Genomic DNA, 106,557 nt, shown 5'->3' with positions numbered 1-106,557 from the left:
GACCAGATTCTATTATCGGTTAAATCAGGAATAATTCAATTGACTTCATCCACACTGGCTTAACTGACAGTAGGGTCACAGCTTAGTTTACATTCCATATATAGAGCTACTTATGCTAGATCAGTTTTTAACGAGTCTTTTCCTCCTTAATACAGACACCTTCCGCTATTATTTTTTTAACCAAAAAAAAAAAAAAATGATGATTGACCCCTGACTAATTTTTGGAAACCCACAAAATACTTGGAGATGTTCACTAAACCCGATGGCTGAAGCCTCATATTTCCATCCCATCAGCTGGGGCCTGATTCTACTCTCACACAACTGTGAATCAAGAGGAACTCTTCTAGAGCCAGAGGACTGGACTGTGGCTGAGGAGTGCTTTGCACAGCTGACTGGGGAGGACACCAAGGAGCCAGCCACAATTCCTTGCTTCTGCAGCATCTGAACCTGCCGCCTTTTAGAGAAGTCTAGGGTCTGATCTAACTCACGCCACGGGCATAAAGTTTCCAAGGGTCCCTACACGCATGAAGGATTAGAACAGCAGAGCTCTGCCATACCCCCTCTGCACACTGAGGCAAGACAGCTGGTGCAAAAGCCAGATCCGTGAGCTTTAACCCAGCAAAGAATTCCTTTCTGAATTCTCCATTGGGTGTTTATAACCACGTAACTAAGCATCAAAGAGAGGATGAAGTCCAAAAGGAATCTCTCTCCTGTAGATATCTACCTTAGATCAGATCGATTACCAGAGTATCTGAACACCTCTCAATCTTTAACATTTATCCTCACAATGCCCCATGATGTAGGCAAGCACTGTTGTCTTCATTTTACACAGACAGCAGAAGCACACAGCAACTAAATGAGTTGCTGAAGGTCAGACAAGAAGTCTGCGGCAGAGCCCAGAATTGAATCCAAGTCTCCTGAGTGCCAGATGTGCACCCAAACCACTGGACCATCCTTCCACTCTGGTCCTGTACCAGGCCTACAAGGTTCAGCTCTGCAGCCAGGGCTAAACCTTCACCATGTCTCAGCTAGCGTAGCTCCACCGACTTCAGTTCACAGCTGTTGAGGATTAGGTCCCTCAGTCTCATGGGTGCTTAGACCTCTGAGCTGGTGAACACTCATAAATTTTTACCCATATATCCCATGAATTACCTTTGCTTTAATAATTATCAATCACACTTATGCACAAAGATTCCTCCCATTTTTCTAACTGCTCAATCCTTTGAGAAAGATGAATTTTAATGGCTTGGATTATTAACCTAAAGGTTGATCTAGAGTGGGAGGAATGGAACAATTTATTAATCATTATTATTTATAATTATTTAATGTCAGGGAGAAAAATATCACCTTAAATGTCATCATGATGCCTTTTAATTGCCACAGATGAGATTCGGAATAATCATTGCTCCATAAACGTATACAAATCTAATTTTAAATACCCTAAGATGCTGGATATTTATCTAGAAAATGCAAAGCATTTGTGTTCATTACTAGATACGAGACAGAGGACAGAAAAATCGATCAACAGTTTCTTAAAAATGAGTTGTTTTCTAAATTCTCTACTGGGCTGTACTTTGACAACAGGACCAATAAATACACAATGGGGGCAGCGAGTAGTAACCAGAGTGTACGCTCACCCAGGTGAGCGAAAAGGCTGGTTTCCCATCACTCTTCGTAGCCCCTTTGAATGGACCTTTGGGTCAATGTATGTTTGTGTCTATGGATGTGTGATGACAGGCATTTGCGTGGTTATGGATGGGAGCTGGGGGGAACCTGTAGATGTCTGTGCATGGAGTGGTGGTGAGAAAATGTGCGTATATATGGAGAGGACACATTTAGGAGATGTGTGTGCAGTTGTGCACCTCTATGGGGACGATGGGTAGGGAGGGTATATGGGAGAGTAGCGTGTGTGTTGTATAAGGGGTGTGTGCGTGTATGGGAGATTTGTGTGCATGTGTAAGACAGTCGTGTGCAGGAGATGTGTGTGTGTTGGCATTTTAGGGGGATGAACCATGTATACATGTGCATGTGATTATGGTGGTGCTGGTAAGTGTATTGGGAAGGGCGGGTATGAGCATGTATGAGGAGGTGTTGTGTTCATGCATGTCTGCCCACGCCACAATTTAACTATGATGCACCCAAACCTACTTGCTGCCAAATCCATGTAGAACGTGAACATTTTTCCCCACTTGATGCAGACACTCAGAATTTAAAGGTTTCCTTGAACAAAGAGAAAAACAAAAAACCCAATACCCTTTCTATTTTCTGATCATGTCAAGTGCCATGACAAGCCCCATAGTTGGAAACCTGTTATTTGAAGCCAACAGTGTTTTACTGGACTTCTGATACAGCACGTCACATGGTTTGTGCTGCATGATGTCTGGGCAGAGCAGAATCATAACCAACAAACGGGATCAACTCAGGCAGGAGGAATCATGAAGCAGCCAGCAGGAACCGAAAAACAACAAATGGATTGCAGAAACAGGTGGAAGAGGAGCATTAGTTAGAAGAATGTAGGGATGATGCAGGAGTTTCAGAAATGACTGCAGTGCTGCTGAATATTGGGTTACACAGCTCTTAGCTGACAGATAAACCATCCACTGGTTGAGATCAATTGCTTAGTCCCTTAATCAAAGCGCCCAACTAAAGATGAACTCCAGCACCAAAGTTCAGATTTGAATATGGAATTGAAGTTCCTCAAAGTTCAAGGATGTTTGGATCTGCGGTTTTGGTTGGCCTGTTATGGAGTAGGGCAGCTGGGGAACTTGGAAATCAGACTGGACTAGAGATTATAGCCGGGAACTGAGAATCACGAGACCTAAACTCGAGTCTGAGTCTGTGGTGTTGCTTTGGATGGGTCACGCTCTGTGCCTCAGCTGCTCATTCTATAAATATGAGCTAATCGCACCCACCTGCTGAGATCCTTCTCTGAGATGTGCAAGGTATCGGGACCAATAGACCAAGAAAACATGTGGAAGAAGAAGAAGAAGAGTCTTGATCAGTCATATATACAGAACTCAGTTTTCAAACGTGAGCAACTAAACAGGGTGCCCAAATACCGCACCAAGGTGCGCAAATTAGTCGTGAGGCACGGAAGCACCCATTTCACCTACGGGTCTAATTCGTCTGTTTGAAAAGTTGCCCCATGGAATATAAAGATCATATAAGACATACTTCCATACTACAGTGATGGGCATTACAGAAGCTCTTAGAGAGAGAGAGAGACACACACACACACACACACACACACGCACATATGGTCCTGTATCTTATATAGGGTTCTAAAGATTATGGAACCGTTGTATCATATTTAAGAGCATTCTGTGGGTGTTTGTATGAAAAAGGGAGGGGAACTAATCCCATTTGCTTCATTCATATTTCAAAATCCATTCAATATTAATATAATTTATTAATTTAAAAAAAAATTGACCTAAAACGAATCTCTGAGTTTGCTTCAATTTCTGGGCAAAGATTCAGGCCTGTTCCTAGTTTGCGCCATCTATTCACCCATCCTTCTTAGTTTTTCCCCTCTCATTCCTCCAGTTAAAACTCCCTCCTGCACTTCTATGGTCTATGTTGGATTCCAGTTCAAAGCTTTCAGTTAAAAACTTATTCAGGGTCTAACGTATCAGCCTGTAGCTAAGAAAGCATCTAAACAACAGGTATGGCCAGGGACCTTACTGCAAGGGGATTTGTTTAGCATTGTTTTCCCTCTATCAGCCCCTCCACTCTCCTCTTGTGGGGAACAAGTGTTTTTGTAAGGTTAAGCGGAGCTGTGTCTTAGGAATGGAGCAGCCAAATAAGGACTTACCTAAGAAACGGAGTTCAGGAAGGAATGCCACTTGAACTTAACATGTCTGTACTAGTGCTATGATGCTTCCTGAAGGAAAACAGGGATTGTGAGCCTCAAGGAAGCCTCTAACTCGAGATGAGTCAAACCCATAACAGCAGCTCCAAATCCTCCCCACCAGACATTGGCACAGTTTGGGTTAGGATCCAAACTTCTTGACTCAGACTCTTCTCTACGATGGCCCTGAGCAGGAATTCTAAGTCTGAATGCCCCTGATCTTTGGGCAACTTTAGACTTGCATCCAGTTCCAGGTCTCAACTTCACCTACCTGGCTCATCTCTAATAACAACCCTCGGAACACTTTATAACTTTAAAGGGCTTTATAGGAACTGAGTCATCATTAACCCTACAACCGCCCTGAATGGCAGATGTTCTGACCCCAGTTCACAGATGGGAAATATGCGGCTTCATATAACTTGCCTGAGGTCACCAGTGAATCAGTGGCCGAGCTGGCATCAGAACACACAGGCCCATACTCAGCCCACGTTGATTCTTGAGTAGAATATGCAGGAATCCCCACTGTTTGTGCCCTCCAGTTCTCCATGGGCACTGGCTGGTAGATCTATATAGCAGCTGATACACCAGCCTCAGTCCTGGCCCCTTGATCCCACATGCAAAGAGAGCCCCTGCGGAGCTAAGCTCTTCGAGACGCAAGGGATGCAGACCTTTCTGTACTAGCTCCTTATAAACTACCCCCTCCACGCAGCAGAACTGCCTTGGTTTAGATGCACTGAGGGCCCTCTGCGGCTGTGGAAAAGGGAACAGAATTAGGCTCTTAATGATCAAAGTGTGTGTGTGTGTGGGAGGGGGGAGTAATGGGGGTAGGGGAGGGAGCCGCCCAAATCAATACGCACACTATCATTCATGTAACAAAAGAAAAAGGAAACAACAGCTCAAAACACTAGGCACTGTAAATCAATGTATGCCCCAGTTACAGCTGTGCCACCCTCTGACTTCAAGGGCAGCCAGGGAGTACCAGAATCATATCTTGTCTATTTCCTCTTCTCTCACATCCCACTACCATCGTTGTCATGCTTACTGGACCTTTAAAACTAACTCAGATTGTAGCCTCAGTTATTCCAATGCATCCTCATGGTCTTCAATCAGTGCCACCAAGGACAGAATTTGGTGCCTAACATGTCCATATCAGTAGGCTATATGGTTGCTTTTGACTATGGTGTCTCTTGTGTCTGAAACACCAGCTTCCTTTCTAATGAGAAACCTCCTACAATCAGTGGGTTTCATACAGAGACAGAGCTCCCCCTTAAGTTAAAAAAAAAGAACCTTGAAAGCCTTGTGTTGCATCTGTCCTTCACTAAGAAGAAGATCCTATTTTCAAGGGAACTCCAAAAGGTACCATTGCATTTCACCTTTCTCTCCATTATCATTTCTTTGTTTTTCACAACCCTTTGTGGTGTTTTTTTTTCAAGCCGCACTAGATCACAGCCTCTCTGTTTCCCGTCAGATACACGTCGCCATGCCCTGCTGCTGCTATCAGAGCCGGGGCTTGACCAATATGAGCGCCTCAGTCTAGGGGAAACATTTGCATTTTCATTGGCACAGGTACAACATTCAGAAATCTTTCAGGCCAGGCCAATTAAAACAAGCTGAAAACTGCTGAGCGAAGCAGTTTCAGCTGGGATCTGCTTACATTCCCTCTCTGAAAAAAGCAGGGGGCCCACTTTCTGCAACTCTCTCCCTCTCTGCACAGTGTGGGCTTTTTTTCCCCCCTCTTTTTTTTTTTTTCTTTTTAAGGTGGAATATCTCATGCCGTTTACACAAAGGCCAGAAGAGAGGGAGGGCAGAACATCTGAATCTGTCTATATTTTAAGCCAAGGCTTGGTCTGTAATATCAGGCAGAGGGAGGAGAAAGGAGCTGGTAACTCTCCCTAGGTTGAAATTTTCACCTCTGCTGAAATCTTTGTATGATTTTTAAGGGACTGAGCCACTTAACTGGTAATCATTTCAAGACTAAACACGGGCCATCATCACACTGAATACCCAATGCACCCGGGGGCAGTAATACAACCGTATTACCCAAGATTTCCTTTCTATGTCCACTTTCAAAGGGATATTGACCGGTTAAAAGACCCTTGCCCAGGTTGTCATTACCACATTAGATTATACTAATAATCTTTAAAGGCTAGCAACTGCCACAAGGATACAGGCCATAAAAAGGGGCAGTGGATTACAGAACTACCTCACAGCATCCCAGGAAAAGAAATATTGCTCAGGGAGTCCAACCCCTCTGTTCTATTCTAGTCTATTCTGTATAGGTTCTTACATCACGCTCATCACTACAGTATCCGAGTACCTTGTCCCTCCTTACTCCAGGGGGTAGTAATTTGCTGCTGTACTATGAGAATTGCACATTAGGCCATCCCTGCATTGCCTCACATGTTCTGGCCAGTGTATAATGGGGGAATAACCAACACTCCACCAAGCCTCCAACCACCTGCTTGGTGTGCATGTGGGAGGAGTAGCTGGTGTGCAGTGTCCTCTTACTCCTGAATGCCTGGACCCGAGCTCTAGGTAGACTATTTCCCCTCACACTGTCGCACAGGCGCAGAGTGCAAGAAACAATCAAGCCCTAATTGCTAATACAGTGCAGAAAGCTACAGCCTATGGATTCTAATCTGCATTCTGAACGTGTCAAAGTAGGAGAGCATTCGGATTTTGGATGCTAGTTTCACTGATTATAAACCTATGGGCCATGTGCAAAATATGGATCCAGAGCTGGTTTCGGATTTCAAACACCCACAAAATCTAGGAGAGTTTGGATCCAGATTGGTTTGGGCTGGCTCTATTAAAAATGATTCCTACTATTAGTGTATTACTTAGATCATAAGCACCTTGGGGAAGAGGGCTGGGTTTTTGTTGTGGTCGTACAGTGCAGTCCATGACTGGGGCTGCTAGGTGATACCACAGTATAAGTAAATAATGATGATGAAGCATTGACACTATGCTCACCTAATCATCACAAAAATTTGAATGAAAGGAAAAGTTTAATAAAAAGAAAATAGGTGATAAGTGGAGCATAAAATAAAGTGTTTGTGGCAACAGAAATAGCCCATTTTTCAGAGCATCCCTCAGACAAAATGATTCTGTTATATTCTGCTTGCTGGTTTAGCTCCTTTTTTATTTGCCTTTCGAGTTCGATCCCAGGAAGGAACTGGCCCAAGGGAGAAGCAAAGTAGGGTATCAAGACTGTTTTGTATCAAAATCTCTTTTTTCAAACGCTGATGGGATGCCTAACTCATTGACCCCTCTGACTCAACGTGACCTGCTGCTACGAATGGGACAGCCAGCCCATGCACTAATCTGAATACAGAAAAAGAAAAAGATCAAATCAAAATCTAAAAGAACTGAAACATGCAACCAGAGTCTTGGATTCAAAGTTCTACCTGGTCTGAGTGTGTGGGACTATTGATTTTCAAATGCTGTAGCAGACCCTCCAACACTAATAATTATAAATAATGATGTCTTATATTTATGTGGTGCCTTTTATCGTGAAGGATCCCAAAATGCTTGAAAGAGACGTCTACCTATCTATCCATCCTTCCCTCACTCCTGATCCTCTTGCAGTACTGCTCACTTTCTCTTTCACCCTCTGCCAGCTTTGTACCTCTTCTCATGTAGCCTCCATGCCTAGAACCATCTCCCCTTGTATATCCATCGAGAACAACCTCTCAGCTTTCAGTTCCTACCCTCTTCTCACCAATAAGCTTTTCACGCATACTCTGTCCTGAACTAGACTTTCAAGGAAAATCCAGGTATCACAGGTGCTGGAACTAGGGGTGCTAAGAGTGTGGCAGTACCCCCTGGCTTGAAGTAGTTTCCATCATATGCAGGGTTTACAGTTTGGTTCAGTGGCTCTCAGCACCACAGCTGTACAAATTGTTCCAGCACCCCTGCCAGGTACTGCAGAAAGGGGTGCTGATGATTCAGTAGGGGCACTCTTCTTTATGAATCAGCACAGAACAGAGTCCAAGAAACAACGTAAATGGAGGTTGTTCCAGCTTAGAGAACTGTGGAGCCATTTTCAAGGTACCCAGAGTGTGTGTGGGGGGGGGGGAAGGGGGGGGTTATGAAAAAGTCACAACAAAAGATCACAATCTTCTTAAGAAAGAAAGACATGTCTATAAATGGACTGTTGGAAACCTGCTGTGACTGGTCAGTTTTGATGGGACAAGATTGCCACTCCTTTGGTACATTTGTTTTCGAGGGAACACTTGGTCATTTGTTCAGAGCATCAGCAAATCGATGATTACCAGCACTTGTGATTTAACATCACACCACTGGACCTTCTTTTTAATGACCCCGAAAGGTTGACCGACCAGATCTGACAAGAAGAGGGAGAGCCAGGCAATATCACCATGGTTGCGTCCTGAGCAACTTCTGTATTATGAATTAAGCTTCCTGCTGACTTCCAGATTGTGTCAATCTCTATTTCCACCTTTTTCCTCCTACCTATCTCCTTCTTTGCCTTCTATCTGAGTCTGGCTTAGTCAGCCAGGACAGATTAGATGTCAAACAGTGCAACCCCAGTATAAAGATTTGACTCCCACAGATGGATAAGAAATAAAAGCAATGCAACTAAACATTTTCTAGAGTCAGGGTAGGAAAACCTGGGTTTCCAAAGAGTCTAACTGTGTGAAGTGCTGTGCTTGTGGCATTCCAGCATTGAAACTGCAAGTATCAGAGGCAGAAGTTGCACTTTCCTGTATTACGCTGTGTGTGCATACACACATACACACAATCAGTTAAAGTGGCCATTGAGTTTTGGTGCCTTGGTCTTTGGAAGCGAAAGGGCTTGATTTTCAGAGCAACTGCACATCCCATTCCACCAATTGACATCCACAGTTCCCATTCAAAATCAGGGGCTACAATTTGAAAATGCTGGGCAGCTGGAAGGCTATCTATAACATATTCAGAGATATATATTCTCTCTCTCTGTATAGTTGTAGATATATAAAATCACTTCACCTGCCTTTGAAATGCAAGCATTTTTAGGATGGAAAATGAGAATTGTTAAACAGCCCACGGCACCACACCACAAAGCAGTGCAGGACAAGAAATGAAGACTATTGCAGCCATTTGAAACTACAGGGAGAATTTGTATAAATTTAGACTCTAATGACCCAATACTTATGCAAGTCTCCAAATACTTGTGGAATGAAGATTTGTCCAGCTGTGAGCATGCCAACCAGCCTATGTGCATCATGTGCTTCTGTCATTCCAAGACGTATCATTTTTCTCTCTTTAATGATGTGCAGTATAGTACATCATGGCATTCACCAAGGGTAACCAGTGCAATAGCCAAGTGCCAATCCCGTCTATGGGCTTCCAAATGACCGTGTACTTAGAGGTACAGAAAAGCACTCCATATTCTTTTGGCCCATTTCTAGTTACCCGATAAGAAACAAAGTTGACATAACAATATAAACAATATTACTGACAAATTAAAGATAGCCAGCGGGTGCGGGTCAGGACATGGTATCCAAGGCAGAGGTAGCTGTCATATGTTTATCTCAGGGTTCTTCTGAGCCAGTTACAGCAGCTGGAAGCAGAGCACACAAAGAACTATTCAGGGCAGTACATGGCCTGAAATAAAGCAGATGCATTTTGGATTTTGCAAGATCCCCAGCACATAAGGATGGGAGATCCCTGCTCTGCAGCTAGCACTCCTCTTCTTGGCAGCATCAGGAAGCCCTCTGTGGCCTTGGTGCCAATGCTGTTAATTTTTCTAAGGAGGCCAATATAGAGGACGTTGTCCTCAGTTCCCGCAAGTTCAATGGATATGAAGAACTGACATGAAAATCTGAGGCAGCCCTAATCTTTAAGTTCTTGTGCTGATCTTTTTCAGGATTATTACAGAGCAGAGTAGAAAAACACAAGACAATGAAGGCTGGCACCACACCTGCCACTAGCTTTATTCCAGTTAACCTGAAAAGGTTGAGGTTCAAAGACTCGATGCAGTGGTCACATTTCAGAGACAACAACCCAGGATGGAACAGCTTAGATGCTCTAGTGATAGATGATCTAGTGAACCAGGAAAAAGGTCTAGGGTTGATTTGGATAAAATGGATTTGTCTCTGGAAACCACAAAGGAAAGTTAAGATGCTTCAGTCATAGCAAAATCCATCACAGATTTGAAATGAAATTTAGACCTGTGCCAAAACCAGTCCAGAATCCTTTTATTGAAGGATGCTATTTCAGGTATGAATACAACCATGGCATTTGGTTTCATGGACTGGAGAGTCTTTGGATATAGAATAGATATGATTTGGACAAGGACAATGGAGGCCCAGACACGTGGGTTGACCTTAGAAAGTCTACCAGCTGTCTGCTCAATTTCAAACCTATCCTCTTGGATGGGAAGCAAGGGGTGTGCTAGGAGTTTGCGAGATCCGTGTTTTGAGCCAGTTCCAGTAGGTGGAGCCAGACAGCAGGAACAATCCTCCAGCGTGGTGCATTCTGACATAAACCAGACGAGTCTCCGTTGCCTCTGACTTCGTCTGATTTCTGACACAAGGATGTCAGCAAATGAGACCGAATCTCAGAACAGCCGACAAAAGCGATAAGTGTGGCAGAGGTAGATTAAAACCAGTGACAGGAGCAAAGTCGAAACAATGAAACTCAGGAGCACGGCAGGAAACAGCACAAGGGTTCCTAGGAAGATATGCACTGGCCTTGGACAGGGGCCGGCAGAAAAGGCTACATCTGTAAGATAAAAGGGCTGATCCACAGCCGGGTGTAAACCAGCACCATTCCTGGACTTCACTGCAGCTCCACTGAGTTACTGCTTTTGGGGAGCTAGCCCTTTAATTTCCAAACTCTATTCCAGCGCTTAGGGCTTGATCTTACGGATGGGTGTAGAGCGTTGCACATATAAAAAGTGATAAGAAGAGCAGAGGGCAGGGGAATCCAACCCAGCATTAATGAGAACGCTGCCTAGTAGCAGGCGTAAATCCTAAGAGAAGAACATAAAAAGGCTACTACTCCTTCAAATCCCTGCTTCAATCCTCACTGTCTGTTGTGATGCCTACGAAACACTTGGCCGGTTAGGCAGCGGCTGTGCTGGGACTGCTGCCTCTTGCTGTGATCTTAACTGTTTCATTGTCACCTTTTCCTCCCTTCCATCTGCTTTGGCTTGCCTTATACTTGGAATTTAAACTCCATGGGGCCAGGACCATCATATTGTGATGTGCACGTACATTGCTTAGCAATACAGCCCAATCTTATCTCACTGTTTCCTTATACTCCCGTCTGTCGTCTCTTGTCTTATACTCACATTGTAAGGTCTTTGGGGTAGGGACCAGCTATTTGCTCTGGGTCTGTACAGCACCTAGCATAATGGGGTCCTGGCCTGGTACTGAGTTGCTACTGAAATACAAACCTGTAAATATTAACACCACTAATAAACAATTCAGGCCTCTAGTTGCTACTGCAATACAACTAATAACAACGACAACTACAACACCACCAGTCACAGTTAAGCTTATGTCTTCACTCATTCCACATCCCCTTTTTATCATTCTCTGCACATTAGCAAGGAAGAGGATGGGCATACAGGGGGCTTATGTCACACCACTGCTTCATACAGCAGGCTGTTTTTAGTATTTAATGGTATCTGCATCCACGCCTACTCTCCACACACGCTTCCTCGCCTTGACGTGCAACTTGCGAGGGCACAACATAGCACAAAAAGAACAAGGTCTCTCATGAAACTTTTGGCATCTCCTTTCTTAGTCATGCCTGCAAACATCGCTAGAAAATCTACTTCCATGGTACTTTGGACCTTCCAGTTGGTCAGGGGAAATTTAGTTTATTTATACGGCAGGATTCTTGTCTTAGCATGGTTCTTGTCTTATTAGCATGCCTGCTAATAGGAATGAACAAATCATTTTTGTAATGACATTTGTAACTTCAAAGATGTTGAAATGGAGCGCAAAGAGCAAACAAGCTCTGAAAAGTATCAGTGGGGATGTGTGCTCCCAAGTCAGAGTCTAGCCCTCACTATTCTGCAAGATCTTTGACAGCTAATCAGAGCCTCAGTTCTTAAATGGTAGGGAGAAACTGTGTTTCTAAATTCGCAAGCTTCTGCCAAATTCTGTGGCCCTTACACAGTTTTTATTCAGTCCTTACTTGGACTTCCAAGGGCTTAAGGTCTGCAGTGTTTGGGCCAGTTTGAAACACTAAACCTAGAGATCGTGTTTATGTCTATGCAACAGAGTTCTTGGCATATCATGCCTGCACATTTGTGTACAGTTATGATACTTAAAGTGTGTATACACATGGGAACGAGAGAGAAAACGGGAACTGCTGTACAACATTCACGTTCTAAAGCGGTATGTTTATTTAGAGCTTATGGATACAAAATAAGACACAAACGTGAAGTGCAAGGGGTTTATACTGGCACCGTATCACCTCAGCAGCTGTAGGTACATAACCCACGCTGAAGTCAATTAAAGGAATAACCAAAGCTTCAGAATCCTCAGATTAAACCTTTGCCTTATTATTAGAACTGTAAGGGAACTTGTTAACCGTGAAGTCATTTGTGTGAATATTTTCTTCCGCTCTGATTCACGTGGGGCTCATGAGAACTGAGTTTGGGATTGCGCTTTGAGTGAACCCTCAAATTCAGAGGGCCAGATCCTCCGCTTCTGTAAATTGGCATGGTCAAAAGAGCCAGTGATTTACACTAGTTGAGGATCTGGCCCAACGTGAATGTCTGGCAAAAACAAAGAAGTTTTATCTACTTTCACATCAACATCATGAGAACGTGAATTGCACATAGCTCGTATGTGAAACCAAAATGTACCAAGAAGTTTCCAAACACAGAGGAAGACATTTTAAATGTCTGGTTTCACATATGATTCAATTTAATAGCACATTTTAAACCATTTAACGAAATATTAATATGGTATAATTCATTTTAAATTCAAATGACATTTAGTTAATTATCTAGGAAAAATTTTCATTACCTATTAAATCCATATTGAGGCCTGATTCAGCTCCTGTTTGAAGTTACCAGCAAAATTCCCCATGACTTCAGCAGGAGCAGTATTGAGCCCTTAAATGTGGCAATGTGATGTGTGGCAATATTTAACTTTTGTATCTAACTTTGTCTCTATAATCCATCTCACCTGGTGGAAGTCCAGTCAACCCTGTTGCCAAGGGAGATCTAAGAGAAACATAAAAAATACCCATTGGTTATTGCTTCCCTCTTCTAAGCAGCCAAAAATACAAGAAAACCACTTGGTTAGAAAAGAGCCTGAACAAAAACGTTGGATCCAAATAGTCCTGTCCTTTCCTGGATCTAGAATTTGTGGCTGGGATCTATTGCATTAAATCTAAGACTAAATCTATTTTGGATACACACATAACCATGGCGTCCATATATACATAACAGGCTGAACAAAATCCTTGAACCTGGTTTTGGATGCAGACTTAGGGGCTCAGGCTCATCATTTTTTTTTTTCAACTTCTATATCCATTTCTCAGAAGCTGCAATTTCACTTACATCCATATACATAACATCTTAGATTTGCTGCTTCACAACATGAGTTTTCCAAAGCAGTCCCATCTGCAAAGCAGTAAAGATATGCATGATATTTCAGTACTTACATGGTACATCCTTCCTCCCGCTGATTTGCCATTAGTGTTACAATGTCCAGACAAAGCATAGAATTCATTGTGGCATCTGTGACTGGCACCGCAGACCTGGCCCTAAGGTGAATGAGGGTGAGAAGCTGCAGAACAGCAACTGTTCTGCCTTGTCTTCATAGCTTCTATTTCCTTTGAGTGCAAATTTTGGCCGAGTGGGATTGATTAAAATTAGACAATCCTCTGAGAGTTCTCATCAGCTCAGGAGAAGAGAAGCCCATTAATATGGTGATACAATGTGAAAGGGCGGTGCCCCAAATGTTATTCTGGCACAGATATACACATGCCGGCCAGAATCTGAAAACCACAGCGACTCCATTAACTTCAAGGGAGTTACTCTGTATTTACACTGGTATAACAGAGATCAGAATCCGGCCTGATGCCTTTAAGAGATCTGTATCCTGTGGTGCAGATGGCTTGCATTCTAATTTGGAGGGCATGCAAGAGGGGCCGAATGACTTTTCAAACCGATGTGTTCGTGTCAGGAGACACAGAAGTACAAAACGTTAGCGTGGAATAACTTGTGATTTCTTTTATTTCCCCCCCCCCGGGACAATCTTATTATTTTGGCATTTGGCCAACCCGTCTGTCCTTGTTAACTTGTGCCGGCTGTGAAACACCTGCGGCCCGCTGCCACTGGGTTGGTAAAAATCTACCATTTGTATTGTTACCACTTACTCTTTGCTTTATTTTTGCCAATTAAAGAGAGATTCTTGCAAATAAATATATAATTAACATCACCTGAGCTATTTGACTGGAACCAGTTCAAGATAATAGGCCAGGTCCTCAGCTGGTGTCGGTAGCATCACTCCACTGGAGTCAATGGGGCCACATCTTCAGCTATTGTAAATTGATGCAAATCCAAGGAATATATGCCAATTTCTGCCTGCTGAGGAACTGGCTCCTTCAATGTGACCAGCAGTAGCTGCCCCCGAATGGTGTCCTCACACATTTTTTTAAATGTACTTCTTTTACTATGAATTTAACTCACAGGAATTATGAAGAAACTTTCCCTCTGGGCACATTATAATTATAACAGCCTGTTGCAGGGTTCTGACATTTTCCTGACCACTGTTGAAGGTAGGATGCTTGAGTATAGAAACCCTTCTTCTAGGCTCCTCGGGTCATGATGTCAGTGAAATGCAGTATCTTGAATTTTCAGCCCTAGAGAGCAAAGCCTACGAGAAGGAGATGAGATACGGCACTGGCAACAGCAGTGCAAGCTTCTCTCACACCACCTAGCCAATAAGGCTCAGTCCTGACCTAATGGAACTTCCTCTAATGCCTACCCAATTGTACTGTCACTGGGTTTAATGCACCTCTGTACAGAGAACCTATGCGCCGTGAGTCCCACTTACACCTTCAAAATGACATGTAAGTGGTGTGCAGGCCTCCTGCTTGACCTCTATACAGGAATAGCTTCCACCCACTCAGAGTTTTGCTACAGATGTCTATGGAAGCAGGATCAGCCTATAGCGTCAAGAGGGTAATTCAATGCCTATGGCCCATTCGGTCCCTCAGCTTCTCTCCTGAGACTGCCACAGCTAGGGCACCACTAGGAGAGGTGATGGTGGGGGGGGGAAGTTGTGTCTTAATCAAACCTTCTTAAGCGGTGAGGCAGATGAGATATTTACTCCAGCAGCCGATGTAACTCCTGCATAAAGTGGAATGTAGCAAAACTGTTTTTTAAAAAAAGACAGTTTCCACATATTCACACAGATTTGCCACATATTCGCGCCGCTGTCCTGAAGCTTGAAAATAGAAACCTGCTGCCAAACACAGGGGTCTATTTGCATTTTTAATCATTTAAGAGTTTAATTAGTATCATGGCTTTAATCAGGAGCTGCAGATACAGCTGAAGTCATCAGAGCTTAATTAGTCTGAAAAAAATGTGGTGCAGTCTGAAAACGTCTCCACTGACAAGATCAGAAGCCTCGAGGCACTTCTAGAGAGGAAACGATGAGTTTGATGCAGCGGAAAAAGATTGCAGGAGTGTTATTTTCTGGTTTTGAGAATGACCAGCAGTGGAGAAATTAACTGACTGATTTTCTTTAAGGTCGACATCTGATCAAACAGGAAGTGTGATCTAGGGGTTAAAGCAGGTGACTTGGAATCAGAAGAGATGAGTGCTAACCCTAACGTTGCCACAGATTCTCTGTGTGACCTTTTATCAAGTGACTTCAATTCATACTTTCTGTAGCACCCACTGTCTGGATGTTCAACATGAGACACCTAAAAACTGATTCTGAGAAGTGCTGAGAACCCAATTGAAGTCAATAGGAAAAGCAAGGGTAAGAACCACTGAAAAATTAATTTCTCAAATTGGGTAACCAAAATTAGTAGACACACTCAAAAAGGTTGGACTTAACCTCTTTGTGCTTCAATCACCACATCAGTAAAAGGGGATTAACCTACCTCACAAGGATGTTATGAGGCTTAATCTTTATAAAGTGTTTTGAGATCCTCGGATGAAGTTCTGAATCATCCCAGAACCAAACCTGAACTGAACTTTCTTGAGGTTCTGAAACATTTTCATAGTTCTCTGCCCCTCTCAACTGTTTAACATAAATTTGTCCTGGATCTGCTCCAAACTTGATGACTTTGCTTCCTAGGGGTCCAGGTGAACCTTGACTTGTAGTTTCAATCTTCCTGGGTTAGCACACCTTGAATAGCTCTTTGAAGGAACCTAAAATGTCAAAGTAAAACTCAGTCAAAACCAGTTCACTTCCTCTGGTTCCTTCATTAACTGTTCCATGTTTCTTTGAATATGAAGCCAGATTCACTCCAAAGATTCATACAATTTAGAGAAGCTTTTGATGAATTGGGGGCTGAATTTCCAGGCTGTGAATGCATTTCCACTATAAAGGAATCATATCACTGCCAGGAAGGGTATTAAGTATCCTCATCTTGTCACCTGCGTGCACATGAACCTTCCAGTGAAGTCAATGGGAGTTCCATGCAAAGAGAGCTTTGTAACATGCTACCTTTATGTGCATGAGCAAGCAATGTCCTGATCGAATAGCTAGGCCACAGAAAGATTATAAAACCTTCCCTTGCTAGTGGCTAAAGTTGGCCTTCTCCAGCCTACTTTTATGGGGCCGAAAGACAACGGTTCTAATTCTGCCTTCCTTGCTGAATGTGGAATATAGAGGTAATTGTGCCTACTGTTTGCACCACATGGATTTATTGCAGCTTGCAGATTTGGGCTGATGGACTAACATCTCTGGAAAATAGCCCTTGGTTTACTCACAGAACAGACTGAGGGGGCACTGATGTTGTGGATGAATGATATAAGCCTGGACGGAGCGATTTCACTTTCACAGTATTAGGCTTCCTCTTTCAGGGTCAAACTCTAGAGGAGTTAGAATAATGTTAGTTCTTGTCATATGCACTGTGTCTCAGTCTATTTCTGTATGCAAAGTATTTTAGCAGGGGTCCCCCATGTAGCAGCCGAGTGCTATCCTTATAATGGCAGGAAAAGCTGAGAACAGATTCCAGACAACTGGTGAGCCATGTGCATCCTGCCCGCTTTGCTTTAGCAGCCACAAGTGGCAACTCTTCTTGGGACACACGAGCCGACAAGTGGTTTCAACTAAAAGTGATCTCTACACATTTGACTGGTCAAAGGTTTCAAAGAACTGTCACACAAATAGTTATAACTCCATGATGCAATAGCTGCTTGGATTATGAAGCAGTTGAGGCAGTGATTTTCAAAAGAACTATAGCAGTACGGTGCTCAAAACCTATTAAAATTCAATGGGAGTTGAGCACCTAATACCCTTAGGCTCTTTTAAAATACCCAGAGAGTGAAAAACCAGTAGAGTTTAGCTACTGTCCCACTTGGTGATGTTAAATTACCAACCTATTACATTACTTCTTGTTTGTGCGTTCTGGGGGGAGGAACGATCTGTGTTTGTACAATGCCTTGCACACTGATACCCTGTTCTTGGTTGGTCCCCAGGTGTAAATAATGTACTAAATGTACTAAATAATGATAATTGAATACAAAGGGCCAAATTCACCCCTGATGTAACAATTGACTTTAGCGAAATTACACTAGGGATTGAATTTGGCCCCACACCAGTTCTGGTATCAAATGGACCTGCACCTATACTTCTTTGGATGTAAGTAACAGGACAAAGACATATTGCGCACGATTCTCCTTTTTCTTACACTGGTGCATACCAAAAGTAATTTCACTGAAATTAATGGACTTTGGTGTAAGTATGGTCAGATTCAGGCCTCATGTAAATTCCACCAATGATTTATTTATAGAGGAAGCAGCCAGAGAAATTCTCCACACTGCCAGACCTGTTCCTTGCCTCTAACTGTTAAGTAATATCTCCATCTATTTTTTTTTTTGGTGGGGGAGAGGTGAAAGAGGAAAGGAGGCTGCATTTTCATTCAATAAATATATTACAACACACTATTTATCTCCCCCTGCAGCTTCTGGACCTTTATGTCACCTCCCATCTTACTGTCTCCTCAGGAATTGCACAATGAAATTAGTGAAACCTACTGCAAGGTGCTAGCCAGTAGAGGTACTGCAGAATTCTATTTAGCAGGAAGTGAGGAATGCATATCTGTATATAGGAACACAGGAACAGCCTGACTGGATCAAATTGACGGTTCAATCTGTGTCTGACAGCAGGATCAGTTGCTTCAGAGGAAGGAGCAAGAAACCCCCATAGAGAAAAATTAAGGATTAATTTTCTCATAAGACAAGTTTCTTTCTAACCCTAGGCTGTAATTGTTTGGCTTATGTCCTGAAGCGTGAAAGTGGACATCCCATATAATTATATAAGTCCAATCTTCCTTTGAACTCTTGGTCTCAACAGCATCTCACAGCAATAAGTTCCACAGGTTAATTATGTGTTGAGTTAAAAGGTATTTTCTTTTTTAAATGTGCTCTCCTTTAAAACCTGCCTCATTGCCTTTGTACCTGCTAAGTTTATGCACGTCATCTTTTTTTTTTCGGGGTAAGGGGGTGGTCTGTTGGTGAGAAGAGGACAGATGACAAATGAGTTAACACACAGTAATGGAATGCAAGTGAGTCTCTGCTATTTTTAATTAAGAAGTGATGACAGCTGACTAAATTCCCTGACTCTGCAGTTAAAGGCTCCCTGACCTAGACATTATTGGACACACTTCTAAGACAAGGCCAATATATATTGGTCCCGGCAGTGCTTCTATTATTGTACCCGCTGTCTCAACAGATGCAGGACTAACAAAATCTATGCCTGTTATTAGCATGAAAATAGTGAGACGAACGTGTGACTGCTTATGAGCTGGACACGGCAGCAGGTGAGAAGAGGACAATGAAGGTTGTGTCTGGAGCATACTCAAAATGCCTAAGTTTGATTTCCAATAAATGTTCAGCTTATCTCCATTTAAAAAAAAAATGTGTAATTTCCCTTTGCATTTTCACTTGATTGAGCCCCAAACCCCACCACTAGACCTTCTTATTTTCTGAGGACAGTGCGTAGAGTTCATGAGTCAGATTAGGACCCCACTGTGCTAGGTGCTGTATGATGCACATATAATAAAAATAGCCTCTGCCTTCAATAGACAAGGAAGACAAAAGGTTGACAAGAAAATAGGTGTGAGGAGTCGGAATGACTTGTCCAAGATCACACAGGTGGCAGCGCTGGGATTAGAACTCTTTTCTCCTGACTCCCAGTTTAGTGACCTAGCAACCAGTCCCTGCTGGCTTCGCATGTTTTATACTTGCAGCCTAGGAAAAGGAAGATCTCACCTATTCCAGCAATAAAGGAGTGTCTTTAATATGGAAACAATGTTATTTGGTGGCATTCGCCCTGCAGAGAAGGTATCTTTCATTTTAGAATCTCAACATGTTTTACAAACATTAAACCCTATGGCCTTAAGCACCAGCCATGTTGCAGGCTGATGTGGATTGTGTGAGCTGCAGGATAGACCCAGAAGGAATTTTGGAGAAAATGAGGCATGGAAAGGTGAAGCGATTTGCCCACGTTCACATAGCAAGTCATTGGCAGAGATGAGCAAACAAACCCAGGTTTCCAGGTCTGACTGTCTCCCTTAGAATGTCATATGATACCATAAAATCAAATCATACTGGGGATGACAGTTATGCATGTTTCATCTGCTTTGGAAATGAAACAAAAGTAAGATACTGAAAACCCCAAAAGACAAAGCCCACCTTCATTTTAAACACGTGATGCCCACACAGAGGGATTTCAAAATGAAGGTAATTAAGATAATGGCATATCATTTTGCCTGGAGATCAATATTGTGTTTTAATAAGATTGGTCAGGAAAAAAAGAAACCCTTTCATCCTTTCTAAAGGACTACAGAGTTACCAGGTAAACAGGAACGCTCTGTGAATCAAACCAGCCATGTTCAAACTGGGTTGTAGTGAAACAAAAGCATCAAGGAACATAATCAGGAACTTTCCAGTGTGGCTGTCCTGTGGGCACAGAAGGGGGAGTTGTTTTCTGCTGTTGCTAAGACAGCTCCCCCAACCCTAGCTTTATTCTAACCCAATCACATGGCTTTGTCTCTCCACTGGCTCGCCAGCTGCATCGAACGATCATGACAAGTTTCCTTTCTCCTCGTCCTATTGGCTTATTCCTATGGTCTATTATCAAGGGAAAGTAAATCAGACATCTAATCAATAGTTTTCAAGAAGGCACCGGGGCCGCTAGATGCTACATTTGCATTAAATCTCTTGCCATCTATGTCTCTGCATGCAGATAAGCCTTGTATTATCCTACAAAGTTGGAGCACTAGCGTCTGCCATTCAGCCATATTGGCCGTGCTTGCTGGGGGGTTTTAGATGGCAGGCAGATATCCAAGCAGCACAGTGTGCAGCTGAAAATGAAAAGTCATCCTGCTCCTCAGTCACTACAGCACCTAATACTTAGAATCAGGGCTCTGGTCCTCAAGGATGCTAAGAGCCTCAACTTCCATGCAAGTCAACAGGAGCCAAGGACACCCCACACCTTGTGGGACTGGGCCTTATGTCCGGACACACACACACTGTCGTTTGCTAGCAGCTCATTTAGTCTATTGAGCTAAATTTGGTCAGATTGAGGAAATAAGAAGGTGGTGGTGCATGGGGTTGAAAGGAAAGTAATTTTCCATTGTTTCAGTAGTGTGCTAGATGTTCTCCTCGGCCAGCTCTTTAGGGGCTTGTTTGGCATGGTCCTTTGTCCTGTCCAGTCCTCCATAAAAACGTCAATTTTGAGCAAAGGTGGCTCGCCACTGAAAGCACTCATTTTGCATGTTTCCTGCGTAAAAAAACCATGCGATATGAAAAAGGAAAGCAAAGAGTCAGAATTTGCCCAGCTTTAAAAGTGACCGTGAAAGTCACTGGCAGCCAATTGCCCAGCGGAGGAGCCTGTGACTGGAGCCACAGGGAGACTGAACTCCCCTCTGATCATGAGAAGTGAGCCCTCCTCGTCAAGGACTAAGAGAACGTCTACACTGCAATAAAACCCCTGTGGCTGACCCGGGTCCGCTGATTTGGGCTCACAGGCCTCGGGTGCTGGGACCCTCCCCCCGCACGGTCCCACACCTTGGACTCCAGCCTGAGCCCGAACAACCACACAGCAATTTTACAGCCCCACAGCCCAAGCCCTGCGAGCCCAAGTCAGCTGAGGGTGTATTACTGCTGTGTAGACATATCCTAAACCATATTGGTGTAGCTGTTTGGGTAAACGGCCTGCCTGCCTTTTAATTTGTCCAGAAGCTTGACTGGGAGGAATTATAACCAAGATTGATTGCAGAAAAATACAAAGAAATAAGTTTAAGAGATAGGAAATTTTTCCTATTTCCTCTTCAGTACCACTTCAAATGCTTGGGTTCTGGTTCCCCCCAGCCAAACACTGGGACTGGTATAGAAGATATCAAAGAAAGAAAATTAATAGACACTGGAAATTTCCCTCTTTTTAAACCTGTAAAACATGTGCCCATTATACTGCTTGTGTGCACTTATACAGAAGTGAAGTATCAAATTAGAAACAGCCAAGATGACAACAGTCGATACAAATCAGAACTCCTAATCAAAAGCCTAGCTTACCCCAACCATTTCTTTAAGTATATATTGGACTTGCTGGTATGCCTTGTAGATCAACAAATTCAAGCATAGTCAGACCAATGTGGCAAGCAAATTCTAGAGTGGAGGCCCTCTTACTGAGAAGGTCCTCACCCTGAAATGCTACAGAGTCCACATCTGGGGTCTCCTAGGCATTGTTGGTGCTGAGATACAACGATGGGTCTATTAGATATGCCATAGATAGAGAGATACTGTAGACAAACAGAGACTTTTATCAAAAGTATCTCAACAGATCTCAACTGCTGGGATGATGAATAAGGAGATTGTGGAGTGTATTGCCTGTGCTGTTCTGGTCAGCATTATGACAGGTTAACCCTCGCTCTGCAGCTCAATTTGCTGCACAAGTTGGAAATGTTGAATTCTTACCTGGAAATTTGTTTTCTGCTGTGTTCCCCAGGCCAATTCTGTGATAGTGCTGTAGCTGCATTCTTGGAACAAAGGAAGACAGAATGGTCTTGAGCCTGCACCTCTTCACATCCAACTCTCAACAGCAGCGATCTATGTGAACAAAAATAGATCATCATGAACACTGTTTTCTCTTCACTCCTCTATAGATCAAGACTCAGAGGGAAGAGGAAGCAGAACGCAGCAGAGGAGACCTGGATTGGGGCATGACAGGGCAGAAAATACAGAAAAGGAAACAAAATGTCCCTTCCCATCATACTGGAAATTCCAAGAGAAGCTGCTCTCTTGTACAACTTCAGCTGCTTCTATTATCATCTGTTTACTTGCAGTGTATTATTCAGCCACTAGATGTCTCTATGAACTGTACAGAGTTTCATGCAGGGTGTGGCCTGTGATAAACAAAGGAGGCTAAGTTAGAATTCAAACTGTATGGCAGTCTGTGTCTGCAGCTGTATTTCTTTTCTATGATTCCATATATCATGACACAACCTGCTTCATAGGAAGCCTGAAGTACCACGTGCAAAACCTTTTCTTTTGGTATTCTCGGTCAGTGACAAAAAATTCCGAAGGCACTGTGAAAACAAAAGCCTCACAAACAACTTTGATTTACATTTTAGGTGGCAGTTTGGTCTGGTGCCTATTTTGTCCCAACCACTTCACCCATTCTGAAACAAAACAACCAACTCCCACCTCAATCAATAATCTGGAAACTCAGCAGCTCTATGGAGCATATTTGTGGGGCAAAAACTTTTAAAATCTTCCATGGGTTTTAAATGGTAACTCCCCTTAAAAGTTAATGAAGAGTTATACAATCAAATGTCCCACAAGCTGAAGAGAAAACAGCACCTTCGAACTTAGAGAAACTTCCCAATACAACTATGTACCTGTCCAGCAAACATGTCAATGTGCTGTATATCTACCTTAGAGTGTTAAGTTCCTTAGAGCAAAGAATGTGTCATTTGGTGTGTGTGGACACAACCGCAACGTGTGCCTTTGAAAACTTCCCGCGCAGATAACAATGAACTCTATCTACATTAGGTTCCCTCCTTCTTTGCATTAGCACAACTTATACAGAAGGTGGACCATTAATAAAGCCAAGGTCCTCACCACTTCTAATGATACCGTTACACCACTCTGTTGCTTTAGGTTGCTAAAGGCTTTACAAACTAATTTAGCCCCTAACCTGCCCCATTCAAGGTAAATGAGTATTACTAACTCCACTTTCCAAGTAAACTGAGGTATAGAGAGGTATAAGGAATTGCTCTGGGTATTGCAATAAGACATTGGGAAAACTGAGAACTGAGTCTGAGTCCTAACTCAGAGATCCTTGCTCTAATTGATAGAGAACACTTGCATCCCCTGTGATCATTAAAGATGCTATGACCATCTTTGTAAGAGTTTGAGGTATTAATTTTGACGTCTTGGCTAAGTTCCAACTTGAGTAATTACATAACTGAATTACTGAATGCAATATTCTTCCCATCCTGTTCTAAAATACTGCAAAGTATTGCTATGCATCAATAAACAGCACCTGTTTCCCACCCCCAGAGGTAGCTGCATTTCAGAAATGGGCAAAGCAGTTGTTTTATATACATATGGTAGTTTGTAAAACCGGTTATTAAAATTAGAAAGAACTTTGCTAACTGAAGCCGCATGGTCTGGAGAAATGAACATAATAGAAGCCAGAAGCTCCTGTGTTTTAATTCAAGCTGACTCACCATATGGCCTTGGGCAAATCACTTATGTCCCTCTGCCTCAGTTTCTCTATCTGTAAAACAGGACTAATGTATTTATCTATCTCACAAAGGAGTTGTGAGAATTAGTTGCCTAACAGTTGTACTGTGCTTTAAGCATTTAAAGTGCTAAGTGCCATTTAGATGAAAAGTGAAGCAGGTAAGATTCTTAGCTTAACTTCTACAAAGATCACACCTGTTACCTGCACATGGTATTCAGTTTCTTACATTTGTGGTTGTAAGGTTTAACCCCATCTTCCAAGCACGTGTCTCCCACCAACATAGGTCAATACTCTCATAACACCTGGCTACCTACCAATTACATTTTTATAATTAAAGTACAGACACGTCTCAATAAACTGGACTGCAATGACTAGATGGCTTTGGTTCTGATGCCAGCACACTGATGAATGCTGACTCTTAAAGCAAAAACAAACAAGCAACAAATAAGTAAACTAACAAGTTTCTAGACCCATTTGTTCATAATGACAGATCGGCAAACACAGTAATTTTTTTACAAACAGCTTTTTATAACACACAACCCAAAATAAGCCCTGACCTAGCTCTGCTGCCATGTTAAACAATAATTACTCTATATAAGGCTTACCAAATGGGAATATTTGTGGGCCACTGGGATGAAATTATTTTAGGACTTGCACAAACTTTCTCTGGGAGTGGTGAGACTAGCTGTGGGTAATGTGGTGTACCTAGGAAACAAGCATACACAGTTGGTTTTTTTAGGGCTGTATTAAAATTCACTGTCTGATACTAAATGGCTTTACCAACTTACTGGTGGGGGAGGATGGGGGAGAAAAAGAGATTTGTTTACCCTTCTGTAAAATAACCCTCACTATGTCACTGTATGTGTTTTGAGATTCTATCTAGATCTGGCAACCAGCCAGAACCACTAAACCACACCCAAACATACAGGAGAATGCAGGAAAGCAGAGAGGCATAGCTAGGTCCCTGTAATATTTTAAAGTGTTCGGGGAAAAAAAACAACCCTGGTTTCATCTCCATTTCACGCATACCATTCAGGCTGCTTCACTGGGAATTGCTGTGTTGCATCAGAGGAGAGCACAGCAGTGCAAGCAATTTCATTTCAACAGCCGTATGCCTTGCATGCTCTGGAGTCATCACTGGCATAGCAGCACCAGCGCAAATCCCAAATGTAGACAGACCCAGAGCTGCCGTTTACACTGGTGCAGTTCACCCTTGCTTGAAACCAGGATCAGTTGCACCAATGCAAACTGCGGTTTAGTAGTCCCATCTACTCTTGGGGTTTACACCGGGCCACAACATTTGTGGCAGGACTGCTGATGATCGAAACTGGGGCACATCCCTTGTGCAGACATAGTCTTGTGTCTGGGCTATCTCAGGAAATACCTTTGTTATTTGAAAGGCTAGATCATCCTTGTATGATCCATAAGGGTTCCCAAGAGGGAAAGGCTATAACTGTACTCCACCCTCTCTCTCCAGCAACAAGAGTCCTACTCCCTCCTGAAAGCCTTAAATACATCACATTAAATATCTGTTACCTTGAACTTCAGTGGTCTCAATCAATGTGGTACCCAAGAGCCTATTTACACTATCTGCCCACTAGATGCAGCACTAACACGCCATCAGAAGGCGTGGTCCTCGTCCATCATTATTATTGAACTTTTGTGTATAAGGGTGCCGTGAGCAGGCATGGAGTTGCAACTTCATAGATGGATATCTATAGCTATAGCTTTATCTAAATAAAGACACATTTTCAAAAATGCCTAGCTGGCTTAGGAGGAGTGCTGTGCAGACAACCGATCTTTTGGTTCAGCGGCTGACTCAAAAATTTGAAAACAAAAACAGTTTCGGAGCAATTCAAACATTTTTTTTAAATGTTTCAGTGAACTGAAAAAGTCAACAACATTTCATTTCAGTTTTGTGTGACCAAGAAGAAAAAACACTTCATTTTAGTCTCATGGCTTTTTTACCTTTAAAAAAAAAAAAAAAAAAAAAAAAAAAAAAAGCTAAAATTTTTCAAAAATTGTTTCAATTTGAAAAGTCAAAAAGTTTCATTTTGACCATGTCTACATGAAAGGTTTGACTTTTTCTGAATTTGGGGGTTTTTTTTCTGACAAACAATTTGGCAAATTTGACATGAATTTGTGAACTCTTTCAGTCAGCCTCAATCTGCATTTTTCGGTGAAAAAAGTTGCATCTGAAAAATTTCTCCCAGCTCTACTTAGGAGCCTAAACCCATTTTCAAAAGTGATTTAGGCACTCTGGGTCAGATTTTTACATGTATTTAGGCACCTAAAGATTCAGATAAGTGCCTAGTGAGATTGATTTCAATGAGACTTAGGCACCTCATCAATGTTGAAAATTGTACTAACACCCAACTTCATCTTAAATCTGACCTTTAGTCACAATTGCCCAAAGCCACATTGACTTTTGAAGAAGCTTAGATGCCTAAGTGCCTTTTGAAAAGGTGACTTCAATATCTCTGAAGTGCCATAGACAATACTGAAAATTCTATCCACAGTCCTTACCCGGAAGATCTTGTGGTGTACAATGTCAATCATAGTGGAGGAGGAGAAGGGCAAAAGGTAGCTTTCCTCCTGTATGTCAACTCTCCTCCCTGAGAGCACACAACCCCCCTGGGGTTGATCACAGATTAATGGGGGTGGGAAATTTTGTGGGATCCCTATGTTAAGCCAGTTCATCACTGGACTGATGATCAGCTCAGGAAATAGACAGAAATTAGCATCAGGCCATACTGGTGCAAATGGCCCTTTTCTGGTTTCTAAAATATCTCATGTCCTTATGTCATGGTAAAAAGAAGCAAAAATGGAAAGTGGTTAACAGAGTAATATCATTTACATTTAAAATAGAAGCATAGAGGATTAAAGCAAATAGCCAGACTGTCCTAACCTGTGTTTATCGCCCAAATACAGTTATTTTCAGGGGATTGTTCCTGTGCTGTAGCCGGTTTTTTTCTGAAATGAAACTTGCCTTGCGCTACATGACTCATCTAACTGCAGTCACTGGACACGTGTTGCAGGGTTCTGCAGATGCTGCTGGGTCATTGGCAAGATGTCCTGCAACTTCTGTGCCTAACACAGTTTTAACTAGAGGGGCATGGAAGAGTCGCAAAAAGTACTGGACATTTTTTATGTCTGCCATGTCATTCAGAGCTTAAAATGGGTCAATTTAAAACAGAAATAAAAACCTAGAAAAGCTACTTTTGTAACTCCACTCAGAAATGAACCCCATTTCCTGTTAAAATGGACCCCACTCTGATGAACTTTCACTTTAAAAATTTGAACTATGAAAACTGAAAGCTGTGAGATCTGCAGAAGGGCATTATTGATCATCCAGATTAATCCTTGGCAGAACTCCATGGCCTTCAGTGAAGTAAAATAGACTAATTGTTTACAGGGTTTGTTTGTTTTTAATTGTAGATGCTTTTCTGCATTCCAGTGATGTAAAATCATTAGTTAAATGATGGATGAGTCCCACTGGGCAGCAGCTTTATTTCATTTAAGAAAGTAACCCTCCCAAAAAATCCTTAGTGTCTTGTATATGGAGAAGGAATTGAGATGAAGTACACCACTAACGATTTATGGTAAAGCATTCTGTATGTATACAGACACACAACTGGTAGTATTCCACAATGATACATACGTGACATTTACTCAATTATTGTACACATGGATAAAGGTGGTCAAATAAATTCTGTCAGTTTTCTTCAAGAAAATGTCATTTCCACCAAATCAAAACTTTTTGTGAAATTGCATTGATTTCAGCAACAACCACAAAAAAAATTAGGAAAAAAATGAGGGAAAAAACATTTTAAAAATGTCAAAACATCCCATTTCACCATTTTTAGAATGGAGAGTTTTGATTTTTGATTTTGAAAGGCCTTTATTTTATATTTAAAACTTAAAAAAAAAATCAAAGAGTCGCCATATAAACAAAATATTTTGAATCTATTGAAGCAAAATATTTCAAAATGACCTGAAACAAAAATGTTTTCAGAACTTTGTTTCATGAATAAAAGGTAAATTTTGGTTTTTCATCCTGATTTGGGATGAACATTTTTTCAAAATATCAAATTATTCCGATTTTCCCCAATTTCCGATCCCACTGGGGGTTTCCGGCACCGCCTCCTGAAAGGAGGGCATGTCCACTGGGTCAAGGAGCTCCTCAAAGTGCTCCTGCGACCTCTCAAACGATCTTCTCAGTTGCAGTCAGCATTTCACCACCCTTGCTGAGAACAGGCTAGGCTATGTCCCGCCTACCCCTCCTAAGGTGACGAATGGTTTGCCAGAACACCTTTGAGGTCATCCAGCCATCATTCTCCATAGTCTTTCTAAACTCCTCCCATACCCGGGCTTTCACTTCAACGACCACCACAGTTGCCGCCTGCCAGTACCTCTCAGTCATATCAGGAGTCCGATTCATGAGCATCTCTCGGAAGGCTTCCTTCTTCGCCTTGACAGCTTCCCAACAACGTTATTACAGGATATATTTACCGGAAAACAAATGTACTTACCTTTCATTCCACTGGGCTGCTTAAAAACACATCTCCCTTTCCCCCCTCTTTTGCTCTATATCATTGAAATGTGGCATCCAGTTAAATGGAGGAAAATGAATAAAAGTTCAACTCTAGCATTGTGAATGTTTTATAGTTGGAGCTGAAATAGTCTTGTGACAGAGCCAAAGAGCACAGCCTCAGCTGGTGCAAAACTGTGTAACACCAGTGAGGTCAGTGAAGCTATAACAATTTGCACAATCTGAAGGCAATATTATTTTCCAGTCCTGCAAACCAAAAACAATCTTTTCATGGGAAATAGTGTGCATGTGTGCACACACGAGTGTTGAAGATGCCTAATCTACTATAATAATACTACTAATAATACATCGCTTTCTTATAGTTCTGGAATATGTTCAAAGCAATAGATGAAGTCAAACAGAAAGATGAAGTGACTTGTCTGAAGCCAGTGAATGAGTGGCAGTCAGAATTAGATCTCAGAAGCACCAATCCCTGAACTCATGTTGGTTTAGTTTTAAATCAACGATCTTTATAATCTCTTCTAGGTCTGATCCAATACCCTCTGAAGTCAAAGGAAAGACACCCACCAATTTAAAAGGGCTTTGGATCAGACCTCAAGACCCTAGTTAATGCTGTGTATACATTACTTTGAATACTGTGCTTGGTTTCAATTACACACTTACATGAAAACAGCAATTAAATCAAATCATAATTCCCTTAATTTGACTCTGGAAAATTATCTCCTCCAATGTTTCTTCTTTTTTTTTTTTTAAACTTAAATTCTTATTAAACTGAACACATTTAAAAGTATAGTTCTGTTTTGCAAATGTCACTATTTGTTATGCCAGAGCGCAGGTAAAGGTACAGCACATACTGTAATGTGTATTCTACAGTGAATAAAAACACCTGTTTAAAGGGAAATTATCACACGTTTATTGAATGGTGAGGGCCAATTTCTCAGCAGAACTTCCACACAGCTTCCAAATTGTATCTGCCCCTTTTGCACATAGAAAGCACCCGGTTCTCCCATGAAAGCACCATTTGCACTTGTAAATTCAGGAGCGCCATGTGTAATTCGTTATATGCTATATGATGCAAATCCAAATGGTGCAGTCTTTCTTGAAACTTTGGCCAAAAAAATATAAAGTCGGAAGGAAAAACCAAACTAGTTGATAGTGCAAGGGAGAGCAGAGGGAGAAAGAAAAAGATGGTGCCAAACAAGAATATTCGATTTAACGCAGGAGGTCAAACTGAGTGTACTTTCTGCATTATCAGTGGAAGGATAGCAGGAGTAAGATCCCATGTTAAATATAAATGTGTAGATTATCTTTCTAAATTTTTTCTTAACTGCATCAATTGACTAAAAAGCAACACTTAGAAGTTAAACACACCACCTTCTTTTATTGTAGTACTTGATGAGAAAGTAACAGAAGATGGCCTAATCTGCAATAGGTGTGGTTCTGTGTATGCCGTCCCTCTACCTCCTACCTGCCCCTCATTGAAATAGGTTAACAAGCAGCTGCTTAATACAGAGATCACTGTAGATGCTCCATGGCAGTTGACTGTGAATCAATTCAAAAGAAACTATAGAGTGATCAAAACATTCTCCAAACTCTAGGGCTGTTCGGCACTCCAAGCCTGAATTTGGATTCAAATTTCACACGTGACCTTTTTCACTTGGATTTTTTTCTGGTTAAGGCACTAGATTGGGACACAGGAAATCTGCATTTAATTCATGGCTCTGCCACAGACTTCCTGGGTGACTATGGGAAAATAACTTAGGGCCAGATTGGTAAAGTATTTAGGAGCCTTAAGATGCAAATAGCTGCCTAGTGGGATTCCCGAAAGCTTTTTAAAATCCAGGCCATCTAAACACCTTTAAAAACCTGACTCTTAGTCCCTCTGTGCCTCCATTCCCTGTCTGTAAAGTAGGGATCATAATATTTCCCTACCACAGGAGGTCTTGTGAGGATAAATTCAGTGACGTATGTGCAGTGCTCAAATACTAAATATCTACATTGAGAAAGATTTATAAAGATCCAGATCGAATCCCAGGATCCACCTAGTATCTGGGTCCAAATTCTGTGGCTGGAGTACTTCAAAGAGGTCTTAAATAATTACATAAGTCTGAAATTCCTTTTTACAACGAATCTAAGGATAAACAATGAACTTCAGTAAGCGATGCACAGTGTCGAAAAACTAGCAATAATGGGACTGATTCTGACTCCTTTTATGCTGATGTAAATCAGTGGTAACCCAAACAAAGCCAATAAAATTGTAGTGCTGAAACAGAGATCAGAATCAGGCCCACTGGGCTTGACTCTCTTTGCACTTACGCCAGTTTTATGGCAGGATAACCTCTTTCAATAGGGTTACTGTTGATTTACAGTAAGAACAGAATCAGAGCCAATGGCTCACTGGAAGATTTGCGCACTATGTTATGTCTTTGCACACGAGGCCATTCGAGTGGACAAACACCACCTGGTGATGAGTCCCAATGATACTCAGCAGGGCCACGAACATTTGTAAAGAAATAATATTTGCACCTAGGCAGTTTCTTTTATCCACTGATCTCAAAGCACTTTACAAACTTTGGCCAACAGCAAATTGCCCCAGGCTCTATGAGGTAGATAAGTATTATTATTCCCATTTAACAAGTAAGACACAGAGAAGTTAATAAATGATTTGCCCAGAATCAATTAGTGGGTCAGTGATAGAACTGTGACTAGAATGCAGCAATCCTGATTCCTAGCCTCATGTGCTAACCTCTAGATTGCATTGTCTCTGATGCCCTCTGTTAAGGAAATTAAGGGTCTATTATATGGACTCTCAGCAGATATACATCAGTGTAGTTCCACTGACTGAATTACACCAACTGAATATCTGACCCCCTAGAATGAAAATCACCTGAAGTGACTGCAGAATAAATATCTGTTTTGCTTTCAATATAAGTGCCGGCACTTCCCTTTTAAACCACAGACATGCAAGCACAGGATGTAGATGCATTTGGACGCCCTCAGCTGGGAATCATGTTCTCTCAACACTCACAGCTGATGCACAAATTGTCTCTCCTCATGCTTAGCCTTTCAGATGGCCTGGTGCCTACACACAAGCTGATTAGAACTCGCCCTGGGCTATGAGGGCAAGGCAACAGCATGTTCAGATCAGTAAACTGCATAACAATAGAAATGTCATATATTCCACAAGAAACCTTGGCAATATAAGTATCTTGTGCTTGATTGCATCTATGTGCCAAAAAGAAACGTAAAAACTCTCAGACGAAAGGAAAGCCTGGGATTCACCACCAGCTCTTCTGGGTTCCAAAACAAGTTGTCTAGCAGTGGGTGCCTTGTTAATCCCAAGACTATCTAGTGAGCGTCAGATTGCATGTAACATGAATACTACTGGTATATATAGCCTTTGTGAACAGCCAAGCTCAGAGCAGAAAATGAACCACAAGCAGTGTGTCTGGCACAGTTCAAGAAATGAGTTGTACACTTGCCCAGAAAAGATGGCAACCAGCCAAGGTAGAATAGTCCTGGGTGGTCACTAACTGGTTGTGCAATGTCTTTTCAGAGGGGCAAACTGGAGCAATGCACAGCAAGTATTATGGGTAAAGGAGAAAGGACACTCATTTTAGGACACTAGCTGGAATCCAAGCCACACCTATAGACAGTCATCACCATCTGATTATCACTGGAGACCCACAGGAAATGAAATGGTGGTCTCACAATCAGCACTATGATCACAATGTGCATCCTCCTTGGCAGTCTTGCCAGAGAAGCCAAAGGTTGAATGGGAAGAAAGGCCGGACTATGTTTCATTGTTGATGAAGGGGTCCTTCCAGGACAGAGTTGAGGCAAACTGGTAAGGTGCAGAGTCACAACCCTTACAAGTCCTATTTAATTTTTCAGCAAAGGAAACAGGGAGAATGACGTGAGATACAACATGTAAAACATGAGAGAAAACTGGGAGAACAATCTGAACTATGGTGGGTGAGCCTACAGACCAGCTGAAAACATAATGGGACGATGCAGCAAACTGCTCCATGAAACATGCAGCAATGCCTCCAGGACATCAAGACCAGAGTGTGTTGAGGCGCAAATACATGAGCAAAGAGTACTTTGTATCACAATAAAGGAATGTTTATTGAGTCTCATATTTCTTTCTCTACTTTCATTTTGTCCATATCTGAACTATACCCCAAACCATTACAAAATGGCTTCACTCTTTTCTTTGATCATCCATTATTTTGTCCATAACCAGGAGATCACTCATCCTACAAAACACAGGCTTGCCATCTCACTGCATAAACTACAAATAACTCCTCTTGATTTCAGGGAGAGCCCCTTGTGTCTTGCTGTGTGAGAATAAGGCTGCCTGGCTCTATATCCAGGAGGTCCTACCCTTTCTCCATAATTGTGCCGAAGACCAGCTGTCTGAGACTAGAAGACGTGAAATTCATTTGCTGGTTTTCAGAGGACAACAATCCTTTCCTGGGAATCCCAACAGAACCATTAAGAGCTTCACTAGAAGGTCAGTGTTAAAGATAAATTAAAGGTCAGTTATTGATCAATTAATTCAGTGATCTGTGGCCCAACTCTCTGTGATTTAGGGAATCCCTACCAAATGTGGAGAAATATGTTTTCCCCCTCTATGCTCCCTCCAGCAACCATCGGATCTTGTATAAATTCAAGACCAAATGCTGTATCTCTATTATGCACTTTTTCAGTCATCCTCCTTCTTCAACACACAAACAGAAGAGCTGGCCATTGACTGCTATTCCAGAGACCAGGGTTAAGTGTGATTTCTTTTTTCAATAATTTTCTCCCATTTTTTCCATGTACTTTTATTGGATTTATATATCCATTTGCAATTCCTTGGACAATCTAGAGATTCAAAGTATATAATTCGGCTCAGTGTTGATTCTATTCCTACTAAAGGTTTCATGAAAACTTTCAGAAGGCATAAAGACAGAATCAGGTGGAAATCAGTAGAGTTACTCTGGATTTACAAGTTTATAATTTAGCCCTTACTTTTTTGAGGGTTTTCAATCACTAACGTAGATCCATCATAAATTCATAGTTACAATAATTTATGTTAACTGCCTCTTCCATCTTTGAAAATAGAAATGTCTGAAAAGCTTTTGATTGACTAGCATAATCCAAAATCACTAAACTTTCATTGCCAAACTGGATTTTGAGTTGGCATTAAAGTTTGTGACACAGATATATTTAAAAGATTATTAAATGTGCTCACGAAAAAAAAAAAAAAAACCAAGAACACTGGAAATTTCCATCAATATTTCAGCTGAAGCATCAGAATTACAAGGTGCAATTATCTTTTGGAATGTGTGGTTCTTAGGGTAGATCTTTATGTTGAAAGGAAAAGATGGTTTAATGCTTAGTAAATGAGTGCTAATTAAAAAGCTGGGAGAAAAGTCTGTCATAACTGAATAATGAGACAAATGCATGCTGTGCATTTGTTTAAATAGTCTCTGATATACTGACAATACTAAGCAAGCGTGGCTCTCTATGAAGTGTATTCGCCAACTCAAATCCATATGCAAAGTCTGATTCTTTATGACTCTACCCACTCAGGGCCAGACTCATGCTCACAGGAAGCAATTCCTTACTCTATATGAAGTCCGATTAAATCAATAATATTTCATGTGAGTGAAGTTATCAGTGTTTGGCCCAAAGAAGCCTATATAAACCTATGTAAGAAAGGGTTTGGACCCCGCTCAGATTTTTTTTTTTAAACCAATTGGAAACAATTTTGCTAATATATCACACATTTTTTACCTCTTCCATTGCTTATTTTCTTATGCTGTTCATTTGCATGCAAACAGCATTTTTGTTGCTTTCTTTTTCATCTGCTCTGGGTGCCTAGTCTGCACTTGAAGTCATTGATCTGTCTACTTAGGTTTCTTTCCACGTGCCTTATGCAGCCAATATTACAGGAGCTTCTTCAAGTTGTTTTTTTGTTTTGTTTTGTTTTTATAACATAACAAACCTTTCATGGTCAGATATGGGAATGTGGCTCACACAAGGAGCCAAAACAAAGACTCCCATTGATTTCTATACGATTTGGATCAGGCCCCAAGAAGGTCTGGAGGAAGAATATTAAGGAGAGTGACTATTCCCTTCCTATGAATATGCAAAGTTCATCATTCACTTACAATGGGAATAGTTTCATCCCGATTTAGATCATGGTCCATGGATAATCAACCCACTATTCACTTCTCCCAGCTTTGGGGAAGTGTAATCAAGAACAAATTATGAAGCAAACCTGCCCTGAAGGGATATAGTTGCTTTGCTAATGTTTTTGCTTTGTCCATATTGTGTTTATAGCTAGAAGTTGGGTTTGTTGGGTTCTCACTGCCGCAATATCATTTCCAGGCCTGATCCTCAATTGGTGTAAATCAGCAAAGCTCCACTGATTTCCATAGAAGTACATGCTGATTTACACCAGCTCAGGATCTGCCCTGGAACCATGTCTGATTTCATTTAAAAATGCAAACCAGAGCTCACTTTACGCCAAAATGACCTATCTGAAAGCAAAACAATTTTCATTTTCAGCTCAAGCCTGCTAAATGGCAAAAAAAAAAAAAAAAAAAAAAAAAAAGCCTTCTCTGGTCTGCTGCTGGCCTCTTATCACACATTTCTTGAATACAATCCAAGCCTGGGCCAAGGAAATGCATGTTAATAGAAAAAGAAAATGACTGAAGACTTCCTAAGCATCTGTCATGCTCACAATTTTTATTGAGCCTTATATAATGTGTCATCAATACTAATTCTTTTATAGCCATCAATCTTAGTCACTCAAATGTACTACAGGGAACATGGCACAGAGAAGGCCCAATCTAGAGAACAACATGGAAACTTATAAAGCAATGCTTTTCTAGTCTATCATAGATATACTCCAGCTCCCTCCACAGCTGTATGTCTAGTTTTGCTCCCTTCTGCTTCAAATTCTGCTTAGTTCTACAACTCCTGCCTTAAACATCCACATTTTCCAGCCTTCCAAAAGTTGGCCCAATGCTTGATTCTGCTTGGGCAGGGTCAAACTTTGACTGAACTCAGGAGGGTGGTTGAAGATGAAACACAAAGTGAAGTTGAAATTCACAGATAAGTGGACGTCATCTGGTTGGAAACCAGATGTTTTTCATCAAAATTCAACACACATGGAAATCACCTGTGAATCAGTAACACTGAGGCTATGTCTACAATTGATCAGGGAGTGCGATTCCAAGCTCATGAAGACATACCTGCCCTATCTCTGCTTGAGATAGCGTGCTAGTAACAGCCATATAGCCAAGGTAGCAGGGGCAGCTAGCTGTCCGGGTACCTACCCAGCTGCACTGCACATCCACACAACCTGAAATCACACCTTCCAGATCAAATGTAGACATAGCTGTAGTTTAGCACAGCTCCCTAAAACGTGATTTACCAGTCGGCAATGGAGTGAGAAAGAATAGAATAGTGCATACAGAGCACTAGGCAGCGTCAGCACACCTTGATTCTATTACCTTCTCTTCTGCTGTTTCACTATATGGCCTTCAACAAGTTAGTTAGGCCAATATTTTCACAAGTGGCCACTGATTTGGGGCACCTCCATTTTTCTGCACCCAACTTGAGACTTTAAAAGGCACTGAGCACTCATAGATCCCATTGATTTCAACTGGATATGTGGGTAATTTAGCACTTTGGAAAAGCAGGTGTCTTAAGATGGAAACCCAAAAATTGAAGCATCCAAAGCTGGTGGCCACTTCTGAAATGTTTGGAATCAGTCTCAAAGTACTATGTAAGAGACAGATATTAATTAATTAATTATTAGTCTCCCCATCTTTATAAAGCACTTTGAGATCTTTGTATGAAAAGGCTATAGAAGGGCTAAGTATTAGTTAGAAATGGCTGAAAAATAGGAGAAAAATTTCATGAATCCCCCCTGCCCATTCAAATTTTGATAGCAATAACAGTAACACATTTTAAACTTTAATGATATTTTCTATTATTGCACAGGCCCTTACCACTTGAGCTAATGGGGAATCCACTGGCACTACAGAGCCTATGATGTGCAGCTGAGTAAGTACAACGAGAGTCCTGTAGTGCTTTAAAGACTAACAAATTAATTTCTGCCCAGCAGAGGGAAGTAGCACACCTCCACACTAATTAATTAGCACAACATACACTTTGTGTTGTGTGCTGCCATTTTAATTCTCGCCAGCTTGGGACACCAATGACTGGACGCTCAGAAGTTGAAAGCAAGAAGTAAATAGTAGTTATTGTTCACTGTCTAGGGGCAAGGCCCACTGAGAGAAATTTGGGGCCCTCGTATGTCATGTTCACTGGACCCCTAACCCATCCCATTTAACCCCAGTTACAGATATTTTGGGGCTCCTCCGAGCTTAGGGGCCCCAGTACAATTGCCCCCACATTCCCTCACCTTCCATCAGCCCTGCAGACACAGCAGCAAAAGCCATCCAGCACTGGCTGCATATATCTTCTTGGCAGCAGGTGTGTGCAAATAATCAAGCATGGGCCAAAGCGAGCATCCATTTCTGATGGCTCATGGTTTCACTACTCTTAAAACTCCGCTCAGCTTTATCCACTAAGGATTCTCTATAAGGCATCAAAAACACATATTAGTCATGTTCTCATCTTCCCTCACTCCCCTCAGCACACACATTTGTGGGAAGAAGAAAAGCCACTGAAAGACACAGGGGTTTCTATTTTATCCCCTTTTATTTTCCACAGGCTGAAGTAACCCAACCCTGGTTTTGTTCAAATTAAAAACAAAAACAACACCACCACCCCCCCCCCCCAACAAATTCCTGTTTATTACAAATTGATCTTCAATGTGTTAAACAAATCAGTGAAAAAGAAAATTCAAAAATAAATAGTCGTTCTGCTGTTGCTATGACTACTAGACATTTTTACCTGGACAGAGACTTTATGTTTCACAGTTGCTAATGGTTTAAAAGGAGAATCACATTCCGTTTTTAGTCCTGGTACATTTTTCCCACCCAAACACAATATAAGAGATTACTTTTGGTTGCTTATTAGAAAATAACAGAAAATCATAGAGGGGAGCAGTTTTTCACTCCAGACTAGACACACAGCATACAAATGCAGTAAATGTGTTAGGGCTTATGAAGTCTATTCTACACAAACAGGAAAGAGAGTGGGTACAATACTATTATCAGCTTTAGAGTAGCAGCTAAAAATCTTAACCAAGAATGGGACCTCTTTATGCTAAGTGCTGGATATATGTATAGGGCTTACCTTCCAAATAAACAAGACAGACAAAAGGTGTTAGAAAAAGAGTCAACATACAATCAGAAGACTGGAAACTGAGGCAGAGAGATCCCATGGCTTGCCAAAAGTGTCCCAGGGATACTGTGGCAGCGCTGAGATTTCTTGAGGCCCAGTCCAGCCACCATTCTTCTACCACAGGGCAGGGTTGTTTCGTACTTGATACCTAATCACCACCATGGACAGGATTTTAAAACATTTCAAGCATGAGGGCCTAATTTCAGACCTGGAATAAGCAATTGCAACTCCTCTGAAGTCAATGGAGTCAGGCTGGTTTTTGTCGGGGCTGAATTTGGCCCAAGGGATAAAACTGATATCAGGCTACACATACACCACAAAATATTATTATGGCTAGGAGGGGAAAGGAGGGAGCACAAACACTGTAGCTCTAATCCAGGCCTTCCTTAGAACTGACACACTGCAACTCTGTGTACCTTGAGCGTCAGTGTCTATACCAGGGTGGGGCTCAATCGGGGGCGTCATCTCTGTGCTTAAACAGAGAACTCCTGATACACTTGCATATACTAGTCATTCTCCCCGGCTCCTTCTCCCGGCAAAAGCAGCCTGCTTCGGTTGGGAGTTGTGTGGGCACAATACGGACCTGAATATGGGTGCAAAATAAACATTGCCGGCCTGTTTGACTCTGCCGTCCACCTTGTGGTGTTATGCACACCAGTGAAAAATGGCCATAAATCACTAACACATCAAAATTGGTGCCATTTACACTCACTTCCCACTTGCTGGGCCATTCAGCAGCTGGTGTAAATCAGCATAGCTCCATGACTCTCAACGGAGCTCAGCTGATTGAGACCAGATGAGGACCTGACCCATTTGGCACAAGTCTAAATGACTTCAAAAGGTCCAAAGCAGTGGAAAGTCAAACCCACTGACTTCATGGAGTTAATTCCTGATTTATAGCAGCCCCGTAGCATAGAAGAGAACAATCTTATCCTTGGAAGGGATAAGGCAGATGGCCTTTCTATTTCTAATTTGAGAAACAGCATGGGACTGAGCACAGGAGACGTATGGGGGAGCAAAGGGGCTTCCAAGACTTGGAGACTCGCTGTATTGGCTTTAGCAAGTCCCTTAACCTCTCTGTACCTTGTCTCACCATCTGTAAGTGGTCCTCTTAATACCTACCTTCCTTACAGATATGGTTAGGAAGGTTAAATAGTTAATGGGACAGATCAGAGCTGGGAAAGAAGCAGTTTACCCATCCTATGAAAATTTTTGAGACGTCAAAAAAATTTCCTCTCCCAAATCAGGACAGCAAGTCAAAACAGCAAAAATGTTTGCAAACCGAAAATTTGGGAGAGGGGGGATGTCAGTTCAGGTCAACTGAAATATTTCATTCTGATCACTTGAAGCATTTCAGTTCAACTTTGACTATTTTGTTTTTTGACATCAAAATTTACGCAGCTTAAATTTCCAAAGGAAGAGTCATTTCAAACTGGATTTTTCATTTTGAAAAAGAGTTAAAATCAAAAACATTTCACCAATTTTGAAACTTTTTTCTCAACAATTTTTCAAGTTGCAAACTTACTTGAAACCATATCCTTTCCCCACAGGAAAGTTTTAACTTCAACCAACTGGCATTTTCCAACAAAAAACGTCGTATCAAAAAATTCCCAATCGACTCTAGACCAGCTTCTCAGCTGGTGTAAACTGGAGCTGCTCCACTGAAGTCAATGGATCTGTACTAACTGACACCATCTGAGGATTTACCCCAGTGATGGTAAAGTGCTAAGCACTCACTGATGTGATTCTACACAATATCCAGCAACATTAAATGTTTTTCAACAACCAAAACAATCGACAAGTAACTTGCCAATGCAGTTTATTTCTCAATCTATAGACCTGCATGTGCATGCACACTCACTCTCTCTCTCTCTCACACACACACACACACACACACACACACACCACACACACACAGATTGTGAAAGTGCTCCAAACAAACATGGGCATTTGTATGCCTATTTTCCTTAAAAGCAAAGCAGACGGCTCAAACAGCAGTCGGTGAAAGCAGGCATTCAATTCTACTCAGAGAATCTTGTTTTCCTCTAAATGGGCCTCTCATCAGGCTCAGTGACAACTCTTAGCTGCCTGAGAAAAAACACTGGAATAAAAAAAAAAAAAAAAGGAACCTATTTTCCAGAGCAAAGTAATCCCTATTCTATTGCCATGGCACCAGACATCCGTCTCTTCCTTTCATTGACCAGACAAGGTCCCCCTCAGCTACTAGCTTCTTTTTTCTTTCTTTCTTCCCTTTTTTTTTTTTTTTTTTTGGCTGTACGTGTGTATGTATGCCTGAATTTGTTTCCTTGGTAGGAAAAGTAGTTATTAAAGTATTAGTTTAGGTTGGTTGATTCTTCAGGGACAGAAAAGGGTTCTGGGGTTTTGTAATCTCTGACATCATCTCAAAACAGAGGCCTTCAACATGATACAATATTGAAATAACAACAGGAAGGTGCAGTTTCTCCCACTATGAAATCCAAACAGTACAGTTTATAGCCTGGAGTCAAATCTCTTCAGCAAACCTTCCTTTTCCAAGGTACAGAGAATGTTACTGGTAAAATAGAAGGATAACCCACTTTTTTGTGGTTGAGGGGGGTAAAATGATAAAGCTATGCTAGTTTATCGCAGCTGAGGATCTGGCTCTTTATTCCAATGCAACTTGAAAGAAGTAGCATTAAAATAAATGGTAAAGAGGAATCGGTTTAAAAACAAAAGAAAGCCAAATGGCTAAACAAAAGGGACCCAAGTGAGGTAAAACAAAGAAAAGATATGAATACCCAGAAACCAAGGCTATGCTACAAAACATACAAGCGCTGAAAAGCATGAACAGTTAAGGTCACCCAAAACACCTTAATTCTGCCCTCATAGCATGGACAACCTCCCATCTTTTGCCTGGAGTATTCTTCATACTCTGCTTGATATGGTGTGGTGGAATTTTTAAGGGCTAGATCCTCAACGGCACTGAGCTTCTGCTGGGCACAGTTAGTTATGGTTCCCTGAGCTGGGAGTCCAGCTCCAACCCAACCCTAGCACAGTGCTGTTCTGATACATACTGGATGGTGATGACTGGGGACAGATGAGCTGGGTATGCCAGGAGAGTCCCCATGTAAGGAGATCCAGCTGATTTCCAGCCCCTTTGGGAGACAAAAGCCCCACAAAAGGGCCATCACAGGCCAGGATCTGTCTCTGAATTTTTTTAAGCCATTTCTAGTCTGATTTTCAGTGGTACCAAGCACCCATAATTTATTCTCATGTCAGTGGGGAGCCTCAGGTATTCAGACCCTCTCAGGAGGCCCTCAGCATCTTTGTCATGTCAAGCCTTTAATAAATATATGCTTAGGATGTATCGTTTGCCCAGATTTCTCTTTGTGTGAGTGAGAGCCCAGACTCGCTGTGTAATTCTTGCAGAAAAATACATTTGTTTTTTCCCCACACAGAAGGATGGTTGTTTGGCTGGAATTTGTCTGGCTCTTTATTAATGAATAATTCTAAGTAACCACCTCGTGCTGCTTCCCTGCAACAACAGCCTTGACAAGACAGATGGCTCTGAACCGCTTAACGCCCTGGTTCACCTTTTTCGTTTCATAAAAATCAATTTTCCGTGGCGTCCGCAGGCCAGTGCAGGAGAAGGCAGGAGAGGGGGGATGTATATGCACTGTACACACAGACTCCTCAGCTCCGTTGTGAATGGCGTGCACGCCTGCGCACACACAATTGATTCCTGCAGTCTAATCAATTTTGCATTCAATTCAGATCTGGAGTGAATTTATTCTATTTTGGAAACTTTCTACCTGAAAGGAAGATGGATCCGTTACGACCCAGTCCAGGGTTTCAATCAGAAATCTCCACCTATATATTCAGATTGTTTTCTCTTTTCACAACAGTGCCCTATGTTACCGTATTGTCTCGAGGCCCATCTGAGATCAGGGCCTCATTGCGCTAGGCCCTGTACATATACATAACAGATAGCAAGCCACAGTGCCTGCTCCGAAGAGCTTGCAATCTAAATAGTCAAGACAGACACAAAGGCTGAGTGGGGAAACAGAGATACAGAGAGGGGAAGTGACATAAGCAAGGCCTTGGAGCACATCAGAGCCAATCAAAGAACCCGTATCTCCTGAATTCCAAGCGAGGGCCCTGTCCATTGGCCCACATGGCCTCTTCCTTCGTTTTGCCCAAAGACAGGTTTAATATTTATATGGTTTTGTAAGACAAAGCACCCTCCGCTGCTCTGCGTGCCTTAGCATCGTTTACATTTCACAATAGCTATCTTTATAGATGGCTCCTCCCATTCTGACATGATATAGACACACATCCCCCTTGCTGGCACAATAATAAGAGGCTCCGATTTTGCCTGGCCCTTCTACAGTTGCCAAAAGACGAGGACAGGAAGGGAAATTTCTCCCCCTTCCATGGCCTGCGTAAGGGTCGACAACCCCTGTGCTCTGGGAAGTACAGGGTGTGCTCCCTCTCTGCTATCCCCGCAGATCTATTTCCTGTAGATCACGTTGGCTTTGACCCCACATTTTTACATTTCACTCTCAAATTTGCAACCGGGGCTAAAGTAGATTGAAAACTGCGGGAGGCTCTCGTCATCCCAGTCAAGGGGGATGGAGAACTCTAGGGGAGCGGTGCTTGTCCAAGCCTAGGCAGGGAGGGGAGCTCTCCCTTCGCTTTCAGCAGAGAAGGGGGAGCTGCATGCCCCAATCCACCATGATTGCACCCCAATTTGTAACTATTCACCTTCCCCAAATACCTCCTCACCTCTCGTCACACGCCTGGTAGAAGTAACCAGCTCCAGTGATTACCCTTGCAAAAGGAAGAGGAAAGCTCTGGCAGACATTGGATAACTGGAAAGCAACAAGTCTCCTGCTCAATTGCCTTTATGATTAGACCCAAATCCTGGAAGATGGAGTCTGGATTGGGATATGAACTTGGCTGCAGACTCCTGTTTCCATTCTGATGAAAACTAATCCTGCAGTACCTTGAACCCATAAAACCTTGGGAAAAGTTAGGATCTGGAATGGAATCATTTTTATTCGCAGGGTGTGAGTCTGATCTCACTTGCTCGTTTTACAAAACACATGGGCTTCAGCTGAGTTATTCCTGATTCACACCCGTGTAAATGACAGGCCCCGGATGCACACTCGTCACCATCCCCTTTCTTCCATTTGCACCCCATACAGTAGGGCACACGGGGGCTGATTCTAAACCATCTTCCACCCTGTCATCCCTTCCACTTGAACAAAGTGAATTTGAAATGCTACAAATCAGAATGGCAACATTTCACCCCTAATTTGCATAGGTGAAAATGATGACACAAGGTGCCAGACAATGGATGATCAACCATCCTTATTGTCTGTGTTGCGAGACATACTTAGGGACAGGATAGCAACAAAAACACCCCGACTTGTGCGAGGCTGAAAGCAAGGTTTAAAATACGGTGGGTTAATGCTGCTGATTTACACCAGTGTAAACAAAGAGTAACTGCATTCAAGACGATGGAATTACACTGGTGTAAATTGGGTGTAAAGCCAGATTAAAGTAAGGTCTTTCATCAGGAAAACAAAAATGAAACCATTGCAATCTGATTTGCTAGAGTCCTATTATCTGTAAGTTTTTATCAGCAGTCAATTCCATATACAACCAGCAGAGGGAACTCCTATATAGTCATGACAGGTATGTTAATCACCAGAATCAGTTTTCCTTTTAATAGATTAAAAAAAAAAAAAATTTACCACCCCACCTGACCTCCCAGTGGCAAAAACCAAAACAAAAAACTAAAGACATCCCCTATTTTCCAAGACTTACTGTTTCATATGAACAAAGATGCAGTCAGTAAGGGAAGGCGATATGGTAGGTTTCAGTAGGAATAGTAAGATTTTAATGAAACACACTATTCTATTACTGGGCCAAGGTGATAGTAAATCAGAAAAGAAATAATACAACTGAAAGATAATAAAACTGACTAGAGAAACATTCATTTTTATATTTGCAACTGTTTGGTATTTAAAAAAAAAATTAAACATATGGAAGCTGTTAGCAGAAACTTTTGCAGTAACACAGTGTAATGATTTAGCACCCTGGATCCAAATACTCCTGACCTTTGGGGAAATTCGGATTGTGATATCCCCTCTTTAAACTATGTGAAAGTTTTGTGAACACTAGGAAATTTGCAGCTGGGGCCTATAATAAAGAAATCTTAGTATCCAAGGCAAAACCCTCCATTTAGGCATTAGAGGAAGATTACATTTTGCAGCTTTTTAAAGCTAAATAGGCTGAAATTAAGAACTACATTACTTCAGAAATGTACCAGCCAACCTCTGGCTCTTTCTTGCTTATAGAGAAGCAGTAATATAGACCAGGGGAGGATGGAGATACTTCCCTTTAGGTCAGACTATGGGATCAAGAATACAAGCCTGACTGGGTCATACCCAGTAAAACCTCAGAGCAATTTGATGAGCCATCTCTGAGAAGAACAAAAGACATCTGCTGAGTAAAACAGGAATTGACTCAGAGCAAGGGCAAAAGCCAGACAGCATCACGTGATGCACCAGGCTGTTCCAACAGGATGCCAGGGTCAATGGCAACTAATGCACCCAATAAGTCAAGAGAAATCAATAATGCTAAGTAGCCAGCATCTCCTCTAAGAAGCAAATCAGTGCAAATGCAGTTAAAATGGTCTCTGGGCTCTGTACACGGCAGCTAAAAATCTGATTGAGGTTTGTCATGTGACACATTGACATTGACACTCAGATTCCCACGTTGCAGTAAAATGACTTTTCAAACTCTATGCATGCACAAGGCAGGTCAGAACTTGGCTGTGTGTTATTCATCTTTTGGATGGGATCTAAAATTGAAGACCCTTGTGGATTAAATATCCTGTGGCTTTCTCTCCGCAAAAAGAGGACTGCTAATAGAGTCCCTACTTCTAATTCTGGCTGGAATCACATTCCACCTGCTGAAACGCTTCTTACATGAACATTTATATATGTGCATGCACACACAGAATAACCATTTGTCAATAAATATAGTCAATGCTTCAGATTATCAATCGTTCACTGTCAAGCTGGAAGGGCATATCAAGTGGGGGCCTGCAGGGATCTATCGTGGGTCCGGCTCTATTCCATTTCTTCATAAATGATTTGGATAGTGGCACAGAGAATACACTTGTAAAGTTTAAAGATGACACCAAGTTGGGATGGGTTGTAAGTGCTTTGGAGGACAGGATTAGAATTCAAAATGATCTTGACAAACTGGAGAAATGGTGTGAAATAAGTAGGAATAAATTCAATAAGGACAAATGCAAAGTATTACACTTGGGAAGGAATAATCAGTTGCACAAATACAAAACTGGAAATGACTGCTAAGGAAGGAGTACAGCAAAAAAGGAGCTGGGAGTTATAGTGGATCACAAACTAAATATGAGTCAACAGTGTAATACTATTGCGCACACACACACACACACACACACACACACACAAAGGCAACAGGAGTGCTGTATGCAAGACATGAGAAGTAATTCTTCTACTCTACTCGGTTTTGGAGTACTGTGTCCAGTTCTGGGCACCCCACTTTGGGAAAGATGGGGACAATTGGAGAAAGTCCAGCGGAGAGCAACGAAAATGATTAAAGGTCTAGAAAACATAACCTCGAAGGAAAGATTGAAAAAATTGGGTGTGTACAGTCTGAAGACTGAGTGTGGACATGGTCAGAGTCTTCAAGTACCTAAAAGTTTGTTATAAAGAGGAGGGTGATAAACTGTTCTCCTTATCCACTGAGGACGGGACAAGAAGTAATGGTCTTAATTTACAGCAAGGGAGACTTAAGTAAGACATTAGGAAAAGCTTTCCTATCTATAAGGGTAGTTAAGCACTGTAACAAATTATCTGAGGAGTTGTGGAAACTCTGTGACCTTGGAGGTTTTTAAGAACAAACACCTCCAGGGTGCTGCTAGATAACACTGAGTCCTGCCTCAGTGCAGGGGATGAGACTCGATGACTTACCGAGGTCCCGTCCAGTCCTATATTTCCATTATTCTATGTAACAAAGCCTGGTAGGGAGGAAGGATGGTGTAGTGGTTGGGGCATGTGCCCAAAACATGAAACACCTGGGTTCAAGTCCTTGCTCTGCCATCAACATCATGTTTGACCTTGGGTAAGTTGCTTAAGGCCACATTTTTCAAATCATTTGCATCTAAATATCTTTAAAAACCTGGCCCTTAAATGCTCCGTGCCTCAATTTCCCATCTATAAAGGGGGGTAAATAACACTGCTCTCTCTCACAGGGGTGTTAGGAGAATAAATACATTAAAGATAGTAAGCTGCTCAGGCATACAATGTTGGGGGGCCCATATGAGCACCTAAGATGTTGTTATATTAGTAGCAGTCTTACAGTATGTAACCCAATTCATTAACAAATAATTTGATCAAGATTAACTAAAATTCAGCAAGTATGAATGTCTATAAAAATGATATTATCCAGTATCACCTTCATGATCCTTGGGAGACAAGGACTTGGCACCCAACCAGTGTGTTGCATCAACATAATCTAAAATGGCATATTTATTTCCACCTCTAATAAATCTGAAGTTGGCAGGGGAAAATATAGTTATTTCTGCTCTCAAATCTAATAAATTCTGATTTTAAATCCTCAAATTTATATCCTTGGAGTGGTGCTGTCCTTAATAGAGGACAGAGTTCTCCTTAATTTGGATTCAAACTCTGTATAAATTGGTCAGGGAAGAAAGAGCAGATGTTCAACTCCTCAGTAAACTTTTCTTTTTGACCACTTATAAGTGAGCAAGATGATTCCATTTGTGTAGGCTGAAAAAGATTAAAATTGATTTTTTCCCCCTAGTAAATCTGGCAAATTTGTAAAAAGATTGTGTGACCCTTGTAACCTTCCTTCACTTTTAAAATTTGTAAGTTGCTGACTGTGGGATTTATTTTTTTTAAACTCTGTTTTTCTGTATAACAATACACTTTCTCCAAAAGAAAGAACTATACCAATTTTTAGAAATGTCTTTCTCTCTCTCTCTTTCTTTTTTTTTTTTTTTTTTTTTTTTAAAACATCCTGTGTTCTATTATTAAAGACTGCCCTGTGCATCTTTCTGAGTATGTTCAACAGATTTCTCCATTTTGGCAATTCTTTGTACTATGGTGTGAATTTTATTATCCATTTCCTTTGGACATTTATAGAACACAACACAAGTAATAATCATTTGAGTCTATATAATAACCCTGGACAAATTCCGGGCCCTGACATACTAACACAGTTTGAGAGGACAGATAAACAAATAAAGGACAACCTGGATTCTTATGGCCCCAATACAGTTCCACCCAACTCAGACTCAGAAATACAGCTAATGTTCTTAATGGTGGCACTTCTCCAATTTTTTTTTAAGGAATCTTTTAGAATTTTACAGGCAAATTCAGATGTCATTTGCACTGGTTTAAACTAGAAGGAACTCCATTTACTTTAATGGATTTACACTCTGGTGCAACTGAGATCAAAGTATGGTCCTCAACCCTTTTTAATCTCAAGGTCTCTTCTCCTGTCTCTCCTTGATCCCCAAAAATGCACAGAAAAAAAACACATTTTTTACATGGGCTGATCAGTGCCAAATTCCCTTTAAAACAAATGAAGGGTTTACCAATGTCATGGGTCTCACACACACCATTCCCCCATTCCTAGTAATGTCAGTTTAACAATTATAGGGCCAGATCCTCAGATGGTATAAGCTGGCATAGCTCCATTGATTCAAATGGTGTTACATCCATTTACCTCAGATGAGAATCTGGCCCATAATAAACAATCTCACCCCTCTTATAACAAAGGAAAAGGAATTTGACCTTCTGAGTCTAAGTCTGTGTGACTAAGGCCATGTCTACACTACAAAATTTAAGCCGACACTTGGCTCCTTTAGTCAGCCGTGCATGTCCTTACCAGGAACACTTGTATCGACTGTATTGTTAGTGTAGGGCATTGTGGGATGGCTCCTGAAAGCCCATAGCAGTGACTCTCCACTGTTCGGGGCGGTGATGTTACTAAATTGGTGTAGAGAGGCACTTACATGGGCGGGAGCCAATTTTAAGTGAAGACACTTCCACAGCGAGGTCGACACAAGGCAGCTTACATTGACCTAATCTTGTCGTGTAGACCAGGCCTCAGGCACCTGCTGTGGGGGCAGGAGAGCAGACTATGGCATGAAAGCAATGAGCAGGAAGGTGGACGTTAAATAAGCTCAACAGCGATTTTAACTTGCACTTCTTGTTACTTCTTTGAGCTCCTCACTTTAACTTACGCCAGAGCGGTTCCCTTTGATATCAGGAAGGGGGTGTAGGCGGGTCTAAGAGTCAAAGTGTAACTCAGTGTAAGGCAGCCTGAGTCAAAGAGAAATGAAGTAACAGCATATTACACATCACCTCTGTATCTGGGCCTCTCTCTCTGATTCATCTAAATGGCTCATTTAACCTGCTCCTAAACCCACCACTGAGGAAGAGAATATCTGAGTCATTGTGTTAGCAGAAAAGAATACATGACTTATCACTTCAGTGGGGGAATATACGAGCCATCACTTTTCTCAGTCTAAGTCAGCAAATAAGATAAATGTCTATTTCTACTGTCGCTAAACTAAACGGATAAACCTGATAGCCAGCAAAACTGCAAGGGGGGGTTAATGGCCAAGATCAACCCTGTCAGAGCTAAGCAAACCAGACTCGGAGCAGCAACAACAACAAACAACAACAAAAAGGGGGGGGGGGGGGGACCATGAAAATAAGAACAGCATTCTTCCAAGGAGGGTATTGAAAAAATCAATGTTGAACATGCCAAAGGCTGGCAAGAAAACCATCGGACTGTTCCTGAGGAATATTCAGTTCAACACAGCCTTTTGGCATATCTATACTGCTCGGCATGACAACAATTAAAAATGGGGAATCATGCTGCCTCTGTCCGCTGCTGAAAACCTATGGCTGGAGACCAGTGGAGCAGGAAGGGAGGCATCTCTGATAGTTTCCCCCTTGGAGTTTCTTCCCGATCAGTCCATTTGGTGGGGGAGGGAGACATCCCACAATGGAACAGAGACGAGATGTCCCAAACATGAAATGAAGGGCAGTCCAATGTCCCCAGCTCTTTCTCCCCAGCTCTGTGGAAATACAGATTCACACCCTGCTACTCTCTTCAAGAGACTTTCCTCAGTACCAGAGTGTGCGGTGGTGGGGGCCTTAACTCAGTAATTAATGCCACCTTTCCTCATTGCCCGGCATCTGGTCCTGGCTGATACCTCTGCGTGGCATACAGGAATGGTGACAGGGAGACATCTGACCTCATCGCCGGGGCAGATCCAAGTGCGGAGGGCCGCTTCTGAGCAACATACCCGACACATTTATCAAAGACGACGACATTTGGGGAGGTTTTGTTTGGAAGCCAGATAAGGCCCGGCTGATCAACCCCCACATACGCTCCTCCGCGCACAGGTAGCAAGTCCCCTCCTGAGTATCATCAGTTCTGTTTTATCCCCCGTCGGGTCCATTCCCAAATGTCACGTAGCATTGCTGGCCTTGGGTAAACCATGCACATGCCTGTATCCCTGCTGTGGCTGCATTTCACTCTTTGTGGATGGAGAGGTGACATTTCAACTAGGCTGCAGAAGGTGCTAATTCTCCCCTCATTCCAGGTTTAACGGAGCACAAAGCACTGTACCTGGATGCTGTTTACACGGCACAATGGGGAGAAACATTAGGAAGGATGATAGTTAGGGCGAGGCACTATGCTATGCGGTGTATAAAGCACCAGAGGTCTAGTACTGCAGGATGAACAGGGCTAAGTGCAGGGTATTATTTTTTCCATAATGTCCCATATTGCTGGATTCTCGATTCACCCACACCTACCTCCTGGGGCCTTTACACTGTCGCTCTGCCCTAGTTTTCCTGCTTTCTGCTATCTAGGTTAATATATGGGCCCCATCAGTGGAGTATATTTGGCACCTATTATATCCTGCTGTTTCGCTCTCTCACTTATCCTATTACGTTATTATACTTAGGGTTGGGTGTTATATTTTCTAATTTGCTCCATAATATTGCAGGCCCAATTTCACTGTCACTAATACACCATCTAATACGGGTGAAACTCACAGGAGTGCTGGTAAGTGCACTTCATAGGACAGGAATCGGGGTTACAAATGGTTATACTGTTGTCACTAGGCAAGGAGCAGGATCCTCTGAGTCCATGACCTACTGCCATGTGTTCCTTTTATATATAAAGGGGTGTGTGTGTGTGTGTTTATGTACATTAAACTTAACAGCAACCTAAAACAACCACCATCACAAATACAGCCAGTTAATGACAGACTCAAATAGCGACTTCTCAGATGCAGATTAGAATAGACAACCTCTACCCCTGAGGCAGATGAAAAGACGATTTCCTTTCTTTGCTTCCGTTCTGTTCAAGTTCTTATACTGACCCCATCGTTGTGGTATCTGAGGATCTTCCAGCACAGGATTAAGTGACATGACCATCCTGCAGCACACTTGGGTCTCTTTTTTCTCCAATGCTCTCCACGCCAGGAAAATCATGGGTGGATTTTTGTTTTTAAATGGCTCCTGCACTACACGTTTTGCTTAGTGGAAGCAAGTTGAAGAAGTCTACTTGGAAGGGAGATTTGGGGTGGTTCTTAGAGCTCATGGGAGCGCGTTCCACAGTCTTGGGCCAGTCCCCAAGAAAGCTCTGTCCCCCTGCACAGACGAGCTTTACCATTGTGGCGGAGAGTTGCACTGTGCTTGGGGAATGGAGTGGTCAGCTGTGGTCCTCATCCCAGAGCTCTGGGCAATCATTTAAACAGCGTGAGCCCACATCACTGAGCACCCTGAAGAAACCGAGACCTGAACCTCAGCTATGACGTGATGTTCTGGGAGAACCAGCATAGCAACCAGAAGGCAGGTCTGATGTGTTCATGGTGGCCTGTATTGCTGCAGCCTTCTGTGTTCAGAATGATGCCTCCCATTGGGCATCTGTCATAGCTCCTAATGACAGAATCTCAGTGGCTTTCTGACCATATAGACACATCTGTTCTCAAAATAGTTCCTTCTGCAGTGGCCTGTGTTTGGCTACCAAGGAGGATCCACCATCTGGAGCCTGTCTTTTTTGTTCCTTGTGTTTATCCATGAGAGAACACTGGATTTGCGCTTCATTTATCCTCAAGATGGTCAGCCACTGCCGTGAAGCAGACAAGAACATCCCCGGTGTTGGTCTTTGGCATACAGTACATGAAAAGAGACAGGCGGCAAGGGCAACTCACAGGACACCAGGTCAACTCGAGTGAAAGAACATCTCACGACTGTACTCCGAACAGCTCACCACTTTGAAACTAGCTCAGGGTTCCCAACAGAAACTGCAACGAAGGGCCAGAGAGTATCCCAATGAGGGTTTTGTCCCCAAGAACCACAAGTGTATTTTTCTTTGTTGGATTTTTTAACAGTTTTTAAATCGTGATGGAAGTTGTACAGTGCTGGTGAAAGTTGCTGGGTTGGAAGCTGGAGGTAGACTGAAGCCTCCAGTTGATCCACAGAACAGATACAGAACAGCAGTGGAAATGAAAGGTTGTCATTACCTCACCTTGCCAATGCCCTTCAAGTCTGACTGAGATCTAGGTACAAAAGAGCCACCGCCATCCCCACGGCCCATTCAGTAATTAATTAAGGATTACTTGTACCTAGAGGCCTGAGCCAAGATCAGGGCCCCTTTGTCCTAGGCACAGTACAGACACACAATAAGAGACAGTCCCTGCTCTGAAGAGTTTCCAATTTAACTAGAAATGACCAACAGGTGGAAGAAAGGAAGTATCGTTATTCCCCATTTTACAGATGGGAAACAGGCAAAGAGAAATGAAGGGTCATATTTTTTTAAACGTGCCTAAATAACTTAGGTGCCTAAGTTCTATTTTTAGAAGTGATTTAGGCAGTTGAGGCCAGATTTTAAAGGTATTTAATGTCTAACTCTTAGTGAAATCAGCGGGAATCACGTGCCTAAATGCCTTAACACATATGGTCCAACTGGGGCCTAAGTTGCTTCTGAAAATGGGCCAGCCTCCTAGAACTATTGGGAAACTATTGAAAATCTTGCTGTAAGTGACATGACAAAGTTCAAATGAGAAATCTGTAGCAGAGCCAGCTGAACACGAATCTCCTGAGGTCCGGTCCTGTGTCTTAACTACAAGAGCAGAGATCCCGTGTTGAGGTTGCCAACAAGAGGAGTGAATAGAGAGCAAATTTTTAATCCTTCTTGAACAAAATTGTAAAATGACTGCAAAATAGCATAATTAGCAATTAGTTCAGGCCTCTGTCAAAATCTTCATTCTTTAATATAGAATATAATGAGAATTTAAATTAGATAATAAATATTAAGTCCATATCTATGCTATGGTTATAGTTAAAAAGTCTTGCTTATCTAAAGAAAGGAAGAGCAGATATGTAGGTGTGGATAGTGAATCACACTTGTGTGTGTTTTTTCTCTCTCTCCTAACAGTGACTGCTCTGTTCTGTCCCTGGTGCCATGGAGGCGGGTGGGAAGGCGCGGGAGGGAAGAGAGAGAGAAAGGAGGGTGAAGAGGCAATAAAGATCCCTGGGGCTGAGAATGACAGAGGTAGTTACTGGATCATAGAGCAGCAGGTGGACATGTAAGAAATTGTGAAGCTTGAGGAAGGACATTTGTGATCCTCAGTGGTTTCTGCTCAGATCATCACCCTCTCAATGTGCAGGTGATAACCTGAGGCTTATGCAAAATGATTCATACATCTGTGGAACGTTACTTTTTTCTAATGTCTATCATCCTGAAGGTTCACAAATTCTCCACATAGCACCCATGAAATGAAGCCATTTCTGGGGTAATGGGTGGCAACCAACTGATACGAAGCAATAGGGCAGTCTGCGGTGCTGGAAGCCAGTTGGTCCACAGCAAACTCCTACCCGTATGAAAAGTGTCACTAGATCTTTAATATCCATGTAGCATAGAAAGGACTGTAGCAAGGTTTTGTTCTGAAGAACAAACTGAATTGAACTGAGTTTATCTTTCCCAAAAATATAAAGGACAGAGTTGTACATGCTGGTATTAGAATGTGCAGCTTGATGCAGTCTGCATATTTCAGAACTAATGCTTGGGCCAGAAACCCATCCGTTATGAGTCGACTACAAATCTGGCAAGGTCAGGAAATCACCCAATACTTCTGCTATTCAGTAGCTATCAAAGCTTTCGCACGAGATATTCTATTGGAAAACAAACCTTTCTATGCTCAAGTTGAAAAAGATTTCGGAATTGTTGGGTTTTCATAGGCCCTGAAGCTTAAAGGTTCCTAGTTTCTGATTGAATCTCATTTCAAACCCATCAGCAGCGTTCAGGTTGAATGGGTTCCCATAGGTTTGCTGGAATCTAGAGTCAGTTTAGGTCTCTGCTCTGACACAACAACCTAGAAAATAATTTCCCCCTTGTACAAGCTGGGTATAATTATTCTGTAAAATAAAATGCAATGGAATAATGAGACAGTCCACAATAACTGGGGGAAGGTGCAATTGTACTAGGCCACTGCTTGTCTGAATCAGACAGACACAGGGACAATGCTTTGGTCCTTCTGTGTTCTTCCCAATTTTCTTGCAAAAACGAGAGTCCTGTAGCATTTTAAAGACTAACAAATCTAATTTCTGCAGGCATAAACTTCCGTGGGCTGCAACCCACTTCGTCGGATGCCATCACTTTGGCATCTGACAAAGTGGGTTGCAGCCCACGAAAGCTTACGCCTGCAGAAATTAAATTTGTTAGTCTTTCAAGTGCTACAGGACTTTCGTTGTTTTTGCTGTATGCAGACTAACACGGCTACCCCTCTGGAACTTTTCACCAATTTTCAACTAATACGTGGTGTCTTCCAGTAACCCTCTGTGAGAAGCCAATAGAAAATTACTTCTGTTGAGTTGATGGTGACTTTCCTAATCATAAAGGGGTAAGCTCAGCAAATCAGTCATGTGAAATCATGTGACTTCTCTATGAATTATTCCTGTGAAACTGGTTTGATTTTGGAATATAGGAATTGCTATACTGGGTCAAACCAGTTGTCCATCTAGCCCAGAATCTTGTCTTTGATAGTAGTCGGTAGCAGCTATTTTGGAGGGACATCCCACCTCCAATAGCTTGCACCTAACTTGGGAAAGTTCCTTCTTATCCCCAATTACTTAGAAATTGGCTTATGCCCTGAAGGGATGTAAGCCCTCAGATTCTATCTTTCCTTTTTTTTTTTTTTTTTAAGCCACTATACATGTTGCTCTCTCTCCTTCAATGGTCTTTCTTACTTCCATCCTTCACATCCAGTGGCTGTTTCTGTAGCATCTCCTAGGATCCTTTTGAGTATCTATTGGAACTTTAAGTTCTCAGATGCTTCAGCACAGAACTTCAGTGTAGGGTCTGAGCAGTGAAATAACTCTCTGCTTGCTGGAAACCAAGTAAAGCCTCAGCACCCGGCCACAACATGGACAAAGAGTAGCATAAACCAGCTCCCCACAATATAATGTCTGTACTCTAGGTATGCCACTCACAGGAGAAGAGATCAGAAGGCAAAGAGTTTGGCAAAACGTTAAAACAGAGAGGCATAAAAAGTTTGCCAGAGTTCCTTGGACCTTAAGCAAAGGCTAATCCAGTATTAAATGGAATAAGATTCCCATTGGCTTTATTGGGCATTGGATCAGGCTTTAAGAGGCTAAATCCTGAAAAACCTGTGTCTCTTCTTCTCAGTCCTTTCTCAGGTTTAGTGCTTTCAGTGGTAGCTTTGCTTGAATAAAGCTCGATTCTTTCAGTAAGTGCATCAAGATTTGGGCCAAGATTTGGATTAGTGCAGGATGGATGAAAGCTCAAATTAGTCGTTATTTTCTCCAAGCCATCCTACCACACGCAGTGACTCATACTGTGGTGGGATTATTCCCTCCCAAGCACACAGGGGGCCAACTCCTCAACTAGGGTACATCAGCGTACTTCCACTGACTTCAATGAGTCCACACCAAAGGAGGATCGAGCAGCCCCATGTTTTTAAAGCTTAATGATGATGAACTTTTGCCAGAGGGCACAGAATCCTATAGAAATATCATGTCTCAAGAGAATGCACCCTGCAGAGATCTTGGCTGAAGTGTCCCACACTTAAACACAGCTCACTTTTCTTACCACTGTAAATCCTTCTCTTCTAAAAGCAAACTTGCTCAGCAGATGAGCTTCCACAAGCTCACTAACTCTGGACCATGGCTGAATTCCATCCAGGAAATCACCAAAAGGCATGGAGAACATATTCAGGACTTTAAACTTTAAAACCAAGCACTTTGTGTTTGTTCAACTGTGCATGCTGGGAACTTAGCTAAGCAAACTGTAATGCGATTGTGACAGCTTGTGAATGTGGATAGCGTCTTTGGTATCGGATTCAAAAATAATAGCAGCAGCACTATGAAAAATTTTATTTATAAAAAATTCCATTGTATTTTTTTTTGCAAGAGCAGGAATGTTGGTCCTAGACAAAGTCCAACTTGGGTAACTATCCTCTGCCTTCCCCAAACTCCTTTATTTTCAGCTAGTTACAGTATACGCAAGCCTTTTTCGGCGTCTAACCCACCAAACAGCTGAAAAAATAATTATCCCGTGACGTACTCTCTCTCATAATCCTGTGAGACCTGATTCTCATCTCCCTTACACATACACACTTTAAATCAGGGGCACATCAATGAAGTCAAAGGTGTTACAATGAGGCAAAAACAACGAGAGATCAGAACCAGACCTAATATCTCTGCTTCCAATGGAACAAAATCATCGACTACAGTCACAGACAATGTCCATCCTTCGTTGGGGTACGTAAGCAGAGAACTAAGATCACAGCTTTCCTTGATGGTTTGTACAGTCAGTCTGACATTTCAGAATAGTCAAATCATAGTATTCTTTGATGGGACATAGCCTCAGGGGTCAGATCCTGCAAAAGTGTCAGCTACCATAACACATCAAGAACCTCCAGAGCTGAAAGATGGAGCCTGCAGCTTGAGGGGAAATAACCAGGCTTGAGCTAAGAGCTGTAAGAGATCCATATCCTCTGTGAATCAGGCACAGAAGGAGTGTATAACACCCCCACGACAAGTGGGTTACAAACTTCCTCTGAACAGAGGAAGCTCCAACCGCACATCTGAAGTCTACAGGAATTCGAACCTCAAATGAGCTTCCACTGATGTGATGGCTGCCATGCTGGCCAGCACTAGCGATTGAACGGGGGTCCTCTAGAAATGAAAACATAAAATAGCCATAAGTCTGAGCTGGAGACTGGGATGCACAGCTGGGGCTACAACAGACTCAGAGCCCATGTGGCCAGGACACAGAGTGGGACATGTAAAATGTACTGACCAGTGGGTTACACAACCACATACGTGCACCACTTTCGTCAAGTGAGTAGCCCCCTGACGTAATTAAACTAATGATGTGAGCAAAGTTACACACTTGCATGCACAAATGTTTGTAGGATCAGGAACTCAGTTTGTGTATATTCAATTTCTGCCCTGATATGATCTGGGTATTATGGGAAGACATATTAGCATTTTATGTCTGTTTCAAATTGTAAACCATCCTGCTGCAATTAATCACAGTTTCATTGATAAAGTACAGTGCACTGAACTGACAACATGCTTTCCAATAAGCTAACACTTTATAGCCACAACAAGTTTATTTTAGAACTCAGCACAATGAAGGTTTGTCACTGACTTTCTTGTCTGATCCACCCTGCTGAATGTAGCTTTTCAAACATGCAAGAACCAGATGGCCCACAAGATCATTTTACAAATGTTTAGTTTTTGAATCACTTCCTAGAAGGAGACATCCAAAATAGCAAGCTACATTGCAAGCTATAGGCTTAGTGCACCCTTAGAAACAGACATGCTTTCTCAAAGACAGACTACAAGTCCAGCACTGTATAGAACTTCATTACTACAGTCTCTATGGTCATCTGTATTACATCTATGTAATAGTATCTATGGGCAGTAAATACATACATCTCAATAGCCTCTCGTGCTTTTACCTTTTTACATGGATTTAATTAATACTCACAATGTCCTTATTAAATTAGCTCATTTTAAAGCTAAATTATATAGCTAAATTGGATAATAATAAAAGCTGATTAATAACTTGTTCAAATGAATCCTGACAATTCTGAAACGCTCTCGCTCCACTTCCAATTTTCCGTCTAATAGAGTTATTCACTTTACCAGAGTAAGTGTGCTCAGCTGGGAGTATATGCAAAGTTCTGTAAGTATCATGAGACAGCTACCAGGGGATATTGCAGGAGTTATGTTACTATCCCTGTAGAGGGAGATTTGCCATAAAGATAGTAAGGACTAGTACCATTTAGTATTACTAATTATTTGTACTGCAGTAGTTCCTAAGACTCTCAGTTACAAACACAGAACAAAAAGATGGTCCCTGAAGTGTGGTCTTGAGTGTTGGTCCAGTAGTTCAGGTACAGGGGGGCAGAAAACACTTTTCCCATCCCAGGGAGGTATTTGAGATTTTGAAATTTTTCCCATTCCAAACTGGGACAAAGTTAAAATCTCAAAAATGTTCAGGACCTGATCATCATAAATGGGTTTGGATCAATCAGAACATTTTGTTTTGATTATATCTAAAGGTTTCATTTCAATTAAACTTTTTTTTTTTCAAATTGTAAGTTAAATTTAAAAAAAAATTAAACTTACAAATTTGAAAACAAGACGTTTTGAATCCCCAAAATTAAACGTTTTGTACAGAAAATGGCAAAACGGGGGGTTTTCCACAACAAATTTTTCAAAACAAGAAACTCATCAAAAACAAGCCTTTCTTGTGTCAACAGATTGGCATTGTGATGGAAATAGGCTCAGTCAAAAAATTCTCGGCCAGCTCTAGGTTCAAGCATGGAACTTTGTTTTAGCCCTGGCTCCAATACTGATTCCTCTACAGACATAGGCAAGTCACTTTTCCTGTGCTACAGTTTCCCCATGTGCAAAACTGGGTACAATGATACCTACTTCAAGGGGCAATTATGATAAAGCAATGCTTCACGAGCCAGATGCACTCCCTCTGTTCAACTAGTGGAACGCAGGCTACAACCCCCAGTGACAGAAAGTCCCAGAAGTGCAAGCTACTTGCCAGTCCACTCCACCAAGTGGCTTGGAGATGGCCACTGAAGCTCCAGGAGTAGCAGGACCAGATGAGAAGACCTGTAGGATCAGGGAGGTTCAATGTGTCTTCTAGGCAACTTCTTCACTTGTGGAGCCCCAGCTGCGTTTAAAGCTGCTCTCCTCTGGAGAAATGTGATGACAATATCGGAGCCTTCTCTACCATTAGGGGATTTTGTCCCACTCTGATGTAGCCCCATGTGCACCCACACATGAGGTGAGTCAAACTCATTGCTAGAAAAGTGCTTTATATATGAAACGCCATTAAAGGTGAAGAGACACACACAAATATTGAACAAGTCCAAACTATTAAAAGTGGAAGAGAAAAAACACTGGACTTCAAAAACAGTGAACTAAGATCTCAATGCAATAACCTTATTCTTATGAATCTATGAATTTGCCTCTTTAAATTATTGGACCTTATTACACTGTAGAAAATTGGTGAGCTACATACAGATTGTTGCCATGAGACATAAAACTACTGTCTCAACTGAGTCCAGGATTTTTGGTGTCTAGCAGAGTTTCACCCTGTATTTAGCCATGATGCTCTGATTACCTTTCCCAGATTTGAAAAAGATCTCTGTAGAACTCGAAAGCTTTTCTCTTTCACCAGGGGAAGCTGGTCCAATAAAAGATATTACCTCACCAACCTTGTCTCCCTCAAATCCTGGGACCAACATGGCTACAACAATGCAGCAAAATACTTCCTTTGTCTCTCTTGCCTACAGATTCTACACTCTTTAGAGCAGGGACCATCTCTCACTATGTGCTTGTACAATGTCTAGCACAATGCAGTCCTGATCTCATTTGGAGCCTCTAGGTCTTACCATAATACAAATAATCATCTTAGGTTAATTTCAACCTCACAAAAGCTTTCCCAAACCATTAAAAAGCCAGTGAAAAAGCAAACAAAAACAAATATTACATCTGTGTGTGGTGGGAGCTGACTGGCTGAATAGTAATCTTAGTACTAACCATGTTTGTCAGTTTGCGTCTGTGTCTTTGTTGGTATGAAAATTCAAGAAAGTAAAATTTTGTTTTGTATAATTTTATGCAAACACAAAAATGCCTATGATTTTTGCTCTTAGTGACATACATAGCATAAGTAACTGAAGCACTTCGATCAAGGGAAGGAAGACATGCTTTTCCAGAGGTTCCACATCCTATCAAAACTTAACCATTCATGGATAATTATATCTTCTCCTCCAGCAATGCAAATACAGAAGAAGGAAGCAACCCTACCATATCATCCAGTCTCCAGCAGCTGGAGCAGAGATAACATCTACTCTACCACTTCCATCAGCTTAGATCTAACCAATGGGAGGGTTGGCTCTGTATTTTGGGATTTAACATAACCTCAGTCAGTGTCCATGAAGAGTGCTCTATCCACAGCAATATTAGATTGAGAAGTAATGTGCATTGATAATGGTGATTAGTGGGCACTTGTTGTGAATGTGGGATTACACCACAGACTAGACGGGCTCTGAAGTTCTTTGCTACCATCCGACATCATCAGGGGCTCAGTACCTTTCATGATCAGGCCCATAATTTGTTTTCAATAGAACAAATAGGACCTGATCCACAGCTGGTGCTGATCAGCATAGTTTCACTGAGTGACTTCTACCACCCACGCTCCGCCTGTGTTTGTGGATGGGCCTGAGCGCCAGCTGTGCTGATCTCATATTTTTCTGATCTAAGCCTTGTCCTTGAATTAACTCATAATTGTTGTCTCTTAACCTATTCACACAGTACCCGAAATGTGCTATGAACTCTGTGGAGCAAACAAAAGGACTTGACACGGTCCCCTGCCCCAAAGAGTTTACCAGTCTAACTCTAGACATCACACAAATGAGATTAATAAACAAGTGGGGAAGGAAACACAAAGGCTACAGTAGGAAGACCATATGGTTACTTTGTTTAGGTATATGCACATCTTCTAGCTAATCTATCTCGATCCATTACTCACACATATATTAACAGGATAATTCTTTTCCTTTGGATGATGTTGAAGAAGTGAGGATTTAGGAGGCATTTGATGTAGAGAAGACAGTGACTTGACAAACTGGGATTGGGAGATGATCCATGAACAGAGAAAGCAACAAAAAAGGTAGACGTGGGAATAGCAAACAAGCAGAGGCGTCAAGGTGGGTATCATAGGTGGAATAGAGAGGCAACATGACACAAAACAAGGTCTGCAATAAATTCTAGTGCAAGGAACATGAAACAAAATAGATTTCTTAGTCTAATATTTCGTGCCATTACATTTAATTTTGTGCCAGCACTTTCACTGGCTCTCAGATATTATGGTGATAGGCACGAGTACAGCTACCTCAGACAGACAGAGGGAGAGATAGCCTTACCCTCAGTGTTTTAGCATTTGCCCATACCAATTAATATGAGCGGACACTGCGTAGATATCAGTGACAGGTGAACAGTCATAAGTTCAGAGGTTGATTTTGTTTGGCATAAGCACTTGAATAGGCATTTGCTTTTCTGAACCTTACGGAGACTCCTCCAGAACTACCAGCAACTGTGAATCGAGTCTGGGATCTGCAAGATATTGCACCCTCCACTTGCACTGAAGTCCATGTGAGTTGAGGGCACTCAGCATCTTTTATGACCTGGCCCTGGGGTTGGAAAACTAATGAGAACTGACACTCTGATTAGATTGCCAGTACTTCTTGCTTCCAGGCAGGTTGGAAGCACCTATAAAACACCCTGTCTCAAAATATCTTGGAACTTCTGTTTTTAGTCCAGTCTAGAAACTGGAATTTCAGACCTGACTGAAAATTAAAACAAATGAGGAAAGTTTAATTAATATTTCCATACCTCCGAAAAGGTTTGGTCTGAGATTTGGATGAAAGAACGTTGGGGGGGGAGGAGTTCTTACTTTAACTAAACAAATTCACGTTAGCAGAACATGACAATGATAATTATTATATGCACTTCTGTAGTCCCTTTCATCAAAGCATTTTACATACATTAATTAAGCCTCAAAACAACCCAGAGGTGTGGGGAAGTATTATTCCCATACAGGTGGTAAAACCAAGGCACAAAGAGGTTAAGTGTCTTGCTTAAGTTTCACACACAGCCATTCAGTCTCTAACACTGATAACGGATTACAGGAGTCTTGACGTCAAATCCCATGCTTTAGAATCCTCTTCTTGCCTTTGAAAGTAAGGTACCAAGATTCAGCCACATGGCCTGTGAGACAAATTCTCCCACAGCAAGTTTAATATTTATTACAGAAGGAGTCAAATTGTCCATGCAGATTCTGTAACTAAACGACTCCAGTTAAACTAATTTTTTGAAATGCTTCGAGATCACAGGATGGAAGACTTTACAAAAAGGATAAATATGATTGTTATTAGCCTAATTGTCTTTACTCAGTCCTTCCTCAGATTAAACAGTTGTTGATTTCAAGATCCAAGGGGGGAGATTTTCAAAAGGTACAAAGCAGAATTAGACGCCCAATTTCCATTGAAAAATCAATGGGAGTTGGCTGGCTGTCTCTCATTTTGTGCCTGAGGGGGAAATTTTCATAGTTAAGCACTTCAGTATCTGATCCACTAATACTGAAGTCAATGAGAATGGTGGACATGTCTCTGAGGGCAGAAGACTGTCCAAGCTTTTTTACTTAGGTACTATCATTACCTCACAGATTGTGCTGGGTCCAGGAGTGGAACATGCACTGATAAAAGTGGGGATTTCACAAGCAGGTCCTAGAGAGTAGATTATGCTAAAATAAATAAACAAAACAAAACAAACAATCTGAAGACAAAGCAATTGCTAATTTTACTTTTGAAAACTCCTTCTGGAAGCCTCATATTGCACAGCCAAAATTGTGTTTAGTTGTAAAATTCAAATTAACCCTGATATTTGAACATATTTCTAACACAATATTAAGATGTAGTTAATGAATCCAGTTAGAAAGCCTGTAAGAAGACGCCTTACCTCTTGGCTGCCATTAATATCACATGAATGTTCTCTGTTGCGCTAACTGGCCCATAACTTTCAAAGTTCTGATTTGGTTAATCCATTTCACACCTTCTATGTAATGAGGAACCAAAGCACCAGATGCAAACACCCCCAACTTTAGGCAAGTTCAGATCAGAATATGGGTCCAAGGACAGGTCTTCAGCTGGTGTAAATTGATTTGACAAGTTACACTTTCTGAAGGCCTTCCCACCATCTCTAATAGACACGGTACCCACAATTTTACACTGATGTATTGAAAACCAAGGCAAATCTTGCTCACTAGTAGAGTAACTTGTTGGGCCAATCTTTCACTCCAGACTTTCTTCCAAGCTTCTCATTGCTGAAAGAGTTTTTCCTACCAGGTTGTTCCCATTGGAAGGCAGAGATTCTTCTACGTATCTTCAACTTTCTGTCCCAGCTGCTCCCAAGTTTCCCAGAACTTAAACTGTTTTATTTTTTACCTACATTTTTCACCTTAGTTGAAGAGCCCTTTAACTACACAAATGGTTGCACTGAAGCCTATGCATTTACTTGTGGAGTGAAGTCCTGCCCAAATTGAATCAGTAGCTGGGCCACAGTGATGTTGTGTCTTTTGCCTTTTACACAACAGAGATGATATGAAGAAACCACATGGGCACAGCATATTCACTGACTATAACCAACATGCAAGGCCTAGCTACATACACACACTGCTGCTCTGGCTGGGTTTTGGCAGCCTCTAAAACAGAGAACGGTGAGCACCATTAGATGGCTCACATGCTATTTAAAGAGATACAGTCTTGTTCCTATATACGCAGGTGACAATGAAATCTGTGGATTCAAAAAAAATGTAATATTGACCTCCACAGCCATTCATGTCGTGCTTGACCTTGCTGTTCTAAAAGGTCTGCTTTGCTAGTGTTCAGTTGTTAAGGTCTAAGCCTGCAGACTTCATATGCATGTAAATCCCAGTTCAGTCCATGGGAGTTGTGTGTGTTGTGTGCAAGGAGTACAGTGACTGGCCTTTAAATTCATGACCATAGTTAATTGAAAGTACTGGGGAAACTTCAAAAGGTTTAGAGAGTTCAGGTTCCATTCAGGAAAAAAGCACCCCAAAGGTCAGGAGATTCACCTGAACCTAACCGCAAAACAAGGCTACAAATCTTGACAGAACAGATTCTGTTGTAAGATTTCCATTGCTGTGCCAGTAGTCATTTTAATGGGATTTTGGATCAGATTCTGATCTCACGCAGAACCCAGATGACCCATTCTCCCTTCTGGATACAAATAACTCCCACGGAAGTAATGGAGAGTTACTCAAGAACAGAAGAAAGATAAAATTAATTCCTTTTTATAGTACAAGGTATGTGTACCATTTTAGTCCCTCATAAGATTGGTGTTGGGGAGTTAAGGGGACCTAGGTGTTTCCTCTGTACAGGGGTAAATTCAGAAAGGACTTGAAATTCAGAAACTCAGAAAGGACTTGAGGAATAGAGAGATTGATGCAACCATTTATTGTATTAGAAGTTTTATTTAATATTACAAAAATCCTCAAAAAATGGGCAGATAATATTCTATTATAAAATTAAACCAGGTTAAAGCACTTAGAGGGAGCTGTTTTCTTATTACATCCCAACCAGTTCTCCCATTCCCAGGGTCATGACAGCTCTGCATTCACTCCCATTAACTGCTCTATGCTCAAGTAAAATACATTTATGCAGCCAAATCCTGCTGTCCTTGTGCTAGCTAACCTCCCATTTACTCTCTTAGGATGAGATTTTCAGAACTGCGCAGCACCGGCCTAACTTTGCTTCCATCAAACTCGGTGGTAAAGTTTCCATTGACATCTATGAGAGCAGAGTTGGGCCATTGCTGGGCGCATGTGAAGTCCCAACTTTCTTATTTTAGATTGGAAACATATTTTACTATCTAAAGAAAACATTCAACTGTTTATTCTTGTTCTTCTAGAAGGTCAAATTCTGGTCTCCTTTTAATGGGTGTGAATTTGGAGTAATTACTGAAGTCAAAGATTTACACCCTTATAAATGAGAGTAGAATTGGGCCCATTGTACCTGGTTCAAAAGCATCTATCATTACAAGTGTTAAATAGGAGCTATACATGGATAAAGAAATGCAAGATATGGTCCATGGTCTTGAACTGAAAATAAATTAACTGGACTTACTACTGATACCAATATTACTTGTTTTACACAGGTAAAACCCCATTGAATTCAATGGAATTACTCTTTATTCACACTAGAGTGAGTTAGAATCAGAAATAGGCCTAACGTATCTGAAAGAGCCAGTGTCAGGAATTTTTAACACATTTGAATCCTTGGTATTTTTCCCATAGTAAGGATCATTAGAGGTTATCTATTCAGCTCCCATTACAAAAGATTTTATAAAATGATAGTCCAGATTTCCAGGGCAGAAATGACAACTTCCTGGCAAAGAAGGTACTGATCGTTATCACTGATAAGTACTCCTTGCCCATAATCACTAGCCTACAGCTGCAAATATAAGGCAGAAATAGAATAGAAATGAAACATCGTGCTCTCAGGGTGGCCTCAACTGCATTCAGATTTTGGTTTAAAAGAAGGCCAGAGTTCTTTCATCGTTGCTTTAAAAGTTTCATTTATAGAGAAATTTCAACAGACACATGCTTGACCTAAATTTCAGTAATACAGGACAACGCATGTGTCAAAAAAAGCTTATTGCACAAAGCAAGACAAGGTGTTTGCAGGATGTATTAAGACAATTTGCTCATCGGACTATTAACATGCACTATAATTGGTAACGTCTAAAATTCTCTATTAAAAAGGGAAGGAGTTGGTCTGAAATATTTTCCCCCATTTATTTCAAAATAATTCACAAGAAACATTTATCATTTGAGAGAGCCAAACAACTGGATCTTCTCCAACATAACCAAAATAGGGCATGAGCGTTCAATTAAAGGGCATTTCTCTTCAAAACCCCACTCAGACTTAAACTATTTTTACAACTAAGAAAGCACTCTGACCGCTATTATTAGACATGATAAAATAGTACTAGACATTCGCAACCACTTAGATATTCAGAGTTCAAGGAATAAACATCTCAATTATTTGAAATGTTTTCTCTCTAATGATAGATATTAAAATAGTTTTGTCAACATAATGTAACGAGGGACACTTTTAAAAATTAAATTTCACACTGAGCAAAATTTAATTTACATTGAGGTTGCTAACCATAAATAAAAAGGGGACTTGTAAAATGAGGACATTTAGTAAAGCAATCTAGAGCTCTAGCCCAAATTTCACTTGCTTCTCTTCTCCTTAGTCAGATTGCCTAACTGTAACAAAAATGTATAGCTTGGATATTTAAATACATTTGTATTCTTAAGGGAAGCCACATTTTAATGATATAATACAATATAATATAATATATCAGGACATAGTTAAACAAAAAACTTCTGAGGCCATGACTTTGTAACCTCCCTGAAGTTTTGGGTACCTGAAAAGCTGGCCTGTCTGTGGAAAAAATCAGACAATATAAATGTCAACTACAGACTAGAGCAGAGTTTTTGTTGTGGGAGGAAAAAGTACAACAGAATTTTACTTTTAGATGAACTGACAACCCAGCGTCTTTCTTGCGACTAGAAGAGATTTGTTTCCCTCTTCATTTTCCAGTGCCAGATTCAATGTTCTAAAACACAAAGCTTGTTCTTTGTTGAACCATTTTCAAACAAAGCTAAATTTCAATCATCATAATTTGCTTTTATACGGAAAATATATATGAATAGATGGATGGACGGACGCACAACTAGAGAAATGCCTTCAGTCGTGCTTTTTCTCCCCCTTAAGGCTGAAAAGCTTCAGTATCCAAATAGCAACAGGAAATTTTTACCTTGTGGCTAAATAGCTCACTGTTCACTTTGCAGCTGCCTCTACTTTTTGCTGGCCAAAACACCAATACAGAAGTCTTTCCTAAGAAACCAACCTTTTGACAGATGGACAGCAACAAACACAAACCTACAAAGAATTCCGCCCCCCAACCCAGCCCATCGTCATAATTCCTAATTTTGTGGAATCTATTGCTGGGCTGTTTATCATAACAGGGTGCAATAAAAAGGACGACTAACTCTTGCAATTTTCTCCCTACTCCTCCCCTTGACAGGGGCCACTGATAGGGAAAGAGGCTCGGAAAAGCAGAGCAGTGAAAGGCTAAGAAACAATAGGCAACCATGGCTTTGACAATGCAGCCCTGAACCTTTTTTGCTCCCGCTGTGACACTTGCATTCAAGAGCAAGGGCGGCTGCCATCATAAGAATGGACAATGGCATGAGGAATACAAGGGGGGAAAAAAAAGGAAATCAGATGAATTCAGAGCTAAGATGGCAGAGCTCTCACCTTTTCCGCTTTTTTCGAGTAATCTGGATGGAGACGTCCCGTGGAGAAGAGATAAAAAGGGTGTTCTGAACTGTTGGATGGTTCTGAAGACTTCTGCATTTGCAAACGCATTTTAGAACTATTTGTAGGGGTATATATGCTGCATGCCATCTCTCTGTCTCTGTCTCTCTCTCTCTCCCTCTCTCTCTTCTGTTTTATGTCCTGCTATCTCCATCACACACCTCTATTAGTATGAAGACTTTCTGCCCATGTAAGTAAGTGAGAGTGTGTGTTCCTTAATGTTCGAATCAAGACACACGTCTGCATGCATTTCTAATCTAAGGAGCCTATAGCAGTTACTACAACTATCAATTAGTCAGCAATAGCTTGAGATCCCCATGTGTCTGAGTGAACAAAGGTGGGAAACACATGCAAATAATACTACAGCACCTGGGTCACGTACAGTAACTTAGCTCGCAACAAATAATTGCATCTGTTTCTGCATTTTTGATGTTTAGTGTCCATTGTTATGTAAAGTTACAGGTTATTAATGTGAATACTAACATAATTAGACGTGGCATTGTATATTTTCCTTTGGACAACAAAATAAAAAGAGATTAAACTAAGCCAGATGGAAATAAACAGTGATTTAAAGATTTTGACAAAAGAGATTATCTGGTCTGTAGCTGTGAATCCATATATATATATTTTTTTTGATCAACTGTTCTGGAGTTAAAGATATATTTGATAAATATGTATTTGATCATTTAATATATAAATATGTATGAAAATTTCTCTCTTCAAAAGAGAATAAAAAGGACGGTTGATTGTATTGAAGTTAAGTCCACAAAATGAGCAAATTATACCCTCTTAAAAACTGAAACTGATAATTTTTTAAAAGCAGCTGTTATTTTTCAGGACATTTTAAGAATGTTTTCCACATGTTTTTAGATGTTAGTCTAACAATTAAAAAGAAAAATACAGAACCACTTATCCTCATTTATTTTTAAGATTGACAAATGAATTCTACCTTAGGAAAACCAGCAAAGTGCTACTTAATCAAGGACAAAAATAAAAAACAACACCATCCCCCAAATAAAAAAATCCACCACCATTCTGAACCAACAATAAGAGATACGAATGAGAAAGATCCATTTACTATAACCTGTGGGCAAACTCATGTCCAGAGATTTCATAAAAACAACTCTGGTGACAACAATACTTTAATCTGAAGGAATAATAAATAGCCTGTTTTGAAATACGTCACAAATTAAAAATTAAATCGTTTGATGGAAATAGTTTGTTACTTACAAATCACATTTTTTTCTCATGTATAACATGCCCACAAAGTCCCACATGGAGACATATTCTGCCTAACTATCTTGTTAGTTCTATTGCTACTTATATCACAATCCTTGGAAGGCTGGTTAGTGACACCAGCCCATTTTTTCCCCCTCCCAGGGACCCTTAAAAGTCATCAATTTTATTTAGCCTGAGATTGCTTAAAAACAGAACCCTCTTTAAAAACAAAGCAGCAAAAATACACCCCCAAAGAGAAATTCCCCAATAGGAGAACACTGATGGCTAGAAGAGTAGTGAATAAACTAGTCACTGGTAACCACACAGCAGGTATTCTCAGTGAAACAAGATTAAAGGGAAGTTGCAGTAAAATAATTTCTTTACCAAATGAAGTCCTGAGTGCAAGAATCCCAGAGCAGATTTTACAGCACAAAGTAAAGGAATAACAGGCTTTTTATTTTAAATGGTGCTGACCCACCATGCACTTCATTTCAAAACTTAGCTGTTGGGAATTGCAGTCGCCGTGGTGACAGCAGATTTCCAATATGCCAAGTGCAGGATTTATTCTAGTCTCTTTGCTCTCTGAAAGAAAGACACACCACAGGACTAGTACAATGAGGAGAACACTAGCAGGGCTCTGCAGTCCCACTAAAACAACCCTGCTCTCAGACTCTTTGCCAAAGGTCCTATCAGACAGACAAAAGCATAACAGATACTACAAAATAATCTCACCCTTCACTGAAGAATGAGACCTTAATATACATGCGTGAGAGTGTTATATGCAGAATCAGGAGGGGGAGAGAACAACAATTCCTAGCAACCCGTTTGATTTTATAGTATGCGAATAGGCTGTTTCCTTGAATTACTAATCTTCCTTATTGGACCAATTTTTTGCCTGCTAATATACATCTCAGGTTAAAGGAATGTTTTTTTAAGAGTTTGTAACACAAAATAATCACACACAGTGTGTCATCTCGTTTGAGGGGGGAAAACAGGCAAACAGAACAGTAGAAGATCTGAATCCCTGTAAAGGATGTGTTATAACTGCTTAGGCAGATAGGTAGGTTGAGATAGAGAGACAGAAAAATTTTATTATGATGTTTTATGTCAAATTTATTTTATGTCAAATTCTCCTGGCCCATTTTGTATTGAGGATACAGCCTGGTTTCTAATACCTTTGGTCCTTAAAACAAAGCACATGAGTCCTTTTTCTTAAAATGAGTCCTTTTTCCTAAAAAATAATTAAATGAATACACACCACTAATCTAAACCAATGTTTTTTCTTCACTTAATCTGTATACTTTGCCTAATCTAGCTACCTCACCTATTTAGCTATTTATAATGCCAATGACATTGATTCAAATCATATAAGTTATTTCACTATTTTATTCTCAAATTGGGTGGTTATTTTTCATTAAAAACTGTTAAGCAACTTTGTAACCAATAACATCAGTTACAAGTAAGGGATAAACTGCACCTTTGTGCTGAATTTTTATTGTTCCATTTGGTAATATTGTAGGTGTTTCCCAGCAGCATGGCACAAATATTTAACAGACAAAAAAGCAACAGGAATTTAGGCAATAGAACTCTCCTGGATCATCGGCTAAGAACAAAACCACAAGACATGTGACGATTTGCCTTCAGAAACAAATTGGATTCAGATCTGAAATTTTGATAGCACCAGGGATATTGTATATTTTCCTGCTTTCCCAAATTCTAAAAGATTTCTTTAAAACTAATTATTTGAATATTGCCCACTTTTTTTTTTTTTGCCCTAATAAAAATAACTTTCAACTCTAATTTTATAGGATAACTGGGATCCCACCGATTAATGGGCAAATCGGTACGGTAGCTAAATGAAAGTAGTCAACCACTTCCAAACTACCAAACTTTTTGGCTGTAATAAAAACGTTGACAATGGTTACCTGATTAAAGCAATTGTTTTTTGTCTGTGGCCTTAACATTGAACTAATTCAAAATTAAGTATGAAACGTTAGCCCCTTGGGTTTTGCAGAAGAGATTTAATTTGTAGAAACAGGCTTTTTTTTAAATATGGCTATTTTCAACGTTGTACGATAAAGCCCTTTTCTTTTTTTATTTTAAGACTAGACCCAGTTTAGGATTTCACATTGTAAATCTCCCCTATGTCTGAATGCTGTTACAAGGTTTGACAATGAAGGAATAATTCATGTCAGACAAAAAGTGCCCTTCAATCAGCTTCATGCAGCTTTTCTCCTGCAGGGCTATGCCAAAATGAATGTGGAATCCTGAGCCGAATCATCCATCACATTTCCCAAGTCTTTCAATTAATGACACTGCAATCAGATCGATGGCGTGTAATAAGAAAAGAGCTTTGCATTTCTATACCTATTAATTCGCTGAGTAACTTCAGAGGTAAAACGTGACCAGAAAGAGAAAAGGAAAGAAAAATTTCATCCTCCAAGCAAGATTTTTAGGGAGGTTTGGGCCAGTTTACACAAGTCTCCCCCTCCCTACCCTTCCCCCCCAAAAAAATCCTGAAAAGTCAAAAGAAAAATCAGCCACGCTTTTCCTAAAATGGGTTATCTCCCTTTCTGGACAGATCTTTTCCTTCTTGTGCTGCTAAACTTGTGAAGTGCTAAGTATTTATTAGGTATACACTCTAGATTATAAGGGGAGTCCATTTTTCTTCCAGACACAGACTGATCAACCCCCATTAGACTCATAGTTAGCCAGAAATGTCCTGCAATTCAAATCATGGACCAGTGCAGTCACTCACAGGGCAGGACTCTGCAGATTCCTTCCCCGGTGCTAAGGCGGTAATTAGCAACCAAATTTTCAGATCACAGAATGTGCCAGGGCTAGGAGTCATCTCACACAGTGATTAACCTCCAGGGAAAGTGGGGTAAGGGAGGAACCCACCAACAAATGTGGGATGGAATTAAAATGACCTTACATCACTGAAGTGGCGTAAGACTTTGGTTCGATGACAGAAATCATCAAGGCTTTGCAGTATGGAACCTGACAGTCCCCCTGTACCACAGAGCTGACACCATGCACACAGCGCTATCACTCACGTCACAAGTTCGTTTTGAACACTTTCTGGCTAACAGGACACTTTGTATTAACAGCAACCCCAGCTATTTTGTTGTTGTGTACTGGCGGGGGGGAGGGTGGTTTTCTTAAAATCTAGGGCGGGTCACAAGGGAACATTTCTGACAATAGCCAAGATCCCGAGTACAAAATATATGATTGGAAATTTACAACTCCGTTAAGTTCCCTGGACCGTCCAGTTGCAAGGCACAGTGTGTACTCCAGTGTTCAGTCGTGTACAAATATCTTGTCTGTTAGCAGGTCTGGGAGAGGAGAGAAAGCGGTACCGCCTTAAGCCATGATTTGAACATTGGCTGCCATCCAGCAACCAGCACAGCCTTGGAAGGAAGGAATGAATAGGCTTGCTTACATCTGTCTCCTTCTGCCATGGATGCAGACAGACTTAGGCGCTGTTATTGTGTTTCTCTTTTTAAAGGAAGTTTCGACGAGCTTTAAGCTGGAATTTTCAGGAGCTTTTCCTCAGCACTCTCGAAGGAGCCTGTGATGCTATGGCTGCAGATGAGTTGGGTAAAGAGGATGCTTCTATCATGGTCTGTCTCGCACAGTGGCGTGGGTGGATGGAGCATCAGCCCTTGTGGAAATTTATCACTCTGCAAAAGCTGTTGAGTGTCTGGTAGCCACTGTCAATAGAAAAACCCAGGTACCTGCCTGGTTGTGGGTCAATAAAACCACCTGAGCTGTTAGTAGATGTGACTGACCCTAAGCTTTGGAAAGTAATAATTACAAATGATGATCATAACACCACTTTCCCCCTATGTCTGTCCCCCTCAGGGCCTGATCAGAGGACTAGAGTCTGCCAGAGGATATATTCCTTTAGATCTAGCTGAAGACGTTCATGATCTTAGCTTGGAAGGACCTGGGTTCAAATTCCCAACAATCACAATGTTTAAATAAAGCACACAATACAAAACAATATAATAAAATCTCGGCATTATTCAAATTGTCAATTGAACTGGAACTCAGTCAGTCAGCCACCTACAAAATCTCCTTTCTGCCCCTTCATCCTCTAGGAAGCATACTTTGACTGAGCCATCTCCAAGAACCGCATCAAACTGTAGCATTACAAGAGCACTTTTCATCTGAGGTAAATGTAGGTGAAGCTTTAGCCCCATTTTACCGATAATTAACCTGTGGGACTCCCTGCAGCAAAATATTATTGAGAGGAAGCTCTTAGAAGGGTTCAAAGTTTAGTTATTTATATCAGTAATAATAGCATATGCAGTTAAAGTAACAAAGAGAAATGTTTATAAAGGACCTCAATCCTCAGGCTTTAGGACATGAGCCAACTACTAACTGTTTGGAGGTAGGAAGAAACATCCTCCTATCGATATGATTTACATGATTGTCCATTCAAAGGATTTTAAATCTTCTTCTGAAACTTAAATTCTTTGCTACTGTGCGGGCAGGACTAAACAAACTATTGGTCTAATCTGGTATGGCAATTTCTATGTTCCGAACAGAACTGAAGCAGAACTGTGCTCCTAAGTACTTGAAGTTCTCACTGTGCATTTCTCTCTTTTCCTCGTTACCCCCTGGGTCCGAGTGAGGCTCATAAAACAATCCTTCTGTCTTCCGGAGCCTCCAGCCAAAACAATAGAAAAGAAAAGATCATACGCACAAGCCTGAGAGAATCTTTGCTGTTCTTGCCCTTGTTTCTGAGCGGGCAGTATGAAAGCTACACTTGTGTGAGAATCAGACTGAAATAAGCAAACCTTGAAGCGGTACTTAGCTCTTACACAGCACTTTTAACCCACTGGCCTCAAACCACTTTATAAACCAAGGGAAGTATCATTAGCCCCATTTTACAGATGAGGAAACTGAGGTGAGGTGACTTGCATAAGGGCAATGGCACAGCCAGGAATAAGAATCAAGGACTCCCAAGTCCAATTCACTAGACTATCTGTCTATCTTGGCTATTTATATGGTCCCCATTTCCGTAGTATCTGAGCACCTCACAATCTTTAATGCATTTATCCTCAAAACATCCTTGTAAGGTAGGTCAATACTATTATTCACAGGGTTTCTGTAGGGTCCCAGGCTAGCACCCTAACCACGGGACCGTCCTCTCTCTCAGTTCAATAGCAGAGCCAAGAATGGAGTCCTGCTCCAGTAGACCACACTGTATCAATTTCATCTCTGATTACTGTTGGTGGATTTTGGGACAGGTGGTCTTAGCTAGTGGAGCCCAACATTCATTTAATGAAATACATATGCACTCAAAGCTTGCTTTTCAGTGGTGCGGAGTACCTGTGTTTCCTATGGACTTCCACTGTGGTTATTGGTGCTCAGCACTCGATGAAACCAGACCCTGAAGATTTAAAGTTGGATCCTTCAATGGCCTGGCAGCCATTACAGCTCTCACAGATGAACAAAAAGGAAAGCCAATAGGGGCTGTGTTAAACTCAACTATACAGTTGCACCTTTTAAAATTCATAAGTAACCTGTGACTACCTGTAAATTACTGCCCTGCTAGAGAACCATGTACAGTCATGGCTGCCCTGGTTACTAAGCATCCCACAGCTGCAGAAAAGGGAAGAACCCCTTATTGTGGCTACTGAGCCTCAGAAGGCCAAGGAAAATGAACAGTAGAGCGACCTTGGAAGTATTTGATAGCTCCAAACTTGGCAGAAGGAGTGGGGATTAACCAGTACTACATATCATCTAATATCTTTCTTGGATAACGTTAATACCCAGGCAATCCAACGGCACTGGAACTGCTGTTCTGTGGATGGAGACCTTAATATCTTTCTTGGAAATACTATTTGGCCATCCTGAAATGAGGAGATTTGCCCCTGGGTCAACCATGGCAATAGGTAATTTCATAATCACTAGATCAAACCTAAGCAAACATCTTCGCACCTGTCCTTTAAGCATACATGTGAAAAGCAAAGGAAACATTACGGTCAATAATAAAGCCGTACAGTAAAGTGCAAGGCTGCAGGAATGCCCCATGAAGCGGCAATGTGTTGTGCAAATTACGGTCATCACAAAACAGATCACAGTTGATATCAACCAGCTCTATCTAGAAATGTGAACCATCATCCTCACCGTTTCATTGTTTACCTAGCTGGATAGTTATATGGCCGCCATCAAGGTAGCATCCAATTATTTATAGATTTATCATCACAACAGTTGCAGGGAAGCATTCTTTGAATCATTTTACAGATGGGGAACTGAAGCATGGAAAACGATTAAAAGGCCCAGATCCTCAAAGGTAATTAGGCCCCTAGCTCCCACTGATTTCACAGGGAGTTATGCACCTAAATACCTTTGAGGATCAGGCCCTACGTGATTGCTCAAAGTCACACAGCAGGTCTGTTATGAAGCCAGGACCAAACCCAGATTTCCTGGGTTCCAGCCACAAGACCATTCTTCCGCTCACAGCATAATATAGTATAGTACTCAGGGGCTACACTGGAGGATCTCAGAACTTCCAAAGTCTGGGGGAAAAGCTGCTAGAAGAGCAAGCTCTCGCCTTTGCTATTTAAAACTAAAGATTTCCCACAAGCAAGAACTGGGAGAGTTTAATTTAAGTAAATGGTGAAGTCACAGGGCTGCAACACCAAAGGACAGATGCACTGCAACTGCTAGATAGGATACACCACAGTGAATCAGTTGCATAGGTACCTGGCTGGACCACGGCCATCCTACATCAAACACATAATCTCACCACATACCCCAATACGTATAATGGGACAAATTTAGATCCGGTGAAATTTCTTGGGAGATCATGGGTCTGAGTGGTTTAGCCAGGTATTATATGGTTTATTCACTGTGACATATGTGTGTTTATACACCAAGCATACGCGATACATATTATACAGACATTCATATGCACACCCACACATATATAGGCTATATCTACCACTATGCGGTAGGGGTCGGATTCATAGAGTCCTAGAGTTTAAGGCCAGATGGGCCCACCAGATCATCCTGTCTGGCCTCCTGCATCTCACAGGCCACCAACACCACCCAGCACCCACACATTGAACCCAAGAACCTTAGCCATGCTGAGTACAATGCCCGCCTGAAACCAGTTGGTAAATACTCAGCACTGCTACGCTTCACCACCGTTGCCATGGCTTGTGCTCCCATAGCCACACTACTCATTCTCTCGAGCTACCACGAGTACGTGTACATGAGGGGAATCACACCCTAGCTCATAGTGCAGACATGACTGTAGAGAGAGATTGCACATGTAATTCCCTACCCCCAACCCCAGGGGGGAAGGAATGGACAAAGAATCAATAGCCCTGATACTAGTCACATCACTTAATGCACCAGTGGAAGGCATTCACATACCATGATGATGGGCATGGCATAAGAGAATTTAAATAGAATAGATTAGAACAGGAGTTCTTAACCTAGGCTAGGGGGCCATGAACTGGTGTGTCATGACCTGCCCTTCCCATATTTCTAAATGGGGTCCTGGTTACATTGCAACTAGGTGGCAGGAGGGACCTATGGGAGGAGGCAGCTGAGAATGGAAAAATGGTTCCTGGTATAGAAAAGGGAGAGGCACTGAACTAGAAAGCCTTACGATTCTTGTGGGAGGGGTGACTGATGCTTCACATCCCCTGTGATGCCAAAAGGGAAAAGAATGAAACAACTGAAATGCGCTGGGTTTTGTTCTGGGCTCTTTCCCCCTAACTGATCTCATTTATAGATAAAACAATAGAATCACATATATAAATATTGGCAGAAAACAGGCTTGTTTTTCACTGCGAGCCCAAAGGGCGCGCGGCAGTGAGATTGCAAGCTCTTCTGAGCATGTCTAATCAGCTTTGCCTGCCAGATTTTCGTTCTCTGGTGACCAGTTTTGTCCCCAATTTATACAAAACTGCTACTCCTAGTTTACATGGTGTTCTAAGGACAAGCCCCGGTCTTTAGGACCATCTGAGACAGGCCAAGAACACACACGGAGGAAGCAGATACAGAAAGGAGTTTTATTAACTGGCCTCTCGATTCCCCTGCTGGGATCTCTTCTCTAAGACATCAAGCAGAAAGAACTACGTGGGCTGAGGCTTTGTGCTGTGCCTCCTGGAGATCTGAAACAAAAAGTGCAAGGAAGACAAAGAGGATTTTATGCCTCTTTGGCATCCTCAGGATTCTGGGCTGCTCCAGGAGCCAGTTCAGCTTCTTGTGTAAATTAGAGCAACCCCAGCATTTGCTATGGGCTGTTCCACTGTACAGGGAGACTCAGCTTCCCCTGGATCACTCTGCACTATGCCCCTCCCACACCACTCCTGGCTCTACCTCCAGCACCCCTTGCACCAGGGCTTACAGTGGGAGGCCAGCATATGGCTGCTTATGAAGGCCCAACACATTGCCTGTGCTGAGGGAATTTTCCCCTTGCAAGACATTTACGATCCCTAGACACTGCCGCCATAGCAGGAGACAGAATCCCCAGCAGTTTTCTTTTGCCCTTTGTTTTGTGTTAGTAGCCCAGACAGGCTGACTCAGAGTTGCATTTCACACAAATGGCTGATGACCGGTAAGGTACCTGTAGTCATTATTATACATCATTGATCAAGCTCCAGCAGCATGCTCAGGGCTGGACAGATCCTGGAGTTAGGCTGCCCTTGCTTTGAGGTGCTTATGATTTGAGGCCCCTATTCTGCACCGTAGGGCTCTGCACGGGGGTAGTAAGAGATGAAAGCGGAGGCGGAGGACAGAAAGTCCTCCCTCTAGACCGCCACACATTGCAATTTGGGAGCTATTAGCTCAGCTGATCGGAACTCTAAGGAAGCCAGCCCTTGAACCATACAACTATGTGCATATAATTTTGATGAAAAAAATATGCAGTTGTATGTACAAATTAGGAATGGCCCTTGTGTAATACACTGAGTCTAAATACTAACGCTTTCCTTTAGGCCAGCATTGAGATTAAGAATCTGATTGCCACGTACACACAGCTGCCCAAATGACAAGAGCAAGACCGAAAGACTGGACAGAAACCCCAGTGATTACCCTGGGGCCTGTTTTTATGCCTCCCTAAGCTGATGGCACTTTGGACCAGATTCTCATTTGGGATCCAGCCCTTCTGCGTGGCCCAGGCAGCATAAAGGAGCTGTATTTTAGCTGTAACTGACCAGTTGCAAATTCCGCGGGCAGGCGGAGCTCTCAGCTGGTATCATGCGAGCTCTCCCCACTCCCATCATATAAGGGTGCGTCAAGAGAAGAAGAGGTGAAGCTTTGTTCTGCCAGTCTTCAGATGGTGCATGGGCCTGAGCACCACATGCCTCTGACTTAAGCTGGAGTGCAGCTATCTCATACCAGGGCTGAGGCTGGGAAGGACAAGCCCACAGAAGCAGGAAGTGAAAATCAGCTCCCTGACACCCCCCTTCTCTCCTGTATGGAGGGGAGCTTGGATGCTGGATGGAATCTGCCACTTAGGCTCCTGGTTGAGTTGCCACAGTGGCCCTCAGCTCAGCAAAATGCAGGCGTGTTTGGTATTACGTCAATTTTATAGCTCCAATGTTCTCCATCCCCTGCCCTGCCCCCAAGCCAGTTATAAGCAGCACCAGCCTGCATATTTTGAAGGTATTTGCTCCCATAAGGCCCGATCCAACAGTCCTAATGCAGGCAAAACTCCCACTCAAATCCCATTGGATTCAGTTTGATACAACTCCACCAGTGACACCATTCTACAATAAAAATCAGCATGATCTTGAGTAAATGATGCAAGGAACATTGCAGTGACTAGGATGACCAGATGTCCTGATATTAAGGGCTTTGTCTTACATAGGCAACTGTTACCCTCCCGGTCCCAATTTTTCACACTTGCTATCTGGCCACCCTAGTGCTGACAACGAGTTGCTCTCTTTGGTAAGGATATCAGCTACAGAACATTGAGTGCAGCAGGGGATGGAAAGTGGCCCCGTGCTTCTCCAAAAGGAATGAACAATACACCACGTTCATATCACCCATACAGAAGCAGTTAACATCTGTCCCCTCACCAGGGATGTTCTCCCACCCCCACCCCACAAACCATTTGATTAAAACTATAATATTGAAAAGCCAAGTTGAAACATCAGGTAAAATTTTCAAAAGCACCTAAGTGACTTAGGAATCTAAAGGACATATTTTTATGGTTCTTTAAGCACCTAACGACGCAGATAGGCACCTAGTGGGATTTTCAGACATGTCTAAATAGATTAGGTGCTCAACCCCCATTGATCTAGGTAGGAGTTGGGCATCTGGCTGCTTTTGAAAACGCCACTAGGCACCTAGTTACATCTTCAGGCATCTAAATAACTTTAGGAATTAGGTTCCTATGTCCCATGAGACTTAGGATGTTCAAAGGAGCCTAAGAAGTTAGGTGCCCAACTCCCATTGGTTTTCACTTGGCAGCCTCAAACCCCTAGGGTTTTTTTGATAATCCCAGCCTTAGTGACTAAGTTACTTTTGAAAATTGTAGCTGATGTTTCAGTTGTCCCTCATTTTAGACACAAATCTGTCTTACATTCTCTCACTTCTATGATACACATCAGGAACACAAACTCATGAAAGTGAGGTTATGGAAAATGTTATTTATACTATAGAAATGAATCCCATCTTATTTTCAGCTGCCTAATCATTTTCTTGTGTCCCTTATATTGGTTCTTTCCCTCCCAAAGCCCTCCAACCATATAAACACCCACACTTGGGGTTTGGCAGACTGAAAAGTATGGAAATGACTCTTCCAAAGAGGATCTTAATCCTAGATTTTCCAAGGACAGACAGAAGCAAAAAGAATTTACAATTCAGTGGGCTGATCAATGATTCTTATTTACTCAAATATTGAGATGCAGGATGATCGGAGATAAGTCTGGAGATGCTATTTTATGCTGATTTTTAATGAGCTTTAATAGAAAACACAGACTTGCCACTGTTCTTTTAAGTCAGTGATTTATATTTCACAGGAAGGCAAATCTCCCCTCCACAATACAGCTAGTCATATGTCAACTGCTGGACATGGGGAGGTGAAAACTTTCCTGACCCTTGCAATAGTTAGCTTGTGGACAGAAGCATGAAGATTTTATCACTCCTGTCTCAGCCTGATAATTACAATGATTATTGATCTCAAATCAGCCAATGTCCTTTGACTCAATGTGCAGAAGTGAGTTCACCTGGTGTAAAAGGGGTACAGCTCCATTCACCTCAATGAAGCTGTGCCTATTTGCACCACCTACCTGAAGTTCTGGTCCAGAGAGTTTGTTTCACAGCGTGTCTTGATGGGATTACTTTGGGGTTTGAACCCAGTATTGACACTTGATGTGAAACTTCATTTAACTCGCTGGTTCTAATTACTAAAATCCAAAGGAAAATGCCTGCCGGACACCCAAAGAGCCAAATCTTCAGCTGGTGTAGATGAGTGCAGCTCCCTTGATTTCAGTATAGTTTTATCCATTACACCAGTCTGAAGATCTCTTGGGGGAGGGTGTCTAGCTGAAAATCAGATGCAAACCCTGATTAGAGACTTAGATTTCTGAAGATATTATGTTGTTGTTGCAAAAACTAACCCTATACAGAAACAAATTGCCATCAACATATGGTGAAAGTCTGAAGTTACAACAAACGTTTACACACATTACAAACTTTATGCATGAGAGCAGTCCTGCTGAATTCAAATGGAAGACTTACATCCATAAAATTACTTGTATGCATTGATGTTTGTGAGATCAGGCCCTCAGATTGCAACTTCATGTTTTCTCCATGTACCGATGGTGCTTTATATTTTTCGGTTATTGCATCAACATCAATAAAAAGGCATACATAAAAATTAAAATCAGATGGCTGCTGCTTTTTTACCAAACAAAAGAGACTGAGTTTTTAGGGGGATTTCATTGCTCTTCAAAATACCATGTAATTCGGGCCAGAATACTCATTCTGCTCAAACTAGAAACTATTCACCTACTTTATCCACATAATTTTTAGAAAACAGAGAAATGCAAAGAAATGAACTTGAAGATAATGATGATGGGAAGAAAGTACTTTGAAATAAACAGATTGCCCCTAAACTGGAGCAAATGGCAACCCAAAATTTAGCATTAGCAACCCCCCTTCGATTTCTGTAAAAAGCCTGATGATGTGCTCTACTTAACACTTACAAAATTCACTCAGGAATAATGATCTCTCGTTTATTTTGGATACAGTGATCTTCATCTGCAATTCTCTTAATCTCACTCTGAAGATTTCAAGATACTTTTTAACTAGAGAATCTGACTAATTCTCTAGTTGCTGAGTAGTTAATCTGCTCAAACATTTCCCCAAATAACCATCTGCTCTACCTTGTATTTATTTCATTCTCTGACTATCTTAGCTCTTGGTCCGTCCTGCTGGCTCATTCAGTACTCTTTAAATTTCTCCTCTGGCCTTATGTCTGGTTGCTTATGTTTTGGACAGACAATAGAAGTGATATAGCCATTATTCATGAGAAGCTTCAAGTGTAACGTGAGAAACATCTCATCTCCTGACCCCTGTTAGCATAAGAATTGCTGATAAAAATTCTGAACTGAAAGAGAAGAATCTTCTGGGAAAATATAGGCAAAGTTTCTCTTGAGAGATGTGTTTTGGAAGAACCAAGAAGAATTCTCCACTTAAGATCTGATCCAACTCCTGGAGCAGTCAATGGGAGTCGTTCTAATGACTTCTGTGGGAGTTAGATAGGGTCCTAAAGACTTTCAAAATTCTAATGTTCCTCAAAATAGAAAGAAGGATATTCTTCATCATCATCATAATAGCACGGCACACTTATATTCTAGTTTTCATCCAAGGATCATGGATACACACATTAGTGAATTAAGCCTCACGACACTGCTGGAATGTGGGTAAGTATTGTTAGACTCATTTACAGATGGATCATAAAAGTTAAGAGATGGTAAAGACCTACTAGGATTATAGAACCTGATTCACCACTGCATTAGTCCAGTTTTACTAGGATGTAACTCCACTGATTTCAACAGAGGTATACCCAAGGGAAAGCATCCTAATGCAGTAATGAGTCAGGTTCATAGAGTCCATCCCACTGAAAATGCAGGCTGTAGTCTCTGTCAAAGGATACAATCAATATTAAACTGAAAGCACACTTGATTTTAGCAAAAAACAAAAGGTGAAGAGATATTTCTTGCCCAAGGTCATGAAGCAAATCAGTGGCAGTCGGGATAAAGAAAAGGAATCCTGACCCCTTATCTTCTGAACTGCCTATGGGAAAACCTTCACTGGCTAATATTATATGTTTTGGTACATCTTCACTGACTCCAAGTGACACCATGCAACCGATAAAAAACAATAAGGCCCATGTTCTATTCCCATGTATACCAGCATAAAACTGGACTATCTCCAGTGCCCTCAGTGGAGTTCAGCTTACACAGGTGTAACAGAGTAAAATCTGGCTTAGGCAATTTTTATCACATTTCATTAAAGACATTAACAGAGGACTGCTGGACGGTGGCATTGTGCACTGTTCAGCATGAACTTGAAACAGTAATCAACAGCTAGTGTGCACCTGACCCAGCTGAATACCAGTCAACATTTCTAGACAATTACATCTCTGCAATAGTGTTCAGTAGAAAGAGGTGGAGGATCCTGTTTGCTGGAACTAGACTGGACATATTTCTTAGCAAACAAACATACTTTACAGAATAATCCTGTGCTCTGCGTGACTGGGATAAACTCAGTTACCTAAAAGGTTTTTCCATATCTAGCTTCTATGACTCCTTGCCCCAACTTCTTTTGTCTTCTTCATACACTGTGCACACAAATGACTGAGGCAGCCCGTGTCCTTACAGTGACAGAAACTGATCCTCCTTCACTCACATCATTTTCGTACCAGCATAACGACACTGACTTCAATGGAGTTATGCTAGCAGGATTGGAGAATCAGACCCATTAACCCCCAGTTTGAGATGTACATTATTGCATTTATCTCACGTCATACAAATTAAATAGTCAGTAGAGGTGCCCAATTCCTTCTAGTGACCATGGGCCTGGTCTTCAGCTGTAGTCAATGTAGTCACGCCAGTTCCCATCAATCATACAAGTAGATCCTGGGCTGGATTGCCACTTGATAGGTATTTCAGTCTGGGAAACTCTGAGGACTTGCATGAGAACACTGTTGAAAATGTCCTGCTGAGGTCCTTTTAGCTTAGGGCACGGCCCTTCTGTCTACTTCTCTCCTCCCCAATGGTTAAGAGCCTGATCCAAAACCCATTGAATTCAGTGAGCTTTGGATCAGACACTGAGCTGATGTGCATAAAGCTAACAAAACCCAGCAGCATCACTTCTGTCTAAATGCAGCCTCGTTCTGGAGCTGTACACAGAATCCAACAGACTCAGTGGGACAAATTCGTCTCTGGCACAACTCCTTTGACTACAACGGAATTGCACTAAACTGGCTCAACAAGTTCACACACAAGGGTGGGAGCTGGAGTAGGGGATGGCTATAGAACAGGGTTGTGATGAAGGACAAATCGCTGGGCCAGATGCTCAGCTGGTGCAAATCAGATTAATCCCTCTGAAAGAATCTAGCCCTCCCTGCCTATTTAAAACAGCCAGCAGGCCCTCTTCCCAAAATCTGACTGCTTGGCTCACTGGCTTATAAAAACAGGCCGCTGCTCCTTTGTAGCAGATATTTACAGCTCTACGTTGCCACAGACAATCAATCTGTTGAATACCATGTACATGCTAGTCCCTTTAAATGGGAGAGAATCACAGCAGAACTGGGCAAAACCTCCAGTTTTGCTTGCTACATTTTTGCATCCACACTGAAGTATTTCAGGGGAACTTGCAAGAACGTTAGCAGGGTTCAAAGGTTGCTTGATTTTATTCAGTTTAGCAAATTAGTCACTAAGCTAATGATGCAGGCTTTTCATCCGAGTAAGGGAGTCGGTTGTTTCACCACTGCACTGAAGCCACCTCTCCGTGCAACCTGCTAGTTCTTTAACAGCACACAGCAACACCGCACAAGAAACAATTCAGGACAGTTAATGAAAAAGATTATGCAATTAAGACTACAAGAGGAACGTTTAGGTAGACAGAATGTAATTATTGTGATATATAGAAGGTAAAATGTTTAAAAGTCTCCAAATGATTTAGGAGCAGTGCTGAGCAAAATCTTTCACCCAAAGCTTTTTTCACCAAAAAGCACAGCTTCAGGTTGACCAAAACATTTCATGAATTCATGTTGAATTTTCCAAATTGCTTCCTGTTGAACAAAAATCCTGAAAAACTTAAAATGTTTTGTTTCAGCGTTTTTGAGATACAACTTTTTGATTTTTCATTGGAAACAATTTTTTGTTTTGAAATTTATTTCAATTAAAAATAAAGAAGTATTTTAAAAGCTCAAAAATAAAACCGTTTTTCCCAACTTTTTGAAACAGACCCAAAAAAAAAAAAAAAAAAAAATCAGTTGTTTGCCCAGATCTATTTAGAAGTCTAAGTCCCAAGTTCAAAAGTGTTTTAGTCACTTGGAGCAAGAAGTATGGAGAAGGATCCAAACATCTGAGTGCTTATACAAATCACACCTCTGAAAGTTTTGAACTCCTCACTAATAAAACTTAGCCCTTTAAATTTTATAGATCCTTGGATTCTAAGGGCTGCAGGGATTGCTGCAATTACCTAGTTTGACCTCCCCCATTACACAGGCCATATAACTTCCCTGAAATAATTCCTGTTTGAACTACAGCATGGCTCCCCCAATGACAACCGCATGGGAATCTGAATGAACCCATGACCCTAGCATCACAAGCCACCAGCCCATCTGAATGAAGCTGATGCTCTACACCAGTGCCATACAGTGTTGCATGATTCGCAATGTATTCATTATCTGTCATTATCTTCATTCCACAGCTGGGGAAACAGAGAGACAGTACATGACTTTATAAAGGCCATATGGCAAGTCAGTGTCAGAGGCAGTATTGGAACTCAGGAGTTCCTGGCTTTCAGCATAGTGCACAGTGAGCTAGACCAGGCTGTCTCTCACTACTCTACTTTATGCAATACAAACTGCTCTGATATTACTTTGGAGAAAGACAAATGGCAAACAGCAAACCAAATGGGCAATTAATATTCTTGGATGGGTTAAAGGAAAAAACTACATGCACATATTCAAACTAGTCCAAAATAAAATCTAAACATACTGAGAAATGTTTATAGATGTTCAAATTGTTAATGGCATGCAGGAGGCTTACATTTCAAATATCAGAGGTCAAAGAGAAGGAATATGTGAATTTCCAAATGTTCCTCACTTGGCTGATCCATCCATGTGATATCTAATACACACTTAAACTCTTCAATGTACTCCCTGGAATTAAAACAATCAGATAGCATGGAAAGGGCCTAAATAACTGCTATCAATGGATTTCAGATACAAATCTAGACATAAATTTAAAATAAAAATAGATCACCAACACAATCAAATGCAATAGCCTTGGGAATTGGTCAGGAAAGCGCGATTTGATGTCCAATTACATTTTGCAGACGTGAATCAGGAGGCAGCTTGGCCACTGAAAATGTTTGTAGTTTAAGAACTTCATGAAGCTGGTCTAAGACATGCTGCATGTTAACAGATGAAAATGGGGTTTGCTTTAAGATAAGGGTTGCCAGTTAGTACTGAAGATGGAACATACGTATTCCAAGCAACAGGGACTTTCAGCCAGGAGTCGCAATCTGCTCTTCCCGTTTTGCTAACTCAGAAGGGTTCAACTAAATTTAAGTGCTTAAGTCTTGTTGAAAGTCAAGGGGACTTGGGCTAATAAGTCACTTAGGGCCAGATTTTTAAAAGTATTCAGCCATCTAAATATCCAGATAGGGACCTAGTGGGATTTTCTAAATTGCCTGGGCACCTTATTCCAAATTGGAGTTAGGCACCTGGGCATTTTGAACATTCAACCAAGTGCCTAATTCTCATTTAAATCAGTGGGAATTAGGCACCTAGATGCCTTTGAAATTCCCACCTGGTGCCTATGTTCATCTTCAGGTGCCTAAAGAGCTTCAACAATCTAGTCCCTGGTCACTTTTGTAAGTGGGACTTAATGTGCTTTTGAAATTTTTAACCTGGATCTCAGCTAAATAAGGCAGGGAGGTTGGTTCTGCGAGATTCTGGTGTGGAAAAGGAGGTCAACGTATAGAAAAAGCTGGAGAAAGACTTCCAACAATATTACAGCTAAAAACATCCATTATTATTATTTGTATTGCAGTAGGTTTAGGGACCCATCGTACTGGGCACTGTATAAAACTAGGAAAACAGAGTCTATACCCCAAAAAGATTACTGTCTTAATTTGAAACAAATCACAAGTGAGCATAAAAAGGAGGGAAGATGAGGAATTGTAAAATAAGCTGTGTGCGCATCTTGAAGGTTCCGATCATTTGGAAATATTTCTTTTTTCCTTTTAATACTAGCATTATTATTTGTATTACAGTAGCAACCAAAATCGGGGCCCCACTGTCCTAGTCACATATTCACCTGACTCCAGGAGCTGGGGCTTTAAGAACCACACCAAATATCACCCATGAGAGTTGGCAACACTGGAATAGCAGCCCCACTAATTAGTTCAGGGAGGGCATTTCAAAGCTAAGCAATTCAAAGTACTGGTTAGGGTTAGCGGTGCATGTGCGCGCGCACACACACACACACACACACACACAGGTTTTAGAGGAAAAACATTCCTCTTGGGCATCTCTCCCTCTTCAGTTTGTTTCAGTGTTGGCTGCTCTAGCAGAGTCTAATTCTGCTTCCCTCTCCTGGGCGGAACCCCGCAGCTCTTTGATTTCCTTTCGTATTTGCAGTTATATCATCTCTGGCTGACCCTTCTCAAAGCTGTGATGTTTTCCTTTAAACACGGCAGGAGCACTATGTATGCTCATTGAGAGGCAAGCCTTTGAGATGGCAGATTGTGGTTTTCAGGGTCTCAAGACGTTTTCCAAGAATCCTGTGGGGTTGAAAAGCTAGTCTGGAGGGTGTGAACCATCTTCCCATAATTTAAGGCCTTATTTTGTGTGTTTTCCCCCCTTTCTCTCAAGGGTGCTTCAATGTATCAAAAATAAATAAATAATGATCATAACAACAACAACCCTATGTTTCCCCAGCCATAGCACAACCTGTGTTTTCTATCAGAAGTGGGAGAACTGCTCAAAAAGCTTAAGTGGGGCCTCTACATAACATATGAAAATGTTTTTTCTATTAGAAAGTTCTACTTCCTGCTTCTGTCAATTTGTTTCTCACTCGTTCCCATTTTCCATTCTAACGCTTCCTAGCAATTGTCCCATCTCCAGTTCTGGCTCCCCTGCCTCTCTCCCCCTCCCCCTGCCTTCAAACTCTTCTAAAGAGGAACACAAACGATTATAATTAAATTAGAACTTTATAACCCACCCGGTTCAATGCTGATTTAAAATAGGACAGAACAAGTTTGCCCAGCCCCACTTAAAACATCACAAGAGGCCATTAAACCAAAACACAACACATAATAAGGAGTCTTGAAAGGTTCAGAGATGAGGTAAGCCCAAGTCACACAGTTCCACTCCACTTTGGAACCTTGTCCAAATTTGGGGGCATTCAGATCTAGGATTTTTGGTGTGGCCTCATCTCTAGCGTGGAGTTTGGTTCCCATAAGAATACGAATTTTGGACATTTATAGAAACTATTCGATTGTTTTTTCTGAACAGGATTCTCTCAAGACATTTCCTGTCTTTCCGGATTCTGAATAGGTCAGACCTGTCACGATATCAGTGTGCAGCACTAATCTTCGAGTGCACAGCTATCATGGGTGAACAGAACTATAGAGAAACCGAACACCTGAGAAACTGGGTAGAGAGATAGAAAGATCCTGGGAAGAATCCAGAAGTGAAAGGGTCACCAAAAAATGAAAGTTAATTGAATTTTTCAAATTTTACCAAAGCTAAGACATTAATAAATATTTGAATCATCATATTGCTCAAAAGCCCCAACTAAGACTGAGATGCTGTTGTGCATAGCGCTGTACAAATATGGTGCAAGATTCTCATTCCTGCTCTAGCCCTTTTTCTTGATAAAGGAGCCAGAACAGACTAAAGGAGCCCTAACTGCTCAGCCGGGGAGAATTCCCCTGACACACACAAGACGGACAATCACAGGCCATCCTCCAAGGACAGCCTCAGAAGCCCAATGATAGGAAGGTACATGCCTCTATTGGGCAGGTTTCATAATAATATTTAATGAGACATATGATTTTCTGTCGAGTTACAAGCAAAAGATTATATATGTAGGCATACATGCATGTATGTACCAGCCCACATGGGTGCAAGATTGATGCAGAGAAACTGATGAGGTTCTTGCTTTCTGCAGATCAATGGAAGACACTAGGACTGTCTCCCTCCCCATTGTATACCGATGAAACTCCATTGATTGCTATGGAGTTAATCCTGATTTACACCAGCATGAGATCGGACTCAGGTCTATTATACAAAGGGTCTGAGCCATTCAGACCCCATATCAGAGAAAGGCTTCGGTGCAATGCTTTCTACATCTGCAGCAAACTCAGATCACATTTTACTAATCACCCGCATCTTTTCAATCCATTATATTGACCATTAAGATAATCATACGAGTTTTTCAGGCAGAGCTAGGAGCCCTGAAACCCTCCATGTTTTTGTTTCTATGGAAACGATTCCCTTGGCATCCCCAGTCTATGTTCAGTATTCCTGTCTGGCTCTGTTTGTCTCACCAATAAATCCCAGCCTCTTTCGAATATTCATTTGGGAGGAACTGGGCTTTATTCATCGTTCTTATTACTGTACAGTATTTTTTCTTGTGTTTATCCACAGAAAAGGGACAGTTTAGGCCCTGGCATGGCACTGTGTCCCAAGCCTGACTAGGAGGGACCACATATAAGAGTGAGAATTCAGTCACCAGAGTCCCATTCAATACCTGGCCTCTTTGCTGAAACCAGCAATAAAACTGCAAATTAGTGCTAATTGTGATGTGGACATACTCAGTCAGTAGACTGTCTCAGTCAAGTAAGAACACCAAAACCAGTAACAATAACCAATGACAGTGAGCGACTTCCATTGAAAGGCTACCACATCCTAACCTGCTTACTCGATTCGTATTCCCTTGACCGCTTCACTCATCTCTGAAATGCAGCCCCTTTTGGGGTGGAAGGTGGCAGCCTTCGAACACCACAGAGCAAGGTTGCACAATACTTTAGGACAGGGAGTAAACAACTCCTCATGCAACTGAAACCAGAATTTTACTATTCATTTGGAATTTGGCCACGACACTTCAGTTAACAGCCGTACTTTTGTGAAAAGTACCATGCCCCACGCAATCGAGATTCTATCACTTCCTTTCTGAGGTTATTCCACAGTCCAACAAACTTCATTCTTTGGAGAAATTTCCTGAGAGTAAGCCTACATATTCAACTCCTCAGTTTCACGCTAATTTTGTCCCTTGGACGACCCTAAACAATTCCTTCCCCCTCCTTGCTGTTTGTGTGATGGTTGCCATCTTGGCCAACATATCAGGGATGGAACTCCAAAGCCAAAAGTATAAACTGCTACGACTTCAAGAAAAGAGCCAGGCTCTCTAATTGGGACTGTACCAGACTCCTGTCTCTTGATGGAAGCGGCACAGAAGGGGATCTATAACACACCCCCTCCCCAGTGGGTTACATTTGCACTCTTCCAATACACACACATTGGTATGTCCCGTAACAAGACTATGCTTATGCTAGATTTTTTTCCCCTAGATTTTTTCCCACAGTTGCTACTAGAGCTGGTTAAACACACATGCATGCATACACACACACACACACATTTATTTTAATTCTTCATTCAAGATTTAGATGAAAAAATTGTCAAAATTATAAACTTTGCAATTTTTCAAATAGCTCTACTTGCAACCACTGTTGTAGGTCCACAAGTATTAGCAATGGGGGGAGCACCAGTGTAGACAAAATGCCAGGCAGCCTTCTGTATTTTAACCACCATTTATTCTAATCTTGCTCAGAGAGGGTCTAGACAACTTGGGGCTAAAGACACTGGTTGCCTTTCTAAACTGGAGCTGCCATTGCTGCTACCACAGTTTAAAAAAACCTAAAGGCCAGATCCGCCGCTGATGTAACCTGTTTTATTGGCTTCAATGGTGCTATGGCAAGTTACGCCAGGTAAGGATCTAGGCCAAAAAGTCTACCAACCCCCCTCCCTTCCCCCCCCCCCCCCAAAAAAAAAAAAAAAAGAACACCAAAAAACAAAAAACCCCGAGGTGTAGAAAAGGAATTCTAAAGCTGAATTACTTGGTCAGGAAACGTCCATTGACTTGCAGTAGTCATTGCTTCATGAAGCCCTAAGTTTGCAGTGCTTTTGATTTCTCTTCCAGCCCCTTAATTATTTTTGTTGCTTTTCTCTGAGTTCCCTCCAATATATCACACAGAATATGCCACATTATATCTAAAAGGGCAAAAGTATGGTGCACAGAAGCTTGTTTTAAAATTCTAGAATTCCATTTCTTGGGAAGGTTTCTAAGAGACACCAGGCTGTAAATGAAGAATGTATGCCCCATATAGCTGGATAATTTAAATGTATTTTCTGTGAATAAATCTACTCAGTGCTTTCTTGATCTGTACAGTCTTTTGCCATAGGGGCATAACATAAAAATACTTCAAAGGCTTTAACAAAATTCCCTCAAGATGTGATCTTCAGCATTTCAAAAGTTAAAGACACAATGTTTAAAGTAATCATGATGTATTTCCAAGGTACAACTTTTCAGCAACTCCTGTTCACCTGTTTTCTGAGCCAGAAATTATATCATATGTAACTTTGTGAACAGTCTATGTTATAAATAACAACAGTAAACTGAACCCGATTGTTGCTTTGTATTCATTTTTGCTTATTATCTTTAAATGAAGCAGGCAATACTTTGTATCCAAAGACCTCCACAGGTTAAGAATGTTTAGACTTGGATTCAGATTTCAGCACTGGTCTGTATTTCCGTAGTGAGCCAAAACAAGACCTTCAGATCTAACATTATGGACAAGATTACGTCTCACCTTTGCACCTTGGTTCTGTCTCTAACATAAATACAATTTTTAGTTTTAGTTTAAAGCCAAATGGCAGTTTTGAAACTGATGTTCTTGGCTAAGTCCAGGGTTCTTAATGCCATCCAAACTGTTTTATAACGTACTCCCCTTAACTGTGGCATATTCAGTGAGAATGCAGATGATCAACTGCAGCCCGTCTTGCATGGTTAACTCAATCAACAAAGTACTAATGATTCCAGCATGCTACAGCTTTTTTGGTTAATGAGAACCTTATTGACCAGATTTTTCCCTTTCTCCCAGGATCAAATGGCAATATGGAACAAGTTCTGGTAAACTGTAATATTAGTCTAAAGGCAAAATGCTGACCAGCGATGGCAGGACAAGATTGGTTAGATGGATGGTCCCATTTTTACTAATTGCTCAATTTCTGGTGGCTGTCCAATGCAACAGAAACACTGAGAAGCATTGAGCGGCAATAAGCACACAGGGCTACATTGGTACACACAGTTATGAGGCTGCAGCCTTTTGTTTTCCGAGAAATGTGCCTTTACGTTTCTAAGAACTCTCTCTGGTGGTAGAGTTCAGCAGCCATTTTGCATGCAGCTGTACAGTCGGAGACATTCAGGCTGTGCCCCGCATTCCTGGAGACTGCACTTTTTGTTGTTGCAATTTTCCTTAATCTAAAATAACAGTCATTTGGGTGTTTTGCACATGGAACTATAACAGCTAAATATGCCCTAAATTAAATGTAATGCTTATCACAGAATCGCAGGAGTGAGAGATGAACAACAACCCGCTAGGGGTTCTCTCATCCATTCCTAAATCAGACTTAAATTAGGGCCCGACCCAAAGCTCATGAAAACCAATGGAAAGAATCCCACTGACCTCAGTGGGCTTTGGATCTGGGCTTAGTTTCCTTACAAGAGATCGTCAAGTATGTTTTTCAGTCAGATTTTTCAGTGACTCTCAGGATGGGGTTTTCATTCCATTATTAGGGGAGAAAATTCCACAGTCTAATCAATCTCCTTCTTTACTAAACATTTCCTCCTATGAAGGAGGCAGTGTGTCCTACCGGCTAGGGCACTGGACAAGTATTCAGGAGACCTGTGCTTAATTCCTTGCTCTGCCATGGATTTGCTTGGTGACCTTGAGCAAATCACTTCCCTGCTTTGTGCCTCAATTTCCCCAACTGAAAAATGGGTATTATGATACTGAACTCTTTTGTAAAGTACTTTGAGATCTACTGATAAAAAGAGCTAGTATTATTATTTATTTTAATTTTTCTTATGCTCAGTTTCATCCCATAACTCCTGGGATTTGAAACCTCTAAATGTTTCCAATCCCTCCTTGGCTTTCAGACAAAAAGGAATAAAAAACTTAGGGTGCAAAAGAGTGACAGAGACCAGGAGGAGAAAGATAAGAAATGATTGATCCTCCAGAGGCCACTTTTTGGACTTGACTGATTTTCCAAGATTGTTTGGAATAACTGCCTGTTAGAGAATATGCTCAGATTGGCAACAGGTATTTTGTTTTGTTGCTTCATCTTTAAGACGTGCTTTTCTGTTTAAAAGGGTAAATATCATTGAGCAAAGTTGTAGCAGCAGTACATGCTTGTCTTCAGTTCCCTCCTAACAATGTGCTCAAGCCAGCTTCCCGGAATTCAGACACTTAACTTCACCAGCCTGAGAGCTCTTCATCTCAGGTGCGTTCTCTTCTTATCTACAGTGGCAAATATTTCCATCCATTTCATGGTCCACTCCACCACATCACTCCCCTCTCTGCTGGTTGTCTGGGGCTTGGGGAACTCAGACAGTTTCCAATACTCCCACTCTCAAGAAGCAGCATCTTCCAATCGACAGCTATGAACACCGTGGAGAGACAGAGTAACAGCAGACGCCTCCAAACTTTAATCCTGCCTGTGTCTTTGATGTGCTGGGCATACTTATGCTCCTTTTCAAGTCACGCTCTAGCAGAAAGGATGGGGTGCACTTACACTCCTTGAAAGCAGAGGCGGGGAACACAGAGTGGAAAGACAACAGGAGAAAAAGGCAAGTACCTGATTCTCCTCTTTGTGCCCAGACACAACCAGGAGCCTGGAGGACCTGGGCAAGGAGGAAGTCCCCCAACTGAACCAATAGAGGCAACCTTAGGAGGTAAGATTATTCCGCTAGCAATATGTGTTTCTAAAGAGAAACGCAATATGTATTTCTAAAGGGTAACTCAGGATCTGACATCTACCAATCCATCAAGCATGGGAACACCAGGTGCGGGGTGTGCATATGTGCATGTGTAAAATAATTGTGTCTCACCTTTCTCCTAGAGACACACACAGAGACCACCAGCAGGTTGGAAATTTTCAGTGGAAATTTGTTTTCAGTAATTTTTTTTTTAATTTATTTTAATTCACCCCCCAAAAAATGTACAACACAGATTCAGATCCCATATTAGGTGACTTCAGCCCATCTCTGCCTCGTGCTGGAAGATGCGAGTCATCCCCTAACAACATGGCCTAAGATAAGTGCAAGTCACTCTTGGCTTCATTTTATTTCTTTGGGCATCAGGAGAGTGGAGCATGCAATGTCTGACTTGCAATTCCAGACAGTGGTTTCAGTATAAAATAAATTAAAGCTAAAGCAAAAGTAAATGTCAAAATGTATTAAAATAATAAATAGTGGTCTAGGGCATTGGCAGTGCCAGTTTCTGCACTGTAGACCTCCTTCATTACAAGACTTTTGACTTCATTATATCCCAACGCCAGGAAAAACTGGTAGTCTTCCACTCACTTGTAAAGGTGCACAAAGATGAATTAAGTAATAAATCTGGTTATAAAAATGTTACTCCAGCTGGCAGGAAGGACCATCTGGTGGCTAATTGGGATTTAGGACAGAGATTCAAAGTCAGGATCTATCACTAGTGTCCCAGGTGACCTAGATCAAGTCACCCACTCTCACCATGCCTCAGTTTCACCATTTGGAAAACAGCAATAATAATAATACTCCACAACAGACCTTTGAGGCTGAATTCATTAATGTGTGAAATACAAATGACCAAAAAACGGAGCATATTTTTTTTCTTCTCTCTTAGTACCATGGACCATAGCAAATACATGGAGAGGTGCTGTTATCAAATAATGCATTCTGTTGAAATTACATCTCGTTATACTTACAAAAGAACCAATGAGAAAGAGTTAAGATGGTCTTGTGGTTAAAGCATTGGACTGAGGCTCAGGATATCTGGGTTCAATTAATGACTGCTACAGACAAGTAACAATAAACAATAATAATAATATTGACTGTTCATATCACAGAACTTATGGTGAGTTAATTCAAAACACAGATAACAGAGGACACACCACACTACTGTACCCATGCAAGGAAAAGGCAGAAATGCACAGATAAATATACCCTGATCTTTTCCAAGGGAACATAGTCAGATATATTGTAGCAGAAGATCAACAAGGCAAACACTCTGTTTAAGACTGTAGTGAATATAAAGGGCCTGATTCTCCATTCCTGTGTCTCCACTTACACCTGGGCAAAAAGATCCCATTCAGAGCCAGTAGCATTTTACACAATTTGCACAGCTGCAAAACGATGACATAACATCATAGCCAGTGGCGAATCAGGCTGAGTGCCCCAAGCCAGTGGCATAGTGGAAATGAAATCCTTCGGATGCTTAGCTGTAGAAAGCAAGGACAGGAGGTGAATAAGTGAAAGATTTTTTTTGCTCCCTCTCCCGCCAGATAAAAGCCTGAGGAGCCCACCCCTGATGATCAAATATTATTATTAATCATATTTATTATGGTAGTGCCTTGGGACCACCCAGAAAGGGGACCCATTGTGCTAGACACGGCACAAAGACAGAGTAGTCGTTCCTGCCCTGAATAAAAAAGTCAAAGGTGCCTAAAACGGTCAGTGGCATTAACTGCTATTATTCTTAATCATATTGCAGGCTAGCACACGACAACGCATTCCCTGAAATCAGTGTAGCTATTCAGCTAAAATTACCAGAACACTTGCAGGTTACAGCCATTTGTCACTGAGTCATGGAAACATCAACACGCTTTCAGGGAGTGGTTGGAAAGGAAAAAAGAAAAGAAAAAAAGCCAAAAGGCTATATAAAGGGGGATCCACATTACAAATTAAATTATATCCCGGGGGTAGCAAGGATGTAGTAGCTCTGATGTAGACTATGCCATCTCTGACTAAGGAGGCAGCATGTGTAATTGTTAGAAAAGGGAACCAGGAATCAAGCTGCCTGGCTTCTGTTCCCAGCTGTCACTGCCTATCTGGCCGAAGGCAAATTACCTCTTTGTACCTCAGTTTCCCCATCTGTGAAATAAGAGTAATAGTACAGATCCTCAGGTAAAAGGCGCTATAATAAGTCCAAAAGTATTGTAAATTTTATGCAGTGTATTAAAGAAGTTTTCTAAAGGTCAGAGGTAAGTGGGGAATAATATATACGATCTGAAAGGGAGACCTTATAAAAATAAGATTACAAGTCTGACTGATGGACTACACAGAAAAAATTTAGGACTGTGTGCTGGCTGCAAAGAAATGATTTAGAGGCACATAGGTAAAGAATTTCAAGAGAGACTAATAATGAATTAGAAAGGATCAGAACCGAATCATATATGGACATCACCAATGGCATGCAGTCACCCTTCTAGGAAATTGCTTTCTTGTTCCGCTGAGTTTTCTGACACGGTGTAAGTGTGACGAGGCCAGGCAGGCTAACTTACTTTTTCCTTTTGTCTTGTACATGTTCAACCTCCCTCTTCTACCTAGCATTTAAAAGCCTCAGTATAAAGATACTTCCAATAAGCCAATGAAGTATCATTCCCATTAAACAGGTGAGGAAAACAAGACGCACACACAGCTGTTAAACATCTTGCCCCTTAATCACTCTTAACAAGTCAGTGGTGTTGCTGGAAATAAAATCCAGGTGTCCTGAGTGTTTCCCAGTCCTGAGTTCCAACCTCTATTTTAATATTCTATTCTGTTGACCATCACCAAAGTAGTGGGGCATCATCCATGTAAAAATCAACAGCAATAGAAAAGTCCCTAGTGGACTTTGTGGAATCTCCGGCAGTAGTCCAGCAGCTTCTCTCTATGGTGTAATTTGATTCTAAACCATGGGCATGATCTTACGGACACTTACATATGTAAACAACTTTATTCATGTAAATAATGAGGAAGGATGGTCATATGGTTAAGGCACTGTGCTGGCTACTCTGGTAGGTCAGTACGTAATTCCCAGCTCTGCCATAAGCCTATTGTAGGGCCTTCAAGCATGCCAACCCTAAGCATTCTGGAAATCATGAGATTTTTAAACATAATATATTTGAGTTCTTACTTTCCTTGGGGGGTGGGGGAGAACCTTCTGGGTTCACATTTTCAAAGCTTTCCTCCACAGCCACAAAGGTTAGAATTTATTTGTAAATGAATGCTGAAATCATCATATACTCACATGACTCCAACAGTTCAGACTTTAAGAAAAACCCCAAATATTGCAAGACCCATGATAAAAATCATCAAAATTGGCAATGTGGACTTTGGACAAGTCATTTAATGGCTCCATCCCTCAGTTTCTCATTTCTAAAGGTGGGGATAACATTCCCTTTGTTTGTCTTGTCTATTCAGAGTGTGAGTTCTCCAGGGCAGTCTTACACAGTGTATGTACAGCACCTAGCACAACAGGGATCTTGACTGGGGTCCAGATATAGGCATTTCTATGATATAATAAGAAGTAGCCCCATTGGATTACTCATGTGAGTAAAGTTACTTACATGCATATTTGCAGAATGAACTGCAAATATTTAGTATAATTTAAATGAACTGAAGTGACATAATATATCGAAGGGTCTATATTGTCAAAACATTTTCAATTCTGACACCCAAAAGAAGCTATAAACCTTGTACAATCTTTGTTTACAAAATAAATTTCAAAAAAATAATTGGCTAGATTATTGGGCCAAATCCTGTACGGGGGTAAGTCGGTGAAGTTACTTATTTACCCCAGTTGAGGATCTAGCAAATTATCTTTAACATATTGGCTGAAACCAAACACAAATAAATAGTGAGATCCACCCCATTCTGTGGGCAGTCCAAGTCCCCCTTGCTCCGAGTCATAAATTAATGCATTTCATAACGAGCCTTACAAAACAGACATTTGGGATTTGCACATCTGTGAAGCATATGACACACTTTTGCATGTAAAAGAAATAATTTTGCAATGCATCAATCTGACAGCTTTAGATTCTGAGGGACATTTAATATAAGGAAGTAATTTACACCCTAGAAAATCTGCTGAAGTTTCAGATTTATAAAATACTATTTATATATATAATAAATGTATATAGAAAAATTTTATATATATATATATATATATATTTCATCATTATTTGCATTATTATAGTGCCTTTCGTCCCAAAAGCTCCTAATGCACTTTACATACATTATCTATATGTGGTATTTCTAAGACTACTAACACTTGATAGTGAAAGCATATTATTTAGGAACCACTTCCCCCATCACTGAAATGAGGCTACATCAAGAGCTCAACTCGACACATGGAGATCAATTTAGGACAAGAAGTGAAAAGTGCCACATTCAGTTGAAAACACAGGGGGAATTTAGGCAGGCAGACAGTAAATAACCAAACCGGAATCTGATTCGGACACTGTAGTTAACTGTCATTCATTTATGAAACTTGCTGTAAAATTTGTAATGATAATGAACACAAGGGACCTTGGGTTTATGGCCCATTCAAAACAGGACAACTCCAGCAGCACAGCAACCCACAATACCTTGGTAGGGTTCACTGTGGTCTATTCACCATTGACTCAGAAAGAAGAAAATGTACAACCATCTATACAGAATTCATGAGAGAGCTCAGTAAAACGGGTTACAAAGCTCCTCTGCTGTGAAGCCTGAATTTATGGCGGATCAGGCTATGTTGAGAGAAAGGCTGATCTTGTGGCCAGCACGCTCGACAGCAACGCAGGAGATTCTCGACTCTGCCATTGACCTCCTACATAACCAGGGCAAATCACTCAATCTCTATGCCTCCATTCCCCCTCTACAAAATGGGAATAATGAAATTTCCTCTCTCCTGTTCTTCGACTGTCTTGGTTTATATAGTTTCTGAGTTATTCAGGGCAGGACTTTCTATTATTATGTATGTACAGCACCCAGTACAGTCCAGTTTCAGGTGTAACCGTAACCACCCTCATCAGGCCCTAGCTCCTCCCCTCCCCACTCTACCCCACAGCCTCTTTTATATAATCTGTGATTCAGGTTGCTGTAATCCACGTCATCTCTGTTCATTACAAGCACTATGTTATGTCTGTGGTGGGGAAAGCGAGAGAGAACAACCAAATGAGAGATTGCTGCACTGTGTACACTGCCATTTGCTGACATTAATGGCAACTGAAATCAAGAATCACAGCTGTTGCAGTAGCAGTGAAAGGCATTAATGAGGCTACTAAGACGCTCATCCCCAGAAAAAGCGCAACTTGCTCACAATGAGGAACATTTTATTCTACTACAGTACCTGCTGTACAGTAAAACCAGATGAGTTTCACACTGTTTAGCCTAGGCCTGGGTTTTGCAAAGAGAATGGTACACAAGAATTAGCTAAGCCGGGTAGTAAAAATGTTCTCAGGACCGGTCCCTAAAGCTGTAGGACAGGCAGCACTTTTGCTTCACAAGGCCTTCCTCTCTTGGCAGTCTGGGTTCTAATCAACTCAGAATCGCCAAGCAAAACTTAGTCTAAATTGCTGAGTTCCACAGAGTCGCTGGCTGAAATCATGCCACTGCCATGAAAGTCACATGATTTCAATCAGAGCCAAAAAGTTCTCTGCACTTTTCCAAAGTTCAGGGAACTCACTGGAACTAAGTCATGATTTCAGAAGGACTGCTCAGAGAAAAAGGTACTGATCAATGTGAGCAAGGGGGACAGAATCTGCCCCTAAATATTCATAGACTTGGAGCATTGGCTTTTACTCACATATCTCATGCAAATATCATTTAATTGATTATAAACAAAATAAAGCTAGGACAGAGAAGACTAACATTTGTGCCTATTGGATGAACAACCTGAATTACAATATTAAAATAAAAGAAACTGCACATCTTTCAACCATCACAACTCTGGGCCAAAGTGAGTTTTCAGCACCAAATAAAATCAAACTCCTCCATGTTCTTTGAAATAAATCTAGATGAGTTCAAGCAGTGATGCTCAGATTTAAGAAAGTTTTAGGGAGTTAAGATCTGGGCTTCTGGTTCAAGCCTGTAAATGAGAACAATTTTTAAAATGGTTTTGAAATCTAGCAAATTTTGAATAAATATTAGGCCAGACATACGTCACCAAGAAGAGATCATCCCAGAACGATCTGCCTTATTAGTTATGTGAATTTGATTTCCCTTTTTATCTCAAACCCTACAGAATACAAACGAGGGGATTTGAGGGTGGCAGGGTGCATTTCAAGATACTGGGAAGTCCATGAGGCTTTCAGAGCTTGGATTTATATTCTACATCTTGAATTCATTGTCTCCTTCTCCACCTCCACCCTCCCCAAATCCTATAAGCATGACAGAAAAAAATTAGCCAGAGGTACAGGTCACACCTTCGAGGGCACTAAGTTCTACTCAAAATCAATAGAGAGAATGCGAGTCTCAAACAGCTGAAGCAGAAGGAATGATGCATTGATGGCTTTACATACAAGGAAACAAAGGCACTCGAGAACAACCCTAAACCCCACTGCCTGGTGAACACAATGCTCATTTATTCAACCACCTGAACCCTGAGAACACTAGCAAAGCAGTGCAAAAAAGACACCTGTTCTTTCAGAATCTTTGTGTGTCAATGTAGGATATTTCACAGCTCATTTTCTCTTAGGGATGAGTCCAGATCAAAGTCCCAGATTCAGACACCTGCAAACTTTTAGATGCAGAGGGTCAATATTAGCATTGAATTTAGTCCCAATTTTTGCAGTGGTTTCCTACCTCTATAATGGCTCAACCAAAGCCCTAGATCTGGAAACTTCATAGGGGTTCCTACTCCCAAACTGGAAGCAGAAACAAATTTCACAACTTTTTCACCCCTGCTATAATGGGCCAAACTATAATCCTGGATCCAAACACTCCTGAACTTTGCAGGTTTCAGCCATACAGATTTGAACCTGAATTTTGGGGCTCTAGTTTTTAACTACCATACACTCCAGGTTTAACCTGTTGTGTTATTGACCCTTCTGCCAAAACCCTTTTTGAATGCAGAAGCCAGGAACAGCAGCCTATACAGTGCGCTACATTCATTTTGTTTTCAGTTGTTATTTTAAAGCGGATGGGCAAGTTCATCAAAACCACCTAAGTGGCTTAGGGAACCTTTTGCCATATTATCAAAAATGACTTAGGCGCTGAAGAGTCTAAGATCTATGGAAAGTCAATGAAACTTAGAGCCAGATTCACAAAAGCACCAAAAGATGCAGATAGAAGCCTAGTCAAAAGCTCCTACCATTGGCCACGCACCTAACTTCCATTGACTTTCAATGGAAGTTAGGCATCTCACCTGCTCAGGTATATTGTTCTTTGATAAGAAGAATCAAAACTGCTCCCCATATTGAAATACAATGTAACTCTGAACAATGTACTTACATTTCTGAAGTCTGTGGACAATATTATAAATGTAATTGTCTTTATTTCCATTGTGACCTGTAAGAATAAACAGAATTTTTTCTTAAAATAACACAAAGCACTGAAAGATTGTATTTGGTTGTGATCACTGCCCCATCCTATCCCAACCCCAGACAGCAGTGATGCGTCTATACTTGCAGCCTCTCTCTAATATCTAGAAGAAAATCAGTCTCTTCATCTTAGACGAAGATGTCCCTGGAAGATTATTCCTGCATTGTCACCTTCCGTCTCCTAATGCAGGCAGGCTTTTCATTGCTCTCTCTGACAAGGAAGACTGGATCCATAATGCTCCTTGCTCCTGCCAGTCCAAGACAAGCTGAGATTGCTAAACTTTGTTCTGATCGGCAGCAGTGCTTAGAGTTATGGATAGTCCTTGGGTGCTCATGCCGCTGGCTTAGGGAATTCATTTCAGTGACTGAGAAGTAGAGGCATGAAAGATACAAATTCTTTCATCTTTTGATTAAACTAGTTTACCAACTGAATTATATAAATGTGTTACAGTGGGGGAAGCCAGTAACATAAGCATAGCAGTATTCTTAGAGAAGCTTTGCCTGTATATGTTTTAGTTTGAGATGCAGCCTTCACAGGAAATGCTAGGGTTTGTAGTAATTGGGTAGTAGAATAGCTCAATATAACCTTCTAAGGATGCTCCTGGTCATGCAATTTCTGATGCTCAAGTTTCCTCCTCCTTCTCCCAGTTATTGCTCCCAGAATTCCTATGGGTGCGGGGGGAAGGTGATGGAAGAAAGGGGCACACTCACGAGTTTAATAAGGAGGATGAGAATAATCAGTCTCAATCAAAATCAGAGCTAAGGCTGGAAATACAAATGAACACAGAAATGCTTCTTGCTGCCCTACTCAGGAGCCTTAAGAAAGGTCCTCTGAATAAGGACGGAAGTATGGAGCGAGGTTCCACATTACTGCCTCAATACTGCAGAAAGGACTGTGCTTTGCAATGCTACTTTAGATTCCATAAGAGATCTTGCACTGCACTGCTGCCCCAGACATTTTAAGAGGGTAGGCAAATATGACCAAGAAAGGTTTGCTGTTCTGATTCACAGCAGCTGCTCAAGATTACACCATATCTGGACTCTACACAGAATTAACAAAGCTATGCTGTCTAGCCCCACGATGCCCAGAGATACTGAGAACCTCCACCATATTCACGTATGTTTCTAATTGAAAGTATGATATTTTCCATGATCTGCTCCATAAACACCAATTGTACAAGGGGACCTTGCCAGAGATGTAGGTATGTTGTGCCTGATTTTCAAAAGTGACTTGTAATTTTGGACACCTCGCTTTTTTTGGGTGCCCAAGCTGAGATGCCTCAAAAGGGTCTGGATAGTCAGAAAATGCTGAGCACCCACCTTCTTGAAATCAGGAGCCTTTTACGTGTCTCAGGATGGGCACCCACAATTGCTGGTCCAAAAATTTAGGCCATCGTATTTCTGCCGTGTCCTACCCCACTCCACCCTAGGATTCTGAACATTCTCAAAGCAAATGTAACTTGCTGCTTTGGGGTAGCAGAGAACATCCCATTTTCCTGCTTCTCCCACTTCCTCCATCGAACATTCACTTCTAATTGTTGTACGTGGCAGTTTCAAAAGACTTGCCCCAAATTTTGAAGAGGGAGAATGATCAGGTTCACAGATAGGAATTTGAGTGGAGAGCTGCATTATAGCACTCACCCCATTTAAATTGTTCAGCAGTCCAAGACTCTCAGCATGTGTGTGAGAGGAGAAGAACAGAAAGTAGAGCTAAATACACTGAATACATTGTTGGCTATGAATAGCTCCGGATATAGATGAGAGCTTGGAAAGTCTTGGGCACTAAAGAAATTATGGCCATATTTTTTTAAACATCGGCTTTAAGTTCATATTCGGAATAAAAGCACCAGCTTGTTTGTAGTGTGAAAAACAGGAGAGAGGAAAGTTTGGGGATAAAAATAAAAGTGGTATAAGGCCAAATGGATGACCAGGTTAATAGTTGTTTGGTTGCCCTTTGGGGGACTGTGGTTTATGGAATTGAGAAGTATCCCTTTAAACAGATTGGGGGTCATCTAGTATTGGGGCTGCCCTTGTTTGGGGGAATAGACTCAATTCCTAATAGTTCTTTTCCATATGTAATGTCTATGACCCTACCAGTTGCTATATCTTAGACCTAGAGATGGGTTGTAATCATCCAAAGATGATTTCTGTCTTGCACTAGAGGTGGGTCTAACATGAATGTTTGGACCAGAATTCACCCAAATTGGGAGAGGGAGGAAGGAGTGATGTAAGGATGAGTTGTTTGTGCCCAGATCAAAATTTTGCAAATGATCCCTTTCACTAAAATGACCTGAGCCAAATCTCTGGAGCTGAAGAACCCCCAAGATAGCAGTGTTTGAAATCCAAACCTGGTTATGAATGTTTGCATCTTAAGCCTCTCTCTGCTCTGCAAGCATGAAGCACTTTTCATCAAAGGGTCTCAAAGAACTTTGCAAAAGTGTCTAACTATCACTATCCCCATTTTACAGATGGGAAAACTGAGGCACAAAGAGGCGGAAGTGACCTGCACCAGCCACACAGCAATAGAACCCAGGTCTCCTGAGTCCAGTAGACCACACTGACTCCATGATCCTCTACAGGTTGCTAAACCACTCCGGCCATCCTCCAGACAAACACTTCCTTGAAACCCAAGTGAAGAACAGCGAAAAGAGAAAGGAACAGAGTGCTTTGTGTCTGGTCATTTTCACATTCCTTCGCCCCAGATTCTCTTTGCCTCTCTCCCGTTCTGCAGGTAGCAGGTGACGCCAATGGAAATCAATTGAAAAAACAAACAAAACAAAACAAAAAAACACCCAAAAAAACCCAAGGTCAGATAATCCAATCATTCCTACTTTATAACCCACCCCTGTTCTTGGAAAATAAAACAGTTGACTTATTCCATATGAAGTTGCAGAGTTTTCACTTATGATCACTCAAAAGTAAGATCTGTGCATTTCTGTCCCCAAAACAGCACGTGCCATTCCTAACCTATCAATAATACCTTCCTTCTACTGAGCTGTGTTTTTTCACAAAAAAACAATTCCACACTTACAACTACTAGATAACAGAAAAAATAGTTTGAAACAAAGTCATTCTACTTCTACATCTACATCGTCCTTGTTTATTTCCTGGATTATCTCAATAGTTAAAAGACACTTCCAAAACGTAATTCGAATGGTCAGTGCTGTACACACTTCCCCCAGTTACTAAATTTAATGTTATGTTTTGGTAAGAAAAATCTCTTCTTTGTAGTTTATTTGAAATGAGAGTTTATCAGCAATAACAGCTAAATGAAAACACAGCTTCAAATCTGTCCAGGATAGCCATAGACTGAAGACTACTTTTTAAACTTTGTATTATTTGAGTCTACCTCAATAGTCATTTTCTTCCTTGAACACTTGGCCTATATTTAGAAAACTTTCCATTAGACAGTACAACATATCAAGAAAAAAGATTGTTCTATCCCCTCTACAAAAGTTAAAAGTGTTTAAAGATCTCAGTAGATGATACTTTTAAGTAAGCTCTTAAACAAAACAAGTGTAAAACTCTTAAATTATTTGAAAAGGCAAGCATCCTCTATTCTAAACTTATTTTTTTAAAGTGAAAATCCCTCCTCCCTCCTCCTGGCAACAAAACAAATAATAAATTTCACAGAAAGAACTACAGCCATGCATTAATATGCAAAACATCTACATTCAGATTGGAAATGGCCATATGAGTTTGCCACAAGATTAGCTTGATAAATTACAGAGTTTGTTCTTCAAGAGTGTGTCCTATTTTCAGCTGTGAGGGGAGTGGGGAAGAATAGCCTTTTAAAAACTCTAAACATACACTGTAGAAGCAAAGGACTGAGCTTTTAGCAAACACTTTTTAAAAAAACCTAAGGTCAACAGTATCACATTTTCAGAAGTGAAGTATGCCCAACAAAAAATAAAACTTTTGTCACAGCATTTTCACGTAAAACAGGTTTATTGTATCAGAGATATTGAGCAGCAATAAAGCTGCTGTTTAGCTCAGAAAATGCACTTTTTAAAAGTTTGATCTAGTTTATGTTAAAGTATTTGAGGAGGTTGGATGGGGTTGGAAACAACATTGTACTACTGGCAAAACTATTTGGAAAACAGTTTCTATTTACCCTCTTTACTGACCTAAGAAGAAGTCTTCACTTCACAGGTAGCAAAGTTTCCTCTTCTTTCTTCACTGGAATAGTCATATTTTCATTCAAGCACATTGCATTACTGAGACTGAACTGATCATAAAAGAATATTGTTTCCAATCTTCTAGTTACTACAGAGAAGAAAGAAGGAAAAATGCAGTCCAGTCAGGTATTCTTTCCTTGTGAAAAGTAAATCCAGTATTCTGGAACGAGTTCAAACATAGGGCTTGACAGGCAAGGGAAATCAGCTTTGCACTGAGCATGCTTAGTCCTGCACTGCCTCTGCATGGAACACACTTAATGAACATTACTTCCTTCCCAGTGGTTACTCCTAGTGGAAGTCCACACCCCCTACTCTTTCAGAAGTCAGGAATGCAGCTGAAACCAAAGTCCAGAAAACAGGCCTGATACCCAGACAAGGCCCCACAGATCAATAAACTCAGGTTGTGACCTGCAGGTCAGTTTGTCAAATAGGACACATCAGGGTGAGTTTTTTCTACACTTGGTAGAGTTTGCTTTATGCTTCAGCTAAAGCTACTCTCTCCCCTAAGAAAATAAAACTGGAGCAGCTTTTAAAGAATGGTTAATTGCTCTGATAACATACTGCAATTTTCTTTCAAATCTAGTCCTCCCAAACTCACTTTAAAATAAGGAAAACATTTCCTGCTGAAATTTATCATACAGAATTAGATTTTTAGGTTCCCATACAAACGTTACTTGAATTAGCCATGGAAATGGATTATCCAGAGACACAACCCTCTGATTTAAATATTTAGGGACCAATCCAGTTCCGTTTTAATCCAGGGGAATTTGACATTATCTTCAATGGAAATAAGACCAGGGCCTTAGATCGCAAGCTCTGTCTGCTTCAAAGACCTGTACAGGATGGAGCACATTGTCGGCACTATAATAATTACAATATTGCCATCTCTAGGTGTTTAAATATCATAGATCAGACCCCCACACCTTAAAAAATCATAAAATTGGCTTAAAAATCATGATTTTTTTAAAACCTAATAAAAATAACCCCAAATATATTATTATTTGCTTTTTGGATTTTGAGACTTTAGTTTACACTTAGGTCACATTTTTCAGCTTTTCTTCACAGCCATAAGGCCCAGAAACTTATTCTTTTTTAAATGAAAGCTGATATTCTCATGACTCCAGGAGCTGAGGCTTTAGTAAAAACACCAAATACCATGAGACTCCCACCAAGGGTACGTCTACACTGCAGCTGGATGGGCACGAGAAGACAGATGTGCTAACTCTGCTCAAACCAGCGCACTGAAAATAGTAGCATGGCCATAGCAATCTGGGCAGTGGTTCCTGCTCAACCCTGTGGGTATGTTCTCAGGCAGCCAGTCCTAGTTGCCAGCCAGGCAGCCAAGGCCACGCTGTTATTTTTAGCGTACTAGGTTGAGTAGAGCTAAGCGCATGTCTGTCTATCTGTATTGGGCGGCGGCAGCACCTCTCCTCTCTCCCCCCCCCCCCCCTCCCCCCGGCTGCTGTGTACACATTCCCTAAAACTGCAAGAGGAATAAAATCACAAAAGTTGGCAACAATATGGGCCAAATTTATCCCTGGTTAATTCCATGAACTGCAGTAGAGTTCTCCAGAAATGAATGAGACCCTGCATTTTAAACTAGAGATGGGCCTGAACCAGAACTTTGTGTGTTAATAACTCCAAATGCGGGAAGAGATTGGATCCAGATTTGAACTCTATATTGGGTGAACCAAAACTCTGGATCCAAAAGCTTCCCGAACTTTGCAGCTTAGAGTTAGGGATCTCTACTTTTAATCACCATTGGGTTGGGACTAAATTAGTCTGGATCAACCAGGAACTTGTCTGAACCCCTTGCCCGGAATGGGAACTAATTTTTAGAAGTGTAGTTCACATATCTCTGAACTTCCTAGTTTTGTTCCGGGTCATAAGAGAAAGTGCCATGATGAAGGCAAGTCTTGCTGTATTTGTGGCCTGCATAAAACCAAGAAATACTAACGTACATTAACGAGAAATGTTAACACGGCTCAGATAAGTATCTGCACTCTGCTAACCACAACTGAACATACAGACCAAAGGAGGTTTCCCATTGCACATTTCCATTTCACACTACAAAGTTTGCCTTTGCAAGTGACTTTGAGGGCAACAAAAGCAGACAAATGCACTGGATTCTATATCTGGAACATCTTTCCAACTTTCTTGAGTTTCTCAATCAACTTTCTCAACCATGCAACAGAGCTACATGAACTTCCTGTTGCTACCTACTATGGTGTCATTAAGCCCTTGGCATCAAGAGGCATTAGAGAGCAATCCGTATTCACCAGCAATAGAAGTTACCAGTGCAAACAAATTCATTTTTCTTTAAAACATCATAGTGAGGTCATCAATGAATGAAGTGCCATAGCTGTAAGGTTGCAGCCACCCATTCTGCCACCAAAGATCTCTGATGTCCCAGTAATATTACCGATAAATTTATTGAGTCCCTTGTGGTGCCTGTATGTTCAGGATCCATTTTCTATTTGAGTGCCACAACTCTGAAGGCACATTGCAAATATGCAGTCTGAGTCACAATGGAGGGAACAGACTGCTGATTCCCTTCATGCCTAATTACCCATAAGCACTTGGCATGGTGACTTATTTAGCAGAGTGCTGGTCTAGCTTGCAGACGAATCCTTTGTCCAAATGGAATGCATTCCATCTCCAATTTTCTTCCTGAAAGAAAAATAATATGGGGCATTCAAGTCCAAAAATAATTCTCTCTTGAATTATTTGGCATTTGGAAGCTATCCAGCCCTGTAGGCCAAAGGTGCTGTGTTTGTAATTAGGCACTAATGTTACCCGAGTTTAGCTAAGTGTTCCCCATTTTCACAGGGTGATTGGCCCATTAATGGGAGAGGGGCCTAGCCCCATCTGTGACTAACAAGCTGCTTCTCTGCTGAGCCTGTGGGGCTAGGGGTTCAGGTGATAGCCTAAAGAACACCAGGTCCTTTAAAAGGCCAGCAAGAACTTAGTGGAGCTGGAGAAACTGCGGGGAGCAAGAAGTTGAGTTCCGGTACTAGGCCTGATGGCTGTGGAAAGGAGCTAGCCATTTATGTGACTCCCAGGCAGGCAGTCTGAGTGAGAATGCAAGGAA

The 106,557-nt window shown here is 41.4% G+C and overlaps 1 long non-coding RNA gene across 1 annotated transcript; it reads right to left on the bottom strand.

Moving 5' to 3' along the window:
• Window positions 1–22,006: 22,006 nt before the first annotated feature.
• On the bottom strand, window positions 22,007–103,616 carry LOC137162797 (uncharacterized). Its single transcript, XR_010922500.1, has 3 exons — window positions 103,416–103,616; window positions 99,200–99,256; window positions 22,007–22,112 (listed from the first exon to the last, which is right to left on the bottom strand). It is a non-coding gene; the product is annotated as an uncharacterized lncRNA (long non-coding RNA).
• Window positions 103,617–106,557: the final 2,941 nt, after the last annotated feature.

This window comes from Emydura macquarii, unplaced genomic scaffold, assembly GCF_026122565.2.
Source record: "Emydura macquarii macquarii isolate MOO-44397 ecotype Brisbane River unplaced genomic scaffold, CSIRO-AGI_Emac_v2 contig_312, whole genome shotgun sequence".
Lineage (NCBI taxonomy): Eukaryota > Metazoa > Chordata > Testudines > Chelidae > Emydura > Emydura macquarii.
The sequence above is the reverse complement of the archived record's forward strand: the minus strand, read 5'-3'. Positions and strand labels throughout refer to the sequence as shown.